Source organism: Lissotriton vulgaris, chromosome 1_1, assembly GCF_964263255.1.
Source record: "Lissotriton vulgaris chromosome 1_1, aLisVul1.2, whole genome shotgun sequence".
Taxonomy (NCBI): Eukaryota; Metazoa; Chordata; class Amphibia; order Caudata; family Salamandridae; genus Lissotriton; species Lissotriton vulgaris.
The window spans coordinates 20352979-20497157 of record NC_141685.1 but is presented as its reverse complement, the minus strand read 5'-3'; the positions used below and the strand labels follow the sequence as shown (position 1 = coordinate 20497157).

The following is a 144179-nucleotide window of genomic DNA, read 5'->3' as shown; positions in this document are numbered from 1 at the left end:
ATTGCGTGTATGTGTAAGAATGTGTGTGTACGTGAAAGTGAAGGTCAAGGGTGTGTGAGGTCACCTCTGCTACCCCTGACATTTTGGTGAATTGAAGTCCATGTTGGGAAGATGTGGAGGACCAACAGGAGGTGGCACTCAGAAGGAGAATGGAGGACAGAAAGTTGAACGGAGCTATGGACAGAGAGCGAGACACCAGCAGTGCTTAATTTGAGACAGTGGTCACTGCACTTAATTGTCAGCACCTGCTTTTATGGCAGTCTGCCACATGGTGGCGCCTTCTGCCTAATTTAGGTATGAGCACAAAAATAGGCTTTTATGAGTGCAATTGACATTAACAATGACTGATACCTGCCACCCAAGCCATTCTTATAGCTTTTGTGAGCCTGGAGTAATATGAATTGTTACACTTGCAAAAGTTAGTAGTAGTGTTGGTACTGCCACTGCAGAAGTAGCACGGACAACAATGGTAAATGTTGCAGTGTCCTTCCTGAAGAGGGGCCTGGCAGTTATTCTTTTACAAATTAAGCACTGGACATCAGTGCATGACGAGGTAAGTCAGAGAACAAAAGATTCCAGGGATGGAGAGAGGGAGACGGACGATTGTGGATGCGTCTGGCGATACTTAAGACCCCACCACCATGGATAGGATAGGATACAACTTATAAAGCGCACTTATATCCGGGGGTGTCAATGCGCTATAGCAGACAAAGAGGATGGAGAGGAGATGAACGTTGGTGGATGCCACTGGCACCTGGTGGTACTTAGATGTGAGACATGAAAACAGGGAGTAAACTTTCACCTGTTTACTTCTTCCCAGGTAGTACCTCACCATTGACAATGCAAACATTATGGAGGAATAAGTCTACATTGTTTATAACATGACTTCAGAACTCCAAAGGTTTCTTTAAGGTAAGATTGAGTCTTTCTATCCAGATAATCCTGTGGCGGGCTCCAGATGGCTTTGGGTTTGTTGCGAATGGGTTGTGGCATAGCCAAAGAATTGAATCGTTGCGATGTCCTGCATCTTGTATCCTAGCTTCAGTCTTGAGTGAGGGCTCATGTGGTTTTAACTTTAGAAGGGAACTTCACCCATTATGCACTGATGGGAGTGAAGACCTGCTTCTCTCTGCTTATGATTTAGCTTGATGATACTGTATTTTAATGTTCTGTTTTTTTGTTTATCCCTTATTTCTTTTTTGATAGGTTTTACCAAGAAGGTATTCTATATATCAGTGTGACTATTTTAGGGTGTGGTACTAGACACTTGCACTGACCACCCCTATTTGAGTAGATAAGGATAACTGGTCCTGAAGAAATGCCATGATCTTCGCTTGGACAAAAAGAGGCATGAAACATGTTGACCTATTATTTCCTTACCTATATCATGCTAGAGTGAGCCATTATATCCATATCTCTCCTGAATCTATGCCTTTATTCATAACATATGAACCTAGTGATTAAATTGGTATTTTGGGCTCTTTTGGTTATCTTGACTGCACATTCCCTCTAATCTTCTCAATTAATTCACACACCTTTTCCATTACACTCCATGCTCCACATCGGCGAAAAGAATCCGGCAAAGAGCCCCCTGCAGGGCCCATTGGGCATTGCAACGCCGGCCCAACTAGGAGCTGCCCGATGATGTAGCATGACACCCCTTGTGATGTATGAGGGCCCCTGCTCCTAAAAGGAGCACCCCCCTTCATTTCCTCCTGGCAAACCTTCATCTTTTCATAGGGACTGCATACCTCTTTTCGATAAAATAATCCTTTCTCACCATCAAAACACAAACGAAAACAAGAGAAAGTTTAAAGACCTACAGGGTTGACCCCCTCCCCCCCAACTTCAAAACCAAAACCACAAAAGAACCCCTGGGTCTGTAGAATGCAATGAAGTGCTTCAGGAGGGTCCCTTTTAAAGAACGGTATCACTCACACACACGGAGGTGGCATGCTTCATCATAGGGTAACCTCTGTGTGCCATGAACCTGGTCATGATGTGGGCTATAACCTCCTCACTGAGAGGAGGAGTGCAAGGTGTGATGAGGGGTGCTAAATCAAAAACAGATGTGAAGTAATACTAATTCCAGGGTGTACAATGAACTTTATTAGAGCGTTGTGAGAAAGACCCGGGGCTTACCACCAGTGGAGCGCTGGGTGGAGAAACACGAATACAGGAAGCATCGTGGAACAGTCAAACGGGACTGCCATCACGCTCTGCTGTTTTTACACAGGAACGCGACCGGCGGTGTGAACCGGAAGAGGATCCAACATCGACAGGAAGCAGTAGCCTTGAACCAATGAAAAGGAGAAGAGGCCAAGGGGCGGAGGTCATCAGTGGCGAGGCTGAAGGGAGGAGACACCGAGAAGACGCGGGACCCGAGACTTCAACGCCTGAAGACCCAGGAGAGCGGAGAGAAGACGCGGGACCAGAGACTTCAACGCCTGAAGACCCAGGAGAGCGGAGAGAAGACGCGGGACCAGAGACTTCAACACCTGAAGACCCAGGAGAGCGGAGAGAAGACGCGGGATCCGAGACTTCAACACCTGAAGACCCAGGAGAGCGGAGAGAAGACGCGGGATCCGAGACTTCAACACCTGAAGACCCAGGAGAGCGGAGAGAAGACGCTCGACCCGATAGGCTGGACGCCGGAATACTAGGATGCCAGGGCTGGTGGTGTCCGGAGGAGGCTGGAGAGCGGCCGCAGTTCGGATGAGAGTTGCGGCCGAGCCTGTGAGTAATCCGATTCGGCTGGATTATTAAAAGTGGGAGGTAGTGTCAGGTGGGACTAGAAGAGGGAGGCAGAGACTTTGAAGTTATGCTTCGTTAGTGCAATTGTTATCGACCGCCTGACCTTGAACCCCTTCACTGATACCGGACTATTACATCCTATAAGTGTGCCCGACTTGTTATCCTGACCCTAATCCTCAATTCTCTTTCCTCATTTTCTTGAATCTCCTAGACGCTAAATACTCTTGGGCTCCCAGGAACCTTAGTCCTACTTTCATATCTTCCCCCCCCCCCCACAACTTAAGCCTCTTAGTGAGCACAACGGTGTGGTGCAGGAATACAGGAAAACTAAGCTTATAAACAGCATACTTACGGTTCCCTTATTTGTCTCATTATCCTCCTATGAGCCTCCGGTAAGACCAACGTGGTGACCAAGAAAAGGAAAGCAAGACCTACCCTTTGCTAGTATCTTCTACTCCCAGCTCATCTGCAGAGTCATCCGAAGAGGAGGAAACCAAGGAACCGACTAGCCAGCCCATTCCAAACCCTTCTGTTATCAATAAACAACCTACTTTAAAACCACTTCTGAAGCCTCCTCGCGTGTATATCAAACCCGCACTCCCACAAGTGGTGTCAGAAGTGGGATTGAAAGGAGAAATGGAGGCTGCTCTAACGAAGATGGCTGAAAACCAAGAACACCTCGGAAAAGTTATGGAACGTTTTCTATCAGTGGTAGAAGAAGACCGCGACAAGATCCAGAAAGTATTAGCAGGTCAAAGACAGACTCGAGGAGCCACCTTGGACAAGCTTATTGAAGTCCTTGGACAACAAAAAGGACCTACCACCCTGCCATCCGTAGTATTGCAGCGTTATGTGGCCGGAGAGGACCCCGATTTCTTTTTTAGTAATTTCGAGCGAATGGCAACCGCGGCATCTTGGCCTGCAGATAAATGGGGACAATACTTGGGTCCCCTCTTGTCAGGTGACCTACAAGCGGCGTACCAAGCAGCTACTCTTCAAGGGACAGGTCCTAATGCCGACATTAAGAAATGTACACTAGAAAGGCTAGGAACAGACGATGAAACATATCGGATAAAGTTACGACAAATGAAGGAAGGACCACAAGAAACCCCTTGTGCTCTATATTTTAGGGTGAAGGACATGGCAGATAGGTGGCTGAAACCCACAACTACCAACAAAGAGGGAATCATGGCCAAGATTTATCTTGAACAGTACTTAACCTCACTTCATCCTCTGATTCAACGGTGGGTCCGACAGCAGTCTAACCTTACTTTAGAAACCGCCGTAGAAATAGCCAGTGCATACAACAGAGCTCAGGACTTCCAAAAAGGCAGAGAAGACACGACTGGGAAGACGGGGGAAGCGTTAATCGCCGACCACCCCGACCCATTGCAGCCAAAAAACCTGAACCTTTGGCGTTTGTTCCCAGTGGCCCTCTACCCGCTGTTCCCCTTATCAGACCTCCCTCAGTGGGACCCCAATGTTATCAATGTGGAGGGATGGGTCATATTGCGATTTTCTGTCCACAAAAAGAGGAACCTATGGAGATAGGGATGGCCCGTAACTATTACTGCTCCCCCACAGAAAGGAAGACTCCACCCTATAGACGTACGGTGTCTGTAAATGGACAGGCCGTCACTGCTTTAGCCGACACTGGTTGTCTACATAGTGTCGTCAGGCCGCAAGCTCTGGGAAATACCCTCTGACTGATAGAAGGGGTAGTAGCCATGAAGTGTGTACATGGGGATTGTAAGAGGGCGGGTCTGATAAACAGGCGTGGAGGCGGTAGTGGTGGTTTAAAGAAAACAGGTTTATTAGATATAACGGATGTGGCAACGGGAGTAGGTAGGGAATCCTCGAACTTGTCGTCGTCTTCTTCCTCTGAGGGCTCCGGGGAGGTCTCCGGCGATGACACGGCTCGGATGTTGTTCGTCAGGTCTTCAGGACGTGGCGGCTTTCCCCGGTGGCTCATAAGAGAAGGGAGATAAAGGAGGGTATCGTGAGAACTCTAGAGTATGTTTATGAGACAGCAGTAATACCGTCACCACACCTTTCGTGACTAGGGACAAAAAGAAGCCTGACGGGGTAACGTGTGGGGAAAGGGGAAATGGAATAAAATAGTGATAAGGGAGGTTTAGGATATTGGCGGAAGTTATATTGTGCGAAGGCAGGTACTGAGTGCACATAGACAAGAGCAGTCCTACGGCTTAGGGCAAGAATCGACAAAGTTATACTACGTCAAAAGAAGTGGGTTTGTCAGGATGAACCGTATTATCAAGCACTTTAAACTACCCTGTACGGATACTCGTGTTTTGACTTTACGCAGTTGAAAAATGCCCTTAATTTAGCAGAGAACAGAAAACACTCAATTTCCCTCCCCAAGTCTTTCTCCTCCCAACTCCCAATACAATTTCCCTCGAGTCGGTATTACTCACCAACCCTGCCGTAACTCTTCCTAGAGTCACGGCCGCTCTCCAGCATCCACCGGACACCACCAGTCCTCGCACCAGCTGTCGTCTTCGACGTCCTGTTCGGGGCTGAACCGGGTCTCCTCGGGTCCCGCGTCTTCAGTCTTCGTCTCCGTGTTCCTCTCTCCGTCTTCAACGTGGACGTCGATTGTTTCCACCCTCGCGTTTTTATGGTGTTCTGCTATTGGGTCTGCCGTTTCACCTCCGGGTTGATTCTCCACCCCTTCCGGGTTACGGTACTCGGCGTTTACGCTTTCCTGAGGAGAAACAGTAAAGGATCGTGGGTGTTGCAGTCCATTATTATTCCACGTTAAGGTACGATTGTCGTCCAAACCGGCTACTTCCTCACATCCCCTTTCCCTTGCTGTCCTTCTACTAGAGTCTGTACATTGGGGATAACGAGATAAGTAGTCCGCATTGCCTTGTTCCTTTCCTTTCCTGTGTTTGGTTTGGAAGCGGTATGGTTGGAGAGAGAGAAACCATCTTAGTACCCTTTCGTTATGTCCCTTATTTCTGGCCAGCCACTCTAAAGGGGCATGATCAGTAAAAAGCGTAAACTCTCTCCCTTCCAGATAGTACCGTAAGGATTCAATGGCCCATTTGATGGCTAGAGCCTCTTTCTCGATAGTCGCATAGTTTTTCTCCCGCGGGAATAATTTGCGGCTGATATACAAGATTGGTTTCTCCCCTTGAGGTGTTTCCTGCGATAGAACTGCTCCCAAGCCTTGATCAGACGCATCGGTCTGCAAAATGAATGGTCTAGAATAATCAGGACTAATCAACACTGTGTCTGAGGTCAGTGAGAGTTTTAAAGCGTTGAATGCCCCGACTACCTCAGTTGGGGGAAATTCTAGAATTTTTTCAGTCTGCCTATTTTTCTGTAGTAGATCCGTTAAAGGAGCGGCCATCTGAGAGAAATTAGGGATGAATCTTCTATAATACCCTAACAACCCTAAAAAGGCTCTCAAGTCCTTCTTTGTTCGGGGGAGAGGAATCTGTGAAATGGCTGTCAATTTTGATTTCTGTGGTCTTATTACTCCTTCCCCGAACAAATAACCCAGATATTTTACCGTCTGAGCAGCCAAATGGCTTTTGGCAGGGTTTATTCTCAGTCCATAAGACCCCAGGGTTTGGACTACTTGATATAGATGTGAAAGATGTTGTTCCCAGCTGTCACTATAGATCACAATGTCATCTATATAGGCCCCAGCAAAATTTGTATGTGGCCTCAATATGATATTCATGGCTCTCTGAAAGGTTGCTGGTGCCCCATGTAGTCCAAAAGGCATGACCTTGAACTGATATAATCCATCTGGGGTGGAAAATGCAGTTTTTTCTCTGTCTTCCTTTCTGAGAGGTATTTGCCAGTAGCCCTTACATAAATCTAAGGTGCTAATGTATTTGGCCCTCCCTATCCTCTCAACCATTTCATCTACCCGTGGGAGGGGATAGGTATCAAAGTCAGAGATTTTATTTACTTCACGGAAGTCAATGCAAAATCTGACAGACCCATCCGGTTTTGGTACCAATACAATGGGCGAATTCCATTCGCTCCTGGAGGGTTCAATAATGTCCATTTCTAGCATGCTTTGGATCTCGTCTCGTATAACCTGCCGACGGGCTTCAGGTATACGATACGGTCTCAACTTGACTTTTTTCCCCGGAGGAGTTTTTATGACATGCTCAATCAAAGTAACCCTCCCCGGTTGGTTGGAAAAAACATGGGACAAAGGATGCAGTCGTTTCTTCAACTCTTCTGTCTGAGTGGTGGCTAATTCAGTATCAATACTTTGTTGAAACAAGGGTGTGGAACTTTCTATCAGATGTACGGATGCTGGGACGGGCCCCTCCCATTTCTTAAGGAGATTAATGTGATAGATCTGGGATACATGTTTGGTAGCATCCGTTTCAATACGATAAGTAACAGGAGTAACCTGTGCAATGACTTTATAAGGACCCTGCCATTGTCCTAGCAATTTTTGGTCTGATGTAGCCATCATAAGTAACACCAAGTCTCCTACCTGAAAGGATCTATTCTTAGTCCCTTTATCGTACTGTCCTTTCTGGTCATTTTGGGCGTTCTCCAAATTAGTACGGACAATATCTCGGATTTGTCTCAAGTGTGTTTTTAAGTTTGAGACATACTCTGGAAGGGGTTTAACATTGTTCGGTTCTTTTTCCCACTGTTCTACCGCCATGTCCAGCAATGTCCGAGGTTTGTGTCCGTACAATAGCTCAAAGGGAGAATACCATGTACTTCTCTGTTCCTTACACCTAATGGCAAATAGTGCTAAGGGAAGCATGTCCTCCCACTTGCGAGCTTCTAAAGCCAACAGTTTTTTTAGTGTGGTCTTAATGGTGGAGTTGTATCTTTCCACCAACCCATCGGTTTGTGGGTGATATGCTGCAGTTTTAATTTGTTTCACACCCAATTGAGCACAAATTTCCCTCATCATTTTCGACACAAAGGGAGTTCCTTGGTCTGTCAGGATTTCTTTTGGAAACCCCACCCTGGAAAAAATACCAATCATGGCTTTGGATATATTAGTCGTATCTGGTCGTCTAAGGGGTACTGCTTCGGGGAATCGAGTAGCATAATCCACCAGTACTAAAACATAACGACAACCACTACGGGAAGGCAACAAAGGTCCTATTATGTCCATGCCTACTCGACTAAATGGCTCATCGATAACAGGAAGGGGACGCAAAGGAACTCTGGGAGGTTGGTATCGACTATTTTTTTGACAGATCGGACACTCCCTACAATACCGTTTCACCTGTTGATATATTCCTGGCCAAAAGAACCGCTCTAGGATGGCTTTCTCCGTTTTCTCTGCACCAAAATGTCCCCCCAACAAATGGCTATGTGCTAAATACAACACTTTCTCTTGAAACAGTTTGGGAACTAACAACTGTGCTTTTTGATTGGGACCCCCTTTTCTATACAGCAAACCCCCTTTAACAAAAAAATAGGGACATACGTGTTGTGGTTCTTCATTGTCATGGGCTTTACTCCATGCTTCTTGTAGTATTGGATCTTCTCTCTGTGCCGCATGAAAATTCCTGTCTGCCTCCCATGGATTCTCTTCAGGGATTACGGGCATGACTATGTGACCCTTTCCTTTCTCTGCCCGTCTTTGCCTTTTACTTTTCCGTTCTTTGGACAGAGGCCACTCTTTCTCGGGGTCAGAGGAGAAAGGTGCCGTGGACAACCAATTGTCTTCGGACCTAGGAGAACTTTGTAGTAGTTCCGTCAACTTGGGGTAATCATTCCCTAGGATTATTTGTTCTGGCAAACGTGGTATAAGCCCCACAGTCATGGGAGTACCCTCATCCTGGGAATGTTGTATTTGTACTTGGGCAGTAGGATAGGGTTTTATATCACCGTGAACACATTTTATAGCCACCATTCCCTCTATGGGTCCTAACGTATTACCCAAATCCTGAGGTCTCACTACGCTGTGTAAACACCCCGTGTCAGCTAAAGCAGTTAAAGGCTGTCCATTCACTGCCACGGTACATCTATACGGGGGTGTCGTTCTTTCTTTCGGGGAGCAGTAGTAATTCCGAACCATTCCTATCTCCATGGGCTCTTCCTTTTGTGGACAAAACCTTGCTATATGGCCCATTCCTCCGCATTGAAAACACTGTGGTCCTGCAGGTGGGGGTCTTATAGGAAATGGAGCACTCAAAGGGGGTGGACTCGGAATGAAAGTCAGGGTCTCAGGTTTCTTGGGGGTAGTAGGCCGGGGATGTCTAATTCCAGTATGGTTTCCAGTTTTCCCGGTGTTGTCATCTTTTCCTTTTTGGAAGTCTAATGCTCTATGATAAGCGCTTGCTATTTCAACAGCAGTTTCCAGGGTAAGATTCGCCTGCTGTCGCACCCATCTTTGAATTGGGGGGTGGAGTGATGTCAGATATTGTTCTAGGTAGATCTTGGCCATGATTCCGTCCTTGTTTGTAGTTGCAGGCTTAAGCCAACGATCCGTCATATCTTTCACTCGAAAATATAAAGCACGAGGGGTTTCTTGAGAACCTTCTTTCATTTGCCTCAACTTCACCCGGTAAGTCTCTTCATCTATACCTAGTCTTTCCAGGATACATTTTTTTATATCCGCATAAGGGACTGTTCCTTGTAAGGTTGCTGCCTGATACGCGGCTTGTAGGTCACCTGATAACAGTGGTCCCAAATACTGGCCCCACTTGTCAGCCAGCCAAGACGCAGCCGTGGCCATTCTCTCGAAATTATTAAAGAAAAAATCAGGGTCTTCTCCTGCTACATATCTCTGTAGAACAACCGAAGGTAAAGTTGTAGGGCCTTTTTGTTGTCCTAGTACTTCGGTGAGTTTACCCATGGCCGCTTCGTGGGTTTGTCCTTGACCCGAAATAACTTTTTGAATCTTTTCCCGGTCCTCTTCAACAACATTTAGAAATCGTTCCATGATTTTTCCCAGGTGTTCCTGATTTTCGGCCATCTTTGCCATGGCAGCCTCCATCTTGCCTTCAGATCCCACTTCTGACACCACTTGTAAGAGGGCGGGTCTGATAAACAGGCGTGGAGGCGGTAGTGGTGGTTTAAAGAAAACAGGTTTATTAGATATAACGGATGTGGCAACGGGAGTAGGTAGGGAATCCTCGAACTTGTCGTCGTCTTCTTCCTCTGAGGGCTCCGGGGAGGTCTCCGGCGATGACACGGCTCGGATGTTGTTCGTCAGGTCTTCAGGACGTGGCGGCTTTCCCCGGTGGCTCATAAGAGAAGGGAGATAAAGGAGGGTATCGTGAGAACTCTAGAGTATGTTTATGAGACAGCAGTAATACCGTCACCACACCTTTCGTGACTAGGGACAAAAAGAAGCCTGACGGGGTAACGTGTGGGGAAAGGGGAAATGGAATAAAATAGTGATAAGGGAGGTTTAGGATATTGGCGGAAGTTATATTGTGCGAAGGCAGGTACTGAGTGCACATAGACAAGAGCAGTCCTACGGCTTAGGGCAAGAATCGACAAAGTTATACTACGTCAAAAGAAGTGGGTTTGTCAGGATGAACCGTATTATCAAGCACTTTAAACTACCCTGTACGGATACTCGTGTTTTGACTTTACGCAGTTGAAAAATGCCCTTAATTTAGCAGAGAACAGAAAACACTCAATTTCCCTCCCCAAGTCTTTCTCCTCCCAACTCCCAATACAATTTCCCTCGAGTCGGTATTACTCACCAACCCTGCCGTAACTCTTCCTAGAGTCACGGCCGCTCTCCAGCATCCACCGGACACCACCAGTCCTCGCACCAGCTGTCGTCTTCGACGTCCTGTTCGGGGCTGAACCGGGTCTCCTCGGGTCCCGCGTCTTCAGTCTTCGTCTCCGTGTTCCTCTCTCCGTCTTCAACGTGGACGTCGATTGTTTCCACCCTCGCGTTTTTATGGTGTTCTGCTATTGGGTCTGCCGTTTCACCTCCGGGTTGATTCTCCACCCCTTCCGGGTTACGGTACTCGGCGTTTACGCTTTCCTGAGGAGAAACAGTAAAGGATCGTGGGTGTTGCAGTCCATTATTATTCCACGTTAAGGTACGATTGTCGTCCAAACCGGCTACTTCCTCACAGGGATGTAAAACCATGTCCCACTGCCAGGGTACAAATCCAACACCCCCAAGATACAGGGACCTCCTTAACTGTAGGATTAATACCTCAGTTACCCGAACAGGCTACTCTAGGAAAAGACTATCCTAAACTGCCACAGTTATTAGAGGGACCTTCCTTATCTGAAGAGGAGTGGCTAGCTATCGCCCCTTTTTCCCGAGATATCGATAGAGAATGGCCATCTTCCAAACCCAGGAAGAGTCGCAGACAGAGAAGGGTAGAGAAAGGTAGAGACACCATGGTGATGCCAGTTATACCCACCGAAAACCCATGGGAAACAGACAGGAATTTCCACTCTGCGCAACGAGAGGACCCAGTTCTTCAGGAAGCATGGAATAAGGCAGTCGAAGTAGAAGATCCACAACATGTATGTCCTTATTTCTTTACCAGAAAGGGTCTGTTATATAGGAAAGGTGGTCCTAACCAGAAAGGACAATTGTTAATCCCCGAACCATTTCGAGAGAAAGTATTATATCTTGCACATAGCCATCTCGTGGGAGGTCACTTGGGGATTGAGAAGACAGAGAAATATATATTGGAGAAGTTTTATTGGCCAGGAATATATCAGCAGGTTAAAAAGTATTGTAGGGAATGTCCTATTTGTCAAAGGAACAGCCGTTATCAACCACCCAGGGTACCCCTACGTCCCCTCCCTATCATTGACAAACCTTTTCATCGGGTGGGCATGGATATCATTGGACCGTTACTACCATCCCGAAGTGGATTCAGATATGTCCTAGGCCTAGTAGATTATGCCACTAGATTCCCCGAGGCTATACCTCTTCGCCGACCTGACACCACCAATATCTCCAAAGCAATGATTGGTGTGTTCTCAAGAGTAGGATTTCCCAAAGAGATCTTAACTGATCAAGGGACACCCTTTGTGTCCAAAATGATGAGATATTTGCACACAGTTAGGCATCAAACAACTCAGGACTGCAGCCTATCAGCCCCAAACGGATGGTTTGGTGGAAAGATATAACGCCACCATTAAAGTGACTCTAAAAAAACTGTTGGCCCTTGAAGCTAGAAAAAGGGAGGATATCCTTCCCTTAGCCTTGTTCGCCATTAGATGTAAGGAGCAGAAAAGTACAGGATATTCTCCTTTTGAATTATTGTATGGCCATAAACCCCATACTTTACTGGATATGGCCCAGGAACAATGGGAGAAGGAACCAGACAACACACGTACACTTCCAGAATATGTCTCAAACTTAAAAACACATTTGAGACAAATCAGAGACAAAGTTAGGAACAACTTGGAGAACGCTCAAACAGCACAAAAGGCCCAATATAATAAAGGGACCAAGCAGATGTCTTTCCAAGTGGGTGACCACGTACTACTCATGATGGCCTCCTCAGAACAAAATCTTTTGGGACAATGGCAGGGTCCGTATAAAGTGATACAACAAGTGACACCTGTTACTTACCGTATTAAATTGGACCCCCACAAACATGTATCACAGATTTATCACGTGAATTTATTAAAAAAATGGGAAGGTCTGATACCGGTGTCAGTAAATAGTGTAGACACACAAACTCCTCTGTTCCATCAATGTATAGATCAGGAGCTTCCTTCTGCTTTGAAAAGCGACTTGAGCAAGACCCTAGAGCCCCTTATCCCTGTGTTTTCCACAGTTACAGGGAAAACCACTCCTATAGAACACCCCATCAAAACTCCTCCAGGGAAAAAGTACGGTTACGGCCCTATCGTATACCGAAGGCTCGTCGCCAAGTCATAAAAGAAGAGGTCCAAAAGAGGATGGAAATGGGTATCATAGAACCCTCTGAAAGCGAATGGAATTCTCCCATTGTACTCGTACCGAAACCAGATGGTTTGGTCAAATTCTGTATAGATTTCAGGGAGGTTAACAAAATATCTGAATTTGACATCTATCCGCTTGTGTAGACGAAATGGTGGAGTGAATAGGAAGAGCGAAGTATATCAGTACCCTGGATTTATGTAAAGGGTACTGGCAAATACCCCTAAGAAAGGAAGATGGGGAAAAAACTGCCTTCTCCACGCCCGATGGATTATACCATTTCAAAATGCTTCCATTCGGCTTGCATGGTGCACCAGCCACCTTCCAAAGAGCCATGAATACGATATTGAGACCCCATGAAAAGTATGCCGGTGCCTATATTGATGAACTACAGCGGACACAAAACTGTGCAGCCCCGCACATTGCTGGGAGTCCCACGTAGAGTTTCGATAAGGCCTGTCCTAAGAACTCTACACTGGCTCCCCATTAGGGATAGAATTAAGTTTAAGACACTGTGTATTGCTCACCAAGCCTTTTGGAAAACTGGTCCAGAGATTAATCACGCCCTGATTCTACCCTACCAGCCTAATAAATCACTCCGCTCATCAAATGCCTTTTTGGCTAAAGTCCCTAGGATCTATAGAGCTACATCAGGAGGCCGCTCTTTTGCCTATAATGCTTCCAAATTATGGAATACTCTTCCTTGTCATCTGAGAAGCAATTCCAATCTGGCGAGCCTCCGTAAACAGCTCAAGACCTTTCTGTTTAACTAAACTCTGACTTTCCCTTGATCGTCTCCCTGGAAGACACTGTTCTAGTCCTAGCGCCTGGACGCCTCAGGGCAGCTGTAGCGCTCAATAAAAACGCTTTTCATTTCATGATATCGTGATATACAGCGATACCTGGGACCAACATCTATCCCACTTATTCCAAGTAAATCAGACACTAGGTTCTCATGCATTGAGAATCAATCCAGCCAAAAGTCACTTGACTTCTCAAACTGTCAGATACTTAGGTTATCTATTAGGTGAAGGAGTCATCAGACGACGAAAATCTAAACTGTCGGACACCTCTCAAATCCCTTTTCCCTGAACTAAAAAAGATTTAAGGGCTTTTCTTGGACTATTAGGTTATTACAGGCGCTTCATACCTGGTTTTTCCCAAATGGCTGCACCTCTGACTGATCTGCTACAAAAAAACAGTCATGCTGAGGGGATCCTGCAAACACCTCCCCCTCATGTATCACAGACCTTTGAGTCCCTCAAGGAAGCTCTAACCTCGGAGTCTGTCCTCATTAGTCCTGACTATTCCCGCCCCTTTATACTACAAACGGACGCCTCTGATCAGGGACTAGGGGCGGTTTTGTCACAAGACACTGCACAAGGAGAAAAACCCATTCTCTACATTAGTCGTAAACTCTTTCCTCGGGAGAAGAATTACGCCACTATTGAAAAGGAAGCCCTTGCTATTAAATGGGCCATAGAATCCCTACGATACTATTTGGAAGGGAGGGAGTTCACCCTTTTTACAGACCACGCACCATTAGAATGGTTAGCTAGGAACAAAGGACAGAATGAGAGAGTGCTCAGATGGTTTCTATCCCTACAACCCTTTAGGTTTCATACTAAACACCGAAAGGGAAAAGAGCAGGGGAATGCAGATTACCTGTCTAGATATCCACGAAGTCTAAGCCCTAGAAGAAGGACAGCAAGGGAAAGGCGATGTGAGAAAGGCTTACCACCAGTGGAGCGCTGGGTGGAGAAACACGAATACAGGAAGCAACGTGGAACAGGCAAACGGGACTGCCATCACGCTCTGCTGTTTTTACAGTGTCGACAGGAAGCAGTAGCCTTGAACCAATGATAAGGAGCAGAGGCCAAGGGGCGGAGGTCATCAGTGGCGAGGCTCAAGGGAAGAGACGCCGAGAAGACGCGGGACCCGAGACTTCAAAGCCTGAAGACCCAGGAAAGCGGAGAACAGACGCGGACCAGAGACTTCAACGCCTGAAGACCCAGGAGAGCGGAGAGAAGACGCGGGACCCGATAGGCTAGATGCCGGAATACCAGGAAGCCAGGACTGGGACGAGAGCTGGTGTGAAGACCGGTGGGGTCCAGAGGAGGCTGGAGAGCGGCCGCAACTCGGATGAGAGTTGCGGCGCAGCCTGTGAGTAATCCGATTCTGCAGGATTATTAAAAGTGGGAGGTAGTGTCGGGTGGGACTAGAAGAGGGAGGCAGAGACTTTGAAGTTATGCTTCGTTAGTGCATGTCCCCCTGAAATTGTTATCGACCGCCTGACTTTGAACCCCTTCACTGATACCTGACTATTACATCCTATAAGTCTGCCTGACTTGTTATCCTGGCCCTAATCCTCAATTCTCTTTCCTCATTTTGTTGAACCTCTGAGACGTTAAATACTCTTGGGCTCCCAGGAACCTTAGTCCTACTTTCATATCTTCCCCCCCTTCCTGTCCCCCCCCCCCACAACTTAAGCCTCTTAGTGAGCACAACGGTGTGGTGCAGGAATACAGGAAAACTAAGCTTATAAACAACATACTTACGGTTCCCTTCTTTGTCTCATTATCCTCCTATGAGCCTCCGGGAAGACCACCGTGGTGACCAGGAAAAGGAAAGCAAGACCTACCCTTTGCCAGTATCTTCTACTCCCAGCTCATCTGCAGAGTCATCCGAAGAGGAGGAAACCAAGGAACCGTCTAGCCATCCCATCCCAACCCCTTCTGTTATCAATAAACAACCTACTTTAAAACCACTTCTGAAGCCTCCTCGCTTGTATATCAAACCTGCGCTCCCACAAGAGTCTGTGGACCAGGATTAAAAACAGGCTATGACAGGGAAGAATTAGACATGTCGAAGAGTGAAGAGTAGGTCGACATGTTTCAGCCTAATACCCTCATAAGAGGTGTGGAGGCCTTTTTTTGACCTAATGTGCGCTACTACAAATGTGTGCAAACCAAAAAGAAAATGTGTCAATATACAAAACCAGAGGTTGAAGTGGTAGTCCACTCATTCAGAACTCCACTGGTAGGTGTTTGCCTGATATGGTAATCCATAGCACTCATTGCAGCAACTACCTGTTCACAGTACAATTCTAGAACAGATTAGTATTTAATGTGGGGAACCAATACATCAATATGCTTTGTGCCATCTATTAAGATGTATTAGCTTACCAGCAAATGTCAGGTAACGTATCCCAACATGACCTTGGCGCGAACTCAAGGTAGCATCAATTCCTACAAAATTAAGAGGATACATGCAAATCAAAACCTCAGAAACCAGAACAAACAACTCCAAAGCAAGCCAAATAAAATCCCTCCTTGTGCCTGAATAATGTAAATCATGGTTGAAAGCACATAGTTTGACATGGCATCAAACCCATGAGTAGTAAATACGGATGTAAAAAATCTGGAAGAGTCACAGGTCAATTGAAATGGTATCACATGACTTGTGATAGTGTGACAGATAGATCATAAGTCACAGGGTCTAGCTTCATACTGCAAAATGTTTAAAAAGTCTATTGAAAGTCCCTTTAGCAAAGAAGTGCGTTTTACCCGAACTAGAGCGTGCGTGGATAATGATGACGATTGTATCTGGTTGTAGATGAAAGCATATTACATGCCCCAAGGGGAATGATACGCACATAGGGAGGGCCGACCACAAATCACAGCTACGGCGGCAAACCGCAGTTGGAAGTTCCTTCTAAAAGCTACGCTGCTATACCGATTAGTTTCCCGCGATTAAACATTGGCTTGCACATTTTTACACCAGACACTAGAAAATATCATAAGAGCAGAGACTTTGAAGAGCACGTTTACTCTTCCAACGAGCACTGCCAATGAGTAATAGCTGTGCTTTTGTTTACCTGACACTTGTTTTATAAAAATAACACGAACCTATCCTTTACACGAGGCAGGAGGAGCTGTGTTTACACCAGGGACAGTCCCGGCTCTCAATACTCGCAAGAGGGAGGTTGGGGGGGCGGGGGGTGTTAGCATGGGGAGTTTTAAAATTAAATTAAAAAAACGTACCGGGTCCGCGCCGCCTCTGCTCCGGGGTCCAGTTGGCACCTACAGGAACAGCCGTGTCACTGCTGGCAACCCCTCCCAGCCAATACTGGTGCTGCTCCTGCAGCGCCAGGATTGGTTTAGCGGGGATTACTTGCCTGCATATTAGGAGACCGAGGTTTGAGCCTTTGATCAACCCTTGGTCTCCTAATACGCAGCCGCCAGCCTGAGCAGACACTAGTGCGTATGACGGCTGGTCAGAAAAATTTGCCGACCATCACCAGTCATGCACACTTGCGCTGCTGCCTGCCCCTGGTCTTCACTCTGACAATGCATGTCAGTCAACAGGACGCCGGACCGCCCACCCTCTTCAGACTCTGAAGGGGGTGGTCGGGCGGTCCGACGTCATGCTGACTGACATGATTGGCAGTTCTCCCTCGGCGTCTTTGAACTTAAGTAAACTGAGAGTTTACTTAAGTTCAGAGACGCCGAGGGAGCTGCGGGCAGCTTGTGGGGAATGCCCCAGCGCCCTAATGAATGCACCGCCACTGGCATCTCTGGACATCTGTGCAATTTTGCCAGACTCTGAGGAACTGACCAAATGGGAGATTGTCCCATAGAGACTTGGGATGGTAACTTGTGTATGCAAGCAGGGCCTGACCATAGGGTTTTTGATATAGCTCAGTAGCATACCAGATGAGGAATGTATCCATAGATCTAGAAATGGAAGGTGCTCCCAGCTGTAATCCTTTCTCGTCTGGACTACGAAACTGACTGTATCTGGGAGCTCCAAAATCCATAACCAGGAAACTTCAAGTAGTGTAGAATTCCGCAGCCCGGACTCTGCTTAATATCCCCAGACACAACTCAGAACAACAGGCCTTGGCATCCCCCCACTGGCTTCTAATTGTTCAGGGGATCAAATTTAAAGCCCTATGCATAGCACATAGGGCACGTTTGGATAACAGCCTGCCATGTGTTCCAGTTAGGCCTGGAGGAAAACACTGCCTTTTTACATATACAAAGATCTTTCCTAAAGTTGCCTTCACTTTCACACGATGACATCTGGCACACATTTGCATCCGTGACAGTCTGGATTAGTTTCTTGGAAACTATACTTGCTTACAGAATCAACTTCGCAAGAACACGATCATGCTACCTTGACACCATGTGTAAAGTTTATACATCTACGTTGTGCAAACGTGCTTGTTGTTTTCGTACATATGGCGACATAGCCATCTATAACACACAAACAATGGGAGCCTGTTAGAAATGGGGATTTCTGGTTGGTTAAGGCTTGCACCAAAGCCGGGGAGAGACCACCACTCTAGTCAGGGAAAGGGAGTTACACGCCAAAGATAATTACAGGGGATTATTTACACATGATAGGGCCACTGTCAGAATCCTCACTTGGTAAAAATAGTAAAAGTAAGAATATATCATGAACGTAGAACACAACCAGTAATCACTGGCAGACAGCATACCCAGCATTAACCTGTAACATAAATCTAATCATGCACAGTATCACATAATGCGAGAAATCTATTCTGCGCCAACCTCATAAGCCTAAACATAGTAGACCATAATCTCCTAAACATTACTCGCATTAGGAAATAAACTCACTAACATAAACTGCAGTAGGGAATAAGTCAAACCTAGACCACAGTAGAGAATCAAATAAATCATCAGATAGTAGGTAAAACCTTGTAATCATAAAATCACATCTATAAGCATAAATCAAGGTGCATAAAACATATTATATAAACATTACATTTCCTAGCACCTATATAAATCACACTAGGGCCTGGCGGCCTACAAACCTAATAGTTCCCTGGCCAACTGGCCATCCCTAAGGGGCTCAAATGCCCTCTGTCCAAAGTCAGGGCGCGCTGCCAATGCGACAGTCAAGGGTGCGCACTTGGCGCAAACCTAAACGTTGCAGCTGCCCACTATTTGCTCGGCAGCTGTGAATCTCAAATGAGGGCCTAAACGTAGCAGCTGGCACTAAGAGCTGCACAGCTGTGCAGAAAAAGATGGGGGCGAAAGAGTGCGTCTCACTCCTGAGTCCAAGACATGTCCCCTAAAATAAAGAAAGGCCTGAACGGCGGAGATGCCCACTACTTGCTGGGCAGCTGTGTAATAGGAAAATGCAGCATGGGCTCTCAATGGCCCTTTAAACAAATGTGCCCAACGTTGGAGTCACCTAGGCTCTAAAAATCATGTCCCCTGGAGCACACTGGCTCCGGAAATAATTATGTGCCAAAATAAGCAAGGAGAACTTGCCCCTAAAACGTGAAGCCATGCACAGGCTCTCGCAACAACATCTGCCTGCCTCGTTGGAGCCATCTGGCTCTGAACAATCATCGCCACATTGTTGGAGCAGCCTAGGCTCTTAAAATCACAATGCCCATGTTGGAGCGGCCCGCTGACAGACGGGGCCGCTTTGACTCTGTGCCTCGCACTGGCACTAAAAATAGACATGCCTAGGATGGAGTGGTAAACAATTGGGCCCCCAAGCCCCCCCCAAAGGGACTCTAAAGCAAATGGTGGCCATAAAGAAACAAAACTGCCCCCCAACGTTGGAGCAGCCCCCTATCAAGCAGGGGCAGCTCAGGAGAGACCAAATTGACCTGTGCCTTGAACAGGCATCAACAACAGCCAACACGGAGCCCCCCAGCCCTTTCTAACTCACCGGGCTGCTCTCTGGGGACTCCGCTCCTTTCTCTGTCTCCTCTCGAGTGTGGCAGGGTGACGCGGGGCGCTGTGCCTAGCCGCATCATGCTCAGGGCTTCACTCGGTCCCTCTCCTGGGACTGGGGCTTCGATGTTGGTGTCGCGAGGCCCCAGACTTCTCCAAACTGCACCCAGGGCTCCCAGACACCGTGGCTGCACTCTGCTTCCGGGACTCCCCACAGCTCATGGGAGCCCCCACATCTTGCTTCTCTTTCCGGCCCAGCCGCAGCCCCCGCCCACGTCACAGGCACACTTGCCTGACTTCCGGGTGGCCGCGACTGGGCAGCAGCGGCAATTCTTGTCCCCCCGGCACAAATGCTGGGTAGGCTCCCTCTTAAGTTTTAAAATCAGCTAAAGCGGGGTGGGCACTCGCTTTGGAGTTCAAATAAGCAAGGTGGGCACCCGCATTGATTAAAAATAAAACGAAGACGCAGGGTGGGCTCATGCTATTTGAAATATAAAAATAGCGGCCATGTGGGGTGGGCACCCACAGTAAATATATAAAGATAAGCGGGGTGGGCACCCGACAGGCCGGCATCACAGGGGAATCCCCCAAGGTGGGGGTTCCCTCCCAAAGGGGGGCTGCAGCTCAGTGCTGCTCAGCCCTCATGCTCTCCCTCTCCTGGGGAAAAGCACAGCGCGCCCAGGGTGCAGAAAGGGTAGATAAAGTCTTGGGAAAGTTTAAAAGAAAAGCCAAAGGTTCCAGGGCGTAGCTGGGCCCATGGAGGTAGCCCTCCTGGGAAGTCCTCCTGGTCTCCAGCAGCAGCACGCCCGCAGCAATCAGGATCCAAAGCAGAACAACCCCCTCTTTTATACAGCATTTCCCTTTGTTTAAAAGGTGCAGGCAATGAAAGAACGAGATACAACTGGTTCAGGAGCACTTTGTTTTGCCCAGCTCCTCTCTCCCTTTCTAGACAGGCCAGGGACATCAGACGCACTACAGGAGGTGGAGCCAGCATTGTGGAGGGTAGGCACAGCCCTATTCAGGTCCCAGGTGCAACTCCTCCCTCCCATCTACATGCAGATCTCCCTATTTACCACCGGGCAGACCCATCCTGGCTCCTGGAGCCAAGCACAGCAGCCAGCCCCTGCCACTCACAAGCCAGACAGGCAATTCACATCTCGCAGCACACAGAAATGCCAACTTCTAAAAGAGTCATTTCTAAAATAACCACAATAAATCTGCACACACCATCGCACATCATTTATTCTCACGAGTTCGCACATACTAAACTTGACCCTGTACTCCCCTCATATCAGGAATTACCATGGGTACACATATCCCCCATGCATTCTTATGGGAGGGCAGGCCACTCTCACCACACGCACACAGAGTGCGCACGCACTTTACACTGGGCCACAGTGCTAAAGTGCGCAGAGGCCTTAAATCACAACCACCATGCCAGAGACTTAAGGCAAAAGGTTTAGGGGTGAACCTGCCAAAAGAGCCCAAGTCCAAAAGAGCCTGATCAAAGTATCGGCCCAAAGAAAGGATGCCTTTGATTACAATTAAAAATCAATTTTCAGGTGTTGGCAGAGGAGCTCTTTGCCGTTATTGATATGGTCTCTACATGCTGATGCTTTGGCCCAAGAGCCTGCTGACATCTGCGAGAGGGGTGTCCAGTTATGACCACAACAGGTAAAGGGAGTTGGATCATCCAGTATGGGGATTAGTGGCGGAACACACACACCCTAGAGCAGGGGTCTCCAAACCGGTCCTGGAGGGCCGGATCCATGCCAGATTTTTAAAATTACTACATGTATCTCAATGGGGATATCCAAAAAATCTGGCATGGATCCGGCCCTCCAGGACCGGTTTGGAGACCCCAGCCCTGGACACTTTGGTTAGGGCACACATAGTAGGAGTACGCCAGATTGTTTTGTATGCTTGCATATATACATTGTTTCAGTATGATAGTGGAACTTTCCATTCCTTTCACAGCCCTAGTACTTCTAATAACTTTCATTTGCTTCTGTCTAATAATCATTGCTGCACATATATGTTATACAAGAATCATGTTGGTTCAATAAATATTGAAAATGCTCCACTGTGAATTCCTTGTATAGTTCTCTGAGAGAAGAGCATGAGTGACTGAGCACAAGGGTTCTAGATCTGTTACCACAATTCCTGAGGGATCAGAGTTGTCATGTTCAATGGCTGCCAGAACCATCTGCTACCCGGCTAGGATTGTAGGGGGTAATGACGGCACTGTGAGCTAGCTGGTCTATAGGACAACATATCCTGAGGGGGGCCCATGGAATCGGTCAGGCACCATCCCAAAGGTGATGCTGTCCACAAACGTGCAGTTCCTACCATAGAGTGGAAGCTACGCGACAGGCCCCCGTAACAATCGACCTCTGATTTCTCTCTATACCCCCAGTAGAAATATTTGATCCACCAATGCCCAATGGGCCGTGGTTCCCACTGTTAGAAGGGCAAAAAGTGGGGGGGCGGCCCTTTGGCCACAATGTGGCTAGAAAATGGAACGCCCTCTCCCATACATTGCGGAATGCCGACAATGAACTGGGTTTTCAAAAACTTTTAAAAACCTGGCTATTTGGGAACAAACCCCTCGAGAATACTGTGGTTAGTCTATGTTGCACTACCAGTGCTGGGATGACCAAGAGTATCTACGGGTTCTATAAATGCTGCACAGAATAAAATTAAAGTCTTATGTTTGAAGTAAAGATATGCATGCTCTAGCACTGGAGCCTCCCCGAGGGAGGCCAACCATCCTGCACTTTGTAATTCTGATGACAAGGCCAAGGGGCTGCCCTTCCCAGGGAAATGTCAAGAGTGTTGTGTGCCCCACCCCCCAGCTTTAGAATATATAGTTTACTTCCAGCATAGCTAAATGAAGTGGTATAGCTGAGAGTAGATGGCAAGTATTCTACTACCTCTTTCTCCCATGGTCAAAGGGGCACTGATGATTACACTCATCATTCCTGGGAAATCTAGCCCGGATTGTGAATCTTAGCACCCGATGTCCCTTGTTAACATGGACAACAAAATCCTAGCAAAGATCATGGCAGCTTGGCTATTGCCAATATTGCATGGTCTGGTACGCCCAAAGGAGTCCATTTTAATTCCGGTTCGCAACACGTCTAACAAATTGTAGTCACCTTTCACAGGCCTACATCAAATCAACCTAGAGACTAGGATGGTAGAATTATTCCTCGGTGCCACTAAGGTATTAGATTCCATAGAATGGGCATATATGACACAGGTCCTATCCACGATGGGGCTTCACAAGGCGACAACTAAATGCATGCTTGCTATATACCAATCCCATGGCTCACATAAGAGTGAACAATCTGCTGTCCGCGTCAATAGCCATACAACATGTTACTCGCCAGTTATGCTGGCTGTCTCCTATGATATTTGCTCTGAAGTAGGACCACTTGGTGAGTCGTCTGAGTGAGATGCACTCTACCAGAGGTATCCGTTTTGGGTCCTACATCATTTTGTCCACCGGATATGCCAATGATATTCTGCTATTGATAAAATATCCACACAGCAAAATCCCTCACATACTGACGGAAATCAATCACTTCAGCAGATGGTCAGAGTTAACGATTAATTGATATAAATCACAGTTAATGCCTCTAACCTCTGCAATAACTGTGCCAATATTGGCACAGTAATGGAAGAGAATGTAGCATGACAGCTAGAGCGGTTACCCTTGAAGCTGGGGAACCGGGCTTGTTCCCGGCAGGGACGCACAACATCCTGTGATTCTGGGCAAATTACTTAATGTCCCTGTGCCTACCAAAAATGAATGTGTCCATCTGTAACAAAACTGGTGCTCATGTAAAATGCTCTGATAACTTCGGGTCAATTTCGTGCTATATAAAACTGAGAAATACTTATTAGATTATCCCCTGCAGTGGCAAGAGGAGCCGCTCGGTCAGATATCTGGGAATCCACGTTCAGAGAATTACTGACATCCTCATGCGGTAAACCTATGGGAAAATAATGTCCAAAATAGAAGCAAACATAACCAGGTGGATCTGAGTGCCTATTTCCACAGCCGGTTCACATCACCTTTGATTAAAATGGTGATATTCCCTCAACTACTTTATTTGTTCCAAAATATCCAGTTTATTTTAGCCTGAAGCTTCTTCACCCAGCTCCAGACACTACTAGTAAAACATGGGCTGGTAAACAGCCAAAAAGAAGCTGGAAGATCCTACTCTGGCCGTATAACCACAGGGGTTTCGCAGAACCCCATTTTGATGCTTATTACTATGTTGCACAAGCCCACTTTGCTGCTCACTGGTCTCATAATTATAGATAGGATTCCCATCGATACCTTAAACACAGATCAGCAGCACCATGGAGCTTAAGCAAGGTAGTGATGAAGGTGCCCACCTGGCCGAGGGAGATTCACACAGTGGGCTGTACTATATGGACATGGCAGCGATTGACACACTTGTGTGCTGCCGACAAGCTGTTCTCACTACACATTAGACTATGGTACAACCCGAAATGAAGAGTCACTAAAGACCCTTCTGACCTTTCAAACCCTACGCGGCAGACATCTTACCACATTTGGTGACCTTTAACCCAAATGGCCAATTCATATCCCTAAATGACTTCCTACTCAGAGGCACATCCATTCCCTTGGATGTATTTGACTATCACCAACTGAGGGAAGCAGTCAAAAAGGCCTCCCCTACTAACCCCAGGAACCTGTGGACTGGCGGCCACCTAATTTGCTTGCAGCTAGCCCGATTGCTAAACACACAATTACCCTTCTTTACACATTGCGCCTGTACGACTTGCCTAAACCAATTCATAGAGTCAGAGCTCATCGGTCGCGTGTCCTCTCAACTATAATTACAGACAAGCAATGGGAGTATGGCCGTCAGCAGACCAAAGGTGTACCCCTGAATGCCAGACACCGACTCATACACTGCGGTTACTTACACCAGCTTTACTATACCCCCTTTAAAATATATGAACATGGTGGTAGGGACAATTCACACTGCGATTTCTCATGGGTAGTCCTACAGACAGTGGACATTGGATCACCATAATTCGATCAAGATAGCTGTCAAATGTTTGGTTGCCTTATGTAGACATTTGCTTTTTCTGTGCTGATGTGTAACATTTAACTGTCGAGGATATGCCAATTAGAATGACATGCTCTACAAGCTTTCAACAGTTAGGTTCATGTATTAAGACTTGTTTTTCAGAATGTCCCACATTCGTGCCATGTAGTTTGATCTAGAAAGTTGCAATAAATCTAATCTGTCGTTTCACTGTGCCACTGACTGAGTTAACACTGCACAAAGGCAGAGGGGTGCTGGGTTGTGTGTCCTGCACAGAAAAATAACTGTACGATAACAGTTACAATTAGTAGACTTATTAAAATGATTTAATTGAAATAAATGTATATGAAATATATTACTATACAGTTACAAATGCATTCAGATATGATTCATAAACAACCAATGAATTAAACATGTTCTAAAATAATTGTAAATTAAAATAAAGATGTTACAGTAACCAAAGGGTCCTGACAGCAGAGTGGAGGTAGTTTTTAAATACATTAATAATATACCCTGAATATGTAGTAACTGCAATGACATTGATGTATTTGTACCTTGATGTAGTGGAACCCAAGGTAGCAACATAAAGCCCATTGAAGATCTCGCTGTCATCTTTGAGAAATAGGAGGGGAAATCTTTTTGTGCGCTTGTGTATTTACTGCTTTAATTAAGTAATAAATAAATATTATATTTTGAGTGGCCGCAGGATCAAGTAACATCCAAACAGGCAGAGAGCTAAACAAGAGATACCCATCAACAACTTGTGGGATACTCTGCAGGGTAGAATCAGATAGAACGTTTGATAATGCTTTGATTTGTACAGTTCATTTTTGATGGATCCTGGAAGGCATCTTAAATTGTTTACAAAAACCTTTCTTTTTCCTACAAGAAACATTGCCTCCACATAATAGAATTGTTTCCATATCAAATACTATGTCTAAACTTGTCTACATTCAGAAACACGTTTGTAGTAGCTCATTTAAATGTTGGTATCATTCCTTGCAAAATAGACTGTGGTGGTCTTTTTAAAAACAGCAGTATCACAAATCTCTTCCTAGCCTCCGTCAGGACTTGACATATAGAAATATCTTGTATTAGGTGCTCTATACAGTCTTGACAGAGACGTAATAAGTGGTCCTGCGTCCATGCTTCAACTTTACATGGTGAGGGATCCATTCTGCTTTGAGGTTTGCACACTTCGGCATTCAAGATGGAATGGGAATAGAATTAAAGATCCTCTCTTGATCAATCAATCAATCAGCTTTTGTATAGTGCAGAACTGTCACCCTAGGAGTATCTGGGCGCTGTGAATGCGACGTCTCCTTCGAAGAGCCAGGTCAGAAATAAGCAGAACGGGGAAAAAAAAAGGTCAGAAAGAGGAAAAATAAATGTCAGAAACAAGCAGAAAGAGGCAACATAACAGGCAGAACAAGCAGAGGGAGGCAAAATAGAGATCAGAAAAGGCAAAAAAACTAGGAGAATGCGAGAAGAAAAGAAGGCAGCTAATGATTAGAAACGAGCAGAGGAGGAACAAACCTAAGGCAGCAGAGGAAAGCGTACTATGGACACACTGGACAGAAGAACTGTCCTAGGGGGAGATGGCATGAGGGCCTGTCCAATGGGGTCGCCCTGCGGCCTCCATTAAGTAGGTCCTTTTGCGAGGGCTGAGCCCTAGGAGGAGGGAAATGGCAGGAAGAGGGACGATACAAGCAGAAAAAGGCAAAATAGAGGGCAGAGAAACGAGCAGAAAATTGGTGTATCACCATTAGACAAGTGCACTGCAGCAGTGTTTTAAAAACAAAACACGTAGAAGAAAAGGATAGACCCTCCCACCTTGCTTCAATCCGTAAATTGTAACTGTATCCTACAATGAACCAATGCTGCAAAACGAAAAGCAATGCAGCCGGCAAAGGAAACAACAAGAGTGCCTGTCGCTGTGATAAATTATGATGCACATGCACAGGAGTGCCTGTCACCGTGAATATAAGTGCTAGCCAATGATCTTTCTGTTGCAGTGGAAAAAGAGATGGACACGCAGCCCCCTACTTTAAGAATGTGGGCCTGCCCAACGTCTTTATACTGTATTTACACCTCTTCAGGGCATGCTGGCCTGATTAGAACTATGCAGGAGCCGAGCAAAGATGAACTACCAAGATGGCCACAATTATAGTGCGTGTGCTAGACGATAAACTTCACACATGCACAGCAGTATGCAAATACCGGAAAAAGCCTATAGCACTGTACCCAAATGTGAAAGTTCACCGACCACATAGACGATGTCTGTCGACATCCAGCATGTAGCGTTGCGCTCTAGTCGTTGTGTTGTGACGCAACGACGCAGGGTGTGACCGCCATTTGCAGAGAAGTGCGGAGCCATGAATATATCGGACGCGGTTCCCGGCGCTCTCACAATTTAAATAAAGTTCTTTCCTGCAACTGAGCCTCTGCCACTTATTGGGGGTCACTTTATCTTCACAAATTGGCGACGAGGGTGGGCAGAAAGCGAGCACTGCTCGTGACGATCACCTCCTGCACACAACCCATGGCAGCATAGGACCTCGAGTCAGCAACATCTTGACGCAGCAGGAGGCAAGCAGGGCAGAGAGCGTGGCAGAGGAGATAACCCGCAGCCACAACCCCGGCCCACCGCACGCAGAGACCGACTGTGGCCGGAGAGTGAAGCCCACAGCCGAGGGCAGGAGGGCAGATCAGCCTGACCACAAGAGGACATGGAGGGGAGCTTACTACCCCCTTGGAGGCGTACCACGCACGAACCACCCACAGCCACACCTGAGCATTGGGACCAGCGCCAACTGTGAGCACAGCAGCCCGGGTGGTGTGAAGAAAGGGGACGCGACCACATGTTCCTAACCTGGCCCATCAGCTGGGACCACCACACGTGGTGAAAACACCCCACGTTTGCGGCAGCCGACCTTACAGCCTGAGGCCCTGGCGGAGCAGGCACAACATAGCGCGGGCGGCGAACCTGCGCCTCAAAGGAGCCCACCACGCCAGCACAGGTCTAGTGCACCAGGAAGTCCCAGAGGAGCGGAAGAGCTCCATGGAGGAAGAGCAGAGATGAGTGCCCAAACCTCCTCGCTCGCAACGCTGTTCCCCTTCCTACCCAGGCCAGGGGAACCCTCAAAGAAGTGGGAAGATTGGAAGGTGTACTTTGTGAATTATCTAGAGGCGCTGGAAGATGAAAGTGGTGGGGAGTTTCCCAGCAAAAGAAAGAAGAGGATACTAACTCCATAGCCTGGGTCCTGAAGGCATCAGAGTCTTCCAAAATCTAGTACCCAAAACACGACCGGCTGATGCCGAGGACGTGTTCCAACACGTGAGACTAGACCTAGACAACCACTATAGACCGGTGGTGTGCACGTCCATAGACAGGTACAACTTCCAACAAAGAAAACAGGAAGCAGGAGAGTCTATAGATGATTACGTGGCTGCACTAAAGAAACTGGCAGTCACATGCAAGTTTGGTGCTTAACATGACGAGTTTATCAAAGACCAGATTGTCATGCACACCACGAACACCTCAATCCAGGACAAGCTATGTGTCAATGGAGATGCGTCCTTGAAAGAAGTCATAGCCATGGTGAAGAAGGCGGAACTGTCTAAAAGATGTGCTGAGGGCGCAAAAAGGGAGAACCCGGCGAAGTCAATAGTCAACAAAGTTACAGAAGCAGGACCGCCATGAAGGAGCAAAGGAGAGGCAGGGAACACGAAGATGCAGACTAGATATGTTCCCAGACCACTGTCCATGAAGAAATCCACAAGTGGAGACAAGGACACGTGCTACAGGTGTGGGAGCCAAGCCCACGCAAGCCATGATAAACGTTGCACAGCGTTCCGTGCCAAGTGTATGTTCTGTGGAATCATGGGGCACTATGAGAAAGTGTGTCGCTGAAATCAGAGACGGCCTGCGGTCAAGTACGTCGCACAGGAATCAGACAAGGACAAAGAAGGGGACGAAGAAGAGGATAACGTGCTATGCATAGAAGAACACATCCTCGGCATCGACTGCACCCGCTCGAAAAAACCACAGTGCGAGCTATCAATAGGGGGAGTGCAAATAAAAGTGGTGGTAGACTCAGGGTCCCCGTACACCATAGTACAACGCAAGGTGTGGGACGAACTCTTCAAACAGCACCTGGGACCACACCTAGCACCGCCGGACATTCGACCAGTCAAAGTTAGGGGCGAGCCCATCCCCATGGTGGGGTACAGACTCCTGCAATTTGAGTTTAAGGGCCGGAAGGCGGATGGCAAGCTATACGTAGCAGAGAAAGGGACCTCCGTCCAAGGATGGGTTGACCAGGGGGAGCTAGGCATACAACTGAACCCAGGAGGCGTCACGCAGGTCCTGATGACAGGCCCAGAGCGACAGCCAGAAGACATCAAATGGAAGGAGGAGCTTCCCACTGTGTTTGGAGCCACGATAGGAAAACTGACGAAATTCACGCATAAAATAGACCTTAAACCAGACGCCAAGCCCGTGTGCCACAAAGTAAGAAACATCCCGTTGGCAATAAGAGAAACAGCACAGTTGGAATTACAACAGCTAGAGGACAACGGCATCATTATACCAATAGACAAGCGCAGAATGGTTGGCACCGTTGGTGGTGGCCAGGAATCCCAACGGCAAGGTACGCCTATGTGTGGACTTGAGAAAGTTGAACAAAAACATTTTAGTAGAAAAGTTCCCGCTACAGAGAATAGCCGAAATGCTGGCCAAAACAAAAAACGTGAAATGGTTTTCCACCATCGACCTTGCCTCGGTGTACCATCAAATAGCCTTGCATCACATGTTCTGTCCTTCATAACCCCATTCGGGTGCTACCAATTCCGCAGGGTGCCATTTGGGCTAGTATCGGCGGCGGCCGTATTTCAGAAGCTTATGCATAAGCTGTTCAAGGGCATAGAAGGGGTGCAGTATTTTCAAGAGACATACTCATAATGGGCAAGAACCAGGCAGACCATGATACAAAACTGTTCACAGTGTTGCACATTCTGGCAAGGAACGGACTCACTGCAGAATTGGAGAAGTGTTGATTTGCAATGTCAACAGTCACGTACTTGGGCCACGAGATTAGCGACCAGGGAATTACGCCCAAACAATCCAATGCCAAGGCCATAAGGGATGCCCCCACCACCGACGAACAAGGAGGAGGTTTGCTCCTTCTTGGGTATTGCAGAGTTCTATGGTAATTTTGTGCCGCACTTCGCCACAAAGACACACAATTTGCGCCAACTTCTCAAAGACAGAACATCCTTTGTGTGGACGGAAGAGGCGCAGGAAGAATTTAAAAGCATTAAAGAGGAAATCTGCACAGCAATTCCCCTTCAGGGATTCGACCAACAAGCGACATCCGTACTCACCACGGATGCAAGTGAAAAGGGACTGGGAGCCATCCTGATGCAGGAAACAAAAGAAGGTGCAATATCCACCATCAGCTTCGCGTCCAGATCCTTGTCGCCCACGGAGCAGAAATTCAGTGTCGTGGAGAAAGAGATGCTGGCAGCGGTCTGGGCCATGGAGAAGTTCCGTCAGTTCATATGGGGCTTGAGATTCCGGCTCCGGACGGACCACAAGCCACTGGTCAAAGTGCTCACATCATGCGGACATGTGAACGCTACCCCCGTGTTTCAAAAATGACGCTAAAGTTGTTGGACAACCAGTACGATGTCGAATATATACCGGGACCCAAAAACAAGGTGGCGGATTATCTGAGCAGAGCATCTGCCATGGAGGAAGCTCCTCACTACACGGAGGAGGAGGACATCAGGGTGGCGTTCATGGAGGACCACGAAAAGGTGAAAAGTGCGCAAAAATGGAAAGAGGCCTACGATAACGACAGGGACATCACTGCGGTTAGGCAGTTCATCCTACAAGGGTGGCCAGAAAAGAAACACCTGAGTGCAGAGCACAGGAAGTTCTTTGATGTGCCGGAAGAATTATCCATTGGAGACCAAGGCACCTTCCTGTTAAGAGGAGATAAAGTAGTTCCTCCCATCTCCTTGGTGGCACGCCTACTCTCCATCCTGCATGAAGGACACTTAGGCATTGTAAAGACGAAACTTCGGGTGAAACAAACGTACTGGTGGCCGGCAATGGACAGCAAGATAGAAATGCACGTCAGGGAGTGTACACAATGCCAAAATGCTGACAAATCCCAGAGCTTGATGCGGCTGTCCTTAGGAAAGTTCATCAACCCAGCAAACCCGTGGGAGGAGTTGTTGATAGATATCCTTGGTCCGATGCTAGACGCACAAGGAATCCAAAAATACGTGGTGGTACTTATGGACAGATATTCCAAATGGCCTGAAATCGACATACAGGAGGACATGGACACAGAGACTGTGTTGAAGTTTCTCACAGCCACATTCCTAAGGGACGGTATTCCGCGTTCCATCCTAAGTGACAACGGACCCCGTTCAAGTCTGAAAAGTGGAACGCCTACATGGGAAGGAATGGGATCAAGGTCAAGCACACGTCGGTATACAATCCAGCCGGTAATGGCTTAGCAGAAAGGTTTAACAGAGTCATCATGGGGTCGGTACAATCTGCAATCAGTGCAGGGAAAAAACTGGGAAACAGAGTTGAGGAACACGCTGTGGGCATACAGGATCACCCCCACCAGCACAGAATACAGTCCCTTCAAAATCCTCAGGGGACGGGACCCCTTCACTAAGGGCAACGTAGCTTGGAAGGAACACACCATAGTGAGCAAATGGTCCCCATCAGTGGTCCACCACAATCTGCAAAAAAGCACAAAGAATATACACAGAACACTTCAATAAAAGACGTATTGTGAAGGAGACGATGTTGGAGAGAGGAGAGTGGGTCCGAGTCAAACTAGCCCAACTGAGAAGGAAAGGCGACAGCAAGTTCAGTGGAAGAGGACAGGAAGAGGTGTGGCACCGCGGCTAGTGCGACTGACTCCGGAATCTGGGGATCACGGTTAAATCCCTGGCACAGGCGGCAGATTAGCCCAGCACCATGTAACTCTGGGCAATAGCTTGCTTAATCTTCCAGACGGCCCCCAGCGCCTAAAGACCCTTACGGGTGATTGTGCGCTTTACAAATGTGGCTTATTACTATTATTATTATTATTATTCAGTGTGCCCATGCAAGTGAAGGAGGTTTACAACAGATCAGCCTTATTAGGCGATGGGAAAGTTTGGTTTCAGGATCGGATGTCTGTTGGACTTGGCCCTTCTGGCAGGTTCACCCCTGAACTTTTTGCTTATGAATGTGAATTGGTGGTAGTGATTTTTGGTTTCTGCGCACTTTACCACTGTGTCCCAGGGTGAGGTGCATGCAAGTAGTGAGGTTGGCCTGCCTCCCATAGGAATGCATGGGGAATGTATGTGTCCCTGGTAGTTCCTGATGCATGGGGTGTGCAGACTCGAGTTTGGTATGTGCAGACTTGTGTGATTAAATGCTGCGAGATGATGTGTGCGGCATGATTGTGTCTAGTGTGGAAGTGCCACTTCTAGAAGTTGGCATACCTGTGTAATTTAAGTCTGGCGTGTGATTGGCTGGAGCTGGCTGGTGAGCCTGGCTCCAGGAGTCAGGATGGGTCTGCCCCGGTTGTGAGTGGAGAGATTAGCATGCTGATGTGAGGGAGGAGTGCACCTGGGACCTGAATAGGGCTGGGATTTCCCCACACAATGCTGGCTCCTCCCCCTGTGGTGTGACTGATGACCATAGCCTGACTAGTGAATAGGAAGGGTGGCTGAGCACATCAGAGTGCTCCAAAACCAGCTGCGACTGGTTTTCCCCCCCACCCTGCACCTAAGGACAAAGGATTTACCTGTATAAAAAGGGGCTGTGTCCCCAGAAAGAAGTTCTCTAGTTCCTGATCTGAAGAGGGGGGCCTGCTGCTGCTGGGCGCCAGGAGGACCGTCACTAGGACTGTCTCCCTGCCTGGAGGACCCAGTGAGCTGGCCCCTGGGCCCAGCCTTTGCCCCCCCCTGCCTTCCTAGGGACTTGGTGCTTGAACTTTCCCCTAGCGCTTGGTAGCGCTTTATTTTCCCTACAGGGCCTGGAAGCGCTGGATTTGTCCCCCTAGCGCTGGGGAGCGCTTTTCTGTTACTCTACCAGGAGCCCACCCTGCGGGTTTGCCGCTTTTGGGGCTTAAATTCCAGAGTGTGCCCTCCCCTCGCTTTGCCCAGTGTTTGTGCCCCGTGTTCAACACGTCGCCCGCTGCCCGGGAGCTGGAGGGGCCATTTCCCCTGTCGTCGGGGTACGCCACGCTGTGATTGGCCACAGCGTTGGGCGTCCCCTAGCACCCTGCAGCCGCGACCCGGAAGGGCTTCCGCCCAGGACCCGAAAGTGTTTCAGCAGGAAGCAGGAAGTAGCGGGTGCCTACCCCGCAATTGTGGGCCTCCGGAGGGAGCCTACCCCTCCTTTACCCCACGTTCAAAGTCCCTGGTGAAAGCAAGCAGAGGAAGCAGCCGCTGACATCACCCGGGGAGCCGCGCTGTCATTGGTGGAGGCCGCGGGAGGCTCGCTGGGCGACCCGCACAGCGATTGGCCCCAAGCAGGAAGCAGACGGGAGCCTATCCCGCGCTCCTGCGCCACAAGGAAGAAGCCGGCGTTCCCCCCATCGGGGCTCACATGAGTGAGGGAGAGCCCCGGGGTGTAGCGGGAATCAAGGACAGAGCCCGGTGTGCAGTTGCTTAAGACCTCAGAGGCTGAGTGCAGCTGCGTCATCTGAGAGCCCCGCACCAGACAAGTGAAGCTCCGGTGAGTAAGGGCTGGGCAGCGGGGGCACGTCATTGTCCAACGTGTCCTGAGGGGCCCGGTCATTGCCCGCAGTCTTGCACCATTGGCTCAGGGCCTCCGAGGTGCCAATTAGGCACCGTTGTTTCACGGGCCCGGGTGGCCCCATCACCTATGGAGCCTCAGTGGTTGCACCCGGGGGCACATCGTTATTCAGAGCCCACAAGAGGCTTCTTCCAAGTCCCCTGAGAGGGACTCCACTGATACAGGGGCATTGTGGCGGGTAGAGTGGCCCCGGCAGGCAGCGGGCCGCTCCCCCAGCGAGACCCCATTATTCAGAGCCCCAAGGCTCCTTGCCCCACATTTTGTTCTTGAGCCCAGCGAGGCTCACGGGCCACGAGTGTTTTGGGCCACAGAGTCTGCAAGGCTCCCACGTGTTGGCCCCATTGTTTCCACAGCTGCCCAGCACTTAGTGGGCAGCTGCTCCGTTTAGGCCCCCTGACATTTGGGACACAGAGCGTTTCAGCCCCAGAGAGGCCAGTTGGCCTGGGGACAGTCACAGGTTGTGGCCTATGTGATTTCTGCGCAATTGTTCTTTGCTGCACCTCTGAGTGTGTTTTTATGTGTCATGTGCTTTTCCCTACACCGCTGAATGTATGCTTATGCATCATGTGTTTTTCCCTACACCTCTGAATGTTGTGATGCATCATGTGTAATGTTCTTATGCCTATACCCCTAAATGTAGAGTGATACTTAGGTGGTTGTTCTTCCTAGTACAGGTGTTGCTAGTGAGGTCCTGGTCACCTGCGTGACATTCTCCTTAGGTGGTTAGGGTTGCGTAGGTGGTACCTATCTGTTACCAGTGATTACTGGTTGTGTGCTCTATTTTCTATTTTGTGCAACAGTAATTATTATTCCTACAAAGTGCTAATTCCTACAAGTATTCTAGTTCTAAAAGTGCTTATTCCTGGCAGTGGTCCATGTGGCCCTGTCCTATACATACATCCACTGTAAATTCTGCCCGTGCCTATGGCACAATGTACATCCTGTGATTATGATTCTGATGTGTTCTGATAATACAAAGGCTATTTTTATATAACCTTGTGTGGAGTTCCTTTTGTGGGGGGCCTGGGATGTTGTTGGGTGCGTGCGCAAGTGCTTTACACATCGCCTCTGAGATAAGCCTGACTGCTTGTGCCAAGCTATCAAGAGGGTGAGCAGGGGTTATCTTGGCGGGTGACTTCCTTGCCCTGGCTTAAAATGGTGGTTTCTGCCTGACTTTGGCGCAAGCCTTAGCCAACCAGAGTACCCATTTCTAACAATGTCCAAGTGCAACAAGATACTGAAGTGGACTAAAGCAGAAGGGTCAGTAAGAATACTACAACTATAACCACACTGAAGTCCTTCCTTCGGAGGAAGAGAAGGCTACCTCGGGAGAAGCCCTGGGAGAGACGGTGTCAGTAGAAAGGGACGATCAGGAGTGCAGACTAGGACGACAGGAAGACACCAGTGAAGCGACACCGAAGGGCAGGCCAGCGGGTGGAGACAGACCATGGCCGAGAACTCCCAGAGAAGACACAAAGAATGTCTCTTGCACCCCTGTGAGATGTACCCGCGCTGGCAGAACTGTGTTAAGACCGGCATGGTACAGAGACTATGAAATGGGAGAGGTTAATGTACTGAGAAGGAAATAGACTTTGGAACATTATCACTCAAACTGTGTTCAATTGTTAAAGGGGGAGATATGTAGTGTTGCGCTCTAATCGCTCTGTTGCGACGCAACGATGCAGAGCGTGACCGCCATTTGCCGAGAAGTGCGGAGCACGCGAATATATTGGACGCGGTTCCCGGCGCTCTCACTACCCCGCAATTTAAATAAAGTTCTTTCCTGCAACCGAGCCTCTGCCACTTATTGGGGATCACTTTATCTTCACACAACACTCCACAAATATCAGGCTGTGTTTCCTGAACGTTGTCGCAGAGACATCCAGTGGGATTCAATATGATGGCCGTAAAAGTTCAATGTTGCTTGGTCTCTGCAGTGGCCTAGATCATCGCCAGTTTATGTAATGATCTCTCCAGACACAAGATGGAGAAACATCAGGTAAGTTTATTGGTAACTTCATACAAAAGCCACCGCCATTCTTTCACCAGGACACACTCCAACTGAAGCCGGTGGAACGTCAACTTCATGAGAACGAAGAGTGGAATTACTGTAAGCTTCCCACATGCAGACAAAGAGCCAGCATGAGGAGACCGCATAACAAGAAAAGGGTAAAACAGAGGGTAGAAAAACAAGCAGAAAAGAGCAAAACAGAGGGCAGAAAACGAGTAGAAAAGGCAAACCAGAGGGCAGAAAAACGAGCAGAAAAGCAATACAGAACAGAAGAGGGCAAAATAGAGGACAGAAAAGCAGAAAAGGTCAAAACAGAGCACGTCACGAGCAGAGGGCAGCAGATAGACTGGCAGCACAGGGTAGCGGACAAGCTGGACAGGAGAACTGTCACAGGGGGAGCTGACACAATGACCTGTTTGACATTTGATGGTGTTTGTCATTTTGGAGACAGTCCCCTGATGCCCTCAAGGTGAAATACAGTTTAACCAACTTTTTCAAGTGAAAAGAAGTTGTCCATTTTGCAATTAGAATCTTCATATTTCCCAGAATGACCATGGGAGTTAAAGTGTTGCTATGAGTCAACATCTTGCACTTTAGAGAAAAGTCAAGCTTATCAAGGTCTAATTCCAAATGATGTGGGGAAGCTACATGTATTTCTGCATCTGGAAGGTATTGGTACTGAGGGGTGGTGGGAATACCGGTCTATTAATATTACACCCTGAGAACTGAGGAATAACAGGCAGGAATTGTTACACAGATTCATGCATGTTACACTTGAGTTACAGGGTGTTCTTCACCCAGACATTTGTCTGCTATGAGGAGGTGCAGTGTCCGGTGACAAACGGGTGCTTTTTCACCTGTTCTCCATCCTTGGAGTGCGAGGGCGACTCTTTACAATAAGCACCATTAGCTACCTACCCGTGAGTATACTTTGGCTAAAAGTCAACCATTCATAATTTCAATAGCTTTTATGGATAAGCATGAACTTGTGGCATTGTTGTGACATTTGTGGGGCCACCATCTAAACTTTCAAAAAAAGGAAATCACAAATTTAGAGGCACTTTATATAAATACAAATTCTTAGCTTTATTTATATCTCAAGCACATTTTCAGCCAATAAATTAAAATAATCTTTCAGCTGTCAGGTTTTGTGACAATTCATCACTTCCTCAGGGATATTTAAAGTGAAACAAATAAAACATATATATAAATCTTATAAATAGTAACTTTTTAATTTAAATTTCCCAAATGTGTGTAGAGAGAGCGAGAGAGTGTGTGTGAGAGAGAGAGAGAGAGAGAGAGAGAGAGAGAGAGAGAGAGAGAGAGAGAGAGAGAGAGAGAGAGAGAGAGAGAGAGAGCTGGTGAAGTAAGATGGAAGCTAACAGTAAAAAAAAAAATGAAATTCATCAGCTATAGTTTACTGAGCTAACTATAACTTGCACTCCTGCCACAAGCATTGCACATGACCTCACATATTACATCACTCTTGACATGTTAAATGACATCAAAGTGCTTTAAAGTATTTCACAGCAATTTGTCCACACAGGGACTCAGGGAGTATGAGTTGTCACATTCAACGAGCGATACAAGCATTCAAAGAAGTAGGAGACCATACAATAAGTATTGTTTTCTCTCATCATGCTGAACAACGCAGGGACTGGGAAAGTATAAGTAGCAATACACAATGAAGAGGCACAAACATAAAAGGAATTAGATAACATACGGGAACACTCAAAGTACTTCAAGGGTTATAGTTGGGTTGAACATTGATGAACATAAATAGGAGATGTGGTCATGGAAAGTATTACTAGGCAGAGATGGGTAGAAAGGTATACACAAGGAGCAAGAACTGGATGCTAAAGGATAGGGATGTCATAACAGAATTTATGTGTTTGCAAATGTAGTTTAACCTGACTAATTGATTGTAGAAGTGTAACGTGCACTGGTACCCGGGAACCAGGTGTCCAGATGCTCAAAAAGCAAGGAGGAAAAAGTGAAAATTGGTGAGTTTTTAGGAACTAACAAAGCAGTAGTCATAAGTTTGCAAGAAAAAGAGTAAAGGCAAGAAATTTCAGGCTTTACCTGTCAAATGTAAGGACTTCACTAGAGAGGAATGAAAGTGGAAACATCTGGAAGGGCAGTACTTCTAGCGTTAGAGGACAGAGTTGAAGCTAGTGTGGAAGGTGCAGAATGTATAGCTCGAAAACATAGGCATAGTGCCTTGAACAGACAACACTGTTTCATAGGGAGCCACTGAAGAGAAAGCAAATGGGTAGAAATTCGAATTCTCTTGTACAATCCCGAAGTCTGAAGGACAGCAGCATTCGGAGTGATCTAAAGGCAGTGAACCAAATACTGAGGTAATCATAGGTTGTGAGAGTTACAGTAATACATCCTTGAATGCACAAGGGCCTAAACAAGTGTCTTTCAGGAATCCGACAGAAGCAGAGGAAGAATCTTCCTGAGAGTTTGAGAAGTAAGAAACCTGCTGAATCAACTTTCTGGAATTGGTTGACAAAGGATAGTTTAGAATCAAAGAGGACTCAGATTCCCCAGAGAATTAAGAGGGTTTGGCACATGTGGCCACAAGCTAGTTGTCCATAAAGAGAAGAACCTGAAGGGAAGTACTTCTGTTTTCCATAAGTTCAAGCAGAGAGAATTTGCATCCATCCATGAGCAAATAGCAACCATTCAGTTCTTAAATGTGCTGCTTTTTGTCAAGCTAAGAAATTTAGTTTAGTCCTATTTCATCGTAATTTTTTCTCTCGCTGTTGAGGATTCCCTTTTATCCCTGAGTCTATTGCAAAATATTATTGGTCCTCTCACTCTAAGAGCCCGTAGTCGCTCCAACCCCTTCATATTGCATTTGTCTTCCAGATGGATGCTTTCACTGGGTGTCCTTATTAAGTAGCTAAATGTAAATATTGCATGCGCGCCACGGTGAACCCCACTATAATATCATGGAAGACAGCTTTATGTTTTTTAACAGTTTCTTAGAAACCAGGTGTTACCTTGATGAGAGTATAGTTTTAAAAACAGAACAAAGAAGCAACAAGAAGCTTTGCAAAAACGGTGCATTTATTAACACCTATTTTTCATGGCAGGCTTCAAGACCACACATGTGCATTTCTTTCTCATGGGTGTAATCTGAGAACAACACCATTATTATCTTAACGACCTGCAACCAAAATTATGTGATAACCCAGTGAAGCTATAATTCCTGTAAGAGTCCATGTGTCTTTCTTCTTTGTAAAAATAGACAATTTTTGTAACCAGGATAATCTCCGAGGTTTTACCTAGGGATGGCGCTTTACAAAATACCAACAAATTGTGTTGAAATACTTCTAACGGAAGCTTTATTTCTACTATTATATGTTCTTCCTTTTCATGGTGCAGATGGAAGTTAATCGGTAATTATTTCATTCTGATCAAAATCAATCAGCTCATAGTTGGAGCATTGTTTAATTTTAGACTTCTGTGATTTCAGAATGTGGACACTAACTTTTAATAATAAATATTAAAAAAATCATAACCAATCCATGCACTGAAGTGAATGGAAACGTAGACGTAGTTTCCACTTCGGCCAAGAGAAACGTTTTTCTTTCAAGCACTGGCTCACATTTTTTAAAGAGTTTGGTTTCCATTATTCCAGGATTTCCTGTGTGGATTCACTAGTGCATCTGTGGTGTTAAATTTGTTCTGAGGTTTTTTGCAAGAAAACTGCTTCACCCCTGTTTTGCTAGTGGAGCACTTGAAGACTTGGTGAAGAGCAGAGTCTATTTCCTGGCTGAATTTGCTGCTGAAGTTTCAGATCACTCTTCAATGTAACGCTTTTTGGCGTCACTCTTTGTGGATTTGCACATGCTTCAGAAGGTGTGATCTTTGAAAAAAGCTCTTCTTACAGTCTGTGCAGTGAAAGGGCCTCACTCCAGTGTGTATTCGCTGGTGCTGTCGAAGACTTGACATTTGTAGAAAACCTTTGTCACATTCTGTGCAGTGAAATGGCCTTATTCCTGTGTGCAGTTTTTGGTGCTGTCGAAGATTTGACTTTTGATTGAAGCATTTGTTACACTCAGTGCAGCGAAAGGGCCTCAGTCCTGTGTGTGTTATTTGGTGCAATCGAAGATGTGACTTTCGAGTGAACCTGTTCTCACACTGAGTGCAGCCAAACGGCCTGACTCCTGTGTGTATTCGTTCATGCTCAAGAAGATCCGGCTTTCGAGTAAAGCTCTTCTCACACTCTGTGCAGCTAAACGGTCTTACTCCTGAATGTGTTCTTTGGTGTTCAAGAAGATACGACTTTCGAGTAAAGCTTTTTTCGCACTCAGTGCAGTGAAAGGGCCTCAGGCCTGTGTGTGTTAGATGGTGCCTTTGAAGACTTGTCTGTAGTGTGAACTCTTTGCCGCAGACAGTGCAGTAAAAGGGCCTCACCCCTGTGTGTGTGCCTTGGTTATGCTGATGGTTTGCCTCTGGATTGAAGGTCTTTTCATACTCAGTACAAGGAATCGGCCTTGACTCTCTGTCTATTTTCTGATGAACTGAAAGAAGTCCTTTATCAATAAACCTCTTTTCAGTATTAGAGCAAGAAAAGTGCCCCTCACTCTTGTGCATTTGTTCCGTGGATGTATAGGACTCTTTCCCATCCATTCTTCCCGCTTCCGATTGGTGTGCTGCAGAATGAAAAGAACATGTAATATTATACATAAGACATGATTGTCTTTAATTTAAAAAAACAGAGAGCTTCAATTTACATGTCTGAAGAGGACAGTCCGATTACAGAAGGTGTTCTAATAAGGAGAGCGTTGAGGGATATACAAACATTGGATATTCCATGAATTCACTGGTCTACAGACCCAATACAAGAGGTGTTGAGTGCTATAGCACAAGACGCTACTTGAAGCTCTTATACATAACTGGTGGTCTGTTGAGGAGGACAGCCCAATTATGTGATATGTGGGGAAGTCTTCTAGTACACAGGGACAGGCAGACAGTACAATTTAAGGAAGATGAGGTGGTGTTCTAAAACTCTGATGAACAGTTTATTAAGATATTATTTGGTTAACAGTCTAATAAGTAACTTACCAGTCCCATTATAAGAGTTGTTGGGTAGTTTTCTAATACACAGGTGGACGGTACCACTTCAGGGGTAGGTGGTCCCCTAATACACAGGTAAACATTCCTGTTTTAGGATTCTGAATTAGTCTTCTAATACACAGGTGGACGGTCCCATTACAAGAGTGTGAAGTAGTCTATAATACTCATGTGGACAGTCCTCAAATATAGGGATGGACAGTCCCACTTCAGGAGTTGGTGGTCCTCTAATAAATAGGTAAACAGTCCAGTTATAGAAGTTTGAAGTTGCCTTCTAATACACAGGTGAACAGTCCTATTACAGGAGGTGGGTAGGCCTCTTCTACACAGATGGATAGTCCCTTAACATGATATGTTGGGTAGTCATCTAATATACTGGGAGACAGTCCCATTACAAGAGTGTAAGGTGTTCTTCTAATACACGGATGGACAGTCCCACTGCAGGAGTTGGTGGTCCTCTAATACATAGATAAACAGTCCTGTTATAAAACTCTAAGTTTGCCTTCTAACACACAGGTGGACAGTCTTATCACAGGACTTGGATAGGCCTCGTCTACACAGATGGACAGTCCCATAACTCGTAATGCTCCAGAGTCCTCTAATGAACTGATGGCCAGTCCCACTACAGGATTTGGTAGCTCTCCAATACACAGGAGGACAGTACCATTACAGGAGCTGGTGATCCTGTATTACACAGGTAAACAGTTGCAATACAAGAGTGTGAGATACTTATTTAATACTCATGTGCACATTAAAGGTGGGTAGTCCTCTACCACACAGATGGACAGTCCCTTAACATTATATGCTGGGTAGTCTTCTAATAGACAGATGGACAGTCCCACTACAGGAGTCGATAGTCCTCCAGAAAATAGGTGGACAGTTCCATTACAGATGTTGTTGGGTAGCACTCTAACACAGGAATGGCCAGGATCATTACAGGAGCTGGGAGCCATCTAAGACACAGTCCCCTTAGATGAGGAGCTGGCTTGTTCTCAAATACACAGGTGGACAGTCCCATTACCAGAGGAGTTGACTAGTTCTCTAATACACAGGTGGACAGTCCTTTTACAAGAGGAGTTTACTAGGTCTCTAATACACGGGTGGACAGTCGCCCTACAGGAGGAGTAGGCTAGTTCTGTAATACACCGGTGGACTGTCCCCTTACACGAGGATTTGGCTAGTTCACCAATACGCGTATTGACAGCACCCTTAAAAGAGAAGTTGGCTAGTTCTCTAATACACAGATAGGCAGTACCCTTACAGGAGAAGAAGGCTAGTTCCTTAATACACAGATGAACAGTCCCATTACAGGAGGAGTTGCCTAGTTCTCTAACACACAGGAGGAAAGCCATGTTTACAGGAGGAGTTGGCCAGACAGATGGAGAACAGTCCCCTTAAAGGAGGAGTTGGTAAGTTCTCTAATACACAGGTGGACAGTCCCTTTACAGGAGGATTTGCTTAGTTCTCTAACACACAAGAGGAAAGTCCCCTTACAGGAGGCGTTGGCCAGATTTTTAATACACAGATGGAGAACAGTCCCCTTAAAGGAGGAGTAGGTTAGTTCTCTAATACACGGGTGGACAGTCAACTTACAGGAGGAGTTTGCTAGTTCTCCAATACATGGATCAACGATGCCCTTACAGGAGGAGTTGGCGAGTTCTCTAATACACATCTGAACAGTCCCTTTACAGGAGGAGACAGCTGGTTCTCTAGTATGCAGGTGGACAGGCCCCTTACAGGAGGAGTTGTCTAGTTCTCTAATACACAGGTGGACAGTCCCTTTACCGGAGGAGTTGGCAGGTTCTCTAATACACAGTTGGACAGTCCCCTTACTGGAAGATTTGGGCTAGTTCTCTAATAGACAGGTGGATAGTCCCATTACAGGAGCTGTTGGCTAGTTTACTAATACAGAGGTGAAGAGTCACCTTACAGGAGGCGTTGGCCAGTTCTTAAATACAAAGGTGGACAGTCCCATTACAAGAGGAGTTGGTTAGTTCTCTAATACACAGATGGACAGTCTCCTTATAGGAGTTGACTAGGTCTTTAATAGAGATGTGGACAGCCCCACGTAGGAGGAGTTGGCTAGTTCTCGAACACATAGGTGGACAGTACCAGGTCCAGTATAGGATTTGTTGGCTAGTTGTCTAATACAGAGTTGGAGAGCCCCCGTACAGGAGGGGTTGGCTAGTTCCCCAATAAACAGGTGGACAGCCCCATTCCAGGAGGAGTTAGCGAGTTCTCTAATACTCAGGTGGACAGTCCCATTACAAGAGAAGTTGGCTAGTTGTCAAATACACAGATGGGCAGTCCCTTACAGGAGGGGTTGGCTAGTTCTCTAACACACAGGTGGACCTCGAGAAGCATCTTTGTTTAATTCAAGCTGACCCCCCAAAATTGGGCAAAACACCAATACCCAGCCTCCAATGCGGACGACATTGTCCTCCTTTCCCAAACACCTATAGGCCTGCAGTGTTTGATCACCCAACTAAGTGCCTACACCATCTCAGCACAACTAACAAGCACCAAAAAACCAAGGCGATGTGTATTTCCAAACATCATAATACTAGAAAAATCATGCAAATTCGCCTGGATATTAGACGAAAAAACACTATCCCTGGTGGACTCTTACAAATATAGGGTTTCAACTTGACAGCAACCTCAAATTTAAGCTACATTTGGACCAAGGGAAAACAAAAGCAAAAAAAGAAGCTCAAAGACTGCTCATCAGGTAATTTGCTTAAGTTAGGATTTGACCCCGAAATGGCAGCAGACCTGGCCGACCAAAGAATGCGGCCTCTGCGGTCAGGGTGAAGAGACATTATTACATCTCTTATGTATTTGCCTCTTGTAGGAGAGTAGGGTCTGCAATCCTATGGTCACCCCCGATTTTTGCTTTTTGCTTCACTGGTTTACGACTTTCCCTGGCTGTGGGCCTGCTAATCAGACCCACAGCCTAGCTGTTCTCTCTCTAAATTAACAAGCATGTACCTTAGGTGCATTTACCGATTGGTACTGGCCCACCTTATCAGTCCCTGTACAGCATACCTTAGGTATCCAGGGCATAGGTGTACCCAGGGCCTACCAGGGGCTGAAGCATGTTTTATGCCACCCCTGCCTGGCCATCCAAATCTGACACAACTGGCTGCACGACAGCTGGGGCAAGGTGGTGTAATCAAACGTTGCTTTAGATATAGTATCTCTATATCTAACCCTAAAATGGACACATATATTCCTATCAGTCACTCCTATGGCAGGCCTTATCAATCCTGAAGGCAGAGTGCTTGGAATTATGTGAGATGGTGCTCTGGCATGAGCTGAGCCCGTTTGCAGCTTGCGGAACCAAGTCCTAATAGCTGTTCCATGATAACGCGTACCATATACTCTTAAGTGCATTATAATCCTCGCGGTTATTTGCTAACTTTGGTATCGCATTATCAAAACGTGTCGAGTAAGGTGTCATACGAATTGGAATACTAACCCCTCGCCAATTCTGGCGACGGGGTTAGCATTCCACCCTTCTAGAAGGACACAACATGTATGTAACTGTGAACCCTGGTTAAAGTTAACTCGAGCCTCAGCATCACAAAATGGATGCTGCCACCACAGACACAAGTCTGACCTCCTGCTGCTGGGAGTCCTTCCAGCGAGGGAGGCTTGGACAAAGGGTTTCCTGCCTTGGGAGGTGCTAGCACCACCCAATACAAGATTTTGTGTATTAGGTAGGACAGGGCTGAAAGGAATGAGACATGCCTGGGGCACACAAGGTGTCCCTGTGCATATGCCGGTCTAAACCAGTTCCTGGGGCACCACAGCCCCAGAGCTGGCGCAAGACCGGACAAAGGATAGGGGGTGTAACCACCCCCCTTCCTGGTCCCACCCAGAGGAGGGACCTAGTCGTAGTGCAGCCCCCTTTAGCTGAATAAAGGTAGGAGCTGGTCCCATTCCAAATTAGATTAATCTTGACAACTTCCACGAAGAAACTCTTGACCTTCGACCTCCTGATTCCAGAAGACTGAATAATCTCCTTTATGGTCAGTGAGTGACCATCCTGCTTCGCAGGCACCATCAAGCTCCTGTGCGGTTTGCTGCAGAGTCCATCCATCCCGGAATCCGACAACCCAACTCGACAAGACCCGGAACTCCAGACCTCTCTGACCTCTACCCACATCCACAGCACAGCTGGGACCCGTGGGTGCGACGAGCAACGTCGAGACGGGCCATCTTGCGAAACCTGCACAGCGCTTCCAGCACGACCGCCGAGGGATCCTCGAGTGAGTGCCTTGGGGTCCGAGAAGCCCCACACCGACGCAGCTCCTGCACCAAAGACCAGCCCCCCAGCATCCACGAGATCTGCGTGGGGCCCTTTTGCCTGGTTGCTGCTTGTCCGGTTGTCTGGTCACTTGCCGGCTGGCTCGTGACTTCTGAGACGACGACGCGAAGAATCTAACACTGCTGGTCTGGTCCCCCAGACTGGCCCTTGCTTCCCTGTGAACGAGAAGCACCCCGGACCCTCCTGGTCCGCACCAGACGCCATCTTTGTTCCACCGCGTGGCTTGCATTAGCCAAGGCCTGTTGTCCAGATCGACGATTCGACACCGCCAACAGCAGCAGACTACGTGGGACAGCTCGTGCCTCCAGCCTGGTCGTGAAGAGCAGCTCCTGGTCCGTGCAGCTACAGAGAGAAGCGACCCTTCCTTCACCTGACTGCAGCGACAGCATCTGGTTCCCTCCTGGTTCCAGCACCGTCACTGACTAGTGACCGAGACTCTGTCCCCTTCCCTTTCAGGACTCCTTCTTCTGAGTTCCATCCTTGGAACCACCAAACTCCTCCATCTGGCTGCCTACCAGCAACTCCTTGTTTCAGGCATCACCGGGATCAACGCAGCAAACCTGACGCAACTTCAGCCCTATGCACCCGCAGCCTGTGGGTTAGGTAACTAAAGCTTCTAGGTGCTGAAGTCTGTGTACACTATCCTAGTGTCCAGGTCCACTGCTGTTTTCCCTCCATCCAGCCGGGTTCGTCCGGAATCCGTAACTTTCTAAACTGTACGACCCATAGACGTTGGTACGCATCCCGCGTGAAAGTTTCCACTCTGCACGTGAGTCCCGTGGGCCTCCTGCTCCTTACTTACCTAGTTTGTAGCGTAGTCCCAGCGATCCTCCAGCCTCTGGATCTCTTTACAGTACTTTCCATCCTCGCATTTCATTGTTTTGAGTATATGGTTTGTCGTGCCCCTAAGGCGCACTTGTAAATATTGTGCGAACTCGTATTTCCTTTTAGTATTGTCATGTGCTTAGCCCTCTGACCTCATAAAGAGTTCAGAGGTGTATGTTAGTTAATAAATATATGTTTATTTTCATAACAACCTGTGTGGTGTCCTTTCACTTGGTATTCAAGGGGTTATATGTGGTAAAACAGCTGGCTTCACATGCCATTCAGAGTTTAGCCTAAAGACTGCTTTTGTCCACGCTACTAGGATAGCTGGTCTATACGGTTGACTTACAACCAATGTTTGGACTGATACAAGGTGATCACTAGAACTAGTGAGCATCATATATCAGGCCAACTTCTCACACCTCTCATTACTGGAAATTCAAAAAATTGTCCTTCGAGAGTCATTAAGGAAAGAACAAATAAGGACATGTAGAGTGGCGGTCATAAAATGCCTCGGAGGTTCGTCAATCCCACAGAGCTATAAAATTTGGAAAATTGCAGTAAAAGAAAGGGTTGAAAAAAGAGATTTAACATGAGTATGCTGTTTGCACACATGCTAATTGCATAATTCACATATTTTAAATATTTTCTACTGAAAGATTAGCACATTTTTTAATCGCACTTATTATACCTTTTAAGATTGTCTTGCAGTCTAATTAGATGATGATTGTCTGAGGATAGGACCTAGTCGTGTTTTTTATCTTTACCTTATATAAACATCTTTTCAATGTATTATGTATACCAGTGGTTTTCCCACTCTTATGATTTTTAACGAAATCAAATAAAAGTATTATTGACATTGACACACAGGTGGACAGGCCAATTACAGGAGGAGTTGGCTGGTTCTCCAATGCAAAGGGGGACAGTCCAATTACAGGAGGAGGTGGCTGTTTCTCTAACACACAGGTGGACAACCCCTTTACAATAGAAGTTGGCTAGGTCTCTAAAACACAGGTGGGCAGTCCCATTACAGGTGGAGTTAGAGAGTTCTCTAATACACAGGCGGACAGTCCTCTTACAGACAGAGCTGGCTAGTTCTCTAATATACAATCACAAAAGAGGGGCGAGGGTCAAAAAAAGTTTAAACTCTGCCACCCCAAACCCCCAAAGACGTATAGTGTACACACAAAAGGGGTGGGTAGAGTAAATATTAACACCATATATACTAATACGGTGGGGAATAGAGCTAGCCCCAATAGTGCAAATCACTCTATTTGAAAAAACTGCCCTCACTCACATACCGAGGTATGTGACATGCTTCATCATTGGGACTGCTTACAATGCGCCCTGGTGTACCCCACACAGGACGGAGCATAAGGGAGGGGGAAAAAATAATACATTTCTCTCAATACAACATATAGTCAACAAACTGAACAGACACAACACTTAACACATCCAATGAGGTGAAGATAGTGCAAACACCAAGTGTTTCCAACCGAAAAGTGCGACAAAGAAATTGTGCAGTATAAGGAGTGATATTAAATCTGATTAAAGGTGTCAACCAGAATACAAACTTTATTAGACTTTACTTGGCACCTCTACCAGGATTTAAAAAATGAGTGAACAGAGGATGGGAAAATGCCTTCAGGAGATAATTAGGAACCTCAAGGCTTCCCTCCTACCACTGCCAGAGTCAACGTGTTTCAACCGCTCTTGTTGCGCCTGTATGGTCACTCCGGTCTTCGTCAGGACAGTCGCATTCGGTTTCTCTCAGGGTTCCCCCGTAATTCGGAGAAAAATTATTACCCCAACAGGGAGGTAGGTCCCATTAATCCATACCAATCCTGTGTAATGTATGGAGAGTATCCCCTTAGGTGCGGGAAAACATTCACTGTGGCAAAGAAAGAAGAACAGAGAGGGCGGATAAGGAACCCTTGTGTATATCCACCCATTCAGACTTTCAGTATTGCACGTTGTTTTTAGCCACTAAGGTGTGTGTCTAGTGTTGTTTTGGGAAGCCCCAAATGCAGTGTCATGCATAGCCCCCAATTCAGTGATGAAGCAACTGCGGCCCGATACACCAATTATCCAGTTCCAGCATGAGGGTCTGGCTTTAGAAATATATGGGCCTCACTACCATACACAACCCTCATAGGATTCCTATAATACATCCAAGCACTGAATATTACACAGGATTGGTATGGATTAATGGGACCTACCTCCCTGTTGGGGTAATAATTTTTCTCCGAATTACGGGGGAACCCTGAGAGAAACCGAATGCGACGGTCCTGACGAAGACCGGAGTGACCATACAGGCGCAACAAGAGCGGTCGAAACATGTTGACTCTGGCAATGGTAGGAGGGAAGCCTTGAGGTTCCTAGTTCTCTAATACACAGGTGGACAGTCCTCTTACAGGCAGAGTTGGCTAGTTCTCTAGCACAAAGGAGGATATCCCCATTACAGGAGTTGGCTAGTTCATCAATACATAGGTGAAGAGTCACCTTACAGGAGGAGTTGGCTATTTCTCTAATACCCAGGTGGATAGTCCCCTTACATGAGGAGTTGGCTAGTTCTTCTAGTACACAGGTGGACAGTCTCCTTACAGGAGGAGTTGAATAGTTCTCTGATATACAGGTGGACAGTCCCCTTACAGGACGAGTTGGATAGTTCTCTAATACACAGATGGACAGACCCCTTACAGGATGAGTTGGCTAGTTGTTCTCATACACAGGTATACAGTCCCCTTACTGGAGGACTTGGATAGTTCTCTAGTACACAGGTGGACAGTCCCACTGCAGGAGTTGAGTAGTTCTCTAATACATAGGTGGACAGTCCCATTACATGAGATGGTGGCTAATTCTTAAACAAAAAAGTGGACAGTCTTGTTACAAGAGGAGTTGGTTAGTTCTCTAATGCACATGTGGACAGTCACATTACAAGAGGAGTTGGTGGGTTCTCTAATGCACATGTGGACAGTGCCTTTACAAGAGGAGTGGGCTAATGCTCTAATTCACAGGTGGACAGTCTCCTTACCGGAGGAGTTGGTGGGTTCTCTAATTCACAGGTGGACAGTCTCCTTACTGGAGGAGTTGGTGGGTTCTCTAATACACAGATGGACAGGCCCTTTAGAAGAGGAGTGGGCTAATGCTCTAATTCACAGGTGGACAGTCTCCTTACCGGAGTGTGGAAAATTAATACAAGCTTGATGAACATTATCGGCGCCATCTTGCCCCTTTTCGAGCCCATTCGTGCGCGTAAGCGGCAGCCATTTTGAGCACCATGGCCTCCCTGCCCCTCGCTGATAGCTAGCGCGTCTCTCTCTCTCTCCCCAAACCTCGCAAGCATCCCCCGCACGCTGACAACCCCCGCTCTCTCATGCCTTGGGTCATAAACCCCTCTTCAGCGCAGCTCCGCCACAGAATCCCATCCTGTTCCCAGCGCGACACCTCCCTTCATTCCTTTCATGGCCTCAGATCCTTTTGATACAAACCCCCTTTTCCTGTGTCCCCGTTTGTCTTCCTTGTTCCCAGGCCGCCACCTGGCCCTGCGGATACTGTTTATTACCCCGTACAGTAGGAAGCTTCCCCTCCCCATCAAAAGACCCTCGAGCCGATCAAAGCCCCCACCCTATGAGATCCGATCAACCCCATGCATTCCGTGAATCGGCGGAATGCCCTGCTGTGCGACAACCATCACCTGTTGTGACCGGGGTGGGGAATCCAACTGTAAATGTATGTGGGAACGGGCCTGAAGGGGAGATTCCGAGGATGTTCTTTCAAATACCAAAGTGTTGCGAGAATGTGTTATGTGCAATAAAGGTCATAAACCCTAGTATAAGAGGCCAGGCCTCAGAGATGTGGTTAGAGCACCTCGTGACGATACTTGCTGTCTGAATTGATGTGTTCTCCTCCGGAGAGAATAAAATCCTCGTTTCCTGCCTTCCAGTCTCCAGCGCCTGCTTCTTCATTGATTAACATTGGTGGGTCATAGAGGCGACACCGCCGGGCAACATAAAAGGGTCTTTGGTTACTGGTTGTCTTTGAAACCCTTTTTAACAATTGGCGTCCCAAACGTGGGGCCCATCAGCGACTCGTGGATCCAGTGGGAGAGGTCCTGACGACAGAGTGAACGACTGCAACGATCGGAAGGTACTCTGTCCGATAGACCCTCGTCTGACTGCCGATCATCCGAACTTCACTGGTTCCGAACAGACCTCTCTCGAGTGATCTGCGGTCCTGACTGGGAACCATCAGGAGTGCCACGAGAAGTACAAAGAGAAGAGGACGATCGGGCGCTGGATTCGGAAGACAAGAAACTGCCCATGCGGTCCGGGTAAGGTCGTGTAATCACGACGAATTGCGAAAGTGATTGATAATTGAAAGTGATTGATAATTGATGAGAAAATACTAGTATTACTTTTTGTTAATTTATTTGGAGATTCGCTGTCTGCAAACGGAGAAACAACAGGCTCTCCCTTTATAAACAGTGAAGGATAGGTACGCATCCATCGGACCTATCTTTCTCCCCCACTGAACAATTGCCCCTCCCTACATTGATTAACTGTTATAGATTGTTTTCTGGAGATTCTCTGTCTGCAAACAGGGAAGAATAGGTCCCCTCTTTGCAGATAGTGAAAGGGTAGGTGACGCGGACCTTTGCGAGCCTACTTATTCTCCCCATTGACCATATTGATTTTTTATTTTTGACCTACATTGATTAACTGTTATAGATTGTTTTCTGGAGATTCTCTGTCTGCAAACAGGGAAGAATAGGTCCCCTCTTTGCAGATAGTGAAAGGGTAGGTGACGCGAACCTTTGCGAGCCTACTTATTCTCCTCATTGACCATATTGATTTTTTATTTTTGACCTAACATTGATTGCTCAAGATTGGTTCATGAGGTATTCACTACGTGCAAACAACGTAGAATAGAAATATTCTGTCTAGTCTTTGCGCGCAGTGATAAGATAGGTAGTGCTGACTATTATCCCATTGTGATCCGTCATGCCTGTCTTCTCCCCACTGGTTAGTAGCCTGTTTAGCCCGGACCGCTTATTAGAGATGAACCATCCGGCTCCACTGGAAGGCACCCCTAATAAGGACATGTTCATGAAGCATGGATTGATCGCTATAGCCTATAGTGAGCTGTGGCATAAATATACGAAAAAGGATCGAGAAAGTCAGTGGCCACTGAGAGGATCCTTCGATCTTGACAAAATAGAAACGGTAGAAATAGCCCTTCGTAGGAATGAAACAACACCTATTATGCTCGATAGTCTCGGTATGTGGCGCAAAGAAGCCACACGACGAAGGGAAGGCGACGAATTCAGAAAAGGTGAAGGGACACGACGGACAACCCTCCAAACGTCTAGTAGGCAAAGGGAAGGGCCAGCGATGGCACAGTTCTGAGGAGTAGACATGAAAAGAGAACGGTGTAAAGGGATGTGCCGACAAGTCCACCCCGGGACACAACGACCCGAAGGTAATCCCCCGACACTATGCACAGGACGAACAGATTTAAAACAAAACCAATGTGCTTTCTGTAAATGTCTCGGGCACTGGAAAGCCCAATGCCCGACTCTGCAGAGCATAGGTAAGAACGGAGGGTCGACAGAAAGAACAGGCCGACAGAAAGAGAAAAGGCGCGAGATAAAAACCAATCAGACTAGTGCAGACAGGACAGACAGAACCACCCCGTTTGATTATGCTCGATGGCACAGATTTCGTCAGACCAATTTTAACGACATGTTAGAGTTCTGGGACTGATTGCTCTCTGTTGCTCCCCCACTCTGAAAAACAAACACAATTACAGGCCAGTGTAAACAACCCCCGTTAGAGAAAGGACTCAAGGAAGCCAAACGTCTATTATATAACTTAGGATTTAATCATTTTTTTTTTTTTTTAAATCTGTTTTATTGGTACACGTGGCATACAATTACATTTCTTGTGCGCTTAATTCAAAGGGGAAACAACAATTGGAATAGTTCTTACATCATCAATGTGAACGTTGGCGACTTTAGAAAACCAATAAATGCACTCACTGTTAATAAATACCATCCGTTATCTTGGGGCGGTCCCTACATTCACCAAATCATTCGCTCCATTGCTTCTATACAGTGTAATGCGCTCTGTTCGCCTTACTATGGTGCCAGGCCTCACCCGTCAGGGCGGGCAGCCTGATGGCCAGCCGCGCCCCCGGTGCCCGCGACCCACTAGTTGGTGACGTAGCAAGTTGTCTCTCAGTAGTGTGAATAACCAGCCGGGCCCGGTTCCAAGCAACCTGCACATGTACCGTGGCCGGCTAGGAGGTTTAGTAGTCCGCCTCCGTGAGGCAGAAGTTTGCGGTCGTGGCTTGCATGTGAGCTGCACTCCTGTGTGTCGTCGCCGTGTGTCGAAAGTGAGAGGTGTAGGTGGGAAAGGCAGATCCGGCGCGGACAACTGGGGGGTGTCCTGTGCCGTTAACGCCACCAATTCAAACTGGGGAAAACAGGAGAGTAGGTGAGGGTGTGAAGAGTCCGATCTCGGAGTAAGGGGGGGGGGGGTGCTGCAGTATTGGTTCTGCCTAGGCATCTTCGGGTGTGGTAGACTTGCGGGGTGCTGGCCCTGAGTGTGCTCGGGGGAGGAGGCATCGGCGGTGTGCAGTGGCTCTGGGTCTCGGGTGTGGGCGCACCTGTGGGGTCGAGGGTATATGTGGGCTCCGCTGATCAGTGGGGGGGGGGGGGGTAGGTCGTGTGGGTGGGCGGTGGGTCGCTGGGGTGGTATTTCATGCCCATATATGTGTGGCTCCCGATACTCCCCTCTCTCGCCACTCAGTCTGTGATTTGGATCTGACCCCCCCTTGTCCACTGGGGAGGAGCTATCTCCTTACAATATCCCTTTATCGTGGCAAGCTCTGGTGAATGCTCTCAGGAAGCCCTCCCATACCTACCTGAGCTATCGGTATGGCCCTCCGCCCCGCCGTTTCCTCCCTACATAGCACCGTGCCTTCTGCGGTCGCCCAATAGATGAGAGAGGCGCACCAATGTTTCGGCAGGGGCGGTTCCACGGCCTTCCAGTGGCGGGTTATGAGTCTCTTGGCGGTTATCAGCCCCAGATCCCAGAACCTCATATGTGCTTTGTTATGTTTGGTCCTGGTTAGAAGGCCCAGTACACAGGTGTCCCAGTCGTGTCGTTGGCCCAGCGCAGTCCCTTTTGTCAACAGCGCGGTAACATCGTGCCAGTACGTCCGGAGCTTGGGACATGCCCACAGCATATGCAGGAGATCCGCGTCTAGGAGCGCGCATCGCGGGCATTTGGAGGTATTCAAACCAAAGTAGCGGTTAACCTTGTCCGGGGACAAGTATGCTCTATGCATGATATAGAACTGTATGATTTTGAATCTCGAGTTGCGGGGGACGTGTTGCGGCCCCTCTAGGATCCTTTCCCATTCTTTATCCGACCAGTCCCTCCCCCTGTCAGTGGTCCATCTATCCCTGAGCGACTGAAGGGAGGCCGTTGTGTGGGACCTCAGTGCCTGCGTTAGCCAATGCACCTTAGGATTTAATCATGGTAAAGAAAACACACAACCAACGGTAATTGGAATAACTAGTAGAACACTCTCTAAAACAAACTGTACTAATAGGAGAAATATAAAACATATTATGCTCACTCCGGAAGTCCTCGAAATGTAACAGTTCGATGGTCCCGCCCACCCGAAACACATAGCACGTGTGGGGCGGGGCCTGCCAGCAGCCATGGACCAAAGGGGATCGCCGGCGAGAGGGTACCGGAGACTCCACAAAGCAGGCAATGAAATGGTCTTCCCATACTACCCTTCCAGGGATGGCGTCCCCCGGGCCGCGAGTAGGGAGGGGGCGGATGCAAATGACCCCCTCCCTCGTATCTCCTGGTCCGGCCATCACAAATTCCTCCATCGAACGGATGCAGGGTGGGCAGGGAGGGAGAGGCGACGCGGACGAGCCTCTCCCGCCTCCGCAGGTAGGAGGCTTCCCTGCCCTGGCCCGGCGCCGATGTCCTCCAGCCGGGCGACAGCCATATACCTACGCTGCACAGGACATACAATGCCCAACTGGTATATTTTCGGAGCACAGGACATACAATGTCCAACTGGTATACTTGAACAGCACAGGACGTACAATGGTCCCCCAAGAGTCGGAATCAGGGGTGTAGGGTGGTCATCATGTGCACCCCTGATTCAAAGGGACGGCGTGGGATGCGCCGGGAGAGGGAGGCGGCACGGACGAGCCTCCCTCACCTCCCCAGATGAAGGCTCCACTGCTGCACCCTGGCGCCCCGAACCAAAATGTCCTGCTCCAACAGCATGATGTTCTGTCTTTGTCGCCACAAGAGGTTTCTTCCACTCCTGAAAGATACGACGGAGGGCGGTTGCCGCAGGGTCTCAAAATGGCGTCTGGGCCCTCGGAAGGCGGGTCTAGGCCGCTGGAGTAACTTTGTCCGAAATTGCAACTCAGGCACTTGCCCACCTGGGCGCAAGCCCCCACCATCGACAAACATCCCCTCGACTTTGAAGATTCTACCAAAGTCCCAAGAGCCCTCAGCCCCTTCAGGCTTCCGGTGGGGAACAACTGCATTGATCACTAATGAAAGGACCACGGCACAGCAACAAGATGGCGGTGCTCTCGTGTCTGCATCAGCTTCCGTCTGAACCACCCAGGAACATTATGGGCTAACGAACTCGAGTAAGTTCCGGCTGAACATCAACATGACCCGGTAAGAAAGACTCTACCCCCTCCCTCTCTTGATTGACGGTCAACACCACCAGCCCCTCTGTTAGCACAGTTTTTTTGAACTGCCGAAAGGGACCCTGGTCCAACCGCCAATCGTCGGGGACATTTTTTGCCCCTGATGCTACTTCCGGACTAAACCGGCCTCGCCCAAAATGGCGCCGGTATCAATAGGAACTAACGGATGCCTCGTGGTGTTCCTTAGCTAATGAAACTTGATGTACTAAGATATATATACGAACCATTGCGCACTCGATGAAAAAGGGAGGAGGGTTCACTTGGCGAACATTTGAAAGGGGTTCCGTAAAAAAGTTGATTTCAATGAACTATTTATTTTGATATTTATTGTAACTGGTACATAACGTCGCTTATGATGCACACCCACGGTATACATCTAGGAAATGTGATTACAATGAGCTTGACTGTGTTTCCATTGATGAACTGAAATGCCCCTGATCCCTCATCACGCAATGAAAATGTTTTTAGTTACTTGCAAATAATTAATTAGGCCCTTTTTAACATGTTCTTGTGCCACAAAATAACCCCCTACTGTATGTGCTTCCATCGTCGACATGTCCGGCCAAAATATGATTGCACTCTTCACATTTTACGTACTGAATGATTATGCAAATAAAGGTCTTCAAAACTATGAATAGGCATCACATACTTTTGTAAATGTGGGAATCAGTGGGAGGGTTTTTCTGTGCGCAACCGTTCTGCTCCTTTTTAAGGTTATCTGAGAAATGGTTGTTCGGCCCTGGATTGATGACCGAATCAAAGGGATGATACGTTGCCTCCAAAATATGCGACTAAGCTCAGGAACTAACGTATGAAGAAGGACCTCGACTTCTGAGAATGGGTAAAGTAAAGCGGTGTGATTGATAAAATGTTATAAAGATATGGTGGTCGAAGGTACTAAGGTACAGGGTTGAACGAAGAACTGATATGCCTTAGAACATCACAGCTTTGGGAATGATTTAGGGATCCCGATGGCCGGATACATCTACAAAACCGGGTACCTCACGCTAGGCACCTCTGATTCCTCTTTCTAGCGTTTCCCTACACACGATCCTTAATGCCATCCTCGAACCCCCCCATGAACCACCTATCACATTGCCCGCCCCCTTGACTTCAAAAAACCAAGACCCTAGGGATTATATCCCGAAGAGATAAGTACGAGTATGCGGTAAGTAAAGGACTTTCGTGCCCGTACATTTGATGTGTTCGAATGTTGTCCCCCCCCCTCCCCCTTTTTTTCCTCCCTTTTTCCCTCTGCAGATCACACTGGGGTCCTGATTAGGGTACCGTAAAGGATCTGGAGCCACGTCACGCCCGATGCATGAAAACGGGCTAACGCTGCAAGACGACACAAAAAAAAAGACGCCCTACCCAATGCACGATCTTTCTGTACCAGACCTAATGCTCTTCCGTCCCAAAACTGCATGCTTTCTACATCCTAACACAGACCCAAAACGTCTAACGTTGGGTAACGCACTGAATAGCCCAAACAATACACGGTCATTCTCCATGTCACACGTGTACTGTTTGGCCTATTGTCTCTCTCTCTCTCTCTCTCTCTCTCTCTCTCTCTCTCTCTCTCTCTCTCTCTCTTTCTCTCTCTCTCTCTCTCTCTCTCTCTCTCTCTCACTCTTCCACCCCTCCACACTTTCCCTCTTCCTAGCGACTGGCACCTAATTGGCGAACCTGGTGCACCTCCTGATTGGCCCCAAATACCACAAGTATTTGCACAAATTCGCCCTAAATAAAATTGTATCGGTACCACGTTACTACCTCTCCTGCTAAATATGGATGAAATTTAAATTGGCCAAAAGGAAAGGGACAGGTAAGACGACTAAGGTTCCCTAAATTTGACCCACAGTCAGGGAACTATTTGTCAGTGGCTTCTATGATAAAATATGTCTGTGGTAATGCGACCATCCCCATTCCAAATTGTCTCCATACCCCAAGCAGTAAGAAATGATCGAGACACCCCCGTCTTCCCAAAAATGCCCCCAGTTTGGTATCAGCTGCCCTGAACGAGAACCTGAAAAACGCCCCTTGCTCCAATTCGCTGTGTTCCTAATTGTTTTCCATAAGATCCCACCCACCCCAAGGATAAGTTTAATAATTATCGCAAGCCCCCCGAGTTTTTGTAGTAACCAGGTTGCGAGGATTTATATAGAAAGTTAGGAAGATGTGTGCAAAGTTAAAATTAGATCGAAAATCGAAAGAACTTGTTGCAGTAAACCTTGTTGAAAATAGGATGTTTTGATGTAATGAAGAGTCGTTTAGCCTAGGTTCATCCCTTAGAAGGATGCCTATCAGACTATGGTGAATAGCACGTTGCACTTTTCCGTAAGATACAAAGCCCTGAAGACCGGCCTAGCCTTGCAAGACTCGTACTAGGGAAATGGGTCTCTACCAGAAGAACTGACATCTACTGTAATAGACGAATGCAATGAATGGGTACCAGACCTCGTGCCACGACAAATGAATGTAATAACCAACAAAACACCAAAGAATTAGCCACGAAGGGAAGTTGTAGGAAAATCCAGCAAACCCATCATCAATTGTTTATACGATGGCTGCAAATCTCAATGTAGCGGATGTTTACCCCAGTTGCTTGGTGTTGGGAGAGAAATAGGTTTATGTAATTACCTTCTTCTGCAAAATCTCTAAAGACTGTCTTTTCGAACTCATTTAAGGGTACCGCCGTCGGAGGAGAAAGAGACCGGATATGGGAGCACGCGGCCTGACTGCGGATCATGGAACCTCAGCGACGGAGGCCAAGGCGAGACCACAGCAGTAAGGAGTCGCAGGATGAGGCACTGTTTCAGACAAAGCTAAGGAAAGGGCTGACCTGAAGCCCCTGCTCTATGATCGACGTGTGCCAAAAAGTCCCCGCTCTCTGAACCTGGTTATGGACCCGCCTGTCTCAAATTCTCCGTCCCCCTGATCTGTTCCCGACTTGGCCCTGCTCCATCCCCTCCTCCTCCGACCTACCATAAGGACTGTTCACACACACACCTTTCCACCCGAACTTCCAAGTTCCTCCAAATCCTACTGAGCTATCCAGAGAAGGGTATTCCCTGCGTCAAAAGGGAGGGAGCTCCGACTAAGTAGACCGCGAACAATGTTAATCTCAGAACGGTGACCTAGAACCCCACCAAGGGTCGCCCCTAAAGAAAACATGAACGAAGTATGTGGTTCTACCCGCTGCTGAACACCTCGATGATGATGGAAGCAACAGGAAATACCCACCACAGAGACTCAAGGAACAAACAGACCCCACAACTCAAAGACAATTGCACTTTTCATCACAATCCTTCTTCTGCCTCCTAATAACTATGCTCTGGGTCACGGAAGAAAATGCACCTGCTCCAAAACCGTAACGCATTTCTCCTATGAGGTCTGGCGAAACAAAACAAAATGTACCCCTGCCCGCAGACCTCCAACGACTCAATCCACATGAACATCCCTGTTGACAGAATGAATTGTAATCCAGGTGTTTAACAATGCCGACAGAAAATGACGAAGACACTGAGAACTCCGATTTTCATTTTTTATATCTCATTTCTCTCCCAACCACCATTGGACTGACTATGCTCTCGCCGAGTACAAAAAGGACTTACTTATATGATAACTTACCAGTTCCTATTCCAAATGACTATAAGTATCTATGATCTGTACCCAACGCCCTCGCTACATAATTTTAGTCTGATATTGCATTACGATGACTTTTTTCTGTGACCAACTTAACGATGAACCCGCCTACTAGATGATGAGATTTTTCAATGTAATGTTTATAATGTGATGTTTATGTACAGTTCATTTGCTTAAAGTCCCCTCTCCCTTACTTACGACCGCTGCAATAGGTATAGATAGGAAATAGGCCAGCAAGATGTCTTGGAAATGTTAAAGGGAGGACTGTGGAAAATTAATACAAGCTTGATGAACATTATCGGCGCCATCTTGCCCCTTTTCGAGCCCATTCGTGCGCGTAAGCGGCAGCCATTTTGAGCACCATGGCCTCCCTGCCCCTCGCTGATAGCTAGCGCGTCTCTCTCTCTCTCCCCAAACCTCTCAAGCATCCCCCGCACGCTGACAACCCCCGCTCTCTCATGCCTTGGGTCATAAACCCCTCTTCAGCGCAGCTCCGCCACAGAATCCCATCCTGTTCCCAGCGCGACACCTCCCTTCATTCCTTTCATGGCCTCAGATCCTTTTGATACAAACCCCCTTTTCCTGTGTCCCCGTTTGTCTTCCTTGTTCCCAGGCCGCCACCTGGCCCTGCGGATACTGTTTATTACCCCGTACAGTAGGAAGCTTCCCCTCCCCATCAAAAGACCCTCGAGCCGATCAAAGCCCCCACCCTATGAGATCCGATCAACCCCATGCATTCCGTGAATCGGCGGAATGCCCTGCTGTGCGACAACCATCACCTGTTGTGACCGGGGTGGGGAATCCAACTGTAAATGTATGTGGGAACGGGCCTGAAGGGGAGATTCCGAGGATGTTCTTTCAAATACCAAAGTGTTGCGAGAATGTGTTATGTGCAATAAAGGTCATAAACCCTAGTATAAGAGGCCAGGCCTCAGAGATGTGGTTAGAGCACCTCGTGACGATACTTGCTGTCTGAATTGATGTGTTCTCCTCCGGAGAGAATAAAATCCTCGTTTCCTGCCTTCCAGTCTCCAGCGCCTGCTTCTTCATTGATTAACATTGGTGGGTCATAGAGGCGACACCGCCGGGCAACATAAAAGGGTCTTTGGTTACTGGTTGTCTTTGAAACCCTTTTTAACAGGAGGAGTTGGTTAGTTCTCTAATTCACAGGTGGACAGTGCCTTTACAAGAGGAGTTGGCTAATGCTCTAATTCACAGGTGGACAGTCTCCTTACCGGAGGAGTTGGTGGGTTCTCTAATACACATGTGGGCAGTCCCATTACAAGAGGAGTTGGCTAATGCTCTCATTCACAGGTGGACAGTCTCCTTACTGGAGGAGTTGGTGGGTTCTCTAATACACATGTGGACAGTCCCTTTAGAAGAGGAGTGGGCTAATGCTCTAATTCACAGGTGGACAGTCTCCTTACCGGAGGAGTTGGTTAGTTCTCTAATACACATGTGGACAGTCCCTTTACAAGAGGAGTGGGCTAATGCTCTCATTCACAGGTACACAGTCTCCTTATTGGAGGAGTTGGTTAGTTCTCTAATTCACAGGTTCAAGTTCAAGTTCAAGTTTGGCATTTGTATAGCGCCCTATATACCCAGAGGGTCTCAAGGGGCTTGGGGAAGGGGAAGTTTATTTGTCGAATATCCAAGTTTTTAGTTCTTTTCTGAAGGTGAGGTGGTTCTGGGTAAGGCGGAGATGGGTGGGGAGAGAGTTCCAGGTTTTGGCCGCTAAGTAGGAGAAGGATCTTCCACCCATGGTGGATTTATGGATGCTTGGAATTGCGGCGAGGGCTTGTGTGGATGATCGTAGTTGGCGGGGGGGGTGTAAAAGGACAGGCGTGTGTTGAGGCAGTCGGGTCCTAGGTCGTAGAGAGCTTTGTGTGCGTGGGTAAGGAGGCGGAACGTTATTCTCTTGTTGACGGGAAGCCAGTGGAGGTCTTTTAGGTGCTCGGAGATGTGAGTTCGGCGGGGGAGGTCCAGTATAAGTCTGGCTGAGGCGTTTTGGATGCGTTGGAGTTTTTTCTGGAGTTTGGCGGTGGTTCCGGCGTAGAGTGTGTTTCCGTAGTCCAGTCGGCTGGTCACCAGTGCGTGGGTGACCGTTTTTCTTGTTTCAGTGGGGATCCAGCGGAAGATTTTTTTAAGCATGCGTAGGATGTTGAAGCAAGATGAGGTGACGGCATTGACTTGTCTGGTCATTGAGAGGGAGGAGTCTAGGATGAAGCCTAGGTTGCGTGCGTGGTCAGTAGGTGTGGGTGCATTTCCCAGGGCCGGTGGCCACCAAGAATCGTCCCAGGCGGAGGGGGATGAGCCTAAGATGAGGACTTCAGTTTTGACCGAGTTTAGTTTTAGGCGGCTGTCTTTCATCCATTCAGCTACTTCTTTCATTCCTTCGTGTAGGTTGGTTTTGGCAGAGCTGGGATCGTTGGTGAGGGAGAGGATGAGCTGTGTGTCATCTGCGTAGGAGATGATGTTGAGGTTGTGTTTGCGTGCGATGGATGCGAGGGGACTCATGTATACGTTGAAGAGGGTGGGGCTGAGTGAGGATCCTTGTGGTACGCCACAGATGACTTCGGTGGCCTCTGATCTGAAAGGGGGAAGGCGGACTCTCTGAGTTCTTCCGGCGAGGAACGAGATTATCCAGTCTAGTGCTTTACCTTGTATCCCGACGTTGCTAAGGCGTTTGATAAGGGTGGTATGGCAGACTGTGTCGAATGCTGCGGAGAGGTCAAGTAGGATGAGTGCGGTTGTTTCTCCATTGTCCAGTAGTGTTCGAATGTCGTCCGTTGCTGCGATGAGGGCGGTCTCCGTGCTGTGTTTGGCTCGGAAGCCGGATTGTGAAGGGTCGAGGGATTTATTGGATTCAAGGAAGGCGGCAAGCTGATTATTGATGGCTTTCTCGATGACTTTGGCAGGGAAAGGAAGGAGTGAGATGGGTCGGTAATTCTTGAGTTCGGTGGGGTCTGCTGTGGGTTTCTTCAGGAGGGCGCTGAGTTCGGCGTGTTTCCAGCTTTCTGGGAAGGTGGCAGCGTTTAGGGAGCAGTTGATGACATCTCGGAGATGGGGTGCGATAACGGAGTCTGCTTTGTTGAAGATGTGGTGGGGACATGGGTCGGTTGGTGATCCTGAGTGGATGGAATTCATCAGACGGATGGTTTCTTCAGTGGTGATTGGGTTCCAGGCGCAGAGTTTGTTAGAGGGGTGTTTAGGTTCAGGTGAGGGTGGTGGGGCTTGGATTCCGGTCTCATTTGCGAAGCTGTTATGTATGTCTGCGATTTTGTTGCGGAAGAATGAGGCTAAGGAGTCGCAGAGGTCTTGGGAGGGGGTGATGTCGTTCGTGCCGGCGGGGGGGTTGGTGAATTCTTTGACAATGTTGAATAGTTCCTTGCTGTTTTGGGCGTTGTTGTCGAGTCGGTCTTTGAGTGCTGATTTCTTGGTGGACAGTCTCCTTACCGGAGGAGTTGGTGGGTTCTCTAATACACAAATGGACAGTCCCTTTACAAGAGGAGTTGGCTAATGCTCTAATTCACAGGTGGACAGTCTCCTTATTGGAGGAGTTGGTTAGTTCTCTAATACACATGTGGACAGTCCCTTTACAAGAGGAGTGGGCTAATGCTCTAATTCACAGGTGGACAGTCTCCTTACTGGAGGAGTTGGTGGGTTCTCTAATACACAGATGGACAGTCCCTTTAGAAGAGGAGTGGGCTAATGCTCTCATTCACAGGTACACAGTCTCCTTATTGGAGGAGTTGGTTAGTTCTCTAATTCACAGGTGGACAGTCTCCTTACCGGAGGAGTTGGTGGGTTCTCTACTACACAGATGGACAGTCTCTTATAGGAGGAGATGGACGTTCTCTAATACACATGTGGACAGTCCCTTTACAAGAGGAGTGGGCTAATGCTCTAATTCACAGGTGGACAGTCTCCTTACCGGAGGAGTTGGTGGGTTCTCTAATACACATGTGGACAGTGCCTTTACAAGAGGAGTGGGCTAATGCTCTAATTCACAGGTGGACAGTCTCCTTACCGGAGGAGTTGGTGAGTTCTCTAATTCACAGGTGGACAGTCTCCTTACCGGAGGAGTTGGTGGGTTCTCTAATACACATGTGGACAGTCCCTTTACAAGAGGAGTGGGCTAATGCTCTAATTCACAGGTGGACAGTCTCCTTACCGGAGGAGTTGGTGAGTTCTCTAATACACATGTGGACAGTGCCTTTACAAGAGGAGTGGGCTAATGCTCTAATTCACAGGTGGACAGTCTCCTTACCGGAGGAGTTGGTGAGTTCTCTAATACACATGTGGACAGTGCCTTTACAAGAGGAGTGGGCTAATGCTCTAATTCACAGGTGGACAGTCTCCTTACCGGAGGAGTTGGTGGGTTCTCTAATACACAGATGGACAGTCCCTTTAGAAGAGGAGTGGGCTAATGCTCTAATTCACAGGTGGACAGTCTCCTTACCGGAGGAGTTGGTTAGTTCTCTAATTAACAGGTGGACAGTCTCCTTACCGGAGGAGTTGGTGGGTTCTCTAATACACAGATGGACAGTCCCTTTACAAGAGGAGTGGGCTAATGCTCTAATTCACAGGTGGACAGTCTCCTTACCGGAGGAGTTGGTGGGTTCTCTAATACACAGATGGACAGTCCCTTTAGAAGAGGAGTGGGCTAATGCTCTCATTCACAGGTGGACAGTCTCCTTACCGGAGGAGTTGGTGGGTTCTCTAATACACAGATGGACAGTCCCTTTAGAAGAGGAGTGGGCTAATGCTCTCATTCACAGGTACACAGTCTCCTTATTGGAGGAGTTGGTTAGTTCTCTAATTCACAGGTGGACAGTCTCCTTACCGGAGGAGTTGGTGGGTTCTCTAATACACAGGTGGACAGTCCCTTTACAAGAGGAGTGGGCTAATGCTCTAATTCACAGGTGGACAGTCTCCTTACCGGAGGAGTTGGTGGGTTCTCTAATACACATGTGGACAGTCCCTTTAGAAGAGGAGTGGGCTAATGCTCTAATTCAAAGGTGGACAGTCTCCCTACCGGAGGAGTTGGTGGGTTCTCTAATACACATGTGGACAGTCCCTTTAGAAGAGGAGTGGGCTAATGCTCTCATTCACAGGTGGACAGTCTCCTTATTGGAGGAGTTGGTCAGTTCTCCAATTCACAGGTGGACAGTCTCCTTACCAAAGGAGTTGGTGGGTTCTCTAATACACAGATGGACAGTCCCTTTACAGGAGGAGTGGGCTAATGCTCTCATTCACAGGTGGACAGTCTCCTTACCGGAGGAGTTGGTGGGTTCTCTAATACACATGTGGACAGTCCCTTTACAAGAGGAGTGGGCTAATGCTCTAATTCACAGGTGGACAGTCTCCTTACAGGAGGAGTTGGTGGGTTCTCTAATACACAGATGGACAGTCCCATTACAAGAGGAGTGGGCTAATGCTCTCATTCACAGGTACACAGTCTCCTTATTGGAGGAGTTGGTTAGTTCTCTAATTCACAGGTGGACAGTCTCTTATAGGAGGAGATGGACGTTCTCTAATACACAAGTGGACAGTACCATTACAAGAGGAGTGGGCTAATGCTCTAATTCACAGGTGGACAGTCTCCTTACCGGAGGAGTTGGTGGGTTCTCTAATACACATGTGGACAGTGCCTTTACAAGAGGAGTGGGCTAATGCTCTAATTCACAGGTGGACAGTCTCCTCACCGGAGGAGTTGGTGGGTTCTCTAATACACAGATGGACAGTCTCTTATAGGAGGAGATGGACGTTCTCTAATACACAAGTGGACAGTACCATTACAAGAGGAGTGGGCTAATGCTCTAATTCACAGGTGGACAGTCTCCTTACCGGAGGAGTTGGTGGGTTCTCTAATACACATGTGGACAGTCCCTTTAGAAGAGGAGTGGGCTAATGCTCTAATTCACAGGTGGACAGTCTCCTTACCGGAGGAGTTGGTGGGTTCTCTAATACACATGTGGACAGTCCCTTTAGAAGAGGAGTGGGCTAATGCTCTAATTCACAGGTGGACAGTCTCCTTACCGGAGGAGTTGGTGGGTTCTCTAATACACATGTGGACAGTCTCCTTACCGGAGGAGTTGGTGGGTTCTCTAATACACATGTGGACAGTCCCTTTACAAGAGGAGTGGGCTAATGCTCTCATTCACAGGTGGACAGTCTCCTTACTGGAGGAGTTGGCGGGTTCTCTAATACACATGTGGACAGTCCCTTTACAAGAGGAGTGGGCTAATGCTCTCATTCACAGGTACACAGTCTCCTTATTGGAGGAGTTGGTTAGTTCTCTAATTCACAGGCGGACAGTCTCCTTACTGGAGGAGTTGGTGGGTTCTCTAATACACATGTGGACAGTCTCCTTACCGGAGGAGTTGGTGGGTTCTCTAATACACAGATGGACAGTCCCTTTACAAGAGGAGTGGGCTAATGCTCTAATTCACAGGTGGACAGTCTCCTTACCGGAGGAGTTGGTGAGTTCTCTAATACACATGTGGACAGTCCCTTTACAAGAGGAGTGAGCTAATGCTCTAATTCACAGGTGGACAGTCTCCTTACCGGAGGAGTTGGTGGGTTCTCTAATACACAGATGGACAGTCCCTTTACAAGAGGAGTGGGCTAATGCTCTAATTCACAGGTGGACAGTCTCCTTACCGGAGGAGTTGGTGGGTTCTCTAATACACAGATGGACAGTCTCTTATAGGAGGAGATGGACGTTCTCTAATACACAAGTGGACAGTACCATTACAGAAACAGTTGGTTAGCTCTCCAATACACAGATCGACAGTATTTTAATTTAATTTAATTTTAGTGTTTAATATATAGCGAACATGACCCATCACAAGGTATCAGAGTGCTTTACAGTAGCATTTAAACAACACTCCTTATCTTATCAAGAATTTATACAGCGCGCGTTCACCCGAGGGTTTCTTGGCGCTAACCAACATATCCAGGAAACAACCTAACGGAGGACAGGAGAGGGACTAGGCTAAGGTCTGGGCAAATAGCAAGGTTTTAAGTTGCCACCTGAACTGAACGAGGGTGGTACAAGAACGGGTCTCTTGAGTGAGAGAGTTCCACAGTTTAGTGGCAAGCGTGGCAAACCTATGACAAAGAAATTGTGCAGTATAAGGAGTGATATTTACGTTGGAATTTATAACGGGGGACAGCCAGGGGGATTTGTGAAGCAGAGCGCAGGCTGCGTGTGGGAGTATATCTAGGCAGGAGTGCCTGGATAAACTTGGGACTGTGTGCGTTAAGGGCCTTGAAGGTTATACAGGCGGTTTTAAAAAGTACACGATGTGTGATCAGAAGCCAATGCAGTTGCTTCAGCAGAGGTCTTGCTGATTGCCACCGCGGAATACGGTATATAAGCCTGGCTGCCTGGTTTTGGGCCATCTGGAGGCGTTTACCAAGAGTAATGGGAAGGTCCAGGTAGATAGCGTTGGTGTAGTCTAAGTGTGACAACACCAAGGCCATCACAACCTGGGTCAAGGCAGACTGGGTGAGCATCTGACTGATTTTTTAAAGTTTTCGGAGCTGAAAGAAGCAGGATGACACCACCGAGTTGACTTGAGGCCTAAATGAAAGCTCTTCATCAATGAGTACCCCTAGGCTTTTCACCGAACTGGAGGGAGTAGGGGGTAGGCCCAGTTCGGGAGGCCAGAAGTGTGGGCCCCACAAAGACTTGCTTTTACCGAAGAGGACCAGTTCTGTCTTCTCGGGGTTCAATTTAAGTTGGTTGCTGTCCATCCAGTGGCGTATGAAGAGCATGGTGGACTGAAATTGATGGATAGATTCTGGGGCGTCATCGATGGTGAAAGTGAGTTGCAGATCGTCTGCGTAATTGAATGTGGTGACTTTGAAAGATTTTAGTGAGTGAAGTAGGGGGAGCATATAAATATTAAACAAGATAGGTGAGAGCGAGGAGCCCTGGGGAACCCCACAAGTAGTGTGAAGTTAAGGAGATGAGAAAGGGAGAAGGCCAACTGCTTGCAAACGGTCATTAAGAAATGACCTGACCCAATCATGAGCCGGGCCACAGATGACGGCTCGTCTGACACGGTTGAGAAGGATGTCATGGTCGACCGTGTCAAACGCGGCCGACAGATCAAGCAGGACCAGAACCTGAGGAATACCTAAATCAGCGTTATGGCGTAGAGAATCCAGAACTGCAGTTATAACCGTTTCAGTTGAATGAGCCGGACGGAAACCGGCTTGGGCAGGATCCAGGAAGTCGGATTGTTCAATGAAGCTTGAAAGATGAGATGTTACATGGGCTTCCAACAGTTTGGCCAGATACGGTAGTAAAGAAATAGGCCTGTAATTGGATATGGTAGAGGCTTCCACACCTGTTTTTTTTTAAGTGGCACCACCACTGCCTCCTTAAATGAGTAAGGCACTATGCCTTGGGTCAAGGAAGTATTAAGAAGTCTTAATAAAGGAGAGGGAAAGGTGTTCATCACCTCTTTTAGCACATAGGGGGGTAGTAATCATGTGGAGAACCCGACTTGATCCTAGTCGTAATGGCAGACAGCAACGGAACATCCAGGAGAGGGAAGTGATCCAGGGATAGTGTACTGGAGGTGTAAGTGGGGTCGAAGGAGGCAGGGGGACAAATAGGGATACTGGATTTAATAAGCGGGATTTTGTCCAGGAAGTAATGGTTAAGGGTATTGCAAAAGTCTTGTGTGGCTTCAGGTTTGAGCTGAGTTCTGGCAGGATTCGAGAGTTTATCGACGATGGAAAAGATGTCCTTCGATTTGTTGTTAGACATTTCAATGATACTAGAAAGAAATTCCGCTTTGGCTACAAAGGTGGCCTTCATATAGTCAGAGCGGGCGGCCAAATAGTGTTTTTTTTTTTAGAAAGTTTTAATTTCTTCTCCGGTCACGTTCCTTCTGGTGAATAGTTAATTTTTCCGCCCTCAAGTCAGGGGAGAACCATTTGTGGGCGTCAGATTGATGCAAGGTTTTCAATTTTTTCAACGGTGCGTGTATATCGCTTGCATTTACAAGCCAGTAGGAGATATTAGCTACAGATTGGTCAAGGTCTGTATTGTGAGCAGGAATTGAGTTTCTCAGACTGCCCAGAAAAGCTGGAGTATCAAGAGAGCCCCACTTTCTAATTTGGCCTGCTCTGGTGTCTGTGTTTATAGTAGGCTTAGAGATAGAAATGCTGAATTGGATCAAAAAGTGATCAGACCAGATACATGGGGAAATAATAAGAGATGAAATACTAAGGTTGGAACTCCAAATCTGGTGTAGCGTGTGCCCTTTTATGTGGGTGGCGGTGTTGATATGGTGGCTAAAGTTGAGCCCTGTAAGGAGATCCAGGAGCTCGCTCGCTAAAGGGCCGCCAGATGAACTATTGAGCCAGTAATTGAAATCGCCGATCAACAAAATCCTCGTATAGTCAGTGACCAGTGTTGCCAGTTGGTCGCACAAAGAAAAAGGAAACGTGGGCATACTCTGGGGGGGTCTATAGATCAGCACACAAAGAAGTGGGCCCGACTTAGAGTCCAGTCTGATAACCAAGATGTCCGCTACAAGGAGGTCGAGAGACGTCAATTTAGACAATGCTAGGCGTTTATTAATAATAGCAGCTACCCCACCACCCATTTTGCCTGAGGCACGATCTACTTGCAAAATGTAGTAGTTATCAGGGAGCGCTGCTAGTATGTCCGGGGAAGAATCAATGTTAAGCCACGTCTCTGTGAGGAGAAGAATATCCGGTTTTTGGCAAGCAAGAAGCAGGAAAATGTCCAGTTGGTGTTTCACAAGAGATCTAGTGTTAAGATAAAATATATTTCTTTGTTGACTTTCTACTGGGGCGGGCCTCATTTGCGGAAGCCAGTGACGTGTTTGTGATGGAGCCTGGTAGATACCTAATTGAGTACGACGGCTTACCGTGAGTGGACAGAGAGGGCCGGCTAAGCTTCGGAGGTTCACCAGGCTCTCAGATGAGTACGTCAATGGAGATGCAGGGGATATAGCCCCTAGCCCCGGCCGGGCGCAGATGGGCTTGCCTTTGGCGCGCCATCGGCGCGCCCGCTGCGCGGCCGGGAGGGGATGCACATTATATGCAGATAAGGAGCTGGTGTGAGGAAGACTGCAGTGTCAACCCTGGGCTACCCCCAAGATGGCGGATCCCCTGCCAGTCCCGATGACAGCGCCTAATCGGCTGTACGGGAAGAGCAGGCAGTGTGAGGAGTGGAGGAAGGGTAAGTGCGCCGAAATAAACAGTCAAATATTTTTTCAAAGAAAGCAAAACAGTTTAAAATCAGAACATTCGATGCTCCCGGCTTCAGCCTCAGGAGTTTACCGCAAATGGTTGGAATATGCACGCGAGGCAAGGGGCGCTACTTAAATACCTAATTACAGGAGCCGGTGTGAGGAAGACTGCAGCGTCAACCCTGGGCTACCCCCAAGATGGCGGATCCCCTGCCAGTCCCGGTGACAGCGCCTAATCGGCTGCACGGGAAGAGCAGGCAGTGTGAGGAGTGGAGGAAGGGTAAGTGCGCCGAAATAAACAGTCAAATATTTTTTCAAAGAAAGCAAAACAGTTTAAAATCAGAACATTCGATGCTCCCGGCTTCCGCCTCAGGAATTTACCACAAATAGTTGGAATGGAACTCCGATCTTTATATAACACGAAACATTGGTGGTTTGCAGTATTTGCAATTCCGTAAGGGCTAACAACAAACAATGTTCACAGATAGATTACCATAAAGCCTCTAGAACTATAAAACACAATGAGATAAAAACAAATATAACAGTCCAACATTGTACAGTGAGCTGCTTGTGTGAACATTCGACCAGCAAGGCAGAATGAAATAAATAACTTACAGCTGTAAGGAATTATGGGACAAATTTCCTCATATAAAACAAGTTGGTTTCCTTTTTTTAAATTTTGCGACGGTTGGAATTATTCTCATGTCGGGGGGAGGGCGTTCCAAATTCTCGGTGCAGCCCCTGAGAATGTTCGGTCATAAGTTCTTTTCTTACGGAAGCGCGCTGGTTTCAGTAGTAGATCAGCTTTGCTCCTGGAGGAACGTGTCCCTCCCGACAGCGTGAGTTTCTGGGCGAGGTAGACTGGAGATTTGTTGTGTATTGCTTTGTGGGTGATGCATGCCAGCTTGAACTGGATTCGTGCTTCGAAAGGAAGCCAGTTGAGAGCTTTCAAGTGGGGGGAGATATGGTCGACTTTTTGGGATCCCACTATAAGTCTTGTGGCTGCATTAAGACATGCTTTCAATGGGGCTGTTGAGATCTTAGGGACCCAGCTAAGGTTGTGCAACCATATTCAATCCTTGAAATGACCAATGCCTGGACTGCTGTTTTGAGGTCTGCTTTATTTATAAAAGGTTTTAGTTTTCGTAAGTAGCTTAAGTGGAACCTGGCCTTTTTTGCCATTGTGTTGATATGTGCTGACATTTTCAGGTTTTTGTCCAGAATGATACCCAGTGATTTAGTCGACTCCACAATCTTCAGAGTGCACTTTAGTGCAGTGATCAGCTTGGACCAGTCTGCAATCATTGTTTTGCTTTTTTTAGGAGTAATCAGAAGAAATTCAGTCTTTTGAGGATTTAGCTTTAGGTGGTTCTTGGTTAGCCATACAAGTGTTCTTGTTAGAGCTAGGTTCATTGTCTTTATATCATCAGTCGACGCAACCTTGATGTACAGCTGAGTGTCATCAGCATACATATGGAAAGCAACTTTAGCTTTTTGAAGTATTCCCGTAAGAGGTTCTACGTATAGATTGAAGAGTGCTGGAGATAGCGTTGAACCTTGTGGAACTCCTATAGTATTGTCGGTTGCGCTTGAAAGGGTTTGGTTGACAATGACTTTTTGCGATCTATTCTCCAGAAAGGAGCTGAACCGGGTTAGCACTGTACCCTCAAATCCCATTCTGCTTTTCAGTCGATCGAGTATGTAGGCATGGTTCACTGTGTCAAGTACCTTCACAGGAGGAGATAGCTAGTTCTCTAATACACAGATAGAAAGTACCCATACAGTTCTCCAAAACACATGTGAACACTCCCATTCCGGGAGGAGATGGCTAGTTCCCAAATACACAGTTGGACAGGACCCTTACAGGAAGAGTTAGCTAGTTCTCTAATACAGAGATGGACAGACCCCTTATTGAGGAGTTGGCTAGTTCTTCTAGTACACAGGTGGGCAGTCTCCTTACAGGAGGAGTTGACTAGTTCTCTGATATACAGGTGGAAAGTCCCCTTACAGGACCAGTTGGCTAGTTCTCTAATACACAGTCCTCTTACAGACAGAGTTGGCTAGTTGTCTAGTACAAAGGAGGATAGCCCCATTACAGGAGGAGTTGGCTAGTTCTCCGATATATAGGTGGACAGTCCCCTTACTGGAGGACTTGGCTAGTTCTCTAGTACACAGGTGGACAGCACCATTGCAGGAGTTGGGTAGTTCTCTAATACATAGGTGGACAGTCCCATTACATGAGATGTTGGCTAATTCTTAAACAAAAAAGGTGGACAGTCTTGTTACAAGAGGAGTTGGTTAGTTCTCTAATACACATGTGGACAGTCCCATTACAGGAGAAGTTGGCTAGTTGTCTAATACACAAGTAGACAGTCCCCTTACAGGAGGAGTTGGCTGGTGCTGTAATACACAGGTAGACAGTCCCCTTACAGGAGAAGTTGGCAGGTTCTCTAATACATAGGTGGACAGTCTCCTTACAGAAGTTGGCTAGTTCTCCAATAGAGAGGTGGACAGTAGCATTACAGAAGGAGTTGGCTAGTTCCCTAATAAACAGACGGATAGTCCCTTACAGGAGGAGTTGGCTAGTTCTCCTATACACAGATTGACAGTCCCCTTAGAGGAGGAGTTCGTTAGTTCTCTAATACACAGATGGGCAGTCCCCTTACAGGAGGAGTTGGCTAGCTCTCTAATACACAGATGAACTGTCCTTACTGGAGGAGTTGGCTAGTTCTCTAGTACACACATGTACATTCCCCATACAGGAGGAGTTAGCTTGTTCTTTATTATGCAGGTAGACAATCCCTCTACAGGCGGAGTTGGCTGGTTCTCTAATACATAGGTGGACAGTCCCTTACAGGAGGAGTTGGCTATTTCTCTAATACCCAGATGGAACGTCCCCTTACAGGAGTGGGCTAGTTCTCTAATAAACAGGTGGACAGTTCCCTCACTGGAGGAGTTGTCTAGTTTTCTAATACATAGGGGTCATTCCCCTTACAGGAGGAGGTGGCTAGTTGACTAATACACAGGTGAGCAGTCCCCTACAGGTGGAGTTGGCTAGTTCTCTAGTACACATGTGGACAGTCCCCTTACAGGAGGAGTTGGCTAGTTGTCTAATACACAGGTGAGCAGTCCCCTACAGGTGGAGTTGGCTAGTTCTCTAATACACTGGTGGGGACTCCCCTTACAGGAGGAGTTGGCTAGTTGTCTAATACACAGATGGGCAGTCCCCTTGAGGTGGAGTTGGCTAGTTCTCTAGTACACATGTGGACAGTCCCCTTACAGAAGGAGTTGGCTAGTTCTCTAATATACAGATGGACAGTCCCCTATAGGAGGAGTCGGCTAGTTCTCTAATATACAGATGGACAGTCCCCTACAGGAGGAGTTGGTTAGTTCTCTAATACACATGTGAACAGTCCCCTACAGGAGGAGTTGGTTAGTTCTCTAATACACATGTGAACAGTCCCCTACAGGAGGAGTTGGTTAGTTCTCTAATACACAGCCAGACTGCTCTTACTGGAGGAGTTTATCCAGTTTTCTAGTACACAGCCAGACTGCTCTTACTGGAGGGGGTTGTCCAGTTTTCTAGTACACAGGTGGATAGTCCCCTTACAGAAGGAGTTGGCTAGTTCTCTAATACACAGATGGACAGTCCCCTACAGGAGGAGTTGGCTAGTTCCCTAATATACAGATGGACAGTCCCCTACAGGAGGAGTTGGCTAGTTCTCTAATACACAGCCAGACTGCTCTTACTGGAGGAGTTTATCCAGTTTTCTAGTACACAGCCAGACTGCTCTTACTGGAGGAGTTTGTCCAGTTTTCTAGTACACAGGTGGATAGTCCCCTTACAGGAGGACATTCATTCAGTCTGTTAGTATGCATGTGTTAGGAAAATGTAGGCCGTCATTTGCAAGGCACCAGTAATCTGTGTCTTCCAGGGAACTTAACTGCCCTGTTCCTTAAGCCACCACCACCAGTCGCCTCCAAACCTTCATTGAAGGTGGAGCAGCCTACTTTACTCAAAGGTGTAGCAGAGGCAGTAATGACTCTGAGTCTGTAGATCCATAATCCTCATTCCACCCCCCAGATATATTTTCCTAGCATTTGACCCCAAAACCCAATGGTTTCAGCAATACGAGAGAAAAAGACCTCCTGGCCCTAGTTTCATAAATCATAGACTACCCCTCTCATTTCTTTTCATATAGAAAGAGGTTCAGCTCTCTTCCTCCATGGCCCACATAGCCCACCTTCCAAAGCTCTTGCTTAAGAAGAAAACGTTTGATTTATGTTGGAGACGTGAAGGAAAATCTCTGAAAAACAGGTGTATTTCCTATCTAATTTTAGGCAGAAATACAGCCACGAAAACTCAATTGACTAAACCAGTGGTTCTTACCTTTTGCCATTTGTGGACCTCCCATAATCATTACTGGACCTCAGGGACACCCACTGAATCAATACTGGAACCCCAAGGACACCCACTGAATCAATACTGGAACCGTCGGACCCCACAGAGTAATTACTGGAGCCCGCGGACCCCCACAGAGTCATGACTGGAGCCAGGGACCCCAATAAATCATTACTGGAGCCTGGGGACCCCCCATAAATCATTACTGGAGCCCAGAGACCCCACTGAATAATTACTGGAGCCTGCGGACCCCCGCTGAATCATTATTGGACCCCCGGTACCCCCCTGAATCATTACTGGAGTCCAGGGACTCCACTGAATCATTACTGGAGCCGGGGGACCCCCACTGAATCATTACTGGAGTCCAGGGACCACCACTGAATCATTACTGGAGTCCAGGGACCACCACTGAATCATTACTGGAGCCCAGGGGACCCCGCTGAATCATTACTGGAGCCTGGGGACCCCCTGAATCATTACTGGAGTCCAGGGACCACCACTGAATCATTACTGGAGCCGGGGACCCCCTTGAATCATCACTGGAGCCTGAGGACCCCCACTGAATCATTACTGGAGCCTGGGGACCCCCACTGAATAATTACTGGAGCCCAGGGGACCCCGCTGAATCATTACTAGAGCCCGGGGACCCCCCTGAATCATTACTGGAGTCCAGGGACCACCACTGAATCATTATTGGAGACCGGAGACCCCCACTGAATCATTACTGGAGCCCGGGGACACCCACTGAATCAATACTGGAACCCCAAGGACACCCACTGAATCAATACTGGAACCGTCGGACCCCACAGAGTAATTACTGGAGCCCGCGGACCCCCACAGAGTCATGACTGGAGCCCGGGACCCCAATAAATCATTACTGGAGCCTGGGGACCCCCAATAAATCATTACTGGAGCCCAGGGACCCCACTGAATAATTACTGGAGCCTGCGGACCCCCGGTGAATCATTATTGGACCCCCGGTACCCCCCTGAATCATTACTGGAGTCCAGGGACTCCACTGAATCATTACTGGAGCCGGGGGACCCCCACTGAATCATTACTGGAGTCCAGGGACCACCACTGAATCATTACTGGAGTCCAGGGACCACCACTGAATCATTACTGGATCCCAGGGGACCCCGCTGAATCATTACTGGAGCCTGGGGACCCCCTGAATCATTACTGGAGTCCAGGGACCACCACTGAATCATTACTGGAGCCCGGGGACCCCCCTGAATCATCACTGGAGCCTGAGGACCCCCACTGAATCATTACTGGAGCCTGTGGACCCCCACTGAATCATTACTGGAGCCCAGGGGACCCCGCTGAATCATTACTGGAGTCCAGGGACTCCACTGAATCATTACTGGAGCCGGGGGACCCCCACTGAATCATTACTGGAGTCCAGGGACCACCACTGAATCATTACTGGAGTCCAGGGACCACCACTGAATCATTACTGGAGTCCAGGGACCACCACTGAATCATTACTGGAGCCCAGGGGACCCCGCTGAATCATTACTGGAGCCTGGGGACCCCCTGAATCATTACTGGAGTCCAGGGACCACCACTGAATCATTACTGGAGCCCGGGGACCCCCACTGAATCCTCACTGGAGCCTGAGGACCCCCACTGAATCATTACTGGAGCCTGGGGACCCCCACTGAATCATTACTGGAGCCCAGGGGACCCCGCTGAATCATTACTGGAGCCCGGGGACCCCCCTGAATCATTACTGGAGTCCAGGGACCACCACTGAATCATTACTGGAGTCCAGGGACCCCCCTGAATCATTACTGGAGCCTGGGGACCCCCTGATCATTACTGGAATCCAGGGACCACCGCTGAATCATTACTGGAGTCCAGGGACCCCCCTGCATCATTACTGAAGCCGGGGGACCCCCACTAAATCATTACTGGAGCCCAGGGACCCCCCCTGAATCATTACTGGAGCCCGGCGACACCACTGAATCATTACTGGAGCCTGGGGACCCCCACTGAATCATTACTGGAGCCCAGGGACCCCCACTGAATCATTATTGGAGCCTGAGGACCCCCACTGAATCATTACTAGAGCCTGGGGACCCCCCTGAAGCATTACTGGAGCCCGGGGACCCCCACTGAATCCGTACTGGACCCGTACTGGACCCGTACTGGACCCGGGGACCGCCACTGGATCATTACTGGAGCCTGTCAACCCCCACTGAATCATTACTGGAGCCCGGGGACCCCCACTGAATCATTACTGGAGCCTGGGGACCCCCACTGAATCATTACTAGAGGCCGGGAACCCCACTGAATCATTACTGGAGCCCAGGGACCCACCTGAATCATTACTGGAGCCCGGGGACCCCCACTGAATCATTACTGGAGCCTGGGGACCCCCACTGAATCATTACTGGAGCCTGGGGACCCCCCTGAATCAATACTGGAGCCCAGGGACCCCCACTGAATCATTACTGGAGCCCGGGGACCCCCACTGAATCATACTGGAGCCCGGGGACCCCCCTGAATCATTACTGGCGCCTGGGGACCCCCCTGAATCATTACTGGAGCCCGGGGGGGGACCCCACTGAATTATTACTGGAGCCCGGGGACCCCCCCTGAATCATTACTGGAGCCCGGGGACCCCCACTGAATCATGACTGGAGCCTGGGGACCGCCACTGGATCATTACTCGAGCCCGGGGACCCCCCTGAATCATTACTGGAGTTCGGGGACCACCCTGAATCATTACTGGAGCCCGGGGACCCCCACTGAATCATTACTAGAGGCCGGGGACCCCACTGAATCATTACTGGAGCCCAGGGACCCCCTGAATCATTACTGGAGCCCAGGGACCCCACTGAATCATTACTGGAGCCTGGGGACCCCCACTGAATCAATACTTGAGCCCAGGGACCCCCACTGAATCACGACTGGAGCCTGGGGACCACCACTGAATTAATACTGGAGCCCGGGGCCCCCACCGAATCATTACTGGCGCCTGGGGACCCCCCTGAATCATTACTGGAGCCCGGGGACCCCACTGAATCATTACTGGAGCCCGGGGACCCCCCTGAATCATTACTGGAGCCCGGGGACCCCCACTGAATCATGACTGGAGCCTGGGGACCGCCACTGGATCATTACTGGAGCCCGGGGACCCCCACTGAATCATTACTGGAGCCCGGGGACCCCCACTGGATCATTACTGAAGCCCGGGGACCCCCCTGAATCATTACTGGAGCCGGGGGACCGCCACTGGATCATTACTGGAGCCCAGGGACCCCCATTGAATCATTACTAGAGCCCGGGGACCCCCTGAATCATTACTGGAGCCTGGGGACCCCCCTGAATCATTACTGGAGCCGGGGGACCGCCACTGAATCAATACTGGAGCCTGGGGACCCCCACTGAATCATTACTGGAGCCTGGGGACCCCCACTGAATCAATACTGGAGCCCAGGGACCCCCACAGAATCATGACTGGAGCCTGGGGACCCCCACTGGATCATGACTGGAGTTCGGGGGCCACCCTGAATCATTACTGGAGCCCGGGGACCCCCACTGAATCATTAGTGGAGCCCGGAGACCCCCACTGAATCATTACTGGAGCCCGGGGACCCCCACTGAATCATACTGGAGCCCGGGGACCCCCCTGAATCATTACTGGAGCCTGGGGACCCCCACTGAATCATACTGGACCCCGGGGACCCCCCTGAATCATTACTGGAGTTCGGGGACCACCCTGAATCCTTACTGGAGCCCGGGGACCCCCACTGAATCATTACTGGAGCCGGGGGACCCCCACTGAATCATTACTGGAGCCCAGGGACCCCCCTGAATCATTACTGGAGCCCAGGGACCCCCACTGAATCATTACTGGAGCCTGGGGACCCCCACTGAATCAATACTGGAGCCAAGGGGCCCCCACTGAATCATTACTGAAGCCCAGGGACCCCCACTGAATCATTACTGGAGCTTGGGGACACCCACTGAATCATTACTGGAGCCGAGGGACCCCCACTGAATCATTACTGGAGCCTGGGGACCCCCACTGAATCATTACTGGAGCCCAGGGACCCCCCCCGATATCATTACTGGAGCCCAGGGACCACCACTGAATCATTACTGGAGCCTGGGGACCCCCACTGAATCAATACTGGAGCCCGGGGACCCCCATGAATCATTACTGGAGCCCGGGGACCCCCCTGAATCATAACTGGAGCCCAAGGACCTCCACTGAATCATCACTGGAGCCTGAGGACCCCCACTGAATCATTACTGGAGCCTGGGGACCCCCACTGAATCATTACTAGAGCCCAGGGGACCCAGCTGAATCATTACTGGAGTCCAGGGACTCCACTGAATCATTACTGGAGCCGGGGGACCCCCACTGAATCATTACTGGAGTCCAGGGACCACCACTGAATCATTACTGGAGTCCAGGGACCACCACTGAATCATTACTGGAGTCCAGGGACCACCACTGAATCATTACTGGAGCCCAGGGGACCCCGCTGAATCATTACTGGAGCCTGGGGACCCCCTGAATCATTACTGGAGTCCAGGGACCACCACTGAATCATTACTGGAGCCCGGGGACCCCCACTGAATCCTCACTGGAGCCTGAGGACCCCCACTGAATCATTACTGGAGCCTGGGGACCCCCTGAATCATTACTGGAGTCCAGGGACCACCACTGAATCATTACTGGAGCCCGGGGACCCCCACTGAATCCTCACTGGAGCCTGAGGACCCCCACTGAATCATTACTGGAGCCCAGGGGACCCCGCTGAATCATTACTGGAGCCCGGGGACCCCCCTGAATCATTACTGGAGTCCAGGGACCACCACTGGATCATTACTGGAGTCCAGGGACCCCCCTGAATCATTACTGGAGCCTGGGGACCCCCTGATCATTACTGGAATCCAGGGACCACCGCTGAATCATTACTGGAGTCCAGGGACCCCCCTGAATCATTACTGAAGCCGGGGGACCCCCACTAAATCATTACTGGAGCCCAGGGACCCCCCCTGAATCATTACTGGAGCCCGGCGACACCACTGAATCATTACTGGAGCCTGGGGACCCCCACTGAATCATTACTGGAGCCCAGGGACCCCCACTGAATCATTATTGGAGCCTGAGGACCCCCACTGAATCATTACTAGAGCCTGGGGACCCCCCTGAAGCCTTACTGGAGCCCGGGGACCCCCACTGAATCCGTACTGGACCCGTACTGGACCCGGGGACCGCCACTGGATCATTACTGGAGCCTGTCAACCCCCACTGAATCATTACTGGAGCCCGGGGACCCCCACTGAATCATTACTGGAGCCTGGGGACCCCCACTGAATCATTACTAGAGGCCGGGAACCCCACTGAATCATTACTGGAGCCCAGGGACCCACCTGAATCATTACTGGAGCCCGGGGACCCCCACTGAATCATTACTGGAGCCTGGGGACCCCCCTGAATCAATACTGGAGCCCAGGGACCCCCACTGAATCATTACTGGAGCCCGGGGACCCCCACTGAATCATACTGGAGCCCGGGGACCCCCCTGAATCATTACTGGCGCCTGGGGACCCCCCTGAATCATTACTGGAGCCCGGGGGGGGACCCCACTGAATCATTACTGGAGCCCGGGGACCCCCCCTGAATCATTACTGGAGCCCGGGGACCCCCACTGAATCATGACTGGAGCCTGGGGACCGCCACTGGATCATTACTCGAGCCCGGGGACCCCCCTGAATCATTACTGGAGTTCGGGGACCACCCTGAATCATTACTGGAGCCCGGGGACCCCCACTGAATCATTACTAGAGGCAGGGGACCCCACTGAATCATTACTGGAGCCCAGGGACCCCCTGAATCATTACTGGAGCCCAGGGACCCCACTGAATCATTACTGGAGCCTGGGGACCCCCACTGAATCAATACTTGAGCCCAGGGACCCCCACTGAATCACGACTGGAGCCTGGGGACCACCACTGAATTAATACTGGAGCCCGGGGCCCCCACCGAATCATTACTGGCGCCTGGGGACCCCCCTGAATCATTACTGGAGCCCGGGGACCCCACTGAATCATTACTGGAGCCCGGGGACCCCCCTGAATCATTACTGGAGCCCGGGGACCCCACTGAATCATGACTGAAGCCTGGGGACCGCCACTGGATCATTACTGGAGCCCGGGGACCCCCACTGAATCATTACTGGAGCCCGGGGACCCCCACTGGATCATTACTGAGCCCGGGGACCCCCCTGAATCATTACTGGAGCCGGGGGACCGCCACTGGATCATTACTGGAGCCCAGGGACCCCCATTGAATCATTACTAGAGCCCGGGGACCCCCTGAATCATTACTGAAGCCGGGGGACCGCCACTGAATCAATACTGGAGCCTGGGGACCCCCACTGAATCATTACTGGAGCCTGGGGACCCCCACTGAATCAATACTGGAGCCCAGGGACCCCCACTGAATCATGACTGGAGCCTGGGGACCCCCACTGGATCATGACTGGAGTTCGGGGGCCACCCTGAATCATTACTGGAGCCCGGGGACCCCCACTGAATCATTAGTGGAGCCCGGAGACCCCCACTGAATCATTACTGGAGCCCGGGGACCCCCACTGAATCATACTGGAGCCCGGGGACCCCCCTGAATCATTACTGGAGCCTGGGGACCCCCACTGAATCATACTGGAGCCCGGGGACCCCCCTGAATCATTACTGGAGTTCGGGGACCACCCTGAATCATTACTGGAGCCCGGGGACCCCCCTGAATCATTACTGGCGCCTGGGGACCCCCCTGAATCATTACTGGAGCCCGGGGGGGACCCCACTGAATCATTACTGGAGCCCGGGGACCCCCCCTGAATCATTACTGGAGCCCGGGGACCCCCACTGAATCATGACTGGAGCCTGGGGACCGCCACTGGATCATTACTCGAGCCCGGGGACCCCCCTGAATCATTACTGGAGTTCGGGGACCACCCTGAATCATTACTGGAGCCCGGGGACCCCCACTGAATCATTACTAGAGGCCGGGGACCCCACTAAATCATTACTGGAGCCCAGGGACCCCCTGAATCATTACTGGAGCCCAGGGACCCCACTGAATCATTACTGGAGCCTGGGGACCCCCACTGAATCAATACTTGAGCCCAGGGACCCCCACTGAATCACGACTGGAGCCTGGGGACCACCACTGAATTAATACTGGAGCCCGGGGCCCCCACCGAATCATTACTGGCGCCTGGGGACCCCCCTGAATCATTACTGGAGCCCGGGGACCCCACTGAATCATTACTGGAGCCCGGGGACCCCCCTGAATCATTACTGGAGCCCGGGGACCCCCACTGAATCATGACTGGAGCCTGGGGACCCCCACTGGATCATTACTGGAGCCCGGGGACCCCCACTGAATCATTACTGGAGCCCGGGGACCCCCACTGGATCATTACTGAAGCCCGGGGACCCCCCTGAATCATTACTGGAGCCGGGGGACCGCCACTGGATCATTACTGGAGCCCAGGGACCCCCATTGAATCATTACTAGAGCCCGGGGACCCCCTGAATCATTACTGGAGCCTGGGGACCCCCCTGAATCATTACTGGAGCCGGGGGACCGCCACTGAATCAATACTGGAGCCTGGGGACCCCCACTGAATCATTACTGGAGCCTGGGGACCCCCACTGAATCAATACTGGAGCCCAGGGACCCCCACTGGATCATGACTGGAGCCTGGGGACCCCCACTGGATCATGACTGGAGTTCGGGGGCCACCCTGAATCATTACTGGAGCCCGGGGACCCCCACTGAATCATTAGTGGAGCCCGGAGACCCCCACTGAATCATTACTGGAGCCCGGGGACCCCCACTGAATCATACTGGAGCCCGGGGACCCCCCTGAATCATTACTGGAGCCTGGGGACCCCCACTGAATCATACTGGAGCCCGGGGACCCCCCTGAATCATTACTGGAGTTCGGGGACCACCCTGAATCATTACTGGAGCCCGGGGACCCCACTGAATCATTACTGGAGCCGGGGGACCCCCACTGAATCATTACTGGAGCCCAGGGACCCCCCTGAATCATTACTGGAGCCCAGGGACCCCCACTGAATCATTACTGGAGCCTGGGGACCCCCACTGAATCAATACTGGAGCCAGGGGACCCCCACTGAATCATTACTGAAGCCCAGGGACCCCCACTGAATCATTACTGGAGCCTGGGGACCCCCACTGAATCATTACTGGAGCCCAGGGACCCCCAGATATCATTACTGGAGCCCAGGGACCACCACTGAATCATTACTGGAGCCTGGGGACCCCCACTGAATCAATACTGGAGCCCGGGACCCCCATGAATCATTACTGGAGCCCGGGGACCCCCCTGAATCATAACTGGAGCCCAAGGACCTCCACTGAATCATTACTGGAGCCCGAGGACCCCCACTGAATCAATACTGGAGCCCAGGGACCCCGCTGAATCATTACTGGAGCCCGGGGACCCCCCTGAATCATTACTGGAGTCCAGGGACCACCACTGGATCATTACTGCAGTCCAGGGACCCCCCTGAATCATTACTGGAGCCTGGGGACCCCCTGATCATTACTGGAATCCAGGGACCACCGCTGAATCATTACTGGAGTCCAGGGACCCCCCTGAATCATTACTGAAGCCGGGGGACCCTCACTAAATCATTACTGGAGCCCAGGGACCCCCCCTGAATCATTACTGGAGCCCGGCGACACCACTGAATCATTACTGGAGCCTGGGGACCCCCACTGAATCATTACTGGAGCCCAGGGACCCCCACTGAATCATTATTGGAGCCTGAGGACCCCCACTGAATCATTACTAGAGCCTGGGGACCCCCCTGAAGCATTACTGGAGCCCGGGGACCCCCACTGAATCCGTACTGGACCCGTACTGGACCCGTACTGGACCCGGGGACCGCCACTGGATCATTACTGGAGCCTGTCAACCCCCACTGAATCATTACTGGAGCCCGGGGACCCCCACTGAATCATTACTGGAGCCTGGGGACCCCCACTGAATCATTACTAGAGGCCGGGAACCCCACTGAATCATTACTGGAGCCCAGGGACCCACCTGAATCATTACTGGAGCCCGGGGACCCCCACTGAATCATTACTGGAGCCTGGGGACCCCCCTGAATCAATACTGGAGCCCAGGGACCCCCACTGAATCATTACTGGAGCCCGGGGACCCCCACTGAATCATACTGGAGCCCGGGGACCCCCCTGAATCATTACTGGCGCCTGGGGACCCCCCTGAATCATTACTGGAGCCCGGGGGGGACCCCACTGAATCATTACTGGAGCCCGGGGACCCCCCCTGAATCATTACTGGAGCCCAGGGAACCCCACTGAATCATGACTGGAGCCTGGGGACCGCCACTGGATCATTACTCGAGCCCGGGGACCCCCCTGAATCATTACTGGAGTTCGGGGACCACCCTGAATCATTACTGGAGCCCGGGGACCCCCACTGAATCATTACTAGAGGCCGGGGACCCCACTGAATCATTACTGGAGCCCAGGGACCCCCTGAATCATTACTGGAGCCCAGGGACCCCACTGAATCATTACTGGAGCCTGGGGACCCCCACTGAATCAATACTTGAGCCCAGGGACCCCCACTGAATCACGACTGGAGCCTGGGGACCACCACTGAATTAATACTGGAGCCCGGGGCCCCCACCGAATCATTACTGGCGCCTGGGGACCCCCCTGAATCATTACTGGAGCCCGGGGACCCCACTGAATCATTACTGGAGCCCGGGGACCCCCCTGAATCATTACTGGAGCCCGGGGACCCCCACTGAATCATGACTGGAGCCTGGGGACCGCCACTGGATCATTACTGGAGCCCGGGGACCCCCACTGAATCATTACTGGAGCCCGGGGACCCCCACTGGATCATTACTGAGCCCGGGGACCCCCCTGAATCATTACTGGAGCCGGGGGACCGCCACTGGATCATTACTGGAGCCCAGGGACCCCCATTGAATCATTACTAGAGCCCGGGGACCCCCTGAATCATTACTGGAGCCTGGGGACCCCCCTGAATCATTACTGGAGCCGGGGGACCGCCACTGAATCAATACTGGAGCCTGGGGACCCCCACTGAATCATTACTGGAGCCTGGGGACCCCCACTGAATCAATACTGGAGCCCAGGGACCCCCACTGAATCATGACTGGAGCCTGGGGACCCCCACTGGATCATGACTGGAGTTCGGGGGCCACCCTGAATCATTACTGGAGCCCGGGGACCCCCACTGAATCATTAGTGGAGCCCGGAGACCCCCACTGAATCATTACTGGAGCCCGGGGACCCCCACTGAATCATACTGGAGCCCGGGGACCCCCCTGAATCATTACTGGAGCCTGGGGACCCCCACTGAATCATACTGGAGCCCGGGGACCCCCCTAAATCATTACTGGAGTTCGGGGACCACCCTGAATCATTACTGGAGCCCGGGGACCCCCCTGAATCATTACTGGCGCCTGGGGACCCCCCTGAATCATTACTGGAGCCCGGGGGGGGACCCCACTGAATCATTACTGGAGCCCGGGGACCCCCCCTGAATCATTACTGGAGCCCGGGGACCCCCACTGAATCATGACTGGAGCTTGGGGACCACCACTGGATCATTACTCGAGCCCGGGGACCCCCCTGAATCATTACTGGAGTTCGGGGACCACCCTGAATCATTACTGGAGCCCGGGGACCCCCACTGAATCATTACTAGAGGCCGGGGACCCCACTAAATCATTACTGGAGCCCAGGGACCCCCTGAATCATTACTGGAGCCCAGGGACCCCACTGAATCATTACTGGAGCCTGGGGACCCCCACTGAATCAATACTTGAGCCCAGGGACCCCCACTGAATCACGACTGGAGCCTGGGGACCACCACTGAATTAATACTGGAGCCCGGGGCCCCCACCGAATCATTACTGGCGCCTGGGGACCCCCCTGAATCATTACTGGAGCCCGGGGACCCCACTGAATCATTACTGGAGCCCGGGGACCCCCCTGAATCATTACTGGAGACCGGGGACCCCCACTGAATCATGACTGGAGCCTGGGGACCGCCACTGGATCATTACTGGAGCCCGGGGACCCCCACTGAATCATTACTGGAGCCCGGGGACCCCCACTGGATCATTACTGAAGCCCGGGGACCCCCCTGAATCATTACTGGAGCCGGGGGACCGCCACTGGATCATTACTGGAGCCCAGGGACCCCCATTGAATCATTACTAGAGCCCGGGGACCCCCTGAATCATTACTGGAGCCTGGGGACCCCCCTGAATCATTACTGGAGCCGGGGGACCGCCACTGAATCAATACTGGAGCCTGGGGACCCCCACTGAATCATTACTGGAGCCTGGGGACCCCCACTGAATCAATACTGGAGCCCAGGGACCCCCACTGGATCATGACTGGAGCCCAGGGACCCCGACTGGATCATGACTGGAGTTCGGGGGCCACCCTGAATCATTACTGGAGCCCGGGGACCCCCACTGAATCATTAGTGGAGCCCGGAGACCCCCACTGAATCATTACTGGAGCCCGGGGACCCCCACTGAATCATACTGGAGCCCGGGGACCCCCCTGAATCATTACTGGAGCCTGGGGACCCCCACTGAATCATACTGGAGCCCGGGGACCCCCCTGAATCATTACTGGAGTTCGGGGACCACCCTGAATCATTACTGGAGCCCGGGGACCCCACTGAATCATTACTGGAGCCGGGGGACCCCCACTGAATCATTACTGGAGCCCAGGGACCCCCCTGAATCATTACTGGAGCCCAGGGACCCCCACTGAATCATTACTGGAGCCTGGGGACCCCCACTGAATCAATACTGGAGCCAGGGGACCCCCACTGAATCATTACTGAAGCCCAGGGACCCCCACTGAATCATTACTGGAGCCTGGGGACCCCCACTGAATCATTACTGGAGCCCAGGGACCCCCAGATATCATTACTGGAGCCCAGGGACCACCACTGAATCATTACTGGAGCCTGGGGACCCCCACTGAATCAATACTGGAGCCCGGGACCCCCATGAATCATTACTGGAGCCCGGGGACCCCCCTGAATCATAACTGGAGCCCAAGGACCTCCACTGAATCATTACTGGAGCCCGAGGACCCCCACTGAATCAATACTGGAGCCCAGGGACCCCCACTGAATCATGACTGGAGCCTGGGGACCCCCACTGGATCATGACTGGAGCCCAGGGACCCCCAATGAATCATTACTGGAGCCCGGGGACCCCCACTGGATCATTACTGGAGCCCGGGGACCCCCCTGAATCATTACTGGAGCCCGGGGACCCTCCTGAATCATACCTGGAGCCCAAGGACCTCCACTGAATCATTACTGGAGCCCGAGGACCCCCACTGAATCATTACTGGAGCCTGGGGACCCCCACTGAATCAATACTGGAGCCCAGGGACCCCCACTGAATCATGACTGGAGCCTGCGGACCCCCACTGGATCATGACTGGAGCCCAGGGACCCCCACTGAATCATTACTGGAGCCCGGGGACCCCCACTGGATCATTACTGGAGCCCGGGGACCCCCCTGAATCATTACTGGAGCCCGGGGACCCCCACTGAATCATTTCTGGAGCTGGGGGACCCCAAAGAATCATTACTGGAGCTCGGGGACACCCCTGAATCATTACTGGAGCCCAGGGACCCCCACTGAATCATTACTGGAGCCTGGGGACCCCCACTGAATCAATACTGGAGCCAGGGGACCCCCACTGAATCATTACTGAAGCCCAGGGACCCCCACTGAATCATTACTGGAGCTTGGGGACACCCACTGAATCATTACTGGAGCCGAGGGACCCCCACTGAATCATTACTGGAGCCTGGGGACCCCCACTGAATCATTACTGGAGCCCAGGGACCCCCCGATATCATTACTGGAGCCCAGGGACCACCACTGAATCATTACTGGAGCCTGGGGACCCCCATGAATCATTACTGGAGCCCGGGGACCCCCCTGAATCATAACTGGAGCCCAAGGACCTCCACTGAATCATTACTGGAGCCCGAGGACCCCCACTGAATCATTACTGGAGCCTGGGGACCCCCACTGAATCAATACTGGAGCCCAGGGACCCCCACTGAATCATGACTGGAGCCTGGGGACCCCCACTGGATCATGACTGGAGCCCAGGGACCCCCACTGAATCATTACTGGAGCCCGGGGACCCCCACTGGATCATTACTGGAGCCCGGGGACCCCCCTGAATCATTACTGGAGCCCGGGGACCCCCGTGAATCATAACTGGAGCCCAAGGACCTCCACTGAATCATTACTGGAGCCCGAGGACCCCCACTGAATCATTACTGGAGCCTGGGGACCCCCACTGAATCAATACTGGAGCCCAGGGACCCCCACTGAATCATGACTGGAGCCTGGGGACCCCCACTGGATCATGACTGGAGCCCAGGGACCCCCACTGAATCATTACTGGAGCCCGGGGACCCCCACTGGATCATTACTGGAGCCCGGGGACCCCCCTGAATCATTACTGGAGCCCGGGGACCCCCACTGAATCATTACTGGAGCCCGGGGACCCCAAAGAATCATTACTGGAGCTCGGGGACACCCACTGAAACAAGCATTTTCAATGCAATAGGTCTTGCATTTACGTGAGTTTGAGCTATTGACATTGCAAATACCAATGCTTTTTATTTTTGCTTTTGTTTTTATAACATAAATGAAAGGCTGTAATTTAGAATGCCAGTAGCTTAAACTCGCATTAATGCGAGACCTATTGCATTGCAAATGCTTGTTAAATCTGAGCTGCAGAATCAAAGGACAATGGAAAGTATTTCATGACTGAATTAAGCTTCTGAAATGTAGAGCAGTATACAATTTCTGAAGAAAAATGGAAAAAGCAAGAATAAAATCAAAGCCTTCCACAAACACCGGCAAAACACTGTTTCAGTTGTTTTTTATGGCGCGAAAATGAGTAATCACTGAAAAGCACTGTTTCTTTTAGGTATGGAAATCGCTGGAAAACACTGAAAAAATACAACCAGAATTTACCAAAAATAGAAACGGAAACAGGAAAGCCTAAAGATAGACAACCTCCCCACTCCGGACAACATCCTTCCCTTCGTCTACCCCTCCACGATAGCGTCCAACTCAATCCCCCCATCCAATTAGAGTCCAGTCACAGAGGAGGCTCTCCAACTGCCTACCGAACCACACCCACCCCCTCCATCCCTAAACCACCACTTCCAACTAACAGCCAGCGAGCCCAGCCCACAGGTATTGACTCCTACATCTCTACCTCCACCGACACACAAGAGATGGCAGCTTGAACCACGCTGAGATCCTCCACACCACAGATCAAGGACTACCCTTAGGGATAACATATGTAACTCCAACACCAAAAGCCAACTCAAGAGCCCAGCCTACACCCATACCCGACAACCAAAGTTATCGACACCAATCATGCAAGGCCCCCCAAGACTCAAAGGCTTAGCTCGACCACAACCCCCATAGGGAACCAGACACAGAGACCCAATAGAACAAGAACCGCAATGTCCTCCTGGGATGCCCCCACCCCCTCCACCAGAGAGATGACCCAGCGACTTGCCCCGCTGGAAAGCCAGCTAGAAACGATAATACTGGGCCTCTAAGAAATCCTACTGGGCCTCACCACACCCTGAAAGCCCATCCAACGCTCACATCCGACACCCTCATTCACCAACTCTAAGCACCCAAGGCCCCACAAGACCCAACGGCTCAGCTGGTCCACAAACCCCCTCCCGAACCAGAAACAGAGATCCAAAAGAAACAAAGGTGCAATGTCCACAAGCGAAGCAATGGATCTTTCTGCCTCGTATGACACATCCACTTCTGTCACCTCGAGCTCCAAGATTCAGGTTATCACCGGATTTAGAAAAGACCGCCCCCCCCCCCCCGTTCCGCAAGACCCCCAGCCTTCCTCACTAATATCTCCAGGGCCCTGTTAATAAAGAATCGTAATAATGAAGGATCCAACACAAACTGCATGCTCATTAACTGCAGGTCGGCCACCAAAAATGCAACAGAACTGGCAGAGACCCTCCTTACCCACGACATAGACATTACGTTCATCATCGAAGCCTGGCTAAACAAGTTTTCTCCCCCAAGTATGGACATGCTTGTGCCCCCGGGCTTGACAATAATACACAAAGACAGAAAAAAACTGTGAAGAGGGGCTATAGCAATCATACATAAGAACAACATCTCCGTGACGGAAACTGACACCTTTAAATACAACTCTTTGGAATGTCTTACTGCCACCATTAAGAAGAGTGACAACAGATCCCTACTCTGCCGCCTCTTATACCACCCACCAGGAAACACCTCCTCTTTCGGTGAACACCTCTCTAACCTGATAACTCAATGCTCACTCCGTGACTCCAACAACATTATTCTAGGCGACCTCAATCTTCACTGGAATGAGGAAAATAATGCATTAATCAAAACCTTAAATGACCTACGAAGGAACAATAGCCTCATCCAACACTGCCCAGAGAAAACCCACAACAGAGGCCCAACCCTCGATGCCATTATCAATCAAGCTGACATAGTCTTCATCAACCACACCTTGCCTGTTGACTGGTCTGACCACCCTATCATTCTGTTCCACATGAACCAAAGGATCCAATCCGAGCCCTGCCAGCAGGACCCCCCCCCTTGCTGGGCAAGAAATCTAAGTAAGAATTCCCCTTGCAGACCTGGAGGCAATGGTAAGCTCCCTCCTCCCCAACCACACTAGTGAGCTCTCCACAACAGAACTCACCTCCCACTACAACACTACTATGACTTTCATTATAGCCCAAATAGCCCCCCTGAAACTAAAAAGAGTCGGAAACATACCATCTAGATCGTGGTCCAACACAGACAAACTCCCAAAGAAGAGAACTAAGAGCGGCAGAAAGACTTTGGCAAAAGAACCTGTCCTCAATCCTACGAGCTAGACTCAAACGGTATATTAGAGCGGAAACCTTTGAACAATTTCATTAATGTGGAACAAGGCTACCAACAGTTCTGCATGTGGATCACCGACGCCTTGGACTCTTTGATACCTTTACGATGGGCGAAAGGCAGGACTAAAACACCTAGTCCCTGGTATAACGAGTCTTTGGCGGAACTGAAGAGATCCTGCCGTAAAACAGAGAGGGAATGGAGACGATCATATGACCCTGCTCTGAAAACTCGGTATTTTACTGAGTTGAAACTATACCACAGAGCTATCTGCAGAGCTAGAGCTGCATTCTACGCCCAGGAATTCGCCACTAGTACTAACCGCTCAAAACTGATTTTCAAGGTACTGAAGGACCTTATGAAAAACAGATCCTCATCAGAGGCGATTTGCACAGATTCACACTGTGATAAATTGGCCTCCTTTTTTGTGGAGAAAGTGGAAAAAATATATCACGGGTTCGACACACTCCACCAGGATCGAGAAGTCACTGTCTCTGATACATCGGATCTTGAGCCCTTGGCTATCTTACCTGAACTGTCGGTTGAGGCCTTTGACAGACTCAGCCTCAGGGTCAAATCAGGCTCCCCGGCGGACCCGTTAAAGCCTGCCTTCATTAATACACTTTCCCCGCTGTGTCGTAACCCCATACTGGATCTCATTAATATGTCTTTGTCCTCTGGAACTGTACCCGCGGCTTGGAAGCAGGCAGTGGTCACTCCCATACTAAAAAAAGCCAACTCTGACCCCCGTCTGCCAGAAAACTACCGACCTATTTCCCTGTTGCCTTGGATCGCCAAAGTAACAGAAGCGCATGTCAACTCGGTTCTGGCTGAGCATCTGGCTTGCAACCAGATTCTGGACCCCAGCCAGAACGGCTTCCGGTCAGGACACAGTACCGAGACGGCACTTCTTTACATCTTGGAACACCTTCGCCAGGTACTTGACTCAGGTCATACTGCAGCGCTTATATTATTAGATCTAAGCGCTGCCTTCGATACTGTGTCCCACCAAATACTTATCCAACGCTTACAGGAGGCGGGAGTGACTGAGGTCGCTCTCCAATGGTTTCGGTCCTTTCTGGCTGACCGTACTTTTAAAGTGGCTATACCACCTGGCCAATCCACCACTTACCCCCTGAAGACGGGGGTTCCACAGGGATCTTCGTTGAGCCCTACAATTTTTAACCTCTATGTGAAACCGTTGGCCGGTGTCGTCAAACAGTGGGGTCTTACGATGGCCTCATATGCTGACGACACTCAGCTAGCGGTGACACTTAGCGGAGACCCCGAGGTAGCAGCTTCGAGATTCCGTGCGGGTCTCTTGGCAGTAGCCAGCTGGCTTCGCACCAACTGCCTCCAGTTGAATGCCACCAAAACTGAGGTATTGGTCTTAGGGAAGCACGCTGAGCTATGGGGCAACCAGTGGTGGCCGTCAGAGCTTGGTGTCACTCCTATTCCAGTGACTGGAGTGAGAAATCTAGGAGTCTGGGTGGATTCTGCGCTCACCTTCAGGGATCACACCAAGAAGGTGGCTGCCACGTGCTACGGAATACTGCGGGGTATTAGGCCAGTCTTGAAGTACTTTGATCCCCCTACCAGACAGCTTGTAGTTCAGGCCGCAATACTATCTAGGCTGGACTACGGCAGTTCATTGTTGTTAGGGGTGAATCAAGCGGAGGCCTCAAGGCTCCAAAGAGTACAAAACGCCGCGGCACGAGCCATTGTGGGCCTTCCCAGACACTGTTCAGTGTCTGGAACCATCTCGGCCTTGCATTGGCTCCCGGTCAGACAGCGAATCATGTTCAAGGCGCTGTGTCTGGCCTTCAAAATTTTGAAAACTTCTTCGCCACCGGCACTTGTCACTCTACTCACGCCCTATGTGCCGTCGAGATCTTTGAGATCTGAGGGGCTTCATCTGGCTGTCTGTCCACGCTTTAGGTTGAGCAGGATGGGTGGCCGTTCTTTCAGGGTACTAGCGGCAGGCCTATGGAACTCGCTCCCAGTTCACATTCGAGCTCTTGAGGATATGTTCGCCTTCAGGCAGGCGATTAAAACTTTCCTCTTTCCAGTTTCTAGCTAAATTCTTTTGTGTGTTATGTTACAGCATCTGTCAAAGCGCCAGGACGCCCCTTTGCTGGGGCAGCTGTGCGCTATAGAAATTTTAATAACATAACATAACATAACATAACAAATCAGAACGAAGGAAATATAAAAATCACATAAAGAATGAAAAAGCTTCCTTCTTTTGTAATGCTCTTGTCAACACTAAAAACAGACCTAGAGAACTCTTCAATCTCATCAGACAACAGACTTCCAAGCCTCCTTCGACTCAAGTTGTGGCCTCCAAAGACCTGTGTGACAACTTTGCCAATTTCTTCAATTACAAAAATCACCAAGATAGAACTCTCCTTGGACGATCAAAGCAATCTGCCAGACAGCAAATCACCCCCAGGGACAGAAGATGATACCACACTCTAGCAACTCCCACCCCCCAATTTATGGAAATCTTTCAATCCCATCCCCGAAGCAGAGGTCCACCACCAAACCCTCAGCACACGTCCTGGATCCCATACCTGCCCAATTGGCCAAAAAACTCAAACTCTCCCTAGCCCCGCACTGGACCAAGATCATAAACAGCTCCTTGAGTACTGGAGTCATGCCGGACTGTCTTAAAAGTGGCCAAGTCACACCTCTACTGAAAAAAACAAGCGCTGACACAAACGATCTGAATAACTTCAGACCGGTCTCAAACCTCCCTCTTTTAGCGAAAAACATGGAAAGATGTGTTCTCCTCCAACTTACTCAGCACCTAGATAGCAACAACCTCCTGGACCTACACCAATTCGGCTTTAGAAAAGGATGCAGTACAGAGACAGCAATACTAAACGTAATAGATGATATGCACAAATCTCTTGATACTGGCCAATGCTGCCTACCCATTCCCTTGGACCTATCAGCAGCCTTCAACACGGGTGACCACAAACTACTCATTAAAGCACTTTAAGAAAGGGCTGGAGCAGAAGAGATGGTATATATTACAGTGGTTCACCTCTTTTCTACTGAACCGCACCCAAAGTATAAAAATCAAACACTTTTCGTCTGACCTACTCCCCATTAGCAGGGGTGTCCCTCAAGGATCAATAGTCTCCCCGCAACTTTTCAGCATCTACATGGAACCCCTTATCACCATACTCAAAAAATCCAACATTCCCTTCCACGATACCCAGATCTATCTGGAAACCTCCTCCATTGAAGACATTCAGAGACTGAACGGCACTCTAAGAGAAGCCCAACACTGGCTATCACGCAACCACCTAAAACTCAATCAAGACAAGACAGAAATCCTACTAATCTCCACCGATGAGAAGAACCCCCAAATCACAGAATGGCAAAAAGCGATTGATGCGCTCAACTACAACCCCACCTTAGTGGAGACTGCAAAATCCCTGGGAATCACCCTGTACCCTAAATTAGACATGAGCAAACACATCGAGAATACCGCAAAGAACACCTTCCTCAACCTTAAACTACTCAACAAAATAAAACCCTTCAAACCACCGAACGACCTCAAACAAGCTACTCAAGCACTGGTGCTGTCCAGATTGGTCTACGGGATTCCAACCCTCACAGGATCAGCTAAATCTCACCTAGCTCCCCTCAGATCAACTCTGAACGCAGCAGCCTGAATGCTCACCGGAGTAAAGAAATATGAACACATCTCCCCTGCACTGGGAGCTAAAATGGCTCCCCATCGAAACGCAGGCCAATTTCAGAACTGCCTGCCTCGCGCACAAAGCGCTGCACACAGGGAAACCCGCCTACATGGCCCCCAAACTCAAGAAGGCCGGTCAGACAAGAAACCTGATGAGTACCAACACCCTACTCCTTATACCTCCAAGAATATTCAAACAAAAAAACGCATCTCGATCCTTCGCAGGAAATGCACCCAAAATCTAGAACTCCATACCAGTCCATATCAGGAATACTTGCAATCCAAAAGGCAGCTCAAAGACCTCCTCCTCATCCGATCCCTCCCAAATGGATAGCTACAACCTAACCACCGAAGCCTGCCCACAGCAGCACACAGACACTTTGACATTAAGACCTCCACCTCCCTCTCCTCATGGCTCTCCTATATCCTCCCTCTCTGGTCTAATCGCCACGAGTCATTGTGCTCTCTTTGATGACAAGTCTTTGTACATACTATTTTGATAACATACCCTACGAGTGACACTGTGCTCTCTACGACGATATTATGTGATGCGTCTTGAGTCATTGTACATACTAATATGTTTATGTATCTTACAAGCGATCATGCTGTAAAGCCCTCTCTCCGATAACTTCGGGTCTGGCTAGCGCTATATAAAACTCTTAAATAAATAAATTACTGGAGTCCAGGGACCCCACTGAATCATAATTGAAACCCAGGGACCCCCACTGAATCATTACTGGAGCCCGGGGACCCCCACTGGATCATTACTGGAGCCCAGGGACCCCCCACTGAATCCTTACTGGACCCCTGGGACCCCCAATGAATCATTACTGTGCAAGTGGGCTCCTCTGTCAGTCCCATTTTTATTTACCGCTGTGTCCCTTTAGCGCTACCTTTTCAGCGAAGCTTGGGTGTTTGGTGTGGAGATCGATTCAATCGAGCAAAATTTTCCGAACTTCAGCGGCGGCTGCCGCTCGAGTTCGTGCAGAGTAAAGAACGTCTACCTATCAAGGCATAATCCTTGTTACTCCTGATTTTACGCACACCGGCACCCCTCCCACTTCATAGTGGTGTATCCACCAAGGAAAACCCACAGAGAGTTTCCTGACATTGCAAGTCTAAGAAACAACGACCCCCAATCCTTGTCCTGAGGAGAACCCTCTACTTATTCTATGGGTTCGAAACGCGTCGGCGTCCAGCTCCACCCAGACACTGCGAATATTAGGGCACAATAGGAACAGAATTCGCACAAATTCCACATGTCTACTTAGTTTTTTGTGTGTTCCTATTTTTGCACCATATGTCTAAACTAACACGTGTCCAGGGTGGTGGATACAAGTAGGCTAGTATTTCATTTCTCTGTCCACTTGTTCATGTATAATTCAGGATTGGTGCCTCAGTATAACACTACAATTTGAGGCATAGCACAGTTGTTTATTGTAATCATAATCATTGTATGTGTTTGTTATAATGTTATGTACTGTATTTTGGTTTCAATGCATTTGTGTACTTTTTGTGAATGTGGTGTGCACTCTTTGATGCCAAAAAACGTTTCAAAAACTTTTCCATAAAATATAAGTGATCAATCACTAACGGGTTGTCCACCTAGTAATTACTTATACTAGGCGCGCATTTGTTTGCATCTATTCAGACTGTCCGGCACTTTCTTGTGTTTGTTATAAAAGAGTGGTCCAGCCGGTCAGAGACAGGACCCAGCCTTTCTCTCTTTCCCGTGTCCCTTTAGGAAGCGCCCCAGATTGGTTGACCTGACTGAAGGTGGGACCAACATTTGTCCCATGGCACCCACTGAATGCCTGCAACCCTGAACATTATGACCATGACACTGTGCTGTAACATCCTGGCCACCCCCAAAAGTGAAGTCTGCAAACCTGTGGTGCCAGCCAAGTAGATAGTCCCAGTGAGTGGCTAGTCTGGCACTAAGGATGCTAAGGACACTACCCTGCTCTGAAGATGGAGACAGTCACCTCAAGGCGCTACGTGATGTGCTAGCACCTAGCAACTGAGGTGCTGAAGAACCCAGAACATGATAAAACTGATGCCATTTTGCACCCATCATGTGCCTTGAAGTACCACATTGTCACTGGAGCCTGTGTTCAAAGAAGAGGGATGCTGAAGCGCCTCCAGCCAGGGTATCCCCAGCATGACCAATGGCATACACACTGGAAGATTCAGGTCTGCCGAGCCTGCAAGGCCTATCAGTGATGAGAGACAGACAGAACCAGCAACATGGCAGCTAGAAATGTCAGCTTTAGGGCGGTCTTCCCCTAAACATTTTGCATTCACTCTCCTATCTTTCTGACTTTGATTCTATTGGCGTTCGGGCTCTGTGCATTTCACAGGGGCTAACCAGTGGTAAAGTGCTTGTGCTCACTCCCTAAAACACATTAGAATTGGCTTACACATGATTGGCCTATTTAATTTACTTATAGGTCCCTAGTGCGGTTGGTATACAATCTACTCAGGGTGGTAACTTAAATGCTACTAGTGGGCCTGCTGCACTTATTGTGCCACCCACTTATGCAGCTACAACTGCAGCCTGCTGAATGCCTGAAACTGCCAATTCGACCTGGCATTCAAACACCCTTGCCAAGCGCAAAACTCAAATTGTATTACATATAAGTCACCCCTAAGGCAGGCCCTAGACAGAAGGGTGCATTTTAATGAAACCGTTAGACATGTACTTTTATATTTTACACATCCTAGTAGTAAAGAACTCCTAAATTAATTTTTGACTAAGCGAAGTCTACCTCTCCCATAGAATAACATTGGGTTGCCTTATTACCTTTCATAAGTGCTAACTTTTGATTGGGAGCAAGCAGGAATTTCATGCTTGTTGTCTGATACATTTTCATGTAAAATCCTTGCTAATGGTTAAGTCTGACTTTAAATCACAATTGGCATTCTCTTCCCAATACTATTTGGTGCATTCATCCTGTTCCAGGGTCACATGACTGGGTATAGTTGGCATTTGGATTTTGTATATTCCTCCCAGACAGCTACACAACAGAAGGATTCGGTGTGCCTGGATGGTCCATCACTAGCAGGGTCGGGGGCAGAGCTGGACACAGCCCCGGTTACAAGGTCCTGCCTTCACAAAGGACTTCACACTAGTCCATTGTGCCTACAGCCAGGACAAAGCCATGGCAAGGAAGAAGGAAACTCAAAGCACGTCAAAACGAATCTCTAGAAACGTCTCCTACTTCAAAGAAGACACCAGATATAACAAGCATTAAAAATGCAATAAGTCTCGCCTTTCATTAAGTTAAAGCCATTTGCTTTGCTATACAATACCATTAGCAAAGCAAATGGCTTTAATTTAATCAAAGGCGAGACCTATTGCATTTTCAATGCTTGTCTTGAGAACTGGAAGCGTTTGCTCATTCACAAATAGGCAACTCCCTATTGAGCAGGAGAAGAGGGGAGGGGCGTCAGTCAGTCCCTGTAGATATACCACTATGTGTACTGTTCAGCTTAGTGCAGTGAAGTGTGCAACATATCGTTTTTACTGTGCAACCCGTAGATGCCAAGCTATTACATTTATTAAAACCTTCATTTTTGGAAAGCTGCCAGCAAACAAATGATTTGGCTCAACACATTTTATTCTGTTGTAAGTAGTTATTCTGTCTACAGATTTCTACATTATTTTTGCAAATCAATATGTTACTGTCAGGAAGACCTGCCAGCCTCCTTGAAAAGTTTTGGAATGTGAACCATGCAATCCCAGCAGAGAGGGCAGTATGGGATCAGAGGAGACAGAGAGAAAGTGAGGAACCGCCTGAGCTGAAGGAGGCAGGGAATAGAGAAGGCAGCCAGTGTTAATGGGCTGCTGGGGGCACACGGGGAAGTGTGAGAACAGAAGCAAAAGGGGCACTGTATGAGCAGAGTGGGCAGTGTATGACTAGAGTAGAAAGGAACAGCGATTTGACAATGGAATTAGTGACTAGTTCCGATCTGAAAAAACTGATCAAATTGTATACATATCATATGCATATAAGTTCCCACACTCCCGCCCACCTGTTATTCATCTTAATTTATATTCAAAATTGGGCTTTACTCTTGTGACCGGGACCCACCAATGTTTTTGTGAACCTGGCTGCCACAGATTCAGCCCCTTGTGCCCAGGTCGGTCGTTCGCCTTACTTACTATTAACCTAAAACGTAATAGTTTGTGTCTATTACGAACTGTTGCAACTAAAGATGCGCTCACATGTCGGGGGAGTGTACAACCACTGTATGACAGTTTCTGTTCACTCTACATCATGCCACGCCTGTTTGTCTTCTAAAATGGACTACGTAACTCCATGCCATCGCTCACACGGCTTCCGTTTTTTTACACAAATATCTGCCATCAGGTATGTTAGTTTAATTCAATAAATTAAAGAAAACTCAGACTAAGGCGTGCTGAATACATTTGGGTGTCACACCAAAATATGGGGCTTGTGTAGTTCCCTCGGGGGCATGGAATAACATGGATTGATGTAATCAGTCACTATAGAAGAGTGTTTGCAACTTACACCCCTATGAAAGTGCACATACATAACTTTACTCAACCACCTGTCCACTGTGTCAGCGATCCTTTAAGATGGGGACCAATTAGTCTTTCCCCCGAACTAATGTCTTGAAATCGGCTATAGTTTTACCATAACTGATGGGAGTCCTTGGAGGAAGGCTGTCTGGAACTCAGACACTACGAATGTCCTGTGCCATGTATTCCAGTCTGGTGGTGTCGTAATTTAGCAGCGATTAGATTAAGCATTAGTAGAAGACATCCTGTATTTAGAGACTATCTTGTCAGTTTTATGGAATCCATTTTGTATTTCTGGCAGCCATTTTGTTTGCCATGTGCTTACCATGTGCTCTGTCCTGCCTTCCTGTTAACTGCTCTTGAAATCTGCCTAGAGACGAGATATTTTATCCTACTCTGCTTTGCACATGCCCAGTAAAGCTTACAGCTGTCCCTAACTTGTAACTGTCAGGATGTGTTGACCAGAATTAGCTTACTGTCAGCCCTTCCCACTTGTTGCTAGCACACTCTCTGTATGACCTTGTATGTATTTGAAACCAGTATTCTATACCTTGTACCGCCTTCTTTTGAGCCCCTGTGTGGATATAAAAAGACCAAGCTCCTTCCAGTCAGTGTGCTACCTCATACACTACCGAAGGGTATTGTGTGAATGTAGTTTCACTTCATGAGGTTTAATAAACTTTGTCTTTTCTATTCCAGTTTCTGTGCCAACTTCTTCCTATTGGTCTAAGTACTCTGTGCAGAGAAGGGCGAATCCCTTGCACTGGTAGGCCCTGCTGAGCCTCACCACCAAAGTGTGGCCCCATAGTCTAACTTTCGGTCTCCACGGGGCCCCAGTCTCCTGCCTTCTGAAGTCACTTAGGATGCAATTGTCTCACTTCAGGTCTCGAGCAGCGGTCCGGGATGTTTGGAACCTTCCCTGTGTAAGGATTTAAAGTTGCCGCGCATCTCCTACGCTTTTCTATTAGTCGTGGACATTTTGCATCGGTAGAGAAAGTTGTATTCTGTGCATGTGCACTTCAAGAACGACTGTATATAGAAAGGAATAAATACTCAACTGTGGAAAACAGAGCAACAACAGGAGGCGCTCTGAGATTGAAGAAGCAGTTTCTGTCGGCGCTCATAGATGCTGCTGAAAAGCGCATGCAGAGGGACGTGAACGGCTCTTTACAGGGTGGACAGAAGTTGTGCACGCGGGGACTGGATGTATTACTGGCGGCAAAAAAAAAGTCCCCAGAGTGTCACGTCGTGAGTAAAGCATCCAGTCCCCGCGTGCACATCTTCTGTTCTGTCCGTGTGCGTGCACATCTTGAATCCGTATCGATTCCAAAGGGCCCTCGCCATGGCGAGAGCTGCGCATGCGCACTGCTACCACCAAGTGAGACCTAAAAATAGGACCCTCAGACCCACCCTTCAGTACACTTCTAGACCTGTGGAAGACTCAGACAAGCATTTGCAATGCAATAGGTCTCGCAGTAATTTAGTTTGAGCTTTTGGCATTGCTAAATATTGCAACACTAATTGCAACAAAAGTCAATAAATAGTAGGCCAAAAAAATGTGTATTTATTTTTGTAGCAATGGGGGCATGCTGCACTTTAGATGAATATGTTTAAAAGTAAAGTGTGCCATACTGCGATTGCTGCAATAGTTAATTGTGGATGTGTTAAAAATTGATGTGTGCACTGATGGCTAGTGGTGTGTGTGCCTGTAGAAATTGTGCACTGATGGCTGGTGGTGTGTGCCTGGTGGAAGTGTGCACTGCTGGCTAGTGGTGTGTCTGCCTGGTGCAAGCGTGCACTGACAGCTGGTGGTGTGTGTGACTGGTGAAAGTGTGCACTGACAGCTGGTGGTGTGTGTGCGCCTGGTGAAAGCATGCACTGATGGCTGGTGGTGTATGTGTGCCTGGTGAAAGCGTGCACTGACGGCTGGTGGTGTGTGGATGACTGGTGAAAGTGTGCACTGACGTCTGGTGGTGTGTGCCTGGTGGAAGCATGCACTGATGGCTGGTGGTGTTTGTGCCTGGTGAAAGCGTGCACTGACGGCTGGTGGTGTTTGTGCCCGGTGAAAGCGTACACTGATGACTGATGGTGTTTGTGTCTGGTGAAAGTGTGCACTGATGGTGTGTGTGTTTGTGTGTGGGTGTGTGTGTGTGGGTGTGTGTGTGTGGGGGTGGGGGTGGTTGTGTATGTGTTGGTGTGGTTGTGTGTGTGGGTGTGGTTGTGTGTGTGTGTGGTAGTGTGTGTGTGTGTGGTTGTGCGTGTGGTTGTGCGTGTGGTTGTGTGTGTGTGGTTGTGTGCGTGTGGTTGTGCGAATGGTTGTGTGTGGTTGTGTATGTGTGGTTGTGTGTGTGTGGTTGTGTGTGTGTGGTTGTGTGTGTGTGGTTGTGTGTGTGTGGTTGTGTGTGTGTAGTTGTGTGTGTGTGGTGTTGTGTGTGTGTGGTGTTGTGTGTGTGTGGTGTTGTGTGTGTGTGGTGTTGTGTGTGTGTGGTGTTGTGTGTGTGTGGTGTTGTGTGTTTGTGGTGTTGTGTGTGGTGTTGTGTGTGTGGTTGTATGTATGGTTGTGTGTGTGGTTGTGTTTGTGACGTGTGCTGTCAAAATACAGAACAAAAAACGTGCAAGACGGCCAGGATTTCAGAAGGGAAGTTAGTACCTGGCTCCGCCCTAACAAAGGATGCGTCAGCTCACCTACCAAAAAAGCTAATTATTTTGCTAACTAGGAAAGCATGGACATATTACTGAGGACCGTTCTTACATAAGAAACCGAACCTTTTCTGCTTGAGAATGGTAGCCCTAATAACAGGCACAGTTACTTCCCACCCTACTTCTTCCTCTCCAGGCATAAACGAGCTCCACAATCCCAGCGGCATGAGAAGTACATTACACTATTATTTGTATTTTAATGTATTTATATCGAAGCTGCCTAGTCTAGTCAATTGGTATATAAATATTCATGCATGGTATACATAGTTAAAAAAGAAGCGAATAACTAAATCCAATACGCTTAGCATGTCACGTATGTACTTTATACTACATATCACACACATCAAAACACTGCATTCATACACTGCTCTCCTAGACCCCACTCTTGCAACTAGGCGCAGAAGTTAATATAAATATCATGCGTTTTACCCCGCATTATTCTTTGTGCTTTTAGTCGCTGAAGAGCAGTGACGGATGTCCCACTCTGGCCGTCACCTAACACTACACCAAAACTCTCACCTCTTTGGCTAAAACGCAACTCGGCACTGTTCGAACCAACGACTTCCCGCGAGATTGCATACTATACCTTCTTTATGCACTGTCGCGCCTCGTCAGGGGTGTATGGACTTTGAAGCACTGCTTAAAAGGCAATTACCACCTGCAGATGTTCCACTTTTCTCCGTTTTACAGAAGGTGGCAAAAAATTACCTCAGTATTTCTCTCACTCACTTCACCTGCCATTTACCTCCTGTTTTCAATCCCCGTCTTTTCAGCATCGTGAGCTCTCTGTCCTCTACTTCATCTCAGTTAGAGCAGCAGTGAAAAACCACTTAACCGATCGAGGTGATGCGCTGGCGCCTTCTTTTAGTTATGTGAGGACAAAGTCCCAGCCGGAAAGAAGATAAAAACGTGGCCAGCCTGTGAGCGCCTCGTGCCAGGCGCGGCTGGCAAACAATGCCCAGCGTGTTTAAACCGGGAGGTGGTGAGAACCGCTCTGGAGGTACCTGTTCTCAGCTGGTGCTCGCGCGGGGAGTGTATGTGTATCGATACCGAACGGCGGAAGACGCCATCAAAGTATTTACATGAATTGAAAAAGTCTAGTATAACATTTTATAGGATATTGTACTGTAATATCTTTATTGAATGTATAATAACGCACCTCACTGTAGCGTACATACCAGATATGCAAAGCCAGGGCGAGAGAGCGGAATGATCGCAAGCAGGAATAGACGTCCGCGTGCACTGCCGAAACATGATGTGAGGCGGGTCTTCCGTTTTCTGCTGGAAGCCCCCGCCCACGGAGTGCCCGGCCAGAGGAGCAGTGGTGACGCGGGGCTCCCATGCCCGAGGGAGAGCCCCGCGGTGGCGGCTGAAGTCCAGAGTTGCGCCGATGAGGTGAGAGGGGCTTAGTTGTAGTGGGGGGTGGCGGCGGGGGGAAGAGGAGGGGGTGTCTCTGTGCGCTGGTGTGTGTGTGCACGGCGGGGGGGTGGGTGATGGCATGTGTCTCTGTATGGGTGCGCTCGTGTGAATGCGTGCGTGCGTGTATGTGCGCTGGTGTGTGTGCGTACGTGTATGTCTCTGCGTGTGTGCCTGTGTGTGTGTGCGCACGTCTCTGTGTGGGTGAGTCTGTGACCAGCCTGTCGGAATCGGAGCGCGTGGTTGTGCGCGCCACCTGCTCCGATACGATCCTATATATTAAATGGAGGGGTTCAACCCATGTAGTCAGTGGGACCTGGGTAATACGTTTAGGATATATAAAGGGGTCCCTGACTAAACACACAGCACTTACAAAACATTGCTTGGTTAATTGAATAAGACACAAATGATGGTAACCAGTGTTTTTATTATCACTGTACCAGTAAAGAACAAGTATTGATATCACGATTGTTAGTGCAATATACAAAATTCAAAAAAGCACCCACAAGGGAGGGGGGGAGGGGAGAGTGCAAGGGAAGGGGTTATTTTATACAGAAAATTAGTTAACTTCACTAATCAAAGGGTTCATTAGGCACCAATACACAACTGGAAAACATTATTATTGATCCATACTTTTAAGATCAAGGGAAACACACATGTTGAACAACAGAACATATCATATGCAACAGAAACTCCCGTGATGATTATCATTATCAGTTTTGGGTTGAGGAGTTCTTGGAGGTAGATGGTAGTCTACGTTTCGACCCAAAGGTGTAGGATACTTGATCCTTACTCGCGGGTCTTCATCAGGACGTGGGGGGAGGTGGAGGAAAAAGGGGTGGGGCTGTGTCCTAGGTAAGAAAAGGAAAAAACGCTAAATTACTACCAACGGTCTCAAGAGAGTCCCGGCATAGTTTAATTACAGGCCAAAGGGCCTGTGAATTAAGGCATTAAAAAACATGCGTAAAAGGAACTTAGAGGGACTTAGGGAGGAGGTTAGAGGCAACTGAGGACAAAGTACAACATACTCGGATGACCCGACATACTGAGGGTCTGAAAAAGCGTGTTACTAGAAAAATGGTCTCGTAAAAACGGCCACCGCACTGACAGTAACAAGGCTTAGTCTGGAATTAGCATAAGACAAAAATGTTTGAAAAAATGGGGCATTATTCACCTGGTTATAGACGCCAGGGCAGAATATATTGATTATACGATTATGGCCGCTTTACTGGGGACGCGGGCGTCCGTCTGTAAAAACATCAAATGAAAAGCAGGACATCAGAAAAATGTGGGGTGAGTTTAGGCAAAGAAAGAGATGTCACATACATTAATTTAGTGCAAAGCACTCACCCAGGGAGATAAGAAACACCAAACTCTCACGAAGGCGCAGTCACGGCACGTCGCCTCGGTAATTGAAGTATGATTTTTTGAACGCGTCCAAGGCGTGGATCGCGCACAGAGGACCGCCGTCTGAAAAAACGAGTTACCGCTCATTAGAGGTGCCCAGTGCGATTTGGTCTGAAAAGCTCAAGCGCCGAACAAAGCCAGCGGACTTACCCGTGGTCGGTCAGCGAGAAAGTCAACGCGTGTCAGACGGAAAACCAGGAAGTGTTACCTAGGTAACCAAGTCCGGTGTTTTTTATAACCTCCTAGAAGAAAGATTGGAGGCCGTTGCTGGGTTACCAGGAAAAACAAATCTCGGGGAGTGAATGCAGACCCACAAGGTTATTTGCAAAAAGGTTAAGGGGGCAATATTAATGATTATCAATGGGATTCAGCCTATTACGAACCCGAGGGGTTACTGGAACATTTGTCTCCACAGAAACAATGCGCGATTTTAAAGCTTTTATACATGCATGAATAAACGGTCGTATTTACAAACATGGCCAACCATGAAATTGCGGTGAAGGCATTTTGAGATCCATTGGGCTGTACAACATTATACACGCATAGATTACCATATTCCTGAGCATCTGCTAAATAAGAACTTAGAATGAAGGCGTGGACCTGCCACACAAGGCGGTCAAACGCACCTCGATTACAATTGGAAGTACAAAAAAGCATCGGGTCTTTTCAAAAGTGTATCATAGGTCAGCATTGTTCTCCAAAAGGCAGACATAGTATAGTTCCCCATTAGACCCACTCAAGACGTTCAAGCATCTTATTGAGGCGTGGACCAACCACACATGGTAGTCAAAAAACGCCTAACGGTCAACATTAGAATGCGTATCCTTAACATCTGCATGGTTAGATTGTCTGCAACCTCTGTAGTGTAAAAGGGTAAGGGGTGGACTTACCAAACATGGTAGTCAGACGCCTTTAGATCAGAAAGAGAACCTCTAGAAAAGATAGAATAGGTTTTGAGCAAGCTAGTTTGGTGTAGTGTAGACAGATCAGAGTGTGACCTTAAGGAAAAATCACAACGTGGCCATTTGCGCAAAACTGCTCTCAGATTCATTCAAACCCCTGGTCACGGAGTCAAAGAAACGGATCCATTTGATCTCCCTCACATTGAGGATGGGTGCGATGTTGCCCCCCCTGGGGCCCAATCGGACCTGTTCCAGGATTATCCACTTTAGGCTTTCCGGAAGATGATTGTGAGTGATACAGTGTTCAACCAAAGGGGCTCCTGTAGTCTTGCATCTCACCCGACTGCAATGTTGTAGAAAACGCACTTTCGCACGCTGCTGGGTTTGCCCCACATATATCTGGTCGCAGGGGCATATTATACAATACACCACATTTGTGGAGTTACAGTTGGTATGTGACTTGAGTAGTACTTGTTGTTGCTTATGGGTGAATATCTTAGTCTGAATTGTCAACGGGCAGGCTTTGCAAGACCCACACCGGAAATGTCCCACAATCGGCGGCAAGTTCCACAGGGTTGTGATTGTTGATGTTGCTGGATTAGGGAGAAAAGAGCGTACCACATGGTCACGGATATTCCTAGCCTTTTTAAAGGCATGTAGGGGGGGGGAGCTGATGTTAAGATCCTCCGAAATCAGATTCCAATATTTATTGACAGTTTTTTTTATCCTGTTGCTCTTTGTGGAAAAAGTTGTCACACAGATCATGCGATCATCATTATCATTTTGTCTCTCTCCTGGTTCCAGAAGAGTCTCTCTGGGGTTGAACCATGCTCTCTTCATGGCTTTCTTAACCAAGCGTCTGGGGTATCCACGGTCAAGTAATCTGCCCATCAGTATTGAGGATTGATCCATATAGTCCTCCTTTCTGCTACAGTTGCGGCGAATCCGCAAAAACTGGCCAAAAGGGAGGTTATCCCGGAGGCCCCTGGGGTGATGACTTGAATACAGCAGGAGGGAATTTCTCTCCGTAGGTTTCCTGAAGAGATTCGTTTTTAAGGTTTCATTCTCCACAAAAATTGTTAGATCCAAGAAATCAATGGATTTCTTATCAAATTTCATTGTGAACTTAATGTCAGGGGATCTATCATTGAGCCAGATGAAAAAATTGTTGATATCTTCCTCAGATCCTGACCAGATACAGACCACGTCGTCTATGTATCTCATCCATAGGTTTATTCGGGATCTGAAAGGATTGGCGTTGGTGAGTATAAAAGTGTCTTCGTACATTGCCATGAAAATTATGGCCAAATCCGGAGCAAAAGCCGCCCCCATCGCCACACCCTTAGTCTGGAGATAAAAGCAGTTCCGAAAGATAAAGAAATTTCTCATCATTGCAATTTTAAGCAATAGGATAATGAATGATGTTGGTACTTGAACTGGTGCCTCACGTTTGTCAAGCGCAATCGACATTGCGGCCAGGGCCTCCTCCTGGGGTATACTTGTGTACAATGACACAATGTCACATGTTACCAGGAGGTCTTGTGTGGAATCAAAACATTGTCCATCGATCAGATTGATCGTTTGAGTAGTATCCCTGAGGTATGTAGTTGTAGCCTCAGCCAATGGTTTCAGAAAAAAGTCTATGTACCTAGAAAGGGGTTCCAAAAGGGAGCCGCATCCCGATACGATAGGGCGTCCCGGGGGCTTTTGGAGATCCTTGTGGACTTTAGGTAACGTGTAGATGGTGGGAAGGCGTGGATGTTTTTGATTCAGGTACTGAAATTCGTGTTCCGAAAGGAACCCTTGTTGAAGGCCATCTTGGGTGACCCTCAGGATTTCAGACATTATGCTTTGTGATGGATCACCGCCCAATTGTCTATAGCTGATCCCATCATTTAGCTGTCGTAGAATTTCATTGGTGTAGTTGTCCTGGTCCTGTATAACAATCGCACCACCCTTGTCCGCGGGTTTCACCACTATTCCGCTGTTGTCACGCAGGGACTTCAATGCACATTTCTCCGCTTTGCTGGTGTTATATTTGGCGAAACTGTTGTCTTCGAGGATGATCTGTACATCACGTAGTACTAGACTTTCATACGCCAAAATGCGTTGAGTCATGGCATATGTGGATGGTACAAAACTCCTCAACCCAAAACTGATAATGATAATCATCACGGGAGTTTCTGTTGCATATGATATGTTCTGTTGTTCAACATGTGTGTTTCCCTTGATCTTAAAAGTATGGATCAATAATAATGTTTTCCAGTTGTGTATTGGTGCCTAATGAACCCTTTGATTAGTGAAGTTAACTAATTTTCTGTATAAAATAACCCCTTCCCTTGCACTCTCCCCTCCCCCCCTCCCTTGTGGGTGCTTTTTTGAATTTTGTATATTGCACTAACAATCGTGATATCAATACTTGTTCTTTACTGGTACAGTGATAATAAAAACACTGGTTACCATCATTTGTGTCTTATTCAATTAACCAAGCAATGTTTTGTAAGTGCTGTGTGTTTAGTCAGGGACCCCTTTATATATCCGATACGATCCTGGCAGATGCGCGCGGCCAGGTCTTGTCTCCTAGAAAGTTGTGTCGCTCACAATAGGTCTCTGGCGAGACCGCACTTTCGCGCAGTTAACGCCACGAGACCTAAAAAGGAGTAATGAAAGGAAGTAGACTGGATTGTACATTTGGTCTTTGGTAGTAGACTGGGAGACCAGATGTTCCCCAACCAATAAAATCAATTTCTACAGGGTTCACAGTTTCGTAATTTTTAGGTCGAGCCTGAGCCAGCGTGCATGCTCTGCTCTGAGAGGCTTCTTGTGGTTTCTCCGGCTTTCTCCATGTGGATCTGACTCCTCCTACATATTGTATTGGCCTTCGCGTGTGTCTTTCAATAATAAAAGCACACGCAAATGGCCAAAGGCGGGTGCATGTCCCACCTCTTCTCCAAAGGTTCACTCCCACTGCGTTTTGCTCTCGGGAGCGAGCAGCAGTGCGCAGGGTGGCAGCTGCATTCCTGGTGGGTCAGGTTATACGCAACACACCGTGCTTTTGCTTGTATGGACTGCTTTCTATGAGCGCATCGACTGCGAACGGCTTGCTTTTCGGCAGCGTACAGACCTCTGCAATTAGATCCAATACTTTTCACTTCCAATTTCCTTTATAGAGTTTTCACTTTATGTTTTAGTGGAGTGTGCATCTCCTTTTTACAAACGCGCCTACGTATTTTTTTATTTTTATTTATTACATTGCTCCAGTATTTTTTCCCTTCCGATTTCCTTTTTAGAGTTGTAAAATGGAACACTTTGGCTCAATACCTTGATTTCTCGGTCACAAAAAAACATATGTAGATTTGCGTGCACGACAGTGGTGCCACGCCCTCTTGCTGGTGGCAAGGGGGCACAGTAGACAATCGCCTGGGTTTGTCTTGGTGCACAGCAGGCTCTGAGAAGAAGTGAATACAACTGCTTGCGACCCATGCGAGTCCGGCTGCTTAAGAGAAACACTGCAGCGTGAACATCAAGTTCAAATAGACTGTCCTTGGCGTGTGGGAGGGCGGGGTGACTTTGAATGTTAGTCTTCTGTAGAAGGCACTCCTCGCCATCACCTTGGGGGAGGTGGGGGTGGCCTCGGTACACTACAGTACAGAAGACGTGCTGACAACCGACCCGACTGCAGCCACCCGCAACAGATGGACGGGCACAAAGAGGACAACAGACCCCTCTTTCAAACAAAAAGTTTGGCTGAAGGGTCTGTGGCCCATTCGCTATCGCCACCCCCTCCACGTCCACTAGTTTTGAACTCAGATCAGGGCGCACAATGTATGCATGCACCCTCCTCCCACGATGCAAGCTTTAGAAGGCGGGGTCAAAGGGCGCTAGCTGAGATCCCTGGTGGCAGAGATGGAGAGCAATGTCAGTGCGACCCTTCGCCACAAGAGGAGGGTGCGCCTACCCGTCGGCGCCCTATCACATCTCGCAGCGCTAGCCTGCACGTTTTAGTGCAACATTTAACGTAGAAATAAAAAACAGGTGGCACCACTTTAAAATGTGAAAAACTGCAACAAAAAGTCATAGACAGAACTGCGCCGTAACCAGAATGATTTTCTTTACTACATCAGTGCTTTTCACAGGCGTACTGCCTACTTGTGGACAGTAGTCCACTTATAAGGTCCCAAAGCTGAAACCTATTGGATAAGCCAATGCTTGTTAGATCTCCTGTGCTAAGACTAGAAAAAAAGCTCCTTCCTTCCAAATCTATGATGTGCTGGTGACTAAAGCTACCTAGTGAAGTAGGGTTTGACAAAATATACGTTGCCCATTTTTTTACGCATTGTATTTTCCACTGTGAAATATCACTTGTTACTGAAAATAAAGGTAAAGATGTTGGAAGTTAAGGTGGGAAGGAGAATTCCACATTATTTACAAATGGCACTCAACGGCCTCTGTGAGCCAAAATATAGACGGGAGGGTATTAGGATGGCATGACTGACCGGGCTAGGCAGTAGTTTGCAAACTGTCTGAGATGAGCGCAGTGCGCACCTTATGCAGAATACCTGCTCAAAATTTTAACTCAAGGAGAGGAGTCAAAATTTGCACCTTTAAAAGTGTGCAAAGCCAATACTCATGTGACTGATATTCTTGTTGCAACAGTACTCATGTTATCAGAGTGTAAAGCAGTCTCCTCAACTTGAAAAGGTTGCATCAGATACTGCTATTGTCAGACTGAATTAATTGGACCTACATGCTGTGGGTACACTTTCTGGTGCAAACACGCACAGGTCTAAATCACTCTTCTGGCTTGATTCCAGCTACGTAGGTAACCACAAAACAAGAAACACAAATATTGGCTATCACACTTACCCACAGCTTCCAGTATTCGCTCAAGATAATATCCATTCTACACAGCACAGCTATTGCCTGTAGTGGTCTATAACATTGCTACAAACACCGCTTGTACCATGACAAAGTACACATAAACTACCAAACGGCGAGAAATACTAGGACAAGACTAACTATGCTCGCCGGGCAAAGGGCATGTTACATGTTCAAGACAAGGACAAGTCTCTTGATAATGCCCCCTAAATACCACTCAGACACTAAAAGCACATTACACAACACCAACAATCAGACATGTAGCAGTACACAAATCCTGGAACATTTTCATCCCGAGATGAGTAAGACTCGGTGTCAATGGAATTCCCAAAAACAGAAACTACAGTCGCCTACACCACATCGAAAGCCAAGTGAGCTACGAGGCAGTTTACGCACCTACCATGTGCTATACAAATGTCAACAGCATACTACAACAGTGCATGACATAGTGACATGGCTCAAGTCCAAACCCAGCAACACCAAAGGTAGCACCATGGAGATAGAGCACTCACAGAATCCCCCTAAAACCAACAGCTTAATTGACATTACAAGACTTTAGTGAGTTAGTGCAACACAAACTGATGCATAAGACAGTTAACCTTTATAAATATACATTACGGCCTCAGTTTGATCAACAGACAAAGAAAACCTTTCACCTCAGTAATAGGTAGGCAGTTCCTATTGATTTCTATTCACAAAGATTTATGCTACAGCAGCATAAATGTTAGGATGAAAGCACAGTAAAATGCTTAGCGATGGGTGATATTTATTGCCAGCTCTAGGAATCTGGTTGTTCTAGACATCAGGACTGCGACAGGTCAGAGCATAAAAGTTATTTTGTAAGTCACTAAACTCTACAATTGCTCATAGTTCCCAAAATAAAAAGCAGATGTCTAAATTAAAATTGCGAAGACGAATAAAGAAGCCCGGCAGAGGAATGGAAACATCAGTGCACATGGCAACAACTGAATGTTAAGGAAATGAATAAAATACAAGCTCAGTAGAAAACTGGTCGAGAGCCTGAACGCATTAAAAGATGGTATATATGCAATGAATGTGACACTATCCAAATAGACCATGTTTCATCTTAAATAATATACATTCATTTACTGTCAGTAACTCTAGATAGACTTTAAAATACTATTGAGGTCTCGAGGCTGGTACCCAAGAGAGATAAATGCTTGCCATAGTGAACACCTATTTCATGACCTGCAGCACTACACTATCACACCCTCGAACTTTGATCCTCTGCAACATGCACAAACTGCCTTATAAGAAGTGCAACAGAATCCACAGGGACTACATTTTAAGAGCTTAAATATGGAGAGTTCGGCTGTAAACATTCATGGACATAGGAAAGGTCATACTTTACAAAACGCGTTGTGGAAAATATGTCTAACACACCAAATTCCCTGCTGCTGATGGGGTAGAGTCCACATGTGCGCGAGGCACAGACTGTTCTTGGAGAGAAAAAAAAGGTGGCAGGCCTGCAGCCCATTTTTTGTGACTTCCATTAGCTACATTAAAATACAAGTTCCGCTTTTGTTATCTGATTTCACGTGGGCTACGCTGGCGAAATGCAATTTAAAGGGGCGAGAGCCCGAGCAGCCAGAGCGCAGCCAACACGGTTTACATTTTAAAGATGTTAAAGCACAAAGAACTCTGAACAATCCTGCATCATCGTAGAGGGAAATCAAAGTATAAACAATGCTGGAGCGGCTCGGACTTCCTTCTGGAGACCGAGTAGTATGCTTCATGAGACAGAAATATTAAGTTATGGTAGAGCCAAAGCACACTCCCACCTTTCTACATTTTGTAGATGGCTTTGTTTTCTCGATGGCGCGACTGTGCCACTGGGACACAATCCGCTTCCAGCAGGAATTAAAAGGAGAGGAAAAAGACGTGCCCTTAGGAAGTAAATAATACCTTCTCTATGAGAAAGTCTGTTTCCATTAAACACCGACACACAAATAACCAAGAAATGTCTTAAAAGGTTGGCTTCAAAAACAGATTACCAATGCAGCGTTTTAACTTCGCCCTTACTCTGCTAGTAAAAACTTGTCGGCGACTGTTCAGCTGGATTTTCAAAAAGCAACAACAGTGAATATTCCAATTAGAATGTAGAACCATTGAGAGAAGCTGAACGATGCTGTGATCGGGTAGTGTTGCTACTTCCGTTCAGTCCATCAGCATGCCCAGATTACGAACTGTAAATTTGGAGGTTTTTCTGTGGAATCAGGCAATTCTGCCCGTAGTGAACGTCCCCTGCCTGACGTACATGCCCAGTTATACTTCCGCAGTCCCTTCTTTAGCTCATGCCATCCTGCGGGAGCCGTCAGTGTGCGCAGGCGTGGTGAGTCTGAGTCGGAGCTTGACTCGTTCCTTTCACCCGTGTCCAGGCGAAGCAGCCTAGGGTCCGCCGAGGGCACAGGGGTGAGTGTGGGGGCCGGGACGGCAGTAGGGACAATCGGCCAGGTCCTGGAGCTGGGCTCGGGGGGAGGCATGGGGCTGCACAAGTCCGGAGTGACGGGGAGCGGGGAGCGGGAAGGGAGGGAGGGGTTGGTGCCTGTATCTGTGCGTGCGTCTGTGTGTGGGAGGGGGAGGGGGGGGGGTGTCTCTCCGTGCGTGTGTGTGTGCTTGTGTATGTGTGTGCGCATGCGTGCAGGGGGGGGGGGGTGTGTGCCTGTGTATGTATGCGCTTCTCAGGAGACAGACACGGCGAGCGCGTGGCCTGCAACGATCGCATTTTGAGAGAAGCGCGCCGCCGGTACTGTCTCCTGGGAAGCAGTGTCCGTAACAATAGATCTCGGCGAGTACAGTGCTTACGCACTGTATCGCTACAAGACCTAAAAAAGGACTGCGGAGCTGTTCTACAAGGTAGGGGTGGATGCTGGAAGGTGACCTCATCCATTCTGCTGGACATGATGTGTGTTCTGTGGGGGTGCTCTTCAGGTGGATGCAGTGGGCAACACTTTCTGAACCAGGTATTGAATAAGTCACAAACATAGACTGATTATACTAATGATTACTGCAATGTGTTTATCTATTGCCTTTTTTTACGTTGGGTATTTACATAGCATATGTTTTATATGCTATGCATAGTTTATGTATACATGCATATGATTTGCATAAACCATAACGATTCTTTACAGTATTAAATAATCTGCTGTAGATGGTATATAACAGGTCTCTCTTGGGTGTTCTCATTTTAATTACAGGCAACAGAATGTGCTCATTTGTCACATTGCTTGACAGTAAAGCAATCTCAACAAGCACTGAACTTCCTTTTTACTGTTATATATGTAACCTCTTAAATGCCTCTAGAAAGATTGCGTAAGCTACATTTCTTAGGAGCACAATTTAAGTGTTTATTTTCAACAGGTTTACATCAACAAACTACATGCAAAAAATCTCCACCTGCAATATTCCTTAAAACCTTGCATTAAAAATTGACATTCAATCAAACTTTTGTTATTGTAACTTCCATAACCTTTTTAGGTCTCGCCTATCCCATTCCGCAAGGAATGGATAGTCGAGAATTATAGGAGGCGAAGAAGTTCTCAAACCATTGGGCGGATTTCCAACAGTTCACGTGAACAAAAGCACGCGCATTTCCCCACATCAAAGCCATCAGCCTCCCTCCCACAGGCTTCCCCAGCGTACGCAGTGCGAGCTGGCCTCAATTCTCCTCCCTCCTAATTGCTTTCAATTTTACGGCCACTTTAAAGGGATCCTTTCCCGGCCGCTTTTTTTTTCTTTTTCAACTTCAGCGCCAAAGTCTTGGTTCCAACATATATTGGTGATTGCTGGCTTCTGTTCGCCCCAAAACCGGACTTGTTTTACAAATATCACTACTCACTAGACGCATTGCAGCACTAACAAACGTACAATCATGACAGTCAATAATATTTATTCTTCCCAACTCAGAAGGGCACAATGCTCATGTTCGACTCCAGAGTAAGCACAGATTAGTGCCGCACGGATGTTAACCAATTTAGCTTTCCTAGGATTCAAGCCGGCGACAAGGGTTGCACACACATCTCTGCAGAAGGCACATTAATACTTTAAGCCATCTAGGCGGGCCTAACACTTTGACTTGCGGATTATAAGTAAATCTCCAAATCCGCATTTACAAACTGAGTTTGTGACAAGCAGACTCGGCCCCAGTCTCCGAGGAAGGCGCTTAACCCTTAGCATCCTTGTCAGGTTTCAATCCTGTGACTGCACTTTACACGCCCACACCCAGATACATCACTGCAACACTCGTATTAACCCGCAGAGCTACTAAAGCCGATTACCTGACACATATCTCTGCAGAAGAAACGTAACCCGCTGATACGTTTTACCACAGCTCGAATATCTCTGTTGCGCAAACTCACAACTAAGTTTTGGTAGGATTCTAGCACGTGACTAGCAGCTTACACATATATCTCTGCTGCAGGCATTTTAAACCACTGAGCAAGTTTACTCCTAGCAGGAGAACATCAGAGAACGTGTCATTGGTGATGGCAACAGGTACTTTGCCTTCGCAGATTTTTTCTTTCCTCATTCGGGAAGAGCCCTTTCACTGCCCGTTCTCCTTGTTTTGGTAGAATGGTCACCTCAGTGTATGTCATCATAGACAGAGCATTTCAAGTCCTGGCCTAGCTTCTCTGTCTATATTTTGCAGTTTTATATAGCGCGAACTCGAGCCGAAGTTATCCGAGCGCTTTACATGAGTCCCAGTTGCATTATAATCTGATACATTCAAGGCAAGGGGAAATTAAGTGATTTGCCCAGAATCACAGTATGTTTGAGCGTCTCTGCTGAGACTCAAACACGCTTCCCCTGCTTCAGAGTCAACTCTTGCCGTTAAGCCACATCCTCTCCTGACAAACTATTTTGACATGGGATGTTCAATGTGGTATGTGAGGACTGATTCCACACCACATTCCAGGATGACCGCAAGCGATTGGAGCTGGCCCTGGCAGGAGGATTGGAGCTGGCCCTGGCAGGAGGATTGGAGCTGGCCCTAGCAGGAGGATTGGAGCTGGCTCTCGCAGGAGGATTGGAGCTGGCCCTGGCAGGAGGATTGGAGCTGGCCCTGGCAGGAGGATTGGAGCTGGCCCTGGCAGGAGGATTGGAGCTGGCCCTGGCAGGAGGATTGGAGCTGGCCCTGGCAGGAGGATTGGAGCTGGCTCTCGCAGGAGGATTGGAGCTGGCCCTGGCAGGAGGATTGGAGCTGGCCCTGGCAGGAGGATTGGAGCTGGCCCTGGCAGGAGGATTGGAGCTGGCCCTGGCGGGAGGATTGGAGCTGGCCCTGGCGGGAGGATTGGAGCTGGCCATGGCGGGAGGATTGGAGCTGGCCATGGCGGGAGGATTGGAGCTGGCCCTGGCGGGAGGATTGGAGCTGGCCCTCCCAGGAGGATTGGAGCTGGCCGTCGCAGGAGGATTGGAGCTGGCCCTCGCACAGGGATTGGAGCTGGCACTCGCACGGGGATTGGAGCTGGCGCTCGCAGGAGGATTGGAGCTGGCTCTCGCAGGAGGATTGGAGCTTGCCCTGGCAGGAGGATTGGAGCTGGCCCTGGCAGGAGGATTGGAGCTGGCCCTGGCAGGAGGATTGGAGCTGGCCCTGGCAGGAGGATTGGAGCTGGCCCTGGCAGGAGGATTGGAGCTGGCCCTGGCAGGAGGATTGGAGCTGGCCCTCCCAGGAGGATTGGAGCTGGCCCTCCCAGGAGGATTGGAGCTGGCCCTCCCAGGAGGATTGGAGCTGGCCCTCCCAGGAGGATTGGAGCTGGCCGTCGCAGGAGGATTGGAGCTGGCCCTCGCACGGGGATTGGAGCTGGCACTCGCACGGGGATTGGAGCTGGCGCTCGCAGGAGGATTGGAGCTGGCTCTCGCAGGAGGATTGGAGCTGGCCCTGGCAGGAGGATTGGAGCTAGCCCTGGCAGGAGGATTGGAGCTGGACCTGGCAGGAGTATTGGAGCTGGCCCTGGCAGGAGGATTGGAGCTTGCCCTGGCAGGAGGATTGGAGCTGGCTCTCGCAGGAGGATTGGAGCTGGCCCTGGCAGGAGGATTGGAGCTGGCCATGGCAGGAGGATTGGAACTGGCTCTCGCAGGAGGATTGGAGCTGGCCCTGGCAGGAGGATTGGAGCTGGCTCTCGCAGGAGGATTGGAGCTGGCTCTCGCAGGAGGATTGGAGCTGGCCCTGGCAGGAGGATTGGAGCTGGCCCTGGCAGGAGGATTGGAGCTGGCCCTGGCAGGAGGATTGGAGCTGGCCCTGGCAGGAGGATTGGAGCTGGCCCTGGCAGGAGGATTGGAGCTGGCCCTGGCAGGAGGATTGGAGCGGGCTCTCGCAGGAGGATTGGAGCTGGCCCTGGCAGGAGGATTGGAGCTGGCCCCCGCAGGAAGATTGGAGCTGGCCCCCGCAGGAGGATTGGAGCTGGCCCCCGCAAGAGGATTGGAGCTGGCCCCCGCAGGAGGATTGGAGCTGGCCCCCGCAGGAGGATTGGAGCTGGCTCTCGCAGGAGAATTGGAGCTGGCCCTGGCAGGAGGATTGGAGCTGGCCCTGGCAGGAGGATTTGAGCTGGCCCTGGCAGGAGGATTTGAGCTGGCCCTGGCAGGAGGATTGGAGCTGGCCCTGGCAGGAGGATTGGAGCTTGCCCTGGCGGGAGGATTGGAGCTGGCCCTCCCAGGAGGATTGGAGCTGGCCGTCGCAGGAGGATTGGAGCTGGCCCTCGCACAGGGATTGGAGCTGGCACTCGCACGGGGATTGGAGCTGGCGCTCGCAGGAGAATTGGAGCTGGCCCTGGCAGGAGGATTGGAGCTGGCCCTGGCAGGAGGATTTGAGCTGGCCCTGGCAGGAGGATTTGAGCTGGCCCTGGCAGGAGGATTGGAGCTTGCCCTGGCAGGAGGATTTGAGCTGGCCCTGGCAGGAGGATTTGAGCTGGCCCTGGCAGGAGGATTTGAGCTGGCCCTGGCAGGAGGATTTGAGCTGGCCCTGTATTAGTTCAAAACACTAGGAACGAACTCCTGCCAACTTAACACTGGTTGTTTTTAAGTCTCTTATTCCCCTGGATAAAAATAACCCTCCCTCACCCACCCAGTAGGTGACATGCTTCATCATGGGGTACCATCCTGGGTGCCAGGTGCCCCCAGGGTGTGCTTCGACGCCAGATTTACTGCAGATCTGGATTTTCTTGAACAGTGAAGTGATTTAAAACTTGTCTCAAGGCCTACCACCTTTAAGGTACTTTATTCAAGTTAGAGAGATAGGGAGGAGAGTTAGCATTAACAGCTCTGTAGACTGGGTAGCATAATTAAAATGTCATCCTTGCATCACTAGGAAGCCAGCACAACTCAAAGGGGATTGGTGCAACATGGTTAAAATGTATTGGTTGATGATAAAAGTCTGGCCTTAGTATGTAGCAGAATTTTCAGCGGTAGAAGTGCAATCAGAGGGATCACTGCATCACCTGCAGATTTTAGAAGCGAAGGTGATAAGACTTTGCTTGCCGCTTTAGTGAGTTTGTTTACACGAGGGATCAAGAGTGAGGATGTGAGGGATCATCAATAAGTAAGTGAAGAAACAGAGGTGAGGGTGAAGGGAAGAAGCCATGGCTGTTCAAATTGTTTAAGAGTTCCGGGTTAAAAGACTTTTATGCTTGGGAGAGAAAAGAATTCATTCCTTTTTTTGGGATTGAGGATAAAAAAACTTCAGACATCCAGATTTCAATGTTGAGAAGCAAGGAATGAAAATTAGGATGCCAAGCACTCCTTCATCAACAATGGACGCTGCAGCACGCAAGCCTCCTCCATCTCTGGTTACAGAGCGATGCAGACGAAGAGGTGTAGTTATGCAAGCACATGGGTCAACATCATCCTCAGGCCCAGACAACTCAACAACAAGCACAGGTGCAGCCCCAGGCCTCACATGATGGTTAGAAGCCAAAAGGACATTAGCAAATAGAGGTGTGGGAACACTGGCCTATCACCATCAGGCAAGGAGGCAGAGCAGGGAGCGAGCGTGCTGGGCTCATATAATCATCACACAAGGAAGAAGTGCAGTGAATGTAGAGCACAGGCACTGCAGCCTCACATGAGGGTTAGAAGCCACAAGGACATTAGCAAATAGAGGCGTGGGAACACTGGCCTATCCCCATCAGGCAAGGAAGAAGAGCAGGGTGCGAGCTCATATGATCACCAGACAAGAAAGAAGTGTAATGAATGTAGAGCACAGGCACTGCAGCCTCACGTGCTCACCAGGGACAAGGATATTCTCTCATAATGCTAACAGGTCGACGTGCACTGGCTTTGAGTATCAGTCTTCAGATACATCCAAGTTGGGCTGGGAAGAAACCTTAAGCTCCCAGCCTTTGCAGGTTCAGCAATTCAGAAATTCTCACAGCAAGTGACTGAATGCTGATCGTGGGTGCTGGCTTAACAGAGCAGGTTCTATGCTCTCAGGGCAGGCAGCCCCGACAGCAGTAGAGTTTCTTTTCCAACCCTTAGGTTGAAGTCCTTCCTCCTAAAAACGACACAGCCGAAACGTGTCTCTCTGGCCATAGTCTTACTCTACAGCGGTGCCCAGAGTTCCTTGAAATCAAATCAGGAGTACTGATATACTGAGGGGCGCAGGGTCTATCCGGTCAGATTACATTTAGGAAACCCAATGAGCTCAATGAACAGCATGGGGACGGCAGCCCTCTTCTTGGGACGAGGTGTGTTGGCTGATCTCACCTTTGGTCGTTTCTTTGAGTAGGGGCTGCTCAAGCCAAGTCAGAGGTCAACCATTTGGAAATGGTTTTCACAATCCAAATGAACAACATAAGATCTCGCCTTCCCCTTTCTCCATTCAAAGTCAGACATTACACTTTGCTTTACAAAGCTTTTAAAGGGAAGGTGGGTTGCAGGTGTCAGATTTAGAAAAACATTCATAAAAAACAGGAAAACCAACCTCGCCCTATCACCATGTCTCAGCCAGAAAGGAAGTGCCTAAAGGAACTCATTTGAAGCCCAGATGCCCCCTTTTACCCAGTCGGGCCAATAATATTAATAACAATGGCTTGGATAACCAAAGCATCTGAAATCTAAAGCGCTACAGTGGTGGAAGACTCGCAGCAAGCACTATCAATAACAAATAATCTCCTTTCAGCTGGGGTTCTTGTTTTAGCCAGTTGTACTTAGGTAACTGAAGATTATGGATTTAAATGCTATTACTGTATTAATTAATGAACAAATGAACGAAGCCATTTATAGATTGCACAGATACTTTGATGGAATGTCCTGGCACTACTCCCTTAAGATCAGACAGTCTCCTTAATGTATGTTCATGAAGAAAAGATGAGTTTTTAGTTCTTTCCTGAAGTGCACCGCACACTGAGAGGAGCACAGAGAGAGCCGAAGCTCGTTCCAGGCCTTGCCTGCCAATCTGTTTGTAGTTCAGCACAAGGGTTTTATTTGAGCAACAGATTTTGAACTACACTCAAATTCAATGTACAATCATAAATCTGTTATTAGGATTACCTTGAGAAATAGTTATTTTGCACCTTGCGAACATCAAAGAGGAACATTAATCGAGAGAGAGAAGATTCTGTTTCCATGGACATGCAGGTCAGTACTTTTAGGATGGAGAAAGTGAAGATATACGTTGAACTTGCATAGTGGGGTAATATAACTATTGCAGGGCTCGAAAAATCAAAAATGTAACTTGAATAATCTACTCGAACTAACTGTAATGTACTTGACCCGTGAATTGGTCTTAAATTGTGTGATCCTAAGCAAATATTTTGTCTTATCGAGCCGCTTTTTTCTTTATTATAACATAGGAGAGCATTTTCAAATATTCAAGTTCACTATTTCTGCTGTACAAAAAAACGTTTTATTTAGTAGACTACATGTTTGCTCCACGTATAACAAGAATAAAGCCCATATATAGGGTACACATGATCCCTGGCTTGCCTCTTAGTTCACGAATAGCATGGTCGTCTGGGCAGGAGCAGGAATAATTCCCAGTTCATGTTTAAAAACTCACTTTTCATAAATATATTAGCAAAGCATAATGTGGTAGTGCACTGTCATCTAGAGATAACATATTTCCCAATGAAATGGCCACAAAACGTTCCCACTAACATGCAGTTTTACTGATAATAGCACATAAATAATGTTTGGAAATTGTGTTTCAGCAAAAAAAAAAAAAAAAGAAATTTGCACATCACCAAGTAAAGTTTTGATCCTATAAAAATATATTTTTCCCCACATAATTACAAAAAAGGTCTTCATAACTAGTGAAATATATTTGAAATGTTTCAACAGTTCACTTAGCTATTTCAGTGTTGTGTTAGAAAAAAGCCTGATATCTTACAGCCTTTCCTTTCACATGCTTTGCACAGTTCAACTCTCACAGTCACTTTACAAAATCCTCTAACTTCACTCACAGACAGAAAAATAGATGTAGGAAGACGAACTGACGTTTGACCTCTGTCTCTGCAAGCAGCAAATGTGACAAGATAACTAGATTTAAAGTCATTGCTATTTCACTTTATAAGCAATTAAGATGCCTTTAAATCTTGTTATCTGGTCACATTTGCTGGCTTTCAGAGACAAACGTCAAAAGTAAGTTTGACTTCCTACATTTACTTTTTGTTCTGAGGATTTTTAACTGGCCAGAAAGGGCGAGTAGTTCCTAAATCTCTCACCCAAAGGTTATACGATGTTGATTCCTGTGATGTCTTTGTTATGATACTGAGTGGTTTTAGAACTTAAAAAACCATACTTCTTATTGGCAACTGTGTAACTTATGTGATGTTGGTAATAGTTTGTTCTGGTGGTTCAGCTACAGACCGACTTGTACGGTTCACTTTTTTCTGCCTCTCTGCAGCCCCACACACCTCAACTCATCTATAGACCAGCCTTCTAACAAAGCATACATACCTGTGGAGTTCATAAACAGCGTAATACTTGATTTTGCAGCTCTTCTCTCCAATGAACCAGTCACAGGAGATCCATCACTGTTAAGAGAACACCTTCCCAGGCGTGACGGGGGCTCAGGCGGATGTGGTGTCTCAGGTGACAAAGGTTTAATCTTGTAGGCCTGATGTGGATCCTGCCTGTCAGGAAACGGTGGCTTTAGGCACCAGTTCTGGTCTCTGTCAAAACTATTAAGAGACAAAAGCTTAAGGTGTCCATCTGATTCAGTCCCTTTGGGAAACACTGGTTCTATGCGTCTGTCCCGTTCAGATTCATGAACCTCGCCAAAGGTGGGTTCCCGGTTCTGATGTGAGCCCCAACTACCAAGAGACACTGATTCTTGCTTCAGATGTACATGTAGTTCTGGGTCATTTCGAAAGCCTTGCTGTACGTGCTGGTCCTGATGTGGTTCATGCCCATCTCGATATATGGATTGCTTCTGGATTGAGCCCATCCTACCTTCAGGAGTTTGCTCTTGCTTTACGTGGTCATTTGGCTCCATCTTCTCAGTAAACCCTTGTGTGTTCTCATCAGGAAACTCCAATTGTGGGCTGAGGTTCCGGGGTGGGATGAGTCCATAAGGAACTGTCGACTGTAGGCACTGATCCTGGTGTGTGTTCCAAGTCTCAGGAGACAACCGTTCTTTCTGTGGATGTTCGTGTGCTTCCTTTCCATTAGGAAACACTGGCTGCGTGCACTGGTCCAGCTGTGGTTTCTTCTCTTCGGCACTCATGGGTTCTGTGGACTGGTCGTGTTGTGGTTCCTGTTTATCTGCAAACACTGGCTGCATATACAGGTTCTGCTGTGGTTGGTCTCCATCTGAAAATACTTGGTGCATACACTGATTCTGCTGTGGTTTCTGCCTATCTGTAAATAATGGTTGTGTGCACTGGCCCAATTGAGGTTGATGCCTATCTGGAAACCCCAGCTTCATTCGCTTGGTCTTTCGAGGTTCTTGCCCATTACAAAACACTGTTTGCATGCACTGCTCCTGCTGTAGTTCCTGGCCATCAGGAAATGCTGGATGTGTGCACTGGTCCCGCTGTGGGTTTTTCCCATTTAAGCACACAGTTTGCACACGCTTATTTTGCTCTGCTTCTCCCCAATCAAGAACCATTGGATGCGTGCACTGGTCCAGCTGTGGTCCCTGGCCATCAGCAAACATGCATTGTGTGGACCAGTCCTGCTGTTGTTCATGCTTACTTGCAGACAATGGTTGCGTGTGTTGGTGCTGTTGTGATTGCTGCACATTTAAAAACCCTGACTGAATGCACTGGTCCGGCTGCGGTTCTTGTCCATCTGGTGTGGTTCTTGGCTGAAGACATGGTTTTGGCTCCACTGGGCTGGATGTAAGGGAAGCGGGAGGTGGACTTTTGACAGTACTATTTCTAAGGGTCAACAGACTGACCATCCCCACAGGCCTAGCATAGTTTTCCAGGTAATCAGGACCCTTTGCGATCCAGATTTTCTCCATGAGCTCAGCAACTTTAGAAGGCACATCACCCATGACGTTATGCAAGACATCCAGCTTGGTTTCCAAGCGCTCTAGCAAGGACAGAATTACTGGGCTGGCGGTGTCCCTTGAATGGGGCTCAAGCTCACGGGTCCTATGTGTGTGTGAGATCATACGAGGTGCTAGACACTTCCTGCTTTCACATGCACGGGAGCTGCTCGTATGACGCTTCTCTGCAGTTTTGAGATATGTTTCTTGGGAAGGTCCTACATATTGGATGCCAGGTGTTGGTAGCTTTCCAAACTCTTCATCAATTGCCTCCCGCCAGAGCTGGGCTTCCAGCCTCCCTGCAGCTCCAGGATGTGGTCTCAGCTCAGGCTCCGGTGTTGAGGTGGAAGACTTATGGACAGGAAAAGTTTGCACATGTTCAGATGAACTAAGCACGGTTGCTTTCAGCGGCGCATTCCCCTGCCGACTCATTCTGACCTTTTGATGTTGACAACTCGCGAGCCTGCAAAGAGGGGAAAAAAAGAACAAAACATTTCTTCAGAGGGCAATCAAGACAAAAAACTGGCATCCTAGCTAACCCGCTCCTATGTTATCAAGACAAAAACCTGGCATCCCAGCTAACCTGCTCCTATGTTATCAAGACAAAAACCTGGCATCCCAGCTAACCCGCTCCTATGTTATCAAGACAAAAACCTGGCATCCCAGCTAACCTGCTCCTATCTTATCAAGACAAAAACCTGGCATCCCAGCTAACCTGCTCCTATCTTATCAAGACAAAAACCTGGCTTCCTAGCTAACCTGCTCCTATCTTATCAAGACAAAAACCTGGCTTCCTAGCTAACCTGCTCCTATCTTATCAAGACAAAAACCTGGCATCCCAGCTAACCTGCTCCTATGTTATCAAGACAAAAACCTGGCATCCCAGCTAACCTGCTCCTATGTTATCAGGACAAAAACCTGGCATCCTAGCTAACCTGCTCCTATGTTATGAAGACAAAAACCTGGCATCCCAGCTAACCTGCTCCTGTGTTATCAAGACAAAAACCTGGCATCCTAGCTAACCTGCTCCTATCTTATCAGGACAAAAACCTGGCATCCCAGCTAACCTGCTCCTATGTTATCAAGACAAAAACCTGGCATCCCAGCTAACCTGCTCCTATGTTATCAAGACAAAAACCTGGCATCCCAGCTAACCTGCTCCTATGTTATCAAGACAAAAACCTGGCATCCCAGCTAACCTGCTCCTATGTTATCAAGACAAAAACCTGGCATCCCAGCTAACCTGCTCCTATCATATCAAGGAAAAAACCTGGCATCCCAGCTAACCTGCTCCTATGTTATCAAGGAACAAACCTGGCATCCCAGCTAACCTGCTCCTATGTTATGAAGGAAAAAACCTGGCATCCTAGCTAACCTGCTGCTATCTTATCAAGAGAAAAACCTGGCATCCCAGCTAACCTGCTCCTATGTTATGAAGGAAAAAACCTGGCATCCTAGCTAACCTGCTCCTATCTTATCAAGAGAAAAACCTGGCATCCCATCTAACCTGCTCCTATGTTATGAAGACAAAAACCTGGCATCCCAGCTAACCTGCTCCTATGTTATCAAGACAAAAACCTGGCATCCCAGCTAACCTGCTCCTATGTTATCAAGATAAAAGCCTGGCATCCCAGCTAACCTGCTCCTATGTTATCAAGACAAAAACCTGGCATCCTAGCTAACCTGCTCCTATGTTATCAAGACAAAAACCTGGCATCCCAGCTAACCTGCTCCTACGTTATCAAGATAAAAACCTGGCATCCCAGCTAACCTGCTCCTATGTTATCAAGACAAAAACCTGGCATCCCAGCTAACCTGCTCCTTTGTTATCAAGACAAAAACCTGGCATCCCAGCTAACCTGCTCCTGTGTTATCAAGGAAAAAACCTGACATCCCAGATAACCTGCTCCTATGTTATCAAGACAAAAACCTGGCATCCAAGATAACCTGCTCCTATGTTATCAAGACAATAACCTGGCATCCTAGCTAACCTGCTCCTATCTTATCAAGACAAAAACCTGGCATCCTGGCTAACCTGCTCCTATGTTATCAAGACAAAAACCTGGCATCCTAGCTAACCTGCTCCTATGTTATCAAGACAAAAACCTGGCATCCTATCTAACCTGCTCCTATGTTATCAAGACAAAAACCTGGCATCCTAGCTAACCTGCTCCTATGTTATCAAGACAAAAACCTGGCATCCTAGCTAACCTGCTCCTATGTTATCAAGACAAAAACCTGGCATCCCAGCTAACCCGCTCCTATGTTATCAAGACAAAAACCTGGCATCCCAGCTAACCTGCTCCTATGTTATCAACACAAAAACCTGGCATCCTAGCTAACCTGCTCCTATGTTATCAAGATAAAGCCTGGCATCCTAGTTAACCTGCTCCTATGTTATCAAGACAAAAACCTGGCATCCTAGCTAACCTGCTCCTATGTTATCAAGACAAAAACCTGGAATCCTAGCTAACCTGCTCCTATGTTATCAAGACCAAAACCTGGCATCCCAGCTAACCTGCTCCTATGTTATCAAGACAAAAACCTGGCATCCCAGCTAACCTGCTCCTATGTTATCAAGACAAAAACCTGGCATCCCAGCTAACCTGCTCCTATCATATCAAGGAAAAAACCTGGCATCCCAGCTAACCTGCTCCTATGTTATCAAGGAACAAACCTGGCATCCCAGCTAACCTGCTCCTATGTTATCAAGACAAAAACCTGGCATCCCAGCTAACCTGCTCCTATGTTATCAAGATAAAAGCCTGGAATCCTAGCTAACCTGCTCCTATGTTATCAAGACAAAAACCTGGCATCCCAGCTAACCTGCTCCTATGTTATGAAGGAAAAAACCTGGCATCCTAGCTAACCTGCTCCTATCTTATCAAGAGAAAAACCTGGCATCCCAGCTAACCTGCTCCTATGTTATGAAGGAAAAAACCTGGCATCCTAGCTAACCTGCTCCTATCTTATCAAGAGAAAAACCTGGCATCCCATCTAACCTGCTCCTATGTTATGAAGACAAAAACCTGGCATCCCAGCTAACCTGCTCCTATGTTATCAAGACAAAAACCTGGCATCCCAGCTAACCTGCTCCTATGTTATCAAGATAAAAGCCTGGCATCCCAGCTAACCTGCTCCTATGTTATCAAGACAAAAACCTGGCATCCTAGCTAACCTGCTCCTATGTTATCAAGACAAAAACCTGGCATCCCAGCTAACCTGCTCCTACGTTATCAAGATAAAAACCTGGCATCCCAGCTAACCTGCTCCTATGTTATCAAGACAAAAACCTGGCATCCCAGCTAACCTGCTCCTATGTTATCAAGACAAAAACCTGGCATCCCAGCTAACCTGCTCCTGTGTTATCAAGGAAAAAACCTGACATCCCAGATAACCTGCTCCTATGTTATCAAGACAAAAACCTGGCATCCAAGATAACCTGCTCCTATGTTATCAAGACAATAACCTGGCATCCTAGCTAACCTGCTCCTATCTTATCAAGACAAAAACCTGGCATCCTGGCTAACCTGCTCCTATGTTATCAAGACAAAAACCTGGCATCCTAGCTAACCTGCTCCTATGTTATCAAGACAAAAACCTGGCATCCTATCTAGCCTGCTCCTATGTTATCAAGACAAAAACCTGGCATCCTAGCTAACCTGCTCCTATGTTATCAAGACAAAAACCTGGCATCCTAGCTAACCTGCTCCTATGTTATCAAGACAAAAACCTGGCATCCCAGCTAACCCGCTCCTATGTTATCAAGACAAAAACCTGGCATCCCAGCTAACCTGCTCCTATGTTATCAACACAAAAACCTGGCATCCTAGCTAACCTGCTCCTATGTTATCAAGATAAAGCCTGGCATCCTAGTTAACCTGCTCCTATGTTATCAAGACAAAAACCTGGCATCCTAGCTAACCTGCTCCTATGTTATCAAGACAAAAACCTGGAATCCTAGCTAACCTGCTCCTATGTTATCAAGACCAAAACCTGGCATCCCAGCTAACCTGCTCCTATGTTATCAAGATAAAAGCCTGGCATCCCAGCTAACCTGCTCCTATCTTATCGAGACAAAAACCTGGCATCCCAGCTAACCTGCTCCTATCTTATCAAGACAAAAACCTGGAATCCTAGCTAACCTGCTCCTATGTTTTCAAGACAAAAACATGGCATCCTAGCTAACCTGCTCCTATGTTATCAAGACAAAAACCAGGCATCCCAGCTAACCTGCTCCTATCTTATCAAGACAAAAACCTGGAATCCCAGCTAACCTGCTCCTATGTTATGAAGGAAAAAACCTGGCATCCCAGCTAACCTGCTCCTATGTTATCAAGACAAAAACCTGGAATCCTAGCTAACCTGCTCCTATGTTATCAAGACAAAAACCTGGAAACCCAGCTAACCTGCTCCTATGTTATCAAGACAAAAACCTGGCATCCTAGATAACCTGCTCCTATGTTATCAAGACAAAAACCTGGCATCCTAGCTAACCTGCTCCTATCTTATCAAGAGAAAAACCTGGCACCCCAGCTAACCTGCTCCTATGTTATCAAGACAAAAACCTGGAATCCTAGCTAACCTGCTCCTATGTTATCAAGACAAAAACCTGGCATCCCAGCTAACCTGCTCCTATGTTATGAAGGAAAAAACCTGGCATCCTAGCTAACCTGCTCCTATGTTATCAAGACAAAAACCTGGCATCCCAGCTAACCCGCTCCTATGTTATCAAGACAAAAACCTGGCATCCTAGCTAACCTGCTCCTATGTTATCAAGACAAAAACCTGGAATCCTAGCTAACCTGCTCCTATCTTATCAAGACAAAAACCTGGAATCCTAGCTAACCTGCTCCTATGTTATCAAGACAAAAACCTGGAATCCTAGCTAACCTGCTCCTATGTTATCAAGACAAAAACCTGGAATCCCAGCTAACCTGCTCCTATGTTATCAAGACAAAAACCTGGCATCCTAGATAACCTGCTCCTATCTTATCAAGACAAAAACCTGGAATCCTAGCTAACCTGCTCCTATGTTATCAAGACAAAAACCTGGCATCCCAGCTAACCCGCTCCTATGTTATCAAGACAAAAACCTGGCATCCCAGCTAACCTGCTCCTATGTTATCAACACAAAAACCTGGCATCCTAGCTAACCTGCTCCTATGTTATCAAGATAAAAGCCTGGCATCCTAGTTAACCTGCTCCTATGTTATCAAGACAAAAACCTGGCATCCTAGCTAACCTGCTCCTATGTTATCAAGACAAAAACCTGGCATCCTAGCTAACCTGCTCCTATGTTATCAAGATAAAAGCCTGGCATCCTAGTTAACCTGCTCCTATGTTATCAAGACAAAAACCTGGCATCCTAGCTAACCTGCTCCTATCTTATCAAGAGAAAAACCTGGCATCCCAGCTAACCTGCTCCTATGTTATCAAGACAAAAACCTGGCATCCAAGATAACCTGCTCCTATGTTATCAAGACAAAAACCTGGCATCCTAGCTAACCTGCTCCTATGTTATGAAGACAAAAACCTGGCATCCCAGCTAACCTGCTCCTATGTTATCAAGACAAAAACCTGGCATCCTAGCTAACCTGCTCCTATGTTATCAAGACAAAAACCTGGCATCCTAGCTAACCTGCTCCTATGTTATGAAGACAAAAACCTGGCATCCCAGCTAACCTGCTCCTATGTTATCAAGACAAAAACCTGGCATCCCAGCTAACCTGCTCCTATGTTATCAAGACAAAAACCTGGAATCCCAGCTAACCTGCTCCTATGTTATCAAGACAAAAACCTGGCATCCTAGATAACCTGCTCCTATCTTATCAAGACAAAAACCTGGAATCCTAGCTAACCTGCTCCTATGTTATCAAGACAAAAACCTGGCATCCCAGCTAACCTGCTCCTATGTTATGAAGGAAAAAACCTGGCATCCTAGATAACCTGCTCCTATCTTATCAAGACAAAAACCTGGAATCCTAGCTAACCTGCTCCTATGTTATCAAGACAAAAACCTGGCATCCCAGCTAACCTGCTCCTATGTTATGAAGGAAAAAACCTGGCATCCTAGCTAACCTGCTCCTATGTTATCAAGACAAAAACCTGGCATCCCAGCTAACCCGCTCCTATGTTATCAAGACAAAAACCTGGCATCCTAGCTAACCTGCTCCTATGTTATCAAGACAAAAACCTGGAATCCTAGCTAACCTGCTCCTATCTTATCAAGACAAAAACCTGGAATCCTAGCTAACCTGCTCCTATGTTATCAAGACAAAAACCTGGAATCCTAGCTAACCTGCTCCTATGTTATCAAGACAAAAACCTGGAATCCCAGCTAACCTGCTCCTATGTTATCAAGACAAAAACCTGGCATCCTAGATAACCTGCTCCTATCTTATCAAGACAAAAACCTGGAATCCTAGCTAACCTGCTCCTATGTTATCAAGACAAAAACCTGGCATCCCAGCTAACCCGCTCCTATGTTATCAAGACAAAAACCTGGCATCCCAGCTAACCTGCTCCTATGTTATCAACACAAAAACCTGGCATCCTAGCTAACCTGCTCCTATGTTATCAAGATAAAAGCCTGGCATCCTAGTTAACCTGCTCCTATGTTATCAAGACAAAAACCTGGCATCCTAGCTAACCTGCTCCTATGTTATCAAGACAAAAACCTGGCATCCTAGCTAACCTGCTCCTATGTTATCAAGATAAAAGCCTGGCATCCTAGTTAACCTGCTCCTATGTTATCAAGACAAAAACCTGGCATCCTAGCTAACCTGCTCCTATCTTATCAAGAGAAAAACCTGGCATCCCAGCTAACCTGCTCCTATGTTATCAAGACAAAAACCTGGCATCCAAGATAACCTGCTCCTATGTTATCAAGACAAAAACCTGGCATCCTAGCTAACCTGCTCCTATGTTATGAAGACAAAAACCTGGCATCCCAGCTAACCTGCTCCTATGTTATCAAGACAAAAACCTGGCATCCTAGCTAACCTGCTCCTATGTTATCAAGACAAAAACCTGGCATCCTAGCTAACCTGCTCCTATGTTATGAAGACAAAAACCTGGCATCCCAGCTAACCTGCTCCTATGTTATCAAGACAAAAACCTGGCATCCCAGCTAACCTGCTCCTATCATATCAAGGCAAAAACCTGGCATCCCAGCTAACCTGCTCCTATGTTATGTGTTGAAAGAAGAAGTTAAATATAATGATAAGTTGCTTGTAATAATTTTTCCATCAGTCTTTGAAAACTGCACATACTGTTGATCATGGAATGATTCCGAACACAGTTTAAAGGAGGCTCTGCCAGCTGCCTCCCCCCCCCACTTCCCCCCTCCGATTTCTAGACGATGCCTTTTTGTCCCAAAATAATGAATTCCAGTCAAGGTCCAGGGCCTTAAATTGAGACAGATAGTGAGCGGAGTGGAATTTGAGAAATGCTGTGTAAACTGCACTATTTATCTTCTTTCCACAATCTTTCGCAAGCAGACTCACATCATATGCACAGAAGACCGGGCAGTGTCACCATGGCGCCTGGACCGCGCCCAGCGCCAGTCCCCCTGGCCCTCACATTGCCCAGCCCTCCCGCATTACCTACGATGCCACCACCCTCCTAGCCCTTAACCCCGGCCGCTCCCCCAACTGCGTCCAAGCCGCTCCTGGACAAACCCACGGACCTTTCTCATGCTACTCCTGTAAATTCAACGGCACCGTCAACAACTCCGCTACGATCACACCACAGATTCCCGACCCCAACCACCTACAATGCATCTTGCTCAACACCCGATCGGTCCACAGGCACGCCATCGACCTATGGAATCTACTAGACACCATCTCTCCAGACGTCGCCTTCCTAACAGAAACATGGATGAACGCCTCTTCCGCCCCAGACATCACCATTGCCATCCCAGAAGATTATAAGATCATACGCAAGGACCGTACCGGCCACACAGGAGGAGGAATCGCTATCGTCCATAAGAAATCCATCCACATCTCAACCAGCTCAGACGTCAATCTCGCCAACTCTGAACACCTTCACTTCCAGATCCACATCGACCCCTAGACCACACTCAGAGGCACCCTCCTTTACAGACCTCCAGGACCCCGCGCACAATTTAGTGAGGACATCACGGACTTCATCACTCCACACGCGCTCCCCTCCAAAGATTACATCCTTCTGGGAGACCTCAATTTTCACCTTGAAAAGAACAACGACCATAACTCCACCACCCTTTTGGACAACCTCGCCAACCTCGGACTTAAACAACTGGTCACTTCCCCCACCCACATCGCAGGTCACACACTCGACCCTATCTTCACCTCCAGCAATCATGTCTCCTTCAGCCACACTACGGCTCTCCTCTGGACTGACCACAGCTGCGTCCACTTTACCTACAACAAGCCCAAACCCAATAACCACCCCCAACCAACTCTGCAAAGAAACTGGAACAAAATCACCATCGACCAGATCTCCTCATCGCTTCTTCTAAACCCCCCAGCCCACTCCTCAAACCCCGACCAAGCCGCCACCAACCTCACCCTATGGCTATCCAACAGCGCCGACATCCTAGCACCACTGAAAAAACGACACATCAAACTTGGCAGCAAGAAGGCCTCCTGGTTCAACGATGATCTTAAGAAATCCAAGAAACTCTGCCGCTCCCTAGAGAAGGCCTGGAAAAAAGACCCAACCACCAGCACCAAGGACGCCTTTAAAAATGCCACCCGCATACACCACCAACTGATCCGAAAGGCCAAGAAAACCGCCTTCAAGGACCGACTAGATAGCAACGCCCACAACAGCAAGGAACTTTTCAACATCGTCAAGGAATTCACCAATCCCTCGGCCAACTCCAACGACATCACCCCCTCTCAAGTCCTCTGCAACTCCCTTGCCTCATTCTTCCACAACAAAATTGCAGACATCCACAACAGCTTCGACAACCAACCCGGAGACCAACCCACCCAACCATCTGCTGGACCTTCACCACCCTCGAACATCCTTAATGACTGGAACCCAATCTCCACTGAGGACACCATCCGCCTGATGAACTCCATCCACTCAGGATCCCCCACAGACCCTTGCCCTCACCACATCTTCAACAAAGCAGACTCCATCATAGCACCACACCTCCGAGAAGTCATCAACTGCTCCCTCAACTCCGCCACCTTCCCGGAAAGCTGGAAACACGCTGAACTCAGCGCCCTTCTGAAAAAACCCACAGCGGACCCCACCGAACTCAAAAACTACCGTCCCATCTCGCTCCTTCCATTCCCGGCCAAAGTCATCGAGAAAGCTGTCAACAACCAGCTCGCCGCCTTCCTCGAAGCCAACAATTCCCTCGACTCCTCACAGTCCGGCTTCCGAGCAAAACACAGCACGGAGACCGCCCTCATCGCAGCAACAGACGACATTCGAACTCTACTGGACAATGGAGACACAGTCGCCCTCATCCTCCTCGACCTCTCCGCAGCCTTCGACACAGTCTGCCATAGCACCCTTCTACAGCGCCTCAGAAACATTGGAATCCAAGGAAAAGCACTAGAATGGATCACCTCGTTCATCACCGGAAGAACCCAGAGAGTCCGCCTTCCACCATTCAAGTCAGAGGCCACTGAAGTCATCTGCGGCGTGCCACAAGGATCTTCACTCAGCCCCACCCTTTTCAACGTATACATGAGCCCCCTCGCGGCCATCGCACGCCAACACAACCTCAACATCATCTCCTACGCGGATGACACTCAACTGATCCTATCACTCACCAATGACCCCAGCACCGCCAAAACTAACCTACACGAATGAATGAGAGAAGTAGCCGAATGGATGAAACTCAGCCGACTCTTGGTGGCCAGAAGCCCTTGGAAAAGCACCCATCCCGACAGACCATGCACGGAACTTGGGCGTCATCCTGGACTCGTCACTTTCGATGAACAGACAAGTCAACGCCGTCTCTTCATCCTGCTTCAACATTCTTCGCATGCTCAAAAAAACATTTCGTTGGATCCCAACCGAAACTAGGAAAACGGTCACCCACGCCCTGGTCACGAGCCGACTGGACTATGGAAACACCCTCTACGCCGGTACTACCGCTAAACTCCAGAAAAAACTCCAACGAATCCAAAACGCCTCAGCCAGGCTCATATTAGACATCCCGCGTAAAGAACATATCTCTGGTCACCTGAAAAACCTCCACTGGCTTCCGGTCAATAAAAGGATCACTTTCCGGCTCCTTACCCACGCACACAAAGCACTCTACGAAATCGGACCAATGCCTCAACACACGACTGTCCTTCTACTCCCCCCCGCCAGCTACGATCATCCAACCAAGCCCTTGCCACTGTACCTCGCATCAACAAAATCACCATGGGAGGTAGATCCTTCTCCTACCTGGCAGCTAAAACCTGGAACTCACTTCCCACTTACCTTCGCCTTACTCAGAACCACCTAGCATTCAGAAAGCAACTTAAAACGTGGATATTTGACAAGTAATTCCCCACCCCTCCTCAAGCGCCTTGAGACCCTCTGGGTATGTAGCGCGCTATATAAATTCTTTGACTTGACTTGACTTGACAATTCAATCCTTGGATGAAGCGGTGCAGAGACTTCACCAGTTGCAAAGCTCCTCAGCGGGAAGGGTCCCCTCCTTCCCCATACACAAGCGATGAGGGGTCCACTGTAGCTCCTCATTTGCTAATTGTAAACTGGCACATCTGGGGGAATCACTCACTAAGTAAGTAATTCTTTATTGCTCACTTAATTAAAACCATTGCAATCAGCTACATGAGCTTATACAAATAGAGGAACTTAAAATACAAATGTATCTAGTACAACCCTATGGAAAGGCATAGGGTGTGCTGTTTGGAATCTTAGTGCAGAGTCTAATGATCCCATCAGGCAGTTTTGATACGGAGTGCTATATTTTTCTAAATGCTAGAAACCTTTTTTGGCGCCAGTCTGTGTCTATAGGGAGAGTTACCTACACATCTTTACATTAACTTTAACTGTTTTGAACTCAGGCTGGTCAGTTTTAGGATTTTTGTCATTAATAGATGTGATAACATATCTAATGGAACTATTATGCATTATCAATAATGATCTAAAACTATATAATAAATGATGAGAGGGTCCAAGATCTAACAAGCATTGGCAGCTGTAGCCCACAGTGCTGATGGAGCTGCGCAGGTGGGAGGGTGGCTGTGAGAGGGCACGGCCCCTGCCCCGCCCTGGGAGACCCCTCATCGCAGGTCCTTCCGTTGAAACATGGATCTCAGCGCCTCGAGGCCTGCCCCTCCCCCCTCACCTTCCTTCAGCTCGCCCCCGAGCCGTGGGGGGCGGGCATCCGCGGGGCGCCACTCTGGAGAGGGTGGCAGAGAGCGGCGGCCGCGGGAACCATCACAAGATCCGCCGCGGCCCTGACCGGACACAGCCGCAGAGAAGGCCCCGGGTCTGGGTGAGGAGGCCCAGCGCCCAGGGGAGGACAGGCAGCAACTGAGCATGCGCGGCACAGGGACACTGCTCAACCGAGCATGCGCGGCGCAGGAGACACGGCTCAACAGAGCATGCGCGGCGCAGGGACACCGCTCACCCAGGTGAGCATGCGCATCAAACAGGCTAAACTCGCCTACCGAGCATGCGCATAACAGGAAAAGTACTCGTAAGCAAGGCAGAGGTGCGGATCACACAACTGAGCATGCGCATCACCGGGATCCCTACTCAACTGCGCATGCGCTTGGCAGAGGCACACCTCACACAACTTACCATGTACCCTAAAAATCGTTCGAACCATCTGACCATGCGCACGAGAGAGATACTGCTTTTCGCCAGCTGAGCATGCGCTGTACAAACACTGCCCCCGGCCCTCCAGTGTGTGTGTTTGTAGACACTGCTCGCTCGCGCTTGTGTTTGTGTGGGGGACACTGACAGCAGCACCTGGTGATAGACTCCTCACCACAAACCAGGAGCAGGAAGACGCTGCACTCCAGGAGGTCTCAGCACCAACCAAGCTGGGATTTGGAGCCTCAGGAAGAATTCTGTCATCTCAAGTCACCTAAGGATGCTTGGTTTTTTTTATTTATTGTTGCAGATTTATATAACATAACAGGTGAATTTGTAAAGCGCACTGTTGTAACCTAGTTCTGGTTTCCCCCTGCAACCCTAGGCAAGTGGTGCCTACCAGCTCTCCTGCGCGAGAGCATCCATTGTTCCCTGCCCTCCTGATTGGTTCCCCAACATTCCGCACTGTCCTGGTTCCGTTCCCTTGCCCCCAACTGCATAATGATTCTGACTAACTGACCTACGCACCGCCTTAAGGTGTGGGGCTGATTTAATAAAACTTCTACTTCTTTATCCTACCTTGACTCCGACATTAATTGTAACAGTGGCGACGAGGACCTCAGCCCCTCACCGCGAACCCACTGCCTTCCAGTTTGAATGCGGAAGCAACCTCGACTAAAGGCACGGTGCTGCAGCCGGTTCAAGGAACAACTGGCTTGATATTAATAGGTCAATGGGCAAAGAACAGCTCCGTGATTTCGGCAAGTCGACTTTTGAGCGAGTCGAGCGTGAAAGGAGCCATCGACTTGTGAGTGAGTCGAATGTGAAATGAACCATGGACACTTAGCAGATTGATCCGAGCAGTGAATACCATTTGGAACTCGGGCGTTCTTGTGAAACTGACGAAGTAAGACTCGAGATAAGTATAACTGGACTCTGCGCAAGTTGATGTGGTGAGCCGTGAAGTACAGTGAGGACACTGAGCAGCCTCCGTGAATCTCGGCAAGTATTTGAAAAGTGAAAGTGATAAGTGAACCTTGGACTTTCTAAAGATTGACTGTGACCGGTGAATACCAATGAAACTTCAGGCGTTTTTGTGGCAATAGTAAAGAAAAAAAAACGCAAGACCACTGGAATCTGAGCGAGTCCATGAGGTGAGCCTCGGTAGCCGAGTGGTGGTGAAGTGAGCGGAGCAGGGACCCATACTAAAATAACGTCTGTAACCGCATTTAATGATGTTTAAGCTGCGCGTTAGAGTGTGAAGTAAAAACCTCCAAACATTCAGCGCAAACCCAAGGCCAAACGAGTTAACGCTCTGAGGAAAACAAAGAATCACCTGCTAAAAGTACATAAGCATTGAAAGTATTTAGCGTGTCAAATTCCTCACATTGTTGAAGATAAGAGCAGCGCATGACAAATAAGCTGTGTCCTGAGTGAAAGTGAAGTGCATTTAGAGCAGCGCAAACCCTTGATTGTTTAACAATCCGAAAGAAGAAGGGCGACTCTCCTCAGCGCGAGGCGAAGAGGCTCATTTAAATGTTAGAAGTGAATCGGCATCGGCGAGTGTCAGCTGTCCTTCTGGCCCTTTTCTGTATATTCTATGGAGTGATTAGCTTACCTTGAAGCAGCACATTCGGGAGCTTGAGGGAGGTCGTGGCTGGCAGACCTTGGCGGCGCCCGACGATCGTAGAGTTTTCCTCAGCACTTTGGCGCGAAGGTGAGAACGACGCACTTCACGCAGCAGCGCCCCCTTGCTGTCGAAGGCCGTAACTGCTTATGCACACGATGATTTCGAGAAACAATGAAATCGAGTGGGATAACAAATGAGTGAATAAGAACAGTACCCCTGGGTGGAATTTATGAACTACACTTCAAGAAAAGTGTTAGGAAAAAAAATTACCTTATACACTAAATGGGCTGATATATGGAAACGTTAAGAAAAGGTATACTCAGTTTGTGAAAAAAAGTCTGAACACCCTCTTCTAAGTAAAATTCTGAAGTTATAACTAATGAGCTAGGAAGAAACTACGGTACGGTTAACACATAAAGGGAAATTATATAAGTGGAATTTGTTTGCAGCAGCAATATGGATAAAAACATAATGTGCATCTTACCCCCACCAGAGAAAGAAGTCAAGAAGGGAGCAAACAGAAATGTATTTGAGGAGGTGATGGACGATTTAAGTGTACATTACAAACAAAAACTGTTTGCCAACGCACAAAAAGACAAAATTCACTGGGAAAATGGTGATTGTAAAAATGAATTGGACATATGTGAAACCAAACCTGAAAGTACAATTGACATAAGTGGAGTTGGAATCGACGTCATCGCTGATTCAGGTTCAAGTTGTACAGTGATATACAAAGATTTTTGGAAGAGTAAATTGACTATGACACAAGGGAATGAATTAGATGAAGCTGACACATCCCCTAAGACATACACAGGAGAAAACATTAACGTAATAGGTTGTAGAGAAGCAAAGTTGAGCTATATGAAGAGAAGTACATGGAGTATAGTTTATATTTCAGAAGAAGGACCCTCGGTACTGGGGTGGGAAGAACAGAAGAAATGTAAAATAATGATAGATCCCAACCGTACTGAACCTTTGAATAGGCTGGCACAAAACAACAACAAACTCAGTACAAGCTCCAAGATGTTGAGTGAGAGAAAGCCATCGTCCACGACCAAAAGTGGATGGACAAAGGCTGCATGGAGTAAAGAATGGAAAAATGAAGCAGCCATTGACAAATTCAAACTAAAACAAAGTGCATTCATGAGTTATGATGTTGAGGACAATATTAGTGAAGAAGTTCTGGTAGATAAAAGTGAACCGGCCTATGAAGGAACATGTATGGTTTCTCAGTCCACGGTGCTAGTGGAGGACCTTTGTAAATCTACCTGCCACAAAGATGAGGAAGTGTGGCACTCAACTGCACTGATTAAGTCAAAACCCATCACAAGAAAGAATGATGCTGATGACAGTGACCAGGAAGAAGATTATGGTCAGTGTCTGGTGGAGTCTAGGTGTAACATGCTAGGAGAGTACTATGACTGGTCATATAATGTAGAGCCAGGGAATGAAGGTGAAGAGGCTCACAAACACGTACTATGTCCTCACCCCAAAGCTCAGTTAAGGAAAAACAAAAGGTTGGTGGAACGCTGGAGAGAATGTGAGTTAAGAGACACAGAGGACACAACCACATTCTCTAGTGGAACTCACTTGATGAAATTGGAAGGAGGACAGGTCTTTGTGGATGCATGTATTGAAGGAGTGAGAGTTGTTGGAAAAGAAAGTACAAGTGACACTGGTACAGAGTACAACAAGAGAATTGACGTCAGACCTAACACCGAGGGTGACAACGTGAGGGACACCCGTTGTATGAGTAAGCGTAGGCGTAGACGCAGTACATTATGGTCCTGGAAATATCCCAAGAAAAAGGATTCTAAAGCCGTGGTCACTCACCTGGATGGAGAAGTCAGTACAAGTAATAGCAGACAGGAGCACAATACCAAAAGGGATTGCCAAGGTGGAGTGAACGATGAGGAATCAGAGAAAAGGAACAGGAAGGCACTCAAACCAGCACTATGCCCACACCATGTGGCAAACATAGGAATTGACTAGACGCATACTAGACTTGCGGGCCAGCATAAGACCTGTGGACCAAAAGACTCAGCGTGCCCTCACGGAAGTTCACCATTCACGTTGGGGATTTAACTGAACTGTGTGTGGGCCTGCACGAAACATTGGCAAGTTAAACGATGCAGTGTCAGACGATGAGGAAATGGACACACTCAAACACCTACAATGTTCCCACCCTGAAGGTTCCATGCAAAGAGATGTGAGTTGATGGTGATAGAACCAAGTTGGACGCTGTCCCACTTTCAGAAACACGATTCACACTTTCTCCCACCTGCCACTGACTCAGCTGACTGTCAATCACTCAGACCAGCCTCTGGGGGTCACTCCACGCACTCCGATCACCTATCGGAGCTGTTCGGTGACTCCCACTCTGTCTCTGAAGCCTAGTTTGGCGGTCACTGCTTCAGCGGTAGGTTTGGCAGAACCCACATGGAATCCCATTCTGACACAGAGCGTGTTCCTCATGCCCTTGTTACCAAAGGAACATCAGGGAGAGCCGTCCACATTCCCAAATGTTTTCAAGGCCTTGTTGTGACTAATGTTGACAGATATATATATCACCAAAGTTTTCTCTTTGCAGAGTATTCCTCATGCCCTTGTTTCCAAGGGAACATCAGGGTGAACCACCCACTACTCCAAATGTATTTAGACCTTGTTTGTGACTAATGTTCACTAGTTCACTTATCTCCAAAGTTCTCTTTGCCACACGTTGTGCCTACCTGTCAAAACCCTCAAGAGAGGAAGATGTGTTGTAACCTAGTTCTGGTTTCCCCCTGCAACCCTAGGCAAGTGGTGCCTACCAGCTCTCCTGCGCGAGAGCATCCATTGTTCCCTGCCCTCCTGATTGGTTCCCCAACATTCCGCACTGTCCTGGTTCCGTTCCCTTGCCCCCAACTGCATAATGATTCTGACTAACTGACCTACGCACTGCCTTAAGGTGTGGGGCTGATTTAATAAAACTTCTACTTCTTTATCCTACCTTGACTCCGACATTAATTGTAACACGCACGATTACCCGAAGGTGTCCTGGCGCTGAATAACAGATATTCATTGTTACTCAACTCAATGGTACTCATTTTATCGACCTCAAATGAATGCAAGGCCGAGTGGCCCCACCGGGATTTGAACCTGTGACCATGAGGTCGAACACAGGCCCCTGCAGTGGTTGCTTTAGTCCACTGAGCCACCAGACCCGGAGCAAACTCGACCCGAAGGTATTGGAGCATTTTAAATGAGCACCGATCAAGTTACACACAGACTCATTTATTTTTATTAGGCAAGAGGAGATTTAGGGGCATATCATCAAGGGTTTTATCGCCACATTAGCGTCACTTTTTGGTGATCAAGCACCGATAATTTTATCGCCTTATCAACAAGGCGTCGCAAACCCCCTTAGCAACAGTTCTTCTGCAATATTAACTGGAAATTTCATCGCTGTGCAGGTTAGCAATATTCATCTCCAATAATATGCAAAGCAGGCGTTCCGGACAAAAATTTCACAGAAAAAGTCGCTAACAGCTTTGCACTATTATCAATGATATCACAGACCCACTTAGCTACATAAAAAAGTCACGCTAATTCCCGTTATCTCCAATTTTTTACACCTGATAAAACCTGACTTACACCGGAGATAAGTAGGTGAATATAAGGGAGACTGGGCCAGACCTCCCTCAGAACAGCCACAGAAGCCATGGAGGTAGTCATCATGCAGATTGGAGTCCCACCAAGGCAACAACAACCACCGCCAATGTCTCCACCCCCAGGACCACCACCACCGATGCAGCATCGAAGACGACAGCGGGCACGGCGCAGACGTGTCTACCTCGTTGACTTAACGCCATAATCAATCAATCACGGCATTCGTAAAGCACGCTACTCACCCGGGAGGGTCTCAAGGCGCTGGGGGAGAGGGGTATGTTACTGCTCGAATAGCCAGGTCTTGAGCTGCTTCCTGAAGGTGAGATGGTCTTGGGTTCGCCGAAAGTGGGTGGGGAGGGAGTTCCAAGTTTTGGCTGCCAGGTAAGAGAAGGATCTTCCTTCGGCGGTGGCTCTGCGGATGCGTGGTACGGTGGCGAGGGCGAGGCTGGTCAATCGTAGCTGGCGGGTGGGTGTGTAGAAGGTCATGCGATCCTTGAGGTACTTGGGGCCCAGGTCGTGGAGAGCCTTGTGTGCGTGGGTGAGGAGTCTGAACGTGATTCTCTTGCTGACGGGGAGCCAGTGCAGGTCTCTCAGGTGTCCGGTGATGTGGCTTTGTCGAGGGATGTCCAGGATGAGTCGTGCGGAGGCGTTCTGGATGCGTTGGAGTCTTTTTTGAAGTTTGGCTGTGGTTCCGGCGTAAAGGGTGTTCCCGTAGTCCAGTCGGCTGGTGACAAGTGCCCGGGTCACGGTCTTCCTGGTTTCTGTGGGGATCCATCTGAAGATCTTGCGGAGCATGCGCAGGGTGTTGAAGCATGATGAGGAAACGGCGTTGACTTGTCTAGATAATTGTTCGTCATTGATGTGTTCATCCATTTTTTGTCTGTACATACTGGAGTTCATCATCACCAGTGCGCCTCCCTTGTCTGCTTTTACACATTTAATGTGTACGTTTTTGGAGATGTTTTGCAATGTGTCGAAGTCCTTCTGTGTCATGTTTCTGTATGATGGTTTATTGTAGTTGAGTTTTGATATGTCTTGTCTTACCAATGTTTCAAAAAGGTCAATGCTTTTATGACTTGTGGGGGCTTCAAAAGTTAGTTGGTCAGGTTTCTTGGTGGTCGGGGGAATTACATGGTCGAAGAAATGTCTCAACCTGAGCTTCCGTACGAATTTGTATGTGCTTATTTGGAGTTCCAGGTGGTTGGTTTTAGCTGTAGGTATGAAGGATGTACCTTTGGACAGTAGCTTTATTTCATGAAGATTCATGATGGTGTCAGAAATGTTTATGACTAGGTGCTTCTCTTCTTGTTCTTTTTCATGCTCCGCGTGTTGGATTGCAAGGATTCTTTCTCTTTTGTTTTTTCTAAGGCCCCTCCTGGGTCGTCTTGGTTGTCTTGTCCTTCCTCTAAAAAAGGAACCGCAGTAGATGATTCTGCTGTGTTGGTGTTTCCATTGGTAGCCAATGTGGTTCCGTGGGTCCGTGGTTGTTCATGCGACTTGTCCCTTCTTGGAGGTCGGTTAGATGTGTCACTTCCTGAGGAGGATGTGTCCGTTTGGGGGTTAAATGGTTTATTACGTCTTCGTTGGGCATACACGTCTGCACACGTGTATACCTCCCCAAGCTTATAGTCTTGCGTGTCTCTCCTGAATGTTCTAATTTTCCGGTCGTTGATCTCTCTTGTGTGCTTCTCAACTTGTACTTTGGTGTCTTCAAGGATTCTTGTTAACTCTTCAGGGGTGGCCATGTTCGTTAATTCAGACTCCATTTCTTTTATCTCCTTGTTGAGTTCTGTAAGTATGTTCGATAACTCTTGTACAATGAGTAGAATCAGGTCCAGGCTACACTTGTTTAAAATGGCGTTCCATTTCTCTTGGAAGGTTTTTGAATTCTTACAAAGTGATGGTTTTAGCGCTATCCGTAACCCTCTGGGAATCCACATCGAGCAATGAGATTTAAGAAGAGTGCTGGCGTGGAGTTTTTGGTTGATCTCCCGTTTGGATAGATACAGTAATTGTTAAATAAATTGTTCCTTTGTGTGGCTGGAAGTGCTTGTAGCTATATCTTCACTGATCAAGGCGTATATGCGAGCTGTTTCTCCTTCGTCAAAAGCCAGTGTGTCAGCTCTGGCCTCCGTTGATCTGGCGATTTCTTCGTACTGCATGTGGTTTGGTTTGGCGTGCCATCCTCCGGTGGGCGGAATGCGGAAATGACTAAAAAGATTTGGTTGGAGGGCGCACAGCAATTTGTATTGGGCTTCTTTTATATTTCTTTAAAGGTTGGGTGCTACATACAGGTGGCACGTCCGTCCGGCGTGCGTCTATAATACAAGTAGTTACTGTGTCACCATATAGCTTGGTGACATCCCTGTCTATTGCGCACACCTTAGGTGCTCGAGTAAACAAGCTTCCACAATAAAAGTTGTTTTTACAATTTAATCGTGTTTCATCATTAATTTCATGATGTTAAGCTTCTTTTTCTTGTTTTACATGTTATGCATTCTCGAGATGGCTCCAATGCATTTCGGGTGATGTACCCTTCGTCAGGGAGCTTCTGAAAACAACAGTAAAAGATATAGCTAAGAGGGGGTTCGTGTTATGGTGTGTGATTTTCGAAGCATGCAGGTAGGGTTGGTGGGGTAAGTGGCCGACTTAAATTGCGGAGTGATCGGAATAACAGATTAAAAATGGTGGCTTTAACTGTGCTCAATGTGCCTAAACGAGATGTGATAGAACGTTCATAAATTCAATATGTGCACGTCTGTGCTATTAAGTGCCTAATTACGCAAAGGAGGCTCAGCATTGTTTACACTCACGTGTACCCGGTGTTGTTGGGCGTCTGAAAGGTAGATGGGAGCATGCGTTAGTAGTTATAAATGGGTTTACTTCTTTTGCGCGTTAAGCGTCTATACGGATGAAATCCTCGATTCGCCGCGTGTCACTTACTAAGGGTTAGAGTGCTCCGTGTTCTGAAGGCTGACTTCTCCGACGATTCTACTCCCCGCGAACCAGGAAGTGGGTGTGTAACACCGAATGCGGTGTGATAGATATAGAGATTGTCCTATCGGGTTTTCTTGTCTACAATAGTCTTAGTTTTGACAAATAGTCATACATATTGGCTCAAAAAACCTTTGGAGTATAGAACCCGATAAAAGGCTGAAAACAGATATATAGCATTGTCCCCACACCAAGAAGGTTAATTCAAATGCTTGAAACCCATCAAAAATGTTATTATGATGCGATCGGACTTCTCATTAAAGATCTGATCAGTGGTAATCATAAGTAAGTCAATGCACATTTGGTTGAGTAGTAACGGAAGCACCAATTTCATGATGCAAGGTCACATCAAGTTACATTCTAGCATTTCTCTCATGAACGAGAGGTTATTAGTAGGGCTGCAAGGACTTTATGTTGGGACGGGATTACAGTGACATCCACGGGATATCTTCATTCAATCCCGTTTGGTCAGTCTGCAGTTTGTACACCCATTTTTGTTCTCTTTTATGAAGGAATGTACTGATGTCTGAGATATGTTTAGGAATCACTGGTTGTTCCAATACAGTCCAGCATAGATCCGTCGGTGAATGGTGGGCTGATAGGAAGTCGTTGCTTGTTTGTTGCAACAAATCGAGCTCTTATGTTCCGATATTCTCTTTTCACATGGGCAACTGATTAAATATATTAGGTTCACACTATTACAGTTTGTGAACCTGCGTTGCTCCCATGCTCGTTCAGTGCCAATGTCAATCATAGTAGACTTTGAAGTTCACTTGAGCACATCACATTGTGACTGACAAAGACATGTATGTGGAAATTTACCTCAATAACTGTTTGTGGCAATAAACAAACTCAACACACATACCCTGTCTGCAAGTTACTCTCCTGTATTAGTAGATCACTATGAAATGTTAACATCGTACAAAAATTGCAAGTATGATTACAAAAGTAAATTCAAGGTGTGTGTGTCTCCTTATGATAGAGATGGCGTAGTGTGTCAATCGTGCACAACTTGACTTTCCAAGGAGTTAAATGTGGCACCCAATTCCTCCATTAGTGTGTCAAATTGTTCGTAAACCATAACTAACAGGGTGTACTTGGTTTAAAAATTTGAAAGAGGCGCAAGACAGGTGTGCCCTTTGTCACCCATTCTTAGGCTTTCCGGATTTCGGTTAAAACCGACTCTGCCCGATATTACCCTACCGACTGCAAATCAGCTGACCCAGCTTAATCAGAGTATCGCTGATTTAAAAAAAATATATTCGCCACTTACACCTTTTGGCCACTTGAGGGAGCCAACGCAGTACAAACCAGCATCCGAGCTAGGCATAGGTAAATCCTGGGCAAACCGTGGGAATTTTCAGGAAAATACATAACAGTGGTACTGATTTAAGGGAACATGTGAGTACTGAAGGTGTACATTGTCACATTAATTTAACTCAGTTTGGCCACATTCGCTGAGCAGTATGGAAGAGTGAAGGAAAGTGGTGGCTGCTTGCACCATTCATTTTGCCACAGAAGGCAGCTGCAACTCAACTCTAACTTGGTCTGTGTTACCCCATGCCCGGCCCATACTGGTCTCGCTTTATTAAGGTGTACACATGGTGACATTAAGGCTACCACCTGGAAGCTTTGAGAACTGACCAACCAGGCCCCCTGCTTGAGGGGAAGGAGCTGTTGTGGTCTGCCTCTGCCTTAATGAGGCTGCCCCCGAGTACTTCACAGGTCTTTAAAAAGACCATTTACTTAACGAGGCTTTGTTGTTCTTCACCCCTCCTTAGAGCCCCTGCAGCTACACTCTTACATGGAAAACAGCTAGAGCTCGAGCACTCTCCCTCTAAAAAACAAAGGTAATTCATTTATTTTTTCTAATTCACGTGTGAGTGCTTTTTTGTTGGGAATACAGTGGCAAACGCAAGACTGCTCCATACATTGTTCGCTGTATAATCAGGCAGAGAGCCAACAGGAGTCTAATTAATAAAATCCTTGTTTACAGCGCTATGTGCCCTGCAGTGTAAATCGTGTTGTATTTAACGTGCAACAAGCGTCTCAAGTCTGGCAATCTATATACGTTGTTTGTGAAAGGAAATGTGTAACAATTAAAACAGCCATAGGCAGCCTTTAGATTCCACCTGTATACATTTTATTTCATAACCGTTCTATAGATTTGTTTGACTATGGTGTGTTTTGTGAAGTAGTCTTTGATTTTTTTTAACAGGCATTTTTAACAGGCAAATATGCACCCGTTGGTTTGTGCATATTTGCCATTGATTACATGGTTGGTTTCCTTCCAAAGGTAGTTAGAAAAATCAATTGCATTCCCTATGCAATATGCATTGGTTAGCCCACTCATTTCATTCCCTGAACAGCGAGCCTTCTGTTTTCAGAGCCTACATTGGTCTGTTCTGTTGCTCAGCCTGGGATCAGAACATAGGTTCTGTTTTTCGTGGAGTAACTTTTGGCAGGTCACCTCCTTCGGAGCTCATAACTGAGCAGGCAAAGTTATCTTAACCTGTAGAGACACAGACTTCAGTTGAGTTAATTGCGGGCCTAGGCTGAGAGCCACCACAGCAACTGGGGCCTTTTTGTGGTTCCTGCTGTGTGGGTGTAGAGACAATTTGAGAGTTTTCACTATGTCCGGGCATCTGCAGACTTTGGTTCTTGCTCCTCCTTTAGAATGGAAATGTCCCTTCACCAACCATGGCTTTTGAAGTCAATGCAGCCTGACTGTGGTACTCTGCACAAGTGTTCGATCCCTACCGTAAAAGGGAATTTTCTCCAGATTTTGAAAAGTACAGCTTCATTTTTGACCGCTTTAATACCTCTGAGGGCCTATGCACCCAGTTCAATGCATATGTTGCAGAACCTGTTCCAGAGAATGTCAACATTTAGGTGCACCAGTATTTGCATGGAAAGCTTTGTCAGTGGCCAGAACAAATTGTGTACTGGCTGTTTTGGTGTTGCCAGTCTCAAGTGCCAATGTCGAGAGGGCCATTTCACAAATAAAAGTTTACATGGGTAGGAAAGAGCGCAGGAATGACCAAAAACTAACTGAAGACATATTGTATGGTGTACTACAATAAGTTCGACTTATAAGATTGTATTTGGACCTCATGTACACTGTACGTACACGGTCTCTATACCATGCATCAATGAAGAAAGCAAGCAATAATAAAAGCAGAGTTCCATAAACACCAGTAAAATACTGTTTCAGTTGTTTTTTATGGCGCAAAAATGAGTAACCACTGAAAAGCACTGTTCTTTTGAGGTATTGAAATCACTGAAAAAACACCACCAGAATTTACCAAAATTAGAAACTGAAAACAGGAAAGCCTACCCATTCTTTTTGCGTTCTATATGGAGCCTTTGACACAAAGGATCCGGCATAATCCTTTGATGACCGGGATTAAATTTGGCGGCTCTATTCATACGATCAGTCTCTACGCTGATGACGTTTTGATCTCATTGTCCAACCCCAGTCTTGCTTTGCCAGC

At 48.2% G+C, this 144179-nt stretch overlaps 1 protein-coding gene across 1 annotated transcript; it reads right to left on the bottom strand.

The window, feature by feature from the left end:
- Positions 1 to 36336: 36336 nt before the first annotated feature.
- Positions 36337 to 132112, bottom strand: LOC147736999 (uncharacterized). The gene is made up of 3 exons (XM_086957021.1): positions 131941 to 132112; positions 119090 to 121089; positions 36337 to 39945 (listed from the first exon to the last, which is right to left on the bottom strand). The coding sequence occupies exons 2-3, from the start codon at positions 121056 to 121058 to the stop codon at positions 39116 to 39118; spliced, it is 2799 nt and encodes a 932-aa protein (XP_086813147.1). The 5' UTR covers positions 121059 to 121089; positions 131941 to 132112; the 3' UTR covers positions 36337 to 39115.
- Between the last annotated feature and the right edge of the window lie 12067 nt (positions 132113 to 144179).

Coding starts and splice junctions, on each gene's coding strand:
- LOC147736999 (XM_086957021.1), bottom strand. CDS start 121,058: ATGAGTCGGCAGGGGAATGCGCCGCTGAAAGCAACCGTGCTTAGTTCA. Junction 39,946..119,089: donor GCTGTTTATGAACTCCACAG/GTATGTATGCTT, acceptor TTCATTCTGCAG/CACACCAATCGGAAGCGGGA.